We start from the raw sequence: 144,179 nt of genomic DNA, 5'->3' as shown, positions 1-144,179 counted from the left end.
TTGCCAATATTTTTCCAACATGAAATTGTGTCTTTGAACCCTTATAATTAGCCTTTAATCACATGTTAATTAGGGAAAGAAGTTCTTGATCAATTAGCCAATCGGATCCCACAGATCGTGAAGCGTAAGTGCAATTAAGGATAACTAGTTTATTATTTCGACATAGTTGTTGGGTAAAGGTTATGAATTGATTAAATGAAGGAATTTAACCATTAACTAGCTACTGATTTTCCAGTATATTATTGAATTAGGTGTTGACCCAAATGCCCCAAATCATTTGTAAAAGTGAAGAACGATTGTACATACGGTTCACATCAATACAGTGTAAGGAATCTAACTAGTTTGGATTCATAAAATAGTTATAATTTAAACAATTGGTCTGAACTCATAAGTGGGTGTTTGGGGTCCTTTTTAATGGTAAATTAATTGAATTTATACTAAATTTTGGTTTAGGTTTGTTTAAGGAATTATTAAGAAAATTGGAAAATTCGCTATTGTGGTGCGAGGAAGCGAAAGATAAGGTGTGGTCTTAAACTCATAAAATTGTCTGAAAATGTTAAATTTCATGTTATATTTGATAAATTAGCTTGTTGATTGGATTGTCTTAATAGCCAAATTATTGATTTTTTGAGTAGCCGAACTAGGTATGTTTCGAGACTTAAAAGATTAACATGTTGGCAAAATTGCTAGTTTGATAGTATGAATGTTTGATTGAGTTTGTAATTGCATATTTGAGTTATGAGATGTGAGAATATTTTACTGAATGATATAATGTGTTGAGATATTAAGCTTATGTATGATTTAAACACATGAAATGTTTGTTATATTGTGTATTAAAAAGGGTGCTATTTATGCACAATGAAAATCTATAAAGTATGTGAAATTGAAATATATTGATTGATACCAACACAATGGTAATTTGAAAGATTGGAAAAGTGTTTCAATTTACTGAAAGTATGTGATTGTTGAGGACATTCTGAGCATGTCAAATGAATGTGAAAAGTATTGAGATATGATTATGTATGAGATTGTGTGACATATTGCATATGCATTGGGTTGAGATTTTGTAGTTGATGGAGGAGTTCCATGGAGTATTGGCAACACATTAAGTTTGCATTATTCGGAGTCAGTGCACTGCACCTGGAGTACCGAGGGGAATGGTGATTTATCGTATTTTTATTGGCAGCTTGTCTTCATTTTTACTGGCAAAATTTTCTGCATATTGTTATTGATGGTTTTAACCACAACAAGCTTAAGCTCATAATGTTTTGGAGTTTGGATAACGGGTTTTGGGGAACTCGTGGTGTGTAGCAGATGATATGGGTAGGAACATTTTTACATTGCATCATGATCATGACATATTCGAATGTTATTGATTTATGGTATGTGTTTTATTGTATTGCATTGAATGGTAATGGAATTAATGATTATTACTCAAATGAATGATGTCCCATGCTCATACACTGTTTGACATCAATTTGATAATGACTATGTAGTGATATGAAGTTCCTATATGGTTCTGTTTTCTTCTGTTAATGCTAATATGTTTCACTGTATTTGATGTTTTTGTTTGTTTAAATAATTGTTTGACTCACGCTGAGCTTTTCATAAGCTCACCCCCAATAGCGTTTAACCTTTTAGGTAAACCTCAAAATTAGGACTAGACTCTACATTCGAAGAATCACCTTGGACCTCGGACAATTTTTAATAAGTATTAATCAATCTCTATTGGTTTTGGTTTGTAATTTTTAATGACTTGTAGTTTGTGGCTTTGTAACTTTTCTTCTGGGATTTTTGCATGCATGGATTACTTAAGCATAATAACTGAATAATGCGGGCTTAAGTAAAATTTGATATTGTTTTCTAGTTTCCGCCACATTGCAAATGAACCATTTTTGAAAAATAAATGAATAAGGCAACTAAGTTTCTAAAATGACTTAAAAAAATGGTTTTTCTGTTGCATTAGTTTAACATCGAGTTTTTTTAAAAGAAGAGCGACAAGCAAACGGTTTTTATAAAACAACACTATCAATAATAAAATGAATCATAAGTATACACGACGTAATGAATGAATGCTTTTAAGCTAACTCAAAGTACAACTATGTTTTTCTCGAAAATTAGTTTATTTAAGGTCTTCAAAAATAATGTAAGTTAACTTAGCCATTTTGGTGGCTAATGTAGTCTTCTCAATCTAGCCATAACGTCTAGTTTAGGTTTAGAAGGTTACATTGAACATGCATCCATTATTGATGAGAGCCAACATGAGACTGTTGATGATATTGCGCCACAAGCCATGCTGAAGGTGCTACAACAAGCAGCTGAAGGTGTTACAACGAGTAGTTGGAGCTAATACTAGAACGGGTAGTTGAGGAACCATACCTGAGAGGCTTCGTTCTAATAGAGTTGAGTTATTTAGAGGCATTTTTGGGATTACCCCACTATAGTTGAATACTGGTTGGAAGCTACAGAGAGAATCACATTGTACTTGGCTGTGATATTGAGTGGCTTGGCCACAACGTGGAGTGTTATTGGATGGACAAGTTGTGAGGAAATTTTTATTGTTGTGTAGTGGAGATGGGTAGGAAAATTTTGTAAAACTTGGACCGATTTTCGAAAAAGTTGTATCGACATTCTCATGCACTTTGCTATATGAGAAATTATGTGAAATATACATGTTGCTATGATTATGATATGTATGATTTGATTATTGTTTTTTTTATGTTGATTTCAAATTAAGCTTTAAAAGCTCACACCCTTCAATTTCTTGACTTTACAGATAACCCACGATGTTAGGACATGGGTTGGGCTTACGGAGGAGAACTCAAATATTTTGCGAATAAATTGCTAAACTTTATTATTGGTATTTTTGGGACTATTTTATTATTATTATATGCGAACTGTGGTATGGATGTTGATTTTGGACTTTTGGGGATATTTTGCATGATTTGGTTTAAAAACATAAATCAAATGGTTTATCAAACCAGACTGAAAAACTAAAATATTCAATATAGTGATGATTTGACTTAGAAACTTTATTACAAAATCAAGCATATGTTTTTACAAAAATTAAATCTAATTGTCTATATTTTCAACATTTTATCTAGTAATGATTTATAATCGATGTAGAAGATTTTTGTTAAATTTTACATTGTGACAATTTGAAATTAAGATGTTTACATTAAATACTCAAACTTATACTTTTCAAAGTTATTCGATTTTTCTAAATATATCTTTCCCAGAATTTCAAAGGATTTACCTTAGTTTATCTCAAGCAAATCAACACACTGATTTTAAAATAAAAGAGATAACAATTTTTGAAGAGAAAATAGCTAAACGTTTTATGTGCCATTATCATGGCTAATATGATCTTCGAGATTTGGCCATAACATTTAGACCGGGTTTAGGGGGGTTATGTTTATTGATTCCTCAAATCTGAAGTTCGTTAGGACAATAAACATGGCATCATATGGTGTAAGACCATAGTTGGGCTATGACAACATATGAAGTCCGCCTGGACAGTAAACATGGCATCGTATGGTGTAAAACCATAGTTGGGCTATGGTAACATATGCAGTCCGCCAAGACAGTAACATGGCATTGTATGGTGTAAGACCATAGCTGGGCTATGGCAACATATGAAGTTCTCTAGGATAATAAACATGGCATCATATGGTGTAAGACCATAATTGGGTTATGAAAACATATGAAATCTGCTAGGATAATAAACATGGCATCGTATGGTTTAGGACTATAGCTGGGCTATGGTAACATATAAAGCCCGCCAGGATAGTAAACATGGCATAGTATGGTGTAAGACCATAGCTAGGCTATGACAACATATGAAGTTCACTAGAATAGTGAATCAGGAAGCCGTCAGGGCATGAAAAGGGTAATCATTGTATGACTTACAGATGAGCAGCCTAATAGAATTAGCATGGCATGCCTAAGAACGTGAGTAAACGTTGTAATAAGAGGAACCACCAAATACGACGATAAGCAGAATTAGTGGAAGCATCTTAACGCAGGAACATGGGGGAGGAAAGGAGCAATTCCTTCAATATCTTGGTAAATAGATATCGCTCATATAAGTATGCCAGCTTTTGATGAGTAATTAGATTTGGCTATAACAAAGCAAGACGATTATGTAGGCATTAGTCCTATGTATTCATGGGTAAAGAGGTCATCAGAATGAGAGAGAAGTCTGCCGAAGACTCTCGTAGAAAGTAAGTCCATTAAAGACTGTCTTGGATAGAAACTTAGTAGGAATTAAATGGTTTTATTTTTTCTTTGTAATTTATTTATGTTTGCTTAGTTAGAATTCTTCCTGTTCTAATGTTAAGATGATTACGAGTAGGGGATTGCTCCGGGACTGCACTTCAATTAATTATCAATGAGCAATTTCTTTATAAACATTTTATTCTTTTTTTATATTATCTTTCTCTGGCCAATTAACGTTAGTATGAATATTAGAATAAATCTGGTGTTTATTTTATATATGGCATGTTTCGGTTATGGAACTATTTAATTGATTAAGTAGTTTAACAAGTGGATGTGTGAGTATTTAGCAAATTAATGAGGGATTTTCTTAAAAATTAAATGGTATGAATTAATGTGTAATTAACCCTAGGAAGTAATATAGGTAAACAGATCGAGAGACGAGGTTATCGAGTAAATCGTGGATTTATCCTGGTCAGGAAAGCGAGGCCGAGAGATAAGCATGTACTGGTCGATTAGTTAGGCAGTAGAGGCCAAGAGGTCATACTGTCTAATTTATAATTAATTTATCATTAAAACTCGAGTTCTTCTATTAATTACAACCATTGAAGCAAATTAATCTTCTATCGATTAACCGAACTTAGGCTAATTTGTTTAATTAATATTTTAATTTTGGAGTCACACTACTAACTTGTAATCGATTAGATTATTAATTATTTTTTGTAATTAATTTAATAATAAATTTCTCCAATCTGCAATCCCTTGGGTACGATCCTCGGAATACTTTCCAAGTATTTCATTGTAAATAAACTATATTACAATTTGACTCGTATACTTGCGGACGACGCTGCTTTATTTTATGTCTATTTTGCTGCAATACTTCCAGTCTAAATGTTCGCATGTCTAGCGACAGTTAGGTTGAATGGTAACAACAATAAAAATAAAACTTATTATAGTCTAAGTTCTGTAAGTAAATTAGGTTAGAAAAGTGGTTAAGTTACTCATGATAATTGTGACACTTGGCACCCAAACCTGGTGATTTGGTCGAGTATTAGGTGTTACAGACCTATTAAACGAGATACCGAAGAGAGAGAATTTGTGTCTTCTCTTCCAATTTCCTCTTCCAAAAATGGTTGCATGTTAACAATGGTTTTGTATTGTCACATCCCAAAATTCTATCAAGTGTTTTTAATTATTAAACAAGCTTGAGAATTGGTGTAGTGGTTAAGAAGCTTAAGTAACTCTTAAAAAACCTAAGTTTTGGCCTTCCCATGCAAAAATTGTCCACCTTATAGCATGTAACTTCTATTATTTATTTTGTTTTGTAAGTCCATATTTTAAAATTTGAAAATGGTGAAACTCCTAAAATTATTGTGCTTTACTCTCCCTAACTCTCTTGTCCCCCTCTTAACTGTTTTGTTGGGGAGTTTCACTAGGTGATCGTCCACTCCACTCCACTCCCTCTCTCTCATTTTATTTTATTTTCATAAAAAATTTCTCTCTTTTCTCCTCCTTCCCCTCCTCCTTGTGCCACCCCCTTAAGGTTGCTCCTCATTGTTCTTTCTTTTATTTTTGCTTAATATTTCTATTACAAACCAAATCACCACCCTATCACCACCGAATCACCACCATACAACCACTACACCACCACCATTCAACCACCAATACACCACCATACCAGCACCATATCAAAAGCATACAATTATTCAAGTACCAACACCCAAAAAAACATTTCTTGGTTTTCTTCTCTTATATTTCTTTTTTTTTATCATCATTTAGAAACTTTATTTCCTTTGTTCTTCTGAAATTTCAAGTGATCCTTGGAAACTTCTTCAACCTTTGAAATATTTGTCAATATTTGGGTAACAAGTATTTTTATTTCCTCTTTTAATTTTTATTCTTTTATCTTTTTATTATCTTTTCATGAACACTAATCCATTCCATTCAAAATTTTCATTAAACTAGATCCTCACAACATCTCAAGTCATGAACTTTGGAAGTGTTTATCTTAGATCATTTTGGAATAAAGAAATAAGTATTTTAAGTTGTGAAGTTGTGGATGATTTTTATTTTGGACAATTATTTTATTGGAGATAAAAGAATACTAATTACATGAACAACTCAAGTCATGAACTTTAGAAGTGTTTATCGTGGATTATTTTGGAATAAAGAAATAAGTATTTAAGTTGTAAAGTTGTGGATGATTTTATTTTAGACAATTCTTTTATTGGAGATACAAGAATACTAATTACATGAACAGTTTCTTTAAATGCAAATCAAAGTTCTAATTCTTTTGGATTGAGGTGATCAAGCTTTAGTTGGATTTATGATTCAAATTGAAAAGGTGTGCATATTATACAAGTTAAATATGCAAGGATTTAATTAAAATTTATCGATCTATTATACAAAGGAAAACATAATGTTTTTATTGTTACAAGAGAGTGACTTTGTGGTTTTAAGGTAAGTTATTCTTACTTGATTTTTATTATATGATGTGACAAATATTGTTATGATTGATAAATATTTTATAATCTCATGTTGTGAAAAAATCATGGCTATTTGTTTAGTGTGATAACATGGAATACCATGGATAAAGAAACCTATAGGTACATGAAAGCATGATTATCATGTTAATTGATTTGCTATGTGATTTATATGCCATGATGCATTACATGGGGTTGGGACAAGTGTAAGGAGGAAGATGTTGCAATATTAATCTGCAAATTTGGTGGTTTATCCACAACCTACATGTTCTGGCAGCTTATCTGCGAATTTGGTGGCTTCATCCACTTATATGTTGGTGTGTTTATTAACCTGTTCAGATGATTCACGAGCTTAGAACTTGGATTCAGCATATGGAGGAGTCTCTCGGATGGAATTTTTAATAAATGGTTTATAAACTATTTGGGTTGTTATTTTGGACATTGAACTTTTTATGGGTTATTTTTACTTTTAAATTTTAAATTGTCACGCATGGATGTTTGATGAACTTATAAATTTTTTGAATTATTGTTATTTAAATTATTATGATTTTTATTTAATTTTAAATAAACCTATAAATTTATGGTTTTCTAAGTATTTTCAAAAGTTTGCCGTGAAAGTTTTTTTACCAAAATAATTTTTAAGAAAAAATTAAAATATTGCAAATTCTTTATTTTAATGATTTAAGATGATATCTCGATAAAATAATATACCTCTCAAATATTTGAGTTTTAATAAGAAATTTTCAAAAACTAATTTACTTAGTATTTAAAATTTAAAGTTTTCGTAAAAAAAACTGAAACCTGTTTGTTTTTAACAAGTGTTTTCAACGGTTTTAATGTGGCTTTCTAAATTTTGCCATAATATTTAGGTCGGGATTAGGGGGTTAAATGTGTGAAGTTCCTAAATAACGAGTTTATATGTGGGAAATGATGTTTGACTGTGTCTTCTATTATTTGGCTTTTATGGATATTTTAAACATTTTTTTAATGGGAACAATAGTATCATAACAACATTCCTAAAAATTGTAAATAGATTTGAGAAATCCATTTCGATTATAGTCAAACAAGAATTGTTTCATATTGTGTGAAAGAAGTTGGAGACACTGATCTTAGAAAAGGGACATGGACAGACGGAGACAAATGGCTACCACTGAATGAATGAAGAAGTATTATGGTTATTTATGAAGATGAAAAAGATGACAAAGCAACAGTTATTACGACTGATGGGTTTTGGCTTTAATCCTAAAATCGAGTCTTGGTTAAAAATTGTTTTGGGTAGGATTTGGTAATTTATTAAATATTTGGGTTATTTGGCTGATATGATACTTGTAGTGATAGATACAATCTCCAAAACGTGTAAATTGTTTAATGTTGGTTCGATCGCTACAGTTCGTACTAATGCTTACTAAAAGAGATATTGGATCTGGAGTCCTAAGTGTAGTATTTTTGTTTATGTACACTTGTATTTTTCGAACAAATTGATTTAATAATATCTGTTAATTAAATTAATACCATTTGTACATTGTCCTCAATGGTTTTTGCACACAAAGAAAAATAGAAGCAAATATTGGCTCAATGGTTATCTAACGTTTAACTAATACTAAGCGGTATTGCATGGTCAGATTCTAATACGAAAAGACAACTTGTATTATTAGATGAACCTAAACATGTCCTTAGTCTAATTGGAAATGAGAAAATCGGTTCAAATACTAATATGTCGTGTATCAAGTCCAAATTGGGAGATGTTTTATCTTAGCATTGGATTGAATGACACGCAAAATATAGAGACAAAATATGTGACTGCTTGGACTAACAATACATCAGATAAGACCCAAGTAGAATAGATCCTAGATCTATTTATAGATTTATTCACTTATAACATTCATAGTGTGACATACCTTAATCCTGAGTGGATAATGGACTATGTATGCGCGACTCATATACTTTGATGTAAGTAAAATTCTAAGTTCAAATAAATAAGGAACCAAAAGTTGGTGCATTGGGTGTATGACTTCTGCAATATGTAGAATCATTCACAATAGTGGAATTCATAGCCCAAGAAATGGGTAAATGATATCCTCTAATTGGCATTACATGATAGATGAAATGTAAACGTGGCCACAGGTCGTTTGTCTTTGTGATAAATGACTTGATTGCTATTTGATAGTAATTGACTTTTTATGAAGGAAGATATAATATGGTTACAATGAGATGAAATAGGATCATATTGGGAGAAGGGATTTATCCCAAAGAGTTTAATGATATCCTGTGAGAGTAACACACTTATGACAAGTCCATTGGATAAGCACTGATTAAAAGTAGCTTTTGCAATGGTATGTAATAAGGAAGAGCTCAGCCACAATACTATAGTGGAATGAATTTGTGACTAAATAAGTATATAATTAATAGGTGAAAAGTTGAAACTTAATTATAAATTATTTGAGCACTAATTACATATGTTCGATCGGTCCCTCCGCTAGCTCGTTCAAACCATAAATGAATTGCATGTAGAATAAAATGAACATAAATGGATGGAAATGATAAAGTTAGAGAAATGAGTCACATTTGCAAATGAATGTGTTTTCTCACTGAGTATAGAAATGACTTGAGAATTAAGGTTTTTGAATTATCATTTAATTAAATAATTGAAGTTGAAAAATGAAATTAAATTAATTAGTCATTTTGAATCCGTTGAATATGGAAATTAAATACATTTCCTCATAGATTCTTTTACGATAAAGTTGCCATGACTTTAAAAAATTACAATTGGGTTAAGAAAATTATTTAATTGAAAAACTAATTTATATAATTAAGTTAATTAATTAAATAATATTTATTTTAGAAAATAGTAAAATATGTATTGGGTTGAATTAAATTATAAAGTGACTGGTTAAAAGTCTAGGAAGCACATATAAATTGGACCTAATACAAGAGAGGCTCAAATCCCCTTATATTATATATAAGGGGCGACAACCCCAATATATTTTACTAGGGTGTGCTGCCCCTTCTTCTAGTTCAACTAGAGGACCGGTTTTTCTATTAAATAAATATTATTTATGTTTTACTAAATCAACCAAGATTCTTCTATATCTCCTTATAAATAGATGACACTAATAGAGCTATTAATATAACTTTTACACAACAAAAGTTACACTTAACTCTGAAATATTGTTATTCTTTCAAAAAGTAGAGAAAATTTATTTACTAAGTATAAATTCTATTTTATGGGAATCACAAATCTACTAGTTTCTATTGAGAGAATTACTTTCCTACTGAAAGTAATAAAGCGCTTCTAGTTTTGTGTTTGGTTCGTGATTGCTCGAGTCCACACTTAAAGAAATTTATGGTACGAGCATAGTGAAGAAGGTCATTTGGTTGAAAGCTGGTAGCATCTAGTATCTGTTTTGCTCAAAGCATAAGTGTTTTTCTGGAAAAAAGTTTATTGCTATAAATATCACAAACCATTTGATTTTCAAATTTTAATTTTTCATTATGACAAATAACCGTTTTTTAACGTAATTTTTCCAACAATTGGTATTAGATCAAGGTGGTGCTATGTTTATAGTATAAACCGATACCAAATTTTCTCTTTTCTTCATGTTTGGTTAATTTTTTTTATAAGATGTGACATTCTTGTAAATATATGCACGTTTTGGGTTATGCATGTGAATGAATGTATTTTATTATTTTATTACATATATGATAAAGTAGTTTTGCCAATTTTTGATTCAGTAGAAATTAGATTGGATGTAATTTTAGGTTTTAATAAATTTTAGGACATGTAATTAGAATATGGACTATCATCTCCATGTAGGTTTTATTTTATTTATTTTAGAAAAAATCATGTGAGCTAGAAACAAACTTAAATTTTATGTAACTGAGTTTTTCGAAAAATCTTGGAGAACTGAGACACATCCAAAACTAATTAAGACAACACAAACCTAACTTAGCCAACCAAAAAAATATCGAAAAAGTGTCGACCGGTGGTCGTCCAGTGCTGGTGGCCGCAGGTGGTCCAGTGGTGGTGGTTGGTCCAAGATGGTGACACTTATGGTAGCAACAGAGATCTGTGGTGGTGACAGTAGTTCGAAAATAGATCCTTTCGATTTTTTTCAAGTCATTTGGGTTTTTTTGGGAAAACCCAAAAACCAGAATATTTGTCTTTCACCAGAAGACCCAAAGTATGCTTTGGGGTAATAATTGTAATTTTATTATCTATTTTTCTAGGGTGTTGATAATTTTATGTTTTTCTATGATAACATGGTGATATTTAAATTGACTAAAAATTATGTTCATGCATATGCATGTTAAGCATGTCATATAGTTTAGGAAAAGAATGTCACATTTTAATCATTCACGATTAAAATTTGAATTTAAAACTTTTCATTTTTAAAAAAAAATTATTGAGTGGGAGAATGTCCCTAAACAAGATCTATAGCCTTCATCAATGGTCTCTTGTGATAACATAATAATTTGCCTACCTCGCGGTTGGTATTGCCATGTGGACCTCACTAAGGAGATTCCTTTAAAAGGAGATAATTATCTTGTGATAGCATATGATAATTTGTTGGCCCTAAGGTAGGTATTATCATGTGGACGTCACTGAAGAAGTTTTCCCTTTTATAGAGGAAAACTGGTCACACATGTTACTCGTTGAGATTATCCCACGATGACTCATTTGTGGTACATGGAGTGATAGGTGTTGAGTTAATGGTTATACATTCAAGACCGTTCTAGTTATGTAACTTCCTACGAAGCTCTACTTAAGTTAGAACGATGATCAAACGTTAAATGATTATTAATACATGTGAATACTTAAAGGATTAGGTTCATGTATTAATTGGATGGAAATCCATGGTCTTACTAGTTGAATTAGATTACCCCATGGTGACTTAATTCAATAGGTGTAGGAATTATTGTTGTAATGACTTACAAATGTTTTCAAGGTTTAATGTAAGATGCATACATCATATTAGTGCATATCATTTGCTGCAAAAGGATTTTAATATTTGTTTAATATAAAGATATTAAGATGTGGATGTTTTATTTTCAGATTGAAAAATGACACCTACTCACATACTAAACATACTTACTAAGAACAAACATAATAGAAATAATTCTAAGGAATGTAAAAGGAACCTTATGATCATCCTAAGCTATGAGGAACTCAAAATAGTTCTTGATGGTAAATGCCCTTCGGCCACTCAAGATGAGGTTAGAAAACACTGGGAAGAGTTTGATGAGATAGCTCGTTACTACATCTTGGCAAGCGTGTGCAACACCTTTTATAAGCAGTTAGAGAGTTGTAAGACTAACAAAGCGGTTCTAGACAAACTAAAAGACATGTTCCGGGGACATGCTACGTTGGCTTGACAATCAACTATAACTAGTTTGATGAATGCCCACTAGAAACCTAGTACTCTTGTCAAATACCATATGATCACTTTTATGGGTCACTTTGCCATGGTTGTGGATAATGAGGACAATTTGGATCAAAACATGCAAATAAAGAAGGTTTTTAAAAGCTTGTCCAAGGACTATTTAGGCTTTAGGGTTGCATATTATTAGAGTATGCCCAAAGACCAATCATAAGATGATTGTAATCACATACTCGTTTTGCCTAGTTTGTCAATATAAGGCATTGTCATTGTTACTCCAGTTTCTTTTTCTGTGTGTGTAAATAAATTGATTAATAATAAAGTGTTGAGAATAATATGATTATTCGTAAAATTTCCTTAGTCAAGTATTATTGTGGGCTTGGACAATAATAATGCATTAAAACTAATGTGTAGTTGATTGATGACAGAGTGTTTTCATCGACATAGGGATATTAAAATCAATACATAGGTATGTGTTAGAGAACTACATACTAGACTAACCCACTATGAGTATATTTCTTGGATTATTAAGTAATAGTCACAACATTACTAGTAGTGATAACTATGTATATGATCCTTAGACTTGAGATCATTATTGTCCCAACATCGTGAGTCATATATTTTGATACAGTCAAACGTCTACTGTAACATGTTGTAATATAAAGATTGATGTTGGGTATGCCACAATTTATGTAGTGAGATATGATTGATCAATATAGGATTTTCCCCTCCTACATAATGGGAGAAATATCTTAGACCACTTGATGAAGTGAGACTAAAAATGCATGACCATGCTCAAAGAAATTGATATGAGATATCACACTTATTTGTTTATTGTAGTGTACTTAGAATATCAAGAAATATATGATTGGAATATACAAGTGTGACTATGCCATAACTTGTGTCCAATCTACATATAAAGGATAAAATGATATAATACATAAAAAATTTATCACAGAAAGGTTATGTCAAATCACAACTTCTTGTAACTTGGGTAAAATTGATGCATTGCTAGATGTCACTCATTGCTTGTGGCATTAGAAATGTTCTGGTATTATTACCAATGTTACAAGAGCCTACAGGGTCACACCCTATGGTTGAAGCGAACAGAATCCAAATACAGTTGGTATTGTGTTTAGCTGTCACATGAATTAAATTAATTATTGAATTAATTTAATTTGATAGTTAAAATTGAACACATTATATGTACAAACTTGTTGTACACAAAGAGAGAACATAGTTAAAATTAATTTATGAATTTGATTCATATAAAATAGTAATTGAATATAGTGTACCAAAATTATTAATATAAATAGTTATAATAATAATCTCGAGCAAAGACAAAAGACATAGAAGTTTATTTTTTGGAAAGAATATATATTTTTTTAATATGCTTTCCTTATATTTCTTTAAAATTAAAGGGAATAATTTTATTTTTCTGATTATGTGATATTAAAGAAAAATAAAAGGATGAAAATCTTTGATTGTGTGAGGGTTACCAAGAAAATAATAGAGAGGGTCTAGTAGTCATTTTTCTAAATTATCTCTAAAAGGTTCAAGAGAATTTTTTTGTTTGTTCTTTGATTGGGTGGTCTATGTAAAGGTCAAGATGACTTTGTTGCGGCCTGAAATCGACATCACAAAAGGGGATCAGATCAAAAAAGGTATATCTTCGACCCTATTTCAACTTGATTCATTCCTCGTACATGGACCCATGGTTGATGATAGTCGAAATAATTTTTCCACTACGCCACAGGGCGTACCAACGATCCAACACATATAACATTGGAAACAAGAATCTGATGCTTACAAAACTCATGAAGGAATTACAATCCTATGAGTTGGTGTTAAATGACAGTCAACTGGTCTGAAAAGTAGAAGCAAACTTAGCAGTTGCTTCTTCCTCCAATAGGAAGGGAAAGCATGCTGAGTGAAACAAGGCTAAGTCCTGTAGACCACCTAAAGTGGAAAGGAAGAGAATAAAGAAGCCTAAAAACTTATCTAACTGTTTCTTCTGAAATAAGAGATGACACTTCAAGACCAACTGAAAAGAGTGGAAGGATTACCTAGCCACTAAGGGCAAAGGCATGAAACTCTTTATGGTAAATATTTTCTTAGAGGAAGATTCAATAGACCACTGATTCATTGAATCTAGAGCCACTAACCATGTATGTGTTTCTCATTTAAAGGTCACACGCATAGAAATGAGTTTGATAATGTATGTGAATTCGATAAATTGAATTTAATTATTATATAGATCAAGAATTGAATCATACAGAGGATAACCAGGTAAAAGGAAAAATAGCAAATTACTCCCTACGAGTCAATCGATAGCATATCTTAGGTAAGTTCATAGTATAAATAAATATATGTATTTTTATAACTTGTGCTAATATGTTTTGGTTCAATTGTATTTGATGTTGAATTTCGATAATAAGTTGTAATTTTAAAAGGCTTACAATTAAGTGCAATGTGAGAAAATAAATAGTTGGTAATTGATGAATATTTGGGATATTACGATTATATGATATTGAAATGAACTTAGCTTATTGATAGCATGTGTACGAGTTTGATTCTGGCAGTGCCTTTGAATTATAATTTTAATAAAATTTATTAAAATGCCCATTTGAACATAGTAAACGATTAGGATATGATTGGTAAGCCAATGGGGTTAGAATGTGTGCTTGTATGGGATTGCACTTTAATTCCTCTATTTTCACTTTGTTCCCTCTGTTTGCACTTTGGTGCCTTTGATTGCACTTCGATGCCTCTGTTTGCACTTCGGTGCCTTTGTTAGCATTTTGATGCTCTCTGATGTGTTTAGGGAAACCCAAGTTGTAACAGCCCGATTTTGGGCCTAGTCGGAACAGTGGTTTTGGGACCACAAATTCAACGAGGAAAAAATTATTTTTATTATATTTTTATGGTCTATAATTTCATGAAATGATTTTGTGAAAATTTCATTCGAAAATTTCGACGTTTGGGCACTCAATTTAGTAGAAAGGACTAAATTGTAGAAAGTGCAAAAGTTGATTTCTACATGTTAGAAGTGTCCAATTGTTATGAAAGTTTAAATTAGAGGTCCTTATATGGTAATTAGACCATTGGTTAAGTTGGTGGCCAAAAATGGACATGGTTAGGCATGTTTCCAAAGTTTTTCATTAAGGGCATATTGGTCATTTAGTTATTAAAATGAATTAAAAACAAAATTAAAAGCCAATTTTTGTCCATCTTAAAGATATGGCCGAATTTTTCATGAAGAAACTATGACTAGGGTTTTTCAAGCTTCCAAGCTCGATTGTAAGTCCGTTCTAGCCCCATTTTTAATGATTTTTACGTTTTTTAAATCCTCGTAACAAGATCTAGCTATTTCTACCATTATTTTGAACTAGGGTTTCTGTTTAAAAATTTACCCATGAATGATATGCATGTATTTTGATGTTTTATGGAAGAATATGAATGTTTGGGGTGTGATGAACGCCTTTTAGTAAGTGATTTTCGATGAAAATACCTAAAAGGATTAATTTGTAAAAGTTATAAAATATGCCACAAGTGTGTGAATAAGTGAGTATTGTGGACTACTATAGTTATGAAAATGGTTCGGCTAGGCCTAAAATGCAAGAAAATTGAATAAAAATTATTTTACGATTCTAAGGGCAAAATCATAATTTTGTGAAACTCTAGGGGAAAAATGTAATTTTTCCAAAGTGTGATTTTTGGACTAGATTGACTAATGTGAGTGTTTATAAGTTAAATGTGTGATTATAAATCAAGAAAGACGAGAAATTGACTTTGATCAGTGAAAAAGAAAAGTGAGAAAAAGTGAAAAATTTCCCGGTAGAATCTCCGGAATAGAAAAGATACGAATGAAGTGACAGTAATGATCACATGTGTGGCACGGACTGTGTGCAGGCCACTATGTGAAAGTGATAGTAATGGTCACGTGTGTAGTACTATGTGCAGGCTACTACGTGTACTGAGTATCATTGATTATAAAGGTGGTTGCTATGTGCTGATTCCACCGGGTACCATTGATTATAAACGTGGTTGCTATGTGCTGATTCTACCGGGTACCATTGATTATAAAGGTGGTTGCTATGTGCTGACTCCACCGAAAATCATTGAAAATAAAGGTGGTTGCTATATGCTAATTCCACCGAATATAATTGATTATAAGGGTGGTGCTATGTGCTGATCCACTGTGTAACGATTATTATTCTGAAGTGATCATCAGGAAATTGGCTAAGTGAAAATACATGTGATCACGTAATGATTAACTGTAGTCGAATAAGACCATGTGATGAACAATGTGCTCAATATTTAATCGACCCTTTGGTACAATGAAATGAAGCAATGAAATTATGAAAGAGTAAATTTAACAACAAAATAGTTTAGGACAACAACAGTTGTGTGACTTTGAAAAATCACTAAAAATAGTGGAAATTGAATTAGAAGCTGGATGAGTCTATTTTCACATATAGGAAAAAATAGTGGAAATTGAATTAGAAGTTGGATGAGTCTATTTTCACATATAGGAAACAGAGTAAGCAAAAGAGTTATATATTTTGAGATATTTGAATTTTAGTGAGACAGGGTCAGAATGATTTCGAAATCCTCTGTTCTAACTTTGGAAAATTGTTAAAAATTGTACAAAAATAATTATGGTCTGAAATTTATATTTTTAGAATCCTGAATGAATCTATTTTCAAAAGAAACAAACTAGAACATTATCTGAATTATGTACAATGAGATATTTAATTTTTAGTGAAGATGGGTCAGAACTGTCGAACAGTGAAACATGGGAAACTTTAAAGAATAAAATGTACTTATTGGCTAAGCCAAAAATTCTAAAAATTTTATAGTAAGAAGATATGTGAGTTTAGTTTCGGGGAAAATTAATGAATCTTAATTTGGAGCTCTATAGCTCGAGATATAATAAATCATTGACTCTGACTCTGACAGTCTTGAATTTACATATGGGAAAATAGTGAAAGTATATATAATGTTGTTTAACTGTGTTATACACATTAAGGATGAGGAATGGAGAGGAGGTGGAGGAAAAATTGGAAAATATATGAATGATTTGTGTATAATTGGTAATACGCTCGATTATAATTGATAAACGATGAAATAGAAATGACGTATATATTTGAGCATTATTGGTCAAGGTTTAACCTCATGTGGGAAAATAAAGTTTCATAGTATGTGTGTATGGTATATTTGGTATATGATTTGGAATGAAGTAATGTCATGAATTGGTATTGAGTTAACACATGTTAGTAAGTTTGATACATGAATAAATATTGTGCTCATCCATGCTTATAATGCTTATGTTATATGTTTATTTGACTGACATATTTGGTATACATGCTTAGGCTTTGGCCAAGTTGTGGCGGGATTATGCCATGTTAAATTTATAAGTTATGCATCGAAATAGTAAGTGCCTAAATGGAAATATGCTTGTGATCATAAAAGGGGAGGTAAGGTTTAAATTATGTAATCTCTAGTGAAATGGTTTATCATGTGGTTAGTTCCAAAAAGAATTATGTTTCAATGCACTAGCTTGCAACTATGGTTGAATGATATGTTTATGTCTTGTGTGATAAGCATAGGAAACGAGTGAGGAAAGGTAATGAAATAATAAGTTCATACTTGAAGTGTAAAATGACGAAAAAAGAGGATGATGAGTTGAATTGATGTTGTTATTTAAGCTAAAATGATATTTTCATTGCAAAATTGAGAATTTCATAAATGTGTTAATGAATGGTATAATCGATAAACATTGAGTTAAATGGTAAATACGTATTAGTATTGATCTTAATGATATTGAATTGTAAGTGAACTAAAAGGAAATTGCTAGTGATATGATTTGAATTGTAAGCATGAGAAATTGTGAAATGAATGAAAAGGAAATGAAGCATTGAATTACATGAGTATGTATAGGGTCTAATAGGCCCTATTTATTATGAATACAATCTTTTGAGGATATATAGTGAAGAATTATAAAAGTATGTTAATAATTTGAAATTTTTAATTTTGATGAAATTTTATAACTCGGTTCAATACGTTTACAAGTGTATGTGTTCTAGTAATGCCTCGTACCCTATTCCGGTGTCGAATACGGGTAAGGGGTGTTACACGAGTATCAGAGTCATGTTGCTATAGTTCATCGGGCTATGAAAATTGTGATTCATCTTAAGATGATTTGTTATTTCTGGTGTTTTCCGTTAAAAGGTGTGTTTCAAATTAAAATCAAGCTAGAATGTTTTATTTGGCATCTATGCAATGAAATGTATATGTATACATGAAGGTTTTTGGAAAATCGGTGATGAGCATGAATTATTTGATGAACTAATTCTGTACTGATTTAATTAATCTAAGTTAAATTAGTTTGCACATTGTTTAATTAAGGTAAGTTAATTTGAATTTCATCTATGAACTTACTAAGCTACTTAATCTTACTCTGTATGTTCTTAGTTTCTGTAGTTAACATTTTGTGGAACTAGTTGGACAGATCAACTTCGAGGCTCGCACTATCCAGCTTCTATTTCAGTAGTTTGTTGATTCGTTATTTTGGTTTTGTGGCATGTATATAGGATATTTGGAGTTGATGAGTTTTAAATTATTGTTTGAATTGTAATGTGTTTAAAGTTGTTATATAATGTGAAGTTTCATGTTTTCATGGTAGGTTTATATAATGAATGTGGTGAAGTTATTTGGAAATGTTATGTTAATTTTGTTTTGTGAAATGGTTGACATTGAGGTATAATATTTGGTTATATGCTTAGTTAAGTTTTAATAAATGGTTGTATTGTGGATCTTATTTGTGCCAATGGTTGGAAATGTTGTTGTATAATTAGTATAATGGTTGAAGGTTATTATGGTATTAGTTGAACATGATTTGAGTTGTAATATAAGTTGGTATAAATGGATGATTTTGGCATATATAATTTGAGTCATAGTTGATGATTGAATAAGATTAACATGTTAATTATGTTTTGAGTTGAATGTTTAATGTTAATGCTTGAATTGAGGTGTCAATGAGGACATATTGGTTAGACACTTAGGTTGATTATGAATTGGTATATTTTGGTATGTTTTGGCACATTTTGATTAGGTTTGGATGTTGGTTAATGCATAGCTTGGAACCTAAGAAAGGGTGTGTGAAATGGCTTGTGTTTGAAGGTGTTTTTGGGTACACACAGCCTGTGACACGGTCTGTCACACGATCGTGTGTCCTCTACGGTAGTATGACATGACCATGTGGTCTGTTTAATTTTGGTGATTAAGGTTCACATGGTCTTAGAGAGTAACACGGCTTGGCGACATAGCCGTGTGACCTAGAGTTACATGGACATAGGTTATAACACGGTTTGGCCACACGACCATGTCTTTGCTCCACATAGGCTGAGCTTTGTCACATGGCCTGGCGAAACGGTCGTGTGACCCCTGTTTTTAGTTTTTATACTATTTTCATATTTTGATTCAATTTAATCCTTGGTTATTTCACAATCACTTTTAATACTATGTAGGCTCGATTTAAGTCCTGTTTTATTTTGAATGACATGTTGATTGAATAGAATTATTAATGTTTGTTTTAAAAATAAATTCTTTAATTGGAAATTATCTATGTTCGTTTTGTTAATGCTTGTAACTTCCTGTAACCCTAGTCCGGCAACGAAGACGGATGAGGGGTGTTATAACATGTATCCCATTAGAAAAAAAAACTATCAAACTTAAATACCAAATTATGCATTAAGCCTAAAAATTGACATGTGTCTCTATTTTTTAATATTTTACTATACTCCTATAAGATATTTATCAACCCCTAACTTTGCTTGTGGAGTCTAAAAACTTCGCTCACTGTGTACCAAATATTTTCTCTATATTAAATATGGGTGAGTATTTGGTACACCGACAGTATACTTTTTTTATTCCACAAACATTCTTATAAAATTGACATGTGTCTTTTTAAAAAAATATTTTTTAATATTTTACTATACATTTATAAGACACTTATCAATTTTCTAATTCTACTTATCAAATTTAAAAGATTACATATATGTTTTGATTATCTAACAAATGTGCTTGAATATATATATATATATATATATATACACATTTGCTTCATTTATAGTCTAATTTGTTTTGTTGATATCTATATTCCGATTTATGCATACGTAACCGATTATTCTGTATTTCCTTATATTGCAAAGTTTTCTCTTGTACTATCAGTACTATCATTTCCAAGAAATAAAGTCAACTATGTACTAGCATTAGAAGCACAGTCCCTATACATTAAAATTAGTTTATACCACTAATATACTATTACTCTTTTAAGTTTGACTCTAATAAATCAAATATAAAGATATTACCAAGTTGGAAAAAATTAAAGTGGTTTTATTTTCAAACATTTGAAATTTTGATTGTTGAGAGAATTTTACATACATTCCACTTCAATGTACTAACTATGAAACAAATTAGAACATGTATGGTTATATCAAATATATATATTGGTCAGTCAAAATAAAATTGTTACTAAAAACCGAAAAAAAATAAAACTATCCAAGGATAGTAAACCAAATAACCAAAACATTGGAAGTAAAAACAAAATGCACCAAAAACTTGACATTGAAACTCCCATTTAAAGATAAAAATATACTAGGATTAAAAACCTCTTAAAATATCAGCATAATCTATGTAGCAACACCAACGCAAGATAAGCTCCTTATCTCCAGCAAAGAATCCATCACAACCAAAACCACACACTTGAATCAATAACATGCCAAATGAATTTATCACCACGTTGCCCAATTAAATGACAGATCTCTTGAGACTCAATCCCCCATGATCTGTCAACCTCACAAGATTAAATTGAAAATTTTCAATCCCAAAATAAAAACCAAATGAAATCATCCTCAAGAATCCAAACTAAGTGCATGTATGCATGCTTCATGCTGTTTTCTTTTTAAGCCCCTTTAATATTCGATACTCGTAGTTGGTTCATATATATATAAGCCTCAGGCAGCGAGTGTGGCTTTATATACATACATACATATATATATATATATATATTTAGTAAAAGCTTTTAAGGAGAGAGAAGATGAGCAGCAAAGGAATGGTGCGGGCGATTTTCCTTGTGGTTTTCGCTGTGTGGTTGATGATTTGGGTTATGCTGCCGACTAAACTTTACAAAAACACATGGACACCCAACCTGGAAACGACTCTCAATTCTACTTATTTTTCAGGACAGGGTGAGTTGTCGTCTTTGATGCTTTTGCTGCCAACTAACTGTGCGATGTTGTTTCACTCTTCAAATCTTTTGATTGATTCTTTTATATGGCGTTGCATTGCATGCACCCACTTTTTAACTTAACAGGGACAAACCTTTTGCTATTTTCTTTCCCCCTGATGTTCATAGCTTCTTTTGGTTGCGCTTACCTCCATTTTCAAAACAAATCGACCGACTCTTCTAATCACTCCAAAAGGTTGGGTTTGGACAGTGCTACTGCCTTGTTGAAACGACCGGTGGTGGTAATGGCTCCCCTTGGAATTGTTTCTGCATTGGAGCTAACGTTTGCAGCCATGTTTGTCGCTCTCTTAATCTGGTCCCTCGCAAACTACTTGTATGTCAGCTTCGGAAACCTTCACATGCACAAAGAAGGCGAGAAAATGTACGTATACGACAAAACCCTACTTGTTTTTAGTTTAAGTTTGAACTTCGAATATTAATATATGTGGGATTTTTTTTTGTTTATGCTTGATGGGGCAGATGGGAAGCTAAACTCCGAAGTGTATCATTAAGACTTGGATACATAGGGAACATATGCTGGGCATTTCTCTTCTTCCCTGTAACAAGAGGGTCATCAGTTTTGCCTCTAATTGGGCTAACCTCAGAATCAAGCATCAAATATCATATTTGGCTTGGACACCTCTCTAACATCCTTTTTGCTGCTCATACAATTGGTTTCATTATCTACTGGGCCATCACTAATCAAATGGCTGAGGTATAGTTTTCATCAATTCATTCTTTCCTAATTACTTTTTACTCTTCATATTACCAGAATTATGGAAGTCCTTATATTAGAAGTCAGATTACATTTTGTCTCATTTACTCAAGAAATAGACAAATTAGTCTAGTGTGTTAGATCAAAAAGCAATTTAGTCCTTTTTGTTAAAGATTTCATCATTTTGTACTGTTAAAAATTGACATAGTAGACAAAATAACTAGACAGTGACATATGGTGTGCTATATGTATCGCATGCTAACGTATAAAGACCAATTTTTAACAACAAAAATAGATGAAACTTTTAACAGAAAGACCAAACTGCTCTTTAATCTAACATACAAAAATTAATTTATCTATTTTTTAGTAGAATAATAAAATATAATCTCACTTCTAATACTAGTAGTAAATAGGTGGATATGGGTAAAGGAAGGGTGTGGGATCACTTTTATTATGCATCTTTTATGGGGTTGTCTTCTGGAAAAAATACATAAAGGTGGGTTGTCTTCTTTGTTGATATTGGATAGAACATTTTCTTTTGTTGTTTATCATGGTTAGTAACATGTGGCATTGTGTCATGTATTCCCTTTGCATTTAAAGAAGTTTTGTAATGTCATCTAACAGGATTCTTTTGTATCTCAATCAAGAACGCCCCATCGACATTGAAATGTTTTTCAGCATTCAATCGATTCTTTATCTAACTGATTTCATTAATATCATCTAACGAGTTTAGTTGATGTGATAAAGACATTAAGCTTAGATATGGGTGTGCATCCCAAAATGAACGTTGGCGTAGAGAATATAGATCATAGGCCCAAGAGGAAGTACAATAGGAGGAGAGGAGGCACCAAATACGGGTGTATAGACGTGGGTTGAAACCAATAATCTATCAAATCAAATTAATTTAATGTGGTTAAAAGTTAAATAGTTTTTTTTTTCCATTATTGATTAATTCAATTTAAAATTATTATTATCTCTGTTTTTCAAGACTTCAATAGATTCTTTTCTTTTCTTTTCATTTTGAAATATTATCACGAATAAGTCCCTGTTTTTTTTTTACTGACAACGTTGTGGTTGATGTTGCAAATTATTGTTAACTTTTCTGCTATCTTGTGTTTTTGCCATCATTAATATTGCAATTTGTTATGTATGTGGAGTTACGTTTCTAATTTAGTGTTGTCATTGAATTATTTTTGTTTTAAATTTGTTTGATCCAAAAGAAGAAAATACATTTTACAAGTTTTCGCTAATTTAACCTGCTAATGATTTTTGAAATTTTTATTTTATTAGAGAATAAAATTTTAAATTTTAAATTAATTCAATTAATAATATTTTTATTTGATAATAACCGATGCAACCGTTTAACAACCTTAGCACAAAATTAACAATATGCATGTTTTGGGGAACATTTTCTTTATATAGTATCATTTGAATCTAGGAAAAATACCGTAGTTTTACTGTTGGTTAAGTTCTATTTTTTATTCTTGGACTTTCTGTTATTACAATCTTTCATATGATATTTATCCTATAAACATGTGAGAGATGTCAAATTTTAATAAATTGAAATATTAAATGTTGAATAAATTAAATATTAAATTTTATAAATATCAAATTTATATTTTAAAATTGTTTGGTATGTTAATTAAGTATTAAATATAATTATATTGCTTGATAATTGTAAATTTTGCTTTTGGAGGTTATCTATTTCATAATTTAATTTTATTACTATATTATTTTATATCATTTTAGATAAATTTGAATAAAATTTAAATATAATAATTTGAATATCAACTATTGTTGAGTATAGTAGTGAGTCACATTGCATTGCCGAATTAGAATTTATGTTTAAACTTTGAATACGATATTATTGAGAGGGCTACCAAAACTTGAAAAGATTAATATTCATAAACTGTAAAATATATAGTTTTTAAAAATAAAATAAAATCAGCTTAATGTGATAGGTTCTTATTTACCATATTCAACATTTTCTTTTTGAAAATTTTGTATTAATAAAATTTTAATATGGTTATAGTTGATATTTGTTATTGGAAGATCGGAGTGAGAACTATAATATGATAAATGTAAGTATATTATTGGGTGTGCAGATGGTGGAATGGAGCAAAACTTGGGTATCAAATGTAGCAGGAGTGATTGCAATTGTAATTGCAATGCCAATGTGGGTGGCAAGCTTGCCTCAGTTTAGACGAATGAAGTTTGAGCTTTTCTTCTACACCCACCATCTCTACCTTCTCTACATCTTCTTCTACGTACTGCATGTGGGCGATGCTTATTTCTGCATGATCCTTCCTGGGATCTTCCTTTTCCTCATTGATAGATACTTACGATTCTTACAATCCCGACAACGGACCGCATTATTGTCTGCACGAATCTTACCATGTGGCCTTCTTGAACTCAACTTCTCCAAGACTCCTGGTCATTATAACTATCCTGCAATTAATATGCTTAAATCTTCTTATATATTTATGATTTCAGCTGTTATTAATCTTTTCTTTGGACCTTCCAGGATTGTATTATAATCCGACCAGCATCTTGTTTGTGAATGTCCCTAGAATTTCGAAGTTACAATGGCATCCTTTTACAGTTTCTTCCAATTGCAATATGGAGACTGATGAGCTTAGCGTGGTGATCAAATGTCAAGGAAGTTGGTCTGACAAGCTTTACAAAGAACTCGGTTCATCTTTGGATCGTCTTCAAGTTTCAACTGAAGGGCCCTATGGGCCTACTTCTTCTCATTTTCTGAGGTGGGTGGAATGTTTTTAATTGATAACCAGCACATCACCATTAAATTATTAATAAATTTACGTTTTAATTATTTGAATTTAAAAAATTAAAAAATATTATTAAAATATGTAAAATTATATAATTATCAAAATAATTTTTTAACTAATTTATCAATTATTTAAATACGTTGAATCATATGATTTGGACTAATTCTTTCAAAATCCAAAATTTTCTGAAATAAAAGTTGAAATTATGTCTGTCAAAATACTTATTTTCACTAATTTATTAATTTAAAAGGTCCAATTTGGATATTTTAAAATTCCACTCATCAAACAATTGCTTGATGATATTAGTGATTTGAACTAAACCATAATATTAATGAAAGAAAAAAAAAACAAATTATACCAAATTGATCCCAACTTGAGCACAATATAGGGGCGAAAATACTGAATTTACCTGTTAAATTATAAACAGGCACGAGTGTCTGGTATTGGTGTCCGGAGGCAGTGGCATTACTCCCTTTATCTCCATAATCCGAGAGATAATTTTCCAAATCCAGAAGCCAAATTTCAAGGTTCCACGAGTTATTATGATTTGTGCCTTCAAGAACTCAGCTGACCTTGCAATGCTAGATTTGTTGCTTCCCATCTCGGGTGCTCCTCCACAAATATCCCAAATACAATTGCAGATTGAAGCATATATCACCAGAGAGGAAGAGCAGCCAATGACTGAAACCCACAAACCTCTACAAACAATATGGTTCAAGCCAAGCCCCTTAGACTCACCCATTTCTGCAACACTAGGCCCCAACAATTGGTTATGGCTTGGGGCAATAATTTCATCCTCATTCCTTCTGTTCCTTCTTCTTTTGGGCATTGTCACTCGTTATTATATATACCCTATAGATCACAACACTGAACAAATCTACCATTTCTCTTATAGAGCACTCTGGGATATGTTTCTTGTTTGTGTTTGCATTTTCATTGTTTCTAGTGTAGTTTTCTTGTGGTGCAAGAAACAAAATGCAAGGGAAGGGAACCGAATCCAGATTAGAGAAATAGCAACACCAGTAACATCACAAGGGGTGTCGCCATGGTTTTCTGGTGCAGAACTCGAAAGCCTTCCTCATCAGTCCCTCGTCCAAGCTACCAAGGTTCATTTTGGTTCAAGACCTGATTTCAAGAGTAAGCTTGTTAATTGAGTGAGAACCTTAAACAGTAATGGCGTCCATGTTTATAGTAAAATTGACGGTTCATCTCGATATTGCAGAAACACTACTAGACTTAAAAGAATCAGATGTTGGAGTTCTTGCGTGTGGGCCGAGGAAGATGCGGCACGATGTTGCGAAAATTTGTGCGTCTGGATTGGCACAGAACCTGCACTTTGAGTCCGTTAGCTTCACTTTATGATGAACATGTATATGTTATTTGCCGAATGCAAGACATGATTATTTACTATAGTATTGTGTAATTCCATCATTGTATAAACACAAGCACTGCGATCTCCATGAAAGTTAGTAATTAAGACTTGTTTTCTCTAAGCTATGGTCAAAAGGTACAAGTTTGTTTATTTATTTATTTCTTTTTGGATATGGTAATAGAACCTGTCACCGTTCTGGTATCGTAATATTTGTTTATAAAAATATTTAATAAAAGAATAGTTATTTGGTACGTTTTAAATATTCTTATTTAAGTTTGGTAAAAAAATATTCTTAGTTAAGCGAACATAAATATAGAGTTCTAATTGAGTTAAAAATCTAGTAGAGGTAAAATATTATCATATATCCTTACGTAATATTTTAAAAATTACTACTAATTAGTTAAAATTGTTAATGCGGAACTTCATTGAGAAAATCTTGAACACATGAACAACCCCAAACAAAAAAACAAAACAATAGGACAAGGTTCCAAGGCGTGTATCAAGCCACTATCTTTAAGGTTCTATTCACCCCACCTATACTTGGTGTGCAAATGAGTTTTAAGCAAACGAACCTCGATGATACGATGAAGCCCGGTGACTATTTGCGTTTTGCATTAACGAAAATAGTCCACTAAGCATTAAGTAGAGTATGACAAGAAAATCAATTTCTATAAAGAATTTCCGCAGTAATTCTTTATAGAACAATCTAATAATAGTAGAAGATGGATGAATGATAGAAAGAACTTTTGAGAATTTTTGGTATATATTCCAAATTAAATCTCACTATTATTTATAAGAACTCTCATGTCTCTTCATAGACACATAACTTTCAATAAGTGTCTTTTCTAAATAATCACATATTTAAAAGAGACATAATTATTCAAATAATATTTCATAACTATTCAAGTAATGTTGATTGTATAGTTGTAACTTTTGTCAAAAATCAAGTGATATAACTCTTGATCAATAACTAAAAGATATTACACCTTTTCATTTATAGTTATTGGGACACTATAAATATTTGAAAATGTTCCAATAATCTCTCCCCGTTTTCAAAATGTTTTAGGTTTTGATAATATTGGAAATCAATTTGCATAAATCAAGATGTCTTACAATTGAACATTCACTTAGTGAAAACATGTTAAACTTAATCGAAATTGCACAGTAGACTAAGCATTAAACCAACTATTCCATTTGATTAACCGAACGCATCTCACATAATGATTTCAACATCGGTCAATGCATAGTATCTAGGGAGACTATTATGACCATGTGTTTGTGTCCTCTTTTCATGAGTGTTGTTCCCATATTTATAACACTCTAACATATTAATTTTATGACTCCATTAAGAGTACATTACTCATCCTTACATTATCATTACGGGTACCTAACACTTTAATCTTAAGATGAATTTATTTACAGTGCTAGCAGTTACATACTAATGATGTACTTTGTCTAATTGAACTCAAGACTTGACGTTATACCAACGGTCAAGTTAAGTTTCCATCATCGGTGACTTTAATTAATGGGCTTGAGTCTCATCCCTTTTGAGGCCTTGTTGACTACATCTCTAGTAAGATTTTTTGTCAAAGGATCCGTTAAGTTTTCACTTGATCTCACATAATTAATAGTGATCACTCCATTAGAAATTAATTGTCAGACATAACTAAATCTTAATCCAATGTGTTTAGACTTTCCATTATATCCTTATTATCACAATAGATAGAAATAGGTGAAATTGGTTTAGGCCATTGAGGTACATCATAAAGCAAATTTCTTAACCATTTTGCTTCTTTAGATGCAGTAGCTAATGCAATAAACTCAACTACCATGGTGGAATCAGTAATACATGTTTATTTCTTGGAACTCAAAAAATGACACCTCCTCCAAGATAAAGATCCATCCACTAGTAGAAGTATGATCTTCCAATCTTGTAATTCAACTAACATCTGAATACCCTTTTAAAACTGAAGGATATCCATTATAGCACAACCCGTAGTTAATAGTTTTATGTAAGTACCTAAGTACTCTATTCAAAGCTTGCCAATACAAACTACTTGTATTACTTGTGTACCTACTCAATTTCCCAACAACATATGCAGTATCTAGTCTTGTACAAGTCATTATGTACATGAGACAACCAATTAGAGCTGCATATTTCAATTGATCAATTTTTCCACTAGCATTAGATACTAATTTTATTTGAGGATCCATGGGTGTACATTCTGGTAAACAATTGAAAAGATCAAACTTTTGAAACGCTTTTTCAATGTAATGTGATTGTGATAAAGCTATAATGCTTTTCTCTCGAGTTATTTTAATCCCAAGAATAACATCTGCTACTTCCATATCTTTCATAACAAAGTAGCTTGACAACAATTTCTTTGTGTTTTCTACTTGTTCCAGACCCATGCAAAATATGAGCATGTCATCTACATATAAGCAAATTATGACACCTTTTCCATTTTCAAATTTGTTATATATGCACTTATCAGATTCATTTATTTTATAGCCATTAGTTAGAACAACCTTGTAAAACTTTTGGTGTCAATGCTTTGGTAAGCCCATATAAAGATTTAACAAGCTTACATATAAGAAAATTATGACACATTTTCCATTTTCAAATTTTTATATATGCACTTATCAGATTCATTTATTTTATAGCCATTAGCTAGAACAACCTTGTCAAACTTTTGGAGTCAATGCTTTGGTGTTTATATAAGCCCATATAGAGATTTAACAAGCCTACATATCTTATGCTCCTATCTTGGAACAACAAATCCTTCTGGTTGTTCCATGTACACTTCCTCTTCTAATTCACCATTTAAAAATGCAATTTTAAAATCCATTTGGTGAATAGCCAAATTATACATTGAGGTAAGTGATATTAAGAGTCTAATCATAGCAATTCTTTCTACTGAAGTATAGATTTCAAAGTAATCAATACATTATTTTTGTGTAAAACCTTTGGCTACCAACCTTGCTTTAAATTTATCAATAGTTCCATCGACCTTAATTTTCTTTTTGAATATTCATTTGCAACCTATTGGTTTGGAACCCGATGGAAGATCAACTAAGGTCCAAGTTTGATTTCTCGTTATTGAATCCATCTCATCATTTATACCTTCTTTCCAAAAAGAATAGTCTTGAGATTCCATTGCCTTTTCAAATGTAATAGGATCATATTCCGTATTATAACAATAATGTATCTTATTGCATATACTTTCACCTTTACAAAGAAGAGTCTTGAGATTCCATTGCCTCTTCAAATGTAATAGGATCATATTCCGTATTATAACAATAATATATCTTATTGCATATACTTTCACCTTTACTTTCTACAAGGAACATAATGAAATCTAGTCCAAAATCTTTAACCTTTTACTTCTTCTTAATTCTTGACAATATTCATAATTATTATCAACTTGTTCCAATGGAATCTTATTTTCATTTGAAAATGAATTAATTATTGTGGCAATAATTGTCTCGAAATAGAACTAAATCTATTTTCATTAAAAATAACATCTCTTGATTTAATAACAGTATTAATTGAAATTGAATCATTTGGTGCAATTACCATGAACCTATATGCCTTGTTATTATGTGCACATCCTATAAATATGCACTCAATCCCTCTTTCACCTAATGTTTTCACGTTTAGGTGTTGCAACTTTGGCAATAGCTCTATAGCCTCAAACCTTCAAATAATTAAGGTTTAATTTCCTTTTCTTCCATTATTCATAGAGGGTTATTTTAGTTTCCTTACTAGGAACTCTATTCAATATGCGACAAGCTGTTAGAATAGCTTCTCCTCAAGAACCTTGTTAAGACCTAAATATGAGATCATTGAATTTATCATTTTAGCCAAGACTCTAATTTTCCTTTCAGCTACTATAACAGCCCGATTTTGTAAGGGTGTAAAAAACGGTGGTTTCGGAACCTCATTTTTGTAGTTCGAGTCTATAAATTTATATTTAATATTTACGAGGTGATTAAAGAAATATATTAAAGTTCGGTCTAGTAATTTTTTTGAATTGATAGTTAATTAAGGTACAATGATTAAATTGTAAAAGTTCAATCGCTATAGATTTTTAATTACCTAAAGGACCGAAATAGAAAATGAACCACTTATTATTATAAGATAGTGGAAATTGTTGGTGGAATCCACTAGGTTGGATTGATATATTAATTAGAATAAATAAAACATGTTTTAGTTAATTAAGTTAATTAACTTTAATTAAAGTATAAAAGGAAAATAAAAAAATGTATTATTTATGTTTACGTTCTTCACCGAAACTAGAGGAAAGAAAAACTAGAAATCATTGTTGAAGTTTCAAGACATTCAGCCCTCTAATGCTAAGATCAAGAATTGAATCAAATAGGGGATAATCGGAGAAAAGCCAAAATTGCTGAGAAGTCCTTGAAGATCTAACATGTTTGTTGTTTTTGTTAGGTAAGTTCATAATGGTATAACTATGGCTAAATTGTTATGTATTTCATTTGTGTATGTATGTTTGATTGCGTATTCATTTGTGGTATTTTGGTAAAAAGATGAGAATTGGACTAAATTGTAAAGAAATATATGTGTTAAAAATGCCTAGGTGAACTTAGTAAAGGTTTTGTACACACTTGTACGGATTGATTACTAATGATTACTGAGATCCAACGTTTATTGTGGACTAGAAGATACATGTGACACAAGGTTAGCTTGGATTGGTAACCTCATGTCATTTTAAAGGTTTAGCCCAAACGGATAACCTAGTATTTATATTTTCAGCTTAGCCAAGAATCAAACGTGTCATTAAAGTTTTAGTATGGATTGGTAACCTAACATAAATATATATATTCAGCTCGGACGAGCAATTGGTGTACCGAAGATACTTGTGACACAAGTTTAGCTCGGACTAGTAACCTTGTAACACCCTTTACCCGATCCAGTTACAGGATCATTCACACACATTTAATGTAAAAAACAATCAATAAATTAACAAATACAAGTCATAATGAATGTTTAATATGAATTAAAACCAAATCCAAGTCTTAGTCGAGCTTACAAAAGCTTTTAACATGGCCTGAGTACAATAAGGATTAAATTACAAATTTTCAAACAACTAGGGAAAATCACAAAATAAGGTTTGGAACGATGGAAATGTGCAAGTGGCCATTACATTAATTAAAACAAATAAGGAGATCTTGAATAAAAAGGTAGGCTTAGATAAAAATTTTCTTTGGTCCATTACATTAATTAAAACTCTGTCTAGGAGATTAGGACTTAAGTGGGATCATCTGTGACCCCTTTAGTATTTCCTGGGGGTTTAATTTAATGTAATTTTTCAAAAAATATTAATGTAATGTTATTTTAGATTTTTAGATTTTGTGATTTTCACAAAATAGGGTTTGGAACGATGGAAATATTTTTTGAAAAATTACATTAAATTAAACCCCCAGGAAAGATTAGAGGGGTCACAGATGATCCCACTTAAGACCTAATCTCCTAGGCAGAGTTTTAATTAATGTAATGGACCAAAGAAAATTTTATCTAAGCCTCTTTATCTAAAAATCTAAAATAATAATAAAGAAAGTGAAGAGAACTCCCTCCATTTTATTCAGGATCATCATTGACCATGGTGGTGTCAAATGGCCATTTGTCATACCAACCATAACCATCTAGGAAGAAATCATATTCTTTCCCATCAAATTTGTCCAACATCTTATTAGGGAAGGAAAACCTGGAATGATCTTTCCTGGTGGCCTTGTTTAACTTCCTGTAATTCCTACAAATCCTCCAACCCGTGACTCGAATATGTGAAATAATCCATCCAGTACCCTTCTTGTGCCTTTCCAAAATCACAAGCTCCTCTTCTTCTTGATCTTTAGTGAACTCAACTGAAATAATGATAGGTAAAGTCGAAGACAGACCCAAATAGTCATATTTCAAATGAAGAGAAAACTTTCAGTTCCAATTCTGCTGGTTCTTCAATCAATAACTTTGGTTGCATATACTCCTGAGATGAAAACTGTAATGATTTGAGTGGAACTTCTTGAGTGAATTCCTTCGAATTAGCTTCTAACCAAGCCAAGAATTCTTTGTCTTCATTATCACTTGGCGAATCCTCCAGTAGAATATGTTCTAATGGGTCGTCTAAAGAATTGAGCTCTAATTCTATAGAAGCCAGTGATTCCATCTTGGAAATAGCAGAGCAGTCTTCAACTATATCTAGGGAATTAGCAGCATCAAAGTCATTAAAAGTCACCTCATCATCAAAGATTTCTTTCAATTGAGTATCCTTTTGCTGCTTCTGGAATCTTAGCTTTAACTGAACAACTCTTCTATGGAAAATTTTCTGCATCTGACAAGGGTGTTAGATAATCAGAAGTAACTAGTTTAGAGTTTACCTCATCAAGGATCATCGAATCTGAGTCATGTGGAATAGGAGTTTCAACACTTGGTTGAAATCCCTCTTTGTCTTGAGCTACAACAAGCTCATCTGGAACCTCGACCACCTTGGGCTCCAATGTTTTTCCATTTAGCAAAGTGACCGCTTTAAAATGTTCTTTGCCATAAATTCTTAGATTTTTAGTATTGCTGGGTAACACTCTTTGGGGTTTATTTTGAAGTTCATTCGTTAGCTAACCCATTTGATTCTCCATATATCTTAAGTTAGTATTATTCTTCGCTATGTATGCTTTCAGCAGATTCTCAAGATCACTTGAAAATTATGTTGGTGGGGGTTGTTGCACTTATTGATAATATTTTGACAAATAATTTGGTTAAAATGGCATAACAGAGTTACTATGGTCCACCCATTGATTACTCCATGGAGAAATTGGATGATTTTTCCATAAAGAGTTGTAAAAATTTGATTGCAGACCATTCCAATTCTAATTTCCCACGTAATAATTTGACTCTTGTTTCGATGGGTAATTTTCAAAAAAATGGCCATCTCCACAGTATTCACAAGAAATATTCTGAAACTAGTTTGGTTGCTGACCTGATAGATTACCATTGAAACCACTAACAATTATGTTCTTAAGCATAGAAGACATAGAGGATACCTGGGCTGCCAAAGAAACAAGTGTGTCCGCTTTAGATACTTCTGCTACTCATCTTTCTAAGGTTGCTCCGTTGGTTGGCCACTGATAGCTATTATTGGCGATTCTTTCAATAATCTCGTAAGCATCATTATAATACTTAGAAAGAAGGGCTCTATTTGTCGAAGCATCTGCCATCATTCTAGTATGAATATTGAGACCAATATAAAAAGTATCCATTTGAATGTAGTACGGAATGCCATGATGAGGGCACTTTCGTAATAACTCCTTGAATCGCTCCCATGCCTCATATAAAGATTCTTTATCAAGTTACTGAAATAAAATGATTTCATTCCGAATCTTGGCGGTCAAATATGGAGGAAAGTATTTCATTAAGAAATGTTCAACCAACTCTTGCCATGTAGTTATGGAACCGGACTGTAAGGAGTTCAACCACGCTCGTGCTCCATCTCTTAAGGGGTATGGAAATAATCTCAGTCTCAAGGCATCCTCGGTCACCCTAACTAGTTTGAATGAGTCACTCACTTCCATGAATAGTTGAAAATGAAGATATGGATCTTCAGTAGGAATCCCACTAAATTGGCCCATATTTTGCAACATTTGGAACATGATCGGCTTCAACTCAAATTATTGTGCCTCAGTTTCGGGTCTTCTAATACTCAGATTGAGATCGTTGAATAAAGGAATGGCATATTGTCGAATGACACAATTTTTGTCATCGACAACAATGACCGTATTGTGAGTATTATAAGCGAATGTTCCTCTTGGATTTTGGTTGTGATTTTGGAAATACATCTATTCGATCCTTCTTTGGTTCACTTATCTTCTCCTTTTGTTTGAAAGTCCTTTCAATTTTAGGGTCTACGGAGATTAAATCAATAATTTGATCAATACTCATAAACACCTGAAATGAACACAAAAAAAATTAGAACTAAAATTTAACAAAAAATCCAAAATGAAAACTTAACAATTTCACAAATAATGTCTTTTAAAACAGCCCCCAGCAACGGCGCCAAAAACTTGGGATGATGGAAATGTGCAAGTGTACACAATAGCAACAAGTAATAAAGTGATAAGTAAATGTCGAGTTATCGTACCCACAGGGAATGTGAAAAGAATTTATTTATGAATGCAATTAAAACAGTTTTGTGAAGAAAAATATTTTGATTTTGAGGAAGTGATTAAAAACTAAAATTTAACTAAGAAAAATAAAATAATAAAATAAAAATTCCAATGCACGATTTCAAAAGATGAATTTAATCAAGATGACATAATTGTGTTAGATTATTTACATTTCTTAACTTAGAATTACTAAACTCATGTTCATGTTGTTACGAATAAATTCACGGCAACTTGGTAATTTGCTAACTACTGCTCATACATACCTATTAAATTAACTAATCTCTTGAACATTTTCAAATGCCAATTCAAACAATTAATCAATCTTCATAAGCACATAAAATTTTAAGTGAGGTAACAATGTATTCCTACCTTGAAACAATTTAATCACAATAATCTTGCAAGTTATGCAAGGCTAATGTACCGTCTAATACCATCGCTGATTTCATCTTCATCTACCTTAGAAGATCAAACATGCAGTAATTAAGGATTGTGTCAGTTAATTACAATTTCAATACGATTAAATAATTAATTCATTAGTTACCTTACAATTATAATGTAAGAATAACTTAATCAAACAACTTACCAAGGCCTATAACAACACAAACATAATTTTAATAACTTAAGTGGACGAAATGCAATCAACCTAAAACAAATTAAATTTAAGCCATATTAATTAAATTAAACATATCAATATAACAAGTATTCATAAATATGTTGTTAACAACAACAATAAAAATAAAAGGATAGGGAACTAGAATCACATCCGGTGTTTCTCTGAAGCTTAACTAGTTTGCTCCGCTCCTCCTTCTCCGCTTGTTCTTGTTGAACTGAGGCTTCCATGAACACTTGAATGCTGCTTCAGATGGTGGTTGAAGGGATTTTTTCCAAGAGGGGAAATTGGTAAGGGAATGGAAGGGAAAAAGGAGAACAAAGGAAGGGTTTTGAGGAGAGAAAGTGAGAGAGAAGTGAAGAATTAAAGGATGAGATGTGTGTTTCAAATGAGCAGCCAAGGGAGCCAAGGGGGTATTTATAGGTTAGATAGGCTGCTAAAAATAGCAAAAATCAGCATCCATTAACCCTCCTCATGGTTGGCCACAGATATGACAAGTTTGAAGCTTTCAAACTTGCTAAATTTAGCTAGGGACAAATATTTAAAAGCACGGAAGTGGAGGGGTTTGATTGCAATTTTGAGAAAACTTTAAGGGCTGATTTTCAAGCCAAATAATTAGCTAATTTGAGCTGATTGGTTCAGCATGTTAGATAGTTTTGGGCAGCCCATTTGCCCTGTTGGATCAGTTTTTTTAGTTCAGCACTAGGACCCCTTTCATAATTTAATGAATAATAATTATTTAACCCAAAATAAATTGGATTAAAATTAAAATAAATTATATTATGAATTAATATTTATAATTTGAATCGTCTTAGGCTGAAAATTAATTAGCCTCGATGGTTCAAAAATCGCTCCCCAGTTTTGTGCTTCTAGTAGTGTCTGCCGAGCCAAATTTCACCTTTTGTGCGAATCTATCGAAAATAAATCAAAAATTATTATAAAATTAATTAAAATTCAATATGTTAATAATTTAAGTACAATTTAATTATTTTATAATTATATTATATTTTTTGACATAATTATTACGAAATTTGCATGAACTTGAGTTAAAAGGGCCTAGAAAGGTCTATATATATTCGTGTTTCTAGGGTCACACAGCTGTGTGCCTAGCCCATGTAAAAACTAAGACTGTGTAATCTAGATTCACACAGTCATGTATCAAGGCCGTGTAACTAACAAAGGCCATGAAGACTAAAATGTAAAGATCTTGCAATCATTCACATGGCCGTGTAGCTAGGCCGTGTGAAAGACTGTGATCGTGTTTTACCAAAACCACCAAGATCATATAAAGCACACGACTGTGTCACTTGCCCGTGTGTGACACATGGCCGTGTGTTAGCCTGTGTGTGCCAGAATGTGCCTTTTAAATCAAGTCACACAATCAATTACTTCTACCATAAACAAGTCTTTAACCATTCATTAGACCTATACAAAATGCACTAAAAGCATACTTAAACATGTCAATCTCCTAATTCTAACCAATATTCCTCAAGGCACCATAAAAAAATTAATCAAAACTTTTCAATCAATTCATCTAGACTTGGTACCAACACATAGTATTTAAACTAATAATAACACAATCAATTCAATTATCAAATATTAATATTAAAGAAACATACCATTTCAAGTCATAATAAATTTAACAACTTGCCAAAACACACTTATACATATGCTTATATACATAACATCATATTTCATTTAAACTCACCACTAATTAACCTATCATATAACAAAAAAGTTAAACATAAACTATTCTCTAAAACATTCAAAACTACTTTCAACATTCATTAACCATCAAAATATTCAATGTGACAACCCTAGGTACATGCCAATTACATAACAAAAATAGAATACAAACTTTAGGGAGTCTGGGGCCTTAGCTGGATGCTGAAGTGAGACTCAAAACATAGGTGCTGACCTAACCTGCGCACAAAGAGTGAAACATCATAATAAGTAAGCAATGTCATGTATCTCTATATAATAAAATGCTCTAGAATAGTCCATTCAATAATAAGCCTTTATAATAGAAAGGTATCCTAACAATAGGTTTCAATATTCACGAACATCATCTTGCATTACAATCTCGCTGAAGCTTTCAGACTTGTAAATCCATTTTTGATCACTTCTTGATATCATTCTGGATTGTCCGACAATGATGATTGCCACTCGAGTTGCTCGACAATAATGACTTCTCAATTCGTTTATGTCATCCCGAGTTCCCCGAGGTTGGTCGACAATGATGGCTTCTCATTTCATTTATGTCATCTTAGGTTGCCCGACAATGATGGGTTACCACCCCGGGTTGCCCGGCAACGATGGCTTTTCAATTCATTTGGCATCTCGGATTGCCTGGCAATGATGGCTTACCACCCCGGATTTCTCGACGTTGTTAGTTTCTCAATTCATTGATGTCATTCTGGATTGCCTAGCAATGATGACTACAATCCCTAGTTATCCGACAATGATGCCTTTGTCGAGTCTAGTCCACTGATACGTCGATCACCTTCATCACTTATCATATGGCCGAAGTTGATACATCTTCATTTCTCTATTCTTATATTCATAATGCTTCAGTTCAAATTATTCCCAATAGCAATATAATTCACTCCATAATCATGCATTTGTTCATTTCATCTTAATATTCACTTGTAAGTCTTCCAAATCATTTCGCTCGTCACTAACCAGTAAATCATAGGAGTATATAATATCATAAAACCAAGAAAACATGAAAATTAAAAAAAAGTGTTAGACGTGGAAACACTTATCGAAACTCAAGCTATTTGTCACCAAAATTTCGCCTTCTTCGTTCTTTTTTATGTTTCTGTGTCGTCTTTAGCTAAAAATTCACATAAACATGCCAAATCATCAATATACCAATAAGTTCACACGCAATTCGCAAATATAGGCTAAATAAGGCCGTTAGGCTGATTTTAATATCTAATTAAGAAGATTTAAACTTTAATTAGGGAAATAGGCTGGTTTTAGGAGAGAGAAATGGAAAGCGCATCCAAATGGGTGCACTTTCTACAGAGATGGTAGTAAAGCGCACCCAGCTAGACACGTTTTCCCTCAATGGTAACTACAATGGTTGTTTGACTGTTGTCATGCGAAACGGTAAAAATAATATTTAAGACCAATCTCTACACCAGAACAGGATTTTAGCGGCATTTTTAGTGGCGTTTTTGAAGAAGAACCGATAATGCCCGGGGCTTTAGTGGCGTTTATGAAAAAGCGCCGCTAATGCTCAGGGTTTTAGCAGGATTTTTTAAAAAGCGCCGCTAATACTCAGATTTATTATATTAAATAATTTTTTGGGTTTTTTTAAAGTTTTTTGGGTATATTACTGAGTGTTTTTTAATTTACAAATTAAATAATTTCTTATATAATCGTAAAAGAGATTTAGCACTATAGTTTAAGGTTTTTGGTTTAGGGTATATGGTTTAGAGTTTAAGGTTTAGGGGTTACTATTTTAAGGTTTTTGCAAATTTTTGTTGGTGGTTTGGATCCTAGTGTTTCTGGATATTTTGTTGTTGGTGGTTAGAGATTTTTGTTGCTTGATAGAAATGTGTTTAACTCTGGATATTTTCATCAGTTTAGGCAAGAATGATTGATTTTTATTATGGTCTGATTATGGTTTTAGTCCCTCTGTTATCATTTGATTTTAATTTCGTATAATTTGGTTTCTTTAATTTTATAATATTGATGTGAGTTTAAAAAAATGGTAGATATGTGAATTTATTATTCGTTAGGATTGATTGGAATTTTAGGTGTTCATTTGTAAAAGTTTCATAACCTGTTTGTTCTGTTGTTTTAGAAACTGAATATGACCCATGGTTTTGCTTGGCACTTTTACATTTCAAATTATCTGTAACACCTTACTATTTTCTTCTTCCAATGGATACCATTATAGCTTGCAGTTGCATGTTTCTTTTAGGTATTTCTGCCTCCAATTTGCCTTCTGTTTGTTGATTGAATTTTTTTAAGTTATTAGATTTGGAAATTGGTGCTAGGGAGAAGCAAGGAAATCCTAAAGTTGATGATGGTTTCAAGGTTCCAAAAGAAAAAATCACCTGCATTGCGGCATCTGTTGATGTGGATGAGGAGTTTGAATCTTCTGGAGTTGAAGAAACTGGGAGTACTGTTACAACTAGAAGTTTGAATCTTTTGAAATATCTTTAAGATTAAGGAACTATACTAAATGCAGTCACAAAACTTATGGAGGACAGTTATAAGGTCTGGGGTTTAAGGGTTAGGGGTTAGGGGTTAAAGGTTTACGGTTTATGTTTTACGATTTAGGATTTAGGGGATAGGGGTTTAGGGTTTACATTAATCAGTGTTTTTTAATTTATATATTAAATAAATTCTTATATAATTGTAAAAGAGATAATATTAATTTTAATATATTAAAATTAGTGATTACTGATTTAAATTATTTAAGAGCTTAATAGATAAACTTTATATATATTAACGATTTAGGATTTAAGGTTAACTTGAGATTTGTTAAATGATAAAAATTATACAATCAATTAATACTTTTATATTTAAAATATTTAACCTAAATCATTTGATATATCTAAATATTAGATTTAACAAAAACATTGATAAAAAAATAATGATTGATATGGATAGGTAGCTATCTATTTTGGATAGAACCAAATTATAACAAATAAAAATAAAATACAAAAACTAAAACCGTTCCACATTGAACATCTAGCATAATAGTTATATTTTAGTTAGGTAGAAATATCTCTAATAAAATGGAGATTAAATCGAAAAGAATAATATAAAATCGTGATTAACATTTCAATCTTTAATAGAAATCGTGATTAACATTGGATAATTCTAACTTAATAATTAATTGCAGCCATTTAATCATTTGTTTCCTTATTGAAATATACGATATTTATTTTGAGAGTACTTGATTTTTTTTATAAAAAATAGTAATAATAAATGTTTTATAAAGTCACTTAACTAAAAATTTTTAATAGACAAAAAATTTTTTTTTAGCAGAGCAAAACAGCGTCATTTTGTTTAAAATGAAATAATTTTTTGTGGCGTTTTTGTTAAAAACGCTGCAAAACATAAACAATAGCGACGTTTTTGTGAAAAATGCCACGAAAAGTAATCAAAATCTCATTCACTCCCAAAAAATGATTTTTGGTTACTCGCTCATTACTCCCTCTTCTTCTCATCTCCGTCGTGCGCCCTACATCCCCAAATAAAAGTTTGTTTTTCTTCAGCTGAAATCCCCCAAATTTCCCATTTCCAACAACACCCGTCAATACACCTACACCAATCATAGTTCTTTTTCCTTTTCATTTCACTGCACTGAATTCACTCACCATAGCTACTCCTTTTCTCTCGATCTGTTAGGGTTTCTTTTAATTTTAGGCTTTCAAGGGAACGTACAGTTTCCTTTTAATTTTATTGGTGATTCTATAGTGACGGAAACCCTAGATGAGAAGAAATCGGAGGAAGAGGAGTTGAAGTTATTTTATTCCTTAATATTCATAAAATCTTGTAGCATTCTTTTTACCGTAGGGGGATTGGAGTTATAGGCGAACAACCAATTATTCTTCCCAAAACAGGCTTCAAATACTCATCCGCTTGCCCATTAAGCACTCTCAGCGGCAGAATGGTATGAGAGGCCTGCTCCTTATTTCCTTTCTTTCTCACTGGAAAAGATGCTTAATTTGGCTCTTACCTTTACAGGAGCACTAATCTTGATGTTTAATCATTACTTAATTCCAAGGTTTCAATCTGAATTGATATAATCCTATTTATTTTAGTTTGCAATGAGTTGATAATCTGGGTAGAAACTAGTTAGACTGATAAACAGCGCAAAACATATCTTGGAATTTATTCATCATTTCCTATTGGTTGTGATTTGTATTTCAATTTTTTGAGCTGTACATAGATATTCTAACATAGCTGTAATGATAATCTTTCTTTAGCAATGGCTAACTGGTATAAGTCAAATTACCTGACCCTAATCTAGTTTTTTGGTATTTTCTCCCCTTCGCTGAGGGGTGTGGAAGCATAAATTCTGATGCAAATTACTAAAGGTCCATGTCCCGGCCCCTTGTATGCAATGCATGTCATTGTGAGGAAAGTTTGTGTCCATTTATATCACTTTTGTTACCCTTCTGTATCATGAAGTTTGTCATTTGACAAAAGAGATGAGAATTTGGGAGTCGAGTTATAATTTAATTTATTAATGAAATCTTCAGTGCTCAATTTAGGGATTTGATTGATGTTTTGCTTGTATGATTTTCTGAATCTTGTGCACACAAGTTTCTTATCTGAACATAAGAGATGAGGATTTGGGAGTCAAATAATAATTTCATTTATCAAAGAAATATCAATTGAGCATGTACCAGTTTATAATTGTTGTAATATTTATCATTCAGCAGATATTTCCTTTATTTTGTTTGATTTTTTTATACTTTCCAATTATTTTCCCTTGGTTTAAGACTCTAATTGGCGGCATGAATCTGTTGGCATTATACTTAAGCTTAAGTTAATAATGGAATTGAGTTGATTGGAATTTTACAGGATACTTAATATTGAAGAAAAATGTCTCATCGCAATTTGAGCATCCAAGGCATGGCTCTTTGGGATTTCTCCCAAGGAAAACAGCCTCCCGCCACAGAGGAAAAGGTTTCTCCTATATTCCTTCAATTGTTTATAGTTGGATCCTACTAAGCCATGTAGATTAACTGCATTCTTGGGATATAAAGTTGGAATGGCCCATATAGTGAGGGAGGTTGAAAAGCCTAGTTCAAGTAATTTTTTCTCTTCTGACCCATCATTTGTAAATTTTGGAATACTAGATAGTCTGTTGCTTATTTGCTGCTATATGAAATAAAGTTTCAATATCTTAATTATCTCTTTCTTTTATCATTTGGCATCTACGTTTTGAATTAAAAAAAAAGCAGTTAAATTTATTTCATATCTGTCATTCTAATTGCATATCTCTTATTTTTTAATTTATCAATGTCATTCTAATTTGTTTATCTTCGATATTGTGTAAAAAAGCTTATCTTTCATATTCCTTTCATCTCGCCAAAGGATTTTGTTTGTTTGTTTAAATTTCTAGCTTAGTTTATACTTTATTCTTTAATTATTAAATACAATTACAGTAAGTAAATTAGGGCCGATGATATTTTTTATATATTGTTCTAAAGTTTTATATTTCTTTAAATTTGCATTGTCTATTTTGTTTTCACCCTTTTTTTCTTGATTTTTCACATACAAAATAAAAGCTGAAAGGGTAGTGTTAGTCGATCCTCTAAAAGAGTTCCATGTTTAACATGCAAAGGAATGGGTCATATAGTGAATATTGCTCATCATCGGGCATCCGGTGCTAATCGATCGCTCAAAACTTCTAGAGAATAGATAAATAAAGGCAATAAGTTGAAAGCTACAATTGAGGCACTATGCGTCAAGCCCGGAATATGTGAAAGAAGATTGAGGGTTAATAATGGGATTTTTTTAATGGCGTAATGATGGTTAGGTTTAGCTTAGTTTTTTTAGTATGTACGAAGGTTAGGTTTAGCTTCTAGATGCTTAGTTTATTTTAGTATCGTAACTTTGGGTTATGAAATATTTATGTTTTGTATTTTTATTATTTATTATGATTTGAGCTTCGGCATTTTATATTATTGATTACGAATAGGTGCGGTGCTCTCTCCTCAGTAGTGGTGTTAGTATTTTGAAAAATCTATACTCTATAAATAGGATGCTATTATCTGCCGTTGTGCATAATTGCAGAGCATGTTCAGATTCCATGGACATTTTACAATGATACTATGAATGAGTTTTACAATTTTTCTATTATTTTAGTGCAAGGTAGTGATGCCTTGTCAATGGCTGAATGTCAAAATGAAATGCAAAAGCTTTTCAAGGAGTAAGCCACTTTTTCATTAGAACAAGCTTGTATGTCTGTTGACAGTACTTGTCATAATAAATTGTTTGCATGCCTTTTGGTTCCATGATTGAATCATAAAAATGAGTTAATTGGCTTTTTATGCTATTATCTCTTTAACTTTCTGAAGGGCCCTTCCACTTTGATATTTCGTTGATGTAAAAGATGCTGGGAGCTCCACATCGATTTAAATGTGTTTTTAATTTATTCATAGTGCTAGATGTGAGCTTGCCTACGAACCAAGTAGAGATCGAACAAGAAGCTATCAAGCTGCCCATTGGTCCGATAACGCGAGCTAGAGCTAAACGATTCAAAGATGCTATTTCAGCAATGGTGGAACGAATTAAGGAAAATGATAGCAAAGAGCCTAGAAACGAGCTGAACATTTTTAACTTCTTTGAAGCTGAATTTCGTTCCAGCTAATTAATTTGTTGCTGGAATTTTGGACCTTTTTAAATAAGCACTTAATTAAATTTTACTACACCTTTTAAATATGTCTTTAATTATTACAAGTGTTTAATATGTTATTTTAGTTGAATTGGATGTGTCTAGATGTCTTTAAATTTGTCTGAACATAAGACATGTTTTAATTGTGTCTAGCCGAATTAATATGTCCTACTTAGTTATAATTTAATTTGTTCTAATGTCAATTAGTATGTTCATATTATGTTTTAAATTAATTCAGCTGAATTGAGTTAAATTAATGAGGTTTATTTGTTTCGTTTAGGTTCAGCCGAATGTGAAGATGCATGGGAAAGGTTGGCCAAATTTGGAGTGCATTAAACAAGATGCATGCATGTTTGATTCAATGCACCTAGCGATACATGCATGAACTACATTTAAAAAGGTGTGCTGATTTTTGAAGTTCTCTAAGTGACCATTCGGCAAAAGAGATAATTTTTCAAAGCTGCCATTTATTTCCTTCACACTGCTGGATACATTTTGGCCATTCGGTTCACGATGTTCACACTTTAAGGCTCTTCAAAACCGTCCATTCACACCCAATATGGCTGCTCAATTACTCTCTTTATTATTGGTAATTTTTCAGCATGAGTTGCCTATTGAATGCTCATTTAAGCCCATTAGCCGAATGTAGCTGCTACATGCATCTCCAAGAACCATTTCCTTAATGTGGAAGCTTCATAGTTGGTCACCATTCAGGCGAACCTACATTGGCCAATATTCATGGATTCAAGTTGAATTTTTGTTCAATGTTTGCTTAGAAATTAAGCCTAGAATATGTCCATTCGGCTACTAGACATTAGACTATATATAGTTGCTGAATTTCTTGTAAAAGGACTTTTTTTTTGACAAATTTTTGGAATGAATTATATTTTTGGTGAGTTAATTCACTCTCCTTATTCTCTAGAGCTCAATTGACTTATCTTCACAAGTGGCGTCAATCTGACTTTGTTTCAAACTTATCACCATTAGGTGTGGCGTTCTTCATACGGTAGGTTCCTATTTTGCTAAATAGAGGGTCTCGGTTTTTATTCTTATTCCTTTTCCTTTCTTTGAAACCTTAAGCCAGGGTCCTTATTTGCCAATAAGGGTTCGTTCTTGTTTCATTGGAAACTCTTCAAACTTAAACCAACAAACACCTTTGCTTCCTAACCATTTATCTTTTAAAATTCAAAGGCCGAATTTGTATTAAATCGACACTACCTAATTTCGATCGGGAATCATTTACGACTCGTTACATCTTTTGAAATGAGCTCGTATCAGTTGGTATCAGAGCTAGTTAAATTAGGTACGTAAATTGTAAATTCGAAAAAAAATTTGAAAAAAAAATTTGAAAAAAAAGAAGAGAAAGAATATATATATATTACGAAAATCATAAAAAAAAGAATTTCGAATTGAAAAAAAAGTTGCAAGTGTTGATTGTTGTTCCGAACAACTGATTCTCCTTTTTCAAGTAGTGATTCATTCTATACGCCACATCTTCAAACCGTTCTTTCTTTCTAGCCTACCCTAAACCATATCATTTTCCTTTGTTTAACCCCTTGAAGCCGACCCACAAGTTGTGGATAAGTCTAAGGTAGCTTTTTAGAATAGCGAGAGTTGGATTTGAGAGGTAAAAGGCAAGAGAGTTACATCAAGATAAAAGCCGAAAGTAGAGTGAAACACGAAAGGAGTGAATTTTTTTTCTTGTGAGAGAATTCGTGAGGTTTTTGTGGTGAGGAAATTTTCTTATTTTAATCATCATGTCTAGGAGTCTGGATCGTCGAGCAACAAGTGGAGGAACTTTGAATGTCGCGGTGGAAGAGTAAATCTTCAACCGAGAAGAAACGTTCCAGGAGGCAGAGTGCCCGATCTTCAAGTACAAGCAATTGTACGAGAAATCACCCGTTTGTTCCAACCCTAATTCAACTCTCTCAATGAACGAATGGAACAAATGGAGGAACAAAGTCAAAATGTGAACACCCCTCTGATTCCAAAGGGAGAGCAAGAACGTCAATAGAAACATGCAAACGATCTATACGAACCAAGTGATGTTGAAAGTGAACGAGGTTCACGACAAAGTGTAAGGAGACGAGGTCATCGAGTACTAGAACAAAGAGATCGAGAGCGATTTGATAATGATTTAAAGAACATCAAAATGGCGATTCCTGCTTTTCAAGAAAGGTCGGATCCCGAGGCCTATCTTGAATGGGAGAAGAAGGTTGAATTAGTATTCGAGTGCCATAACTACTCGGAGAGCAAAAAGGTCAAATTGGCTGCTATAGATTTTTTCGACTATGCCATAATATGGTGGGATCAACTCACTTTGAGTCGAAGACGTAATGGTGAACGTCCCGTGTCTACATGGGCAGAAATGAAGGCAATAATGAGAAAATGATTCATACCGACTTACTACCACCGGGAGTTGTATCAAAAACTCCAAAGTCTAACGCAAGGCCAACGAAGCATGGAAGACTACTACAAGGAAATGGAAGTGGCCATGATCCGCGCCAATGTGGAGGAAGATCGAGAAGCCACCATGGCTCGATTTCTCGCCGGCCTTAACCGTGAAATCGCAAATATTGTGGAATTGCACCACTATGTTGAGGTCATTGATATGGTCCATATGGCCATAAAGGTTGAAAAACAACTAAAAAGAAAAGGTACGTCTCAAATTTTCCCTAACACTTCTTCAACGTCTAGGTAGGGGCAAGGGACCAATAAACGAGACATACCAAGCCGAAGCAAAGAAGTGAATGGTGTAGCAAAATTCAATAAACCGAATGTTGAAACTAGCAAGAGGAAGATGGAAGCCCAACCAAGTCGATCTCGAGACATAAAATGCTTTAAATGCCTTGGAAGGGGCCACATCGCGAGCCAATGTCCTAATCGGAATGCGATGTTTGTTCGAGACGATGGAGAGATTGAATATGAAAGTGAACAAGAGAAGGAGGCCATTGAACAAACCGAAGATGAGGAAGAAGTGGAACAAGCCGAAAATGGAGAAATATTGGTGGTGAAAAGGAGCCTTACTTTGCAAGGTGCCGAAAATGATCAACAACGCAAAAATATCTTCCATACGTGATGTCAAGTGGAAGGTAAGATTTGTTGTGTTATAATTGATGGGGGAAACTGTACGAACGTGGCTAGTTCGATGATGGTGGAGAAACTCGGATTGGCCACCACCAAACATCCCCATCCGTATAAACTCCAATGGCTTAACGATGGTGGAGAATTGAAGGTAACAAAGCAAGTGCTTATCTCGTTTACAATTGGAAAATATCAAGATGAAGTGATGTGTGACGTTGTACCAATGCATGCGGAGCATCTTCTTTTGGGGCGGCCTTGGCAATTCGACAAACGAGCAATTCATGACGGATACACAAACCGATTTACCTTCAAACATTTGGGACGAATGGTGACGTTAGCTCCGCTAACACCTAAACAAATGTATGAAGATCAACTTAAAATGAGGAGTTCTATTGAAAAATCAAAAGAGAATGACCAAGAGCAAAAAAATGAAAAAAATAAAGAAAAGAGTGTAGAAAAGAAGAAAAACAAAAAGATGAGTGACAAAAAAAGAGAGAATGATTCAAAAGAAAAAGAAAAAGAAACGAGTGATGAAAATGAAAAAAAGAATTTGTATATGAAAGAGAGAGAAGTTAGGAAATCGATGCTGTTGAAGCAACCATTGTTGGTTCTTTTGTACAAGGAGAGTTTGCTTGGCACTAACGAATTTGATGACAAGTTACCCTCTTCTGTTTTGTCTGTGTTGCAGGAATTTCGAGATGTATTCCTGGAAGAAATCCCGAGTGGGTTACTACCTATTCATGGAATTGAACATCAAATAGATTTTGTACCAGGAGCTGCGATTCCAAACCATCCTACTTACCGGAGCAATCCTGAAGAGACGAAAGAACTACAAAACCAAGTGAATGAACTTCTTGAGAAGGGCTATGTGCGTGAAAGCCTTAGTCCATGCCCCGTGCCTGTTTTGCTTGTTCCGAAGAAGGATGGAACGTAGAGGATGTGTGTGGACTGCCGTGCTATAAATAAAATAACTATCAAGTATCGTCATCCTATACCGCGATTGGATGATATGCTTGACGAGCTAAGTGGTGCAAGTTTGTTTTCAAAAATTGATCTTAAGAGCGGTTATCACCAAATACGGATGCGCGAGGGTGATGAGTGGAAGACTGCTTTCAAAACGAAGCATGGGCTTTACGAATGGCTCGTTATGCCATTTGGCTTAACAAACGCCCCAAGCACATTCATGAGGCTTATGAATCACGTTTTAAGACCTTTTATTGGTAGATTTTGCGTAGTATATTTTGATGATATATTAGTTTATAGTAAAAATTTGGATGATCATGTTTTACATTTAAAAGCTATTTTGGAAGTATTGAGGAAAGAAACCTTGTATGCTAATTTGAAGATATGTGATTTTTGCACTAACAAGGTTGTGTTTTTAGGTTTCATTGTTAGTTCGGAGGGCCTTCAAGTCAATCAAGAGAAGGTCAATGCGATCCAAGAATGGCCCCGTTCGACAAGCATCTCCCAAGTTCGAAGTTTCCATGGATTAGCAAGTTTTTACCGTTGATTCGTGCCAAACTTCAGCACCTTAGCCGCACCCTTGACTGGGGTTATTCATAAGAACTCTAATTTTGTATGGGGAGAGGAATAAGAAAAATCATTTCTGAAAATTAAAGATTGTTTAACTCATGCACCATTATTAGCTTTGCCTAATTTTGATAAAACTTTCAAGTTAGAATGTGATGCATCAGGTTTAGATATTGGAGCCGTGTTAATGCAAGATGGACGCCCTATCGCGTATTTTGGTGAGAAACTCAATGGTGCTGTCCTAAACTATCCAACATATGACAAGGAGCTCTACTCGTTGATTCGAGCCTTAGAAACGTGGCAACACTATCTTTGGCCCAAAAAATTCATAATACACATCGATCATGAGTCCTTGAAGTATTTGAAAGGGCAACACAAAATGAACAAGCGGCATGCTAAGTGGGTAGAATTTCTCGAGTCTTTTCCCTACGTTATTAAATATAAGAAAGGTAAGGAAAACGTAGTGGCTGATGCATTATCACGAAGGTATGCTTTATTAAATGTGTTGGATTCCAAGTTGATAGGGTTTGTATTCGTTAAAGATTTATATGTCAATGATTCTGAATTTAGTGAATTCTTTAGATTATGCGCAAAGGGAGCTCACGAGAAGTACTATCGACATGATGGGTACTTATTCTGAGAAGGGAAGCTTTGTATACCCCAAGGGTCCGTTCGAGAGGTGTTAATTGAGGAACCGCATAGTGGGGGATTAATAGGGCACTTCGGAGTTGCCAAGACTTTAGCCACGCTCAACGAACACTTCTTTTGGCCCAAGATGCGATGAGATGTTAAACGATTTTGTAATCGATGCATTGCATGCAAACGGGCTAAGTCACGAATTAAGCCCCACGGTTTGTATAAGCCATTGCCCATTCCTGAAACCCCTTGGTCTGATATTTCAATGGATTTCGTGCTAGGTTTACCAAGGAGTAAAAATGGCTGAGATTCAATATTTGTGGTTGTAGATAGGTTTTCTAAAAGGACCCATTTTATAGCATGTCATAAAACTGATGATGCCGTGAATATTGCTAACTTATTTTTCAAAGAAGTGGTCAGGTTGCATGGCATGCCTAGAACGATAGTATCCGATCGTGAAGCGAAGTTTCTTAGCCATTTCTGGAGGACACTATGGGGGCGCCTTGGAACGAAGTTGCTGTTTTCAACCACTTGCCATCCGCAAACGGACAGCCAAACTGAAGTGGTCAATCGGATTTTGTCTACATTGCTTCGCGCTATCATTCGAAAAAATTTGAAGGCTTGGGAAGAATGTCTACCACATGTGGAGTTTGCGTATAATCGAGCTGTTCACTCATCTACAAAATTTTCTCCTTTTGAAATCATTTATGGTTTCAATCCATTAACACCACTTGATTTAATGCCATTGCCTTCTAACCAACTTCTGCATGTAGATGGAAAGCGCAAAGCTGATTTTGTCAAGCAATTGCACCAACGAGTTTGAGACAATATTGAGGCAAAGACCAAGAACTATGAACAACATGCTAACAAAGGTCGTAAACGAGTTGTGTTCGAGCCGGGAGATTGGGTTTGGTTGGATATGCGCAACGAGAGATTTCCTATGCAACGACGATCTAAACTTCTTCCAAGAGGGGATGGACCGTTTCAAGTCCTTGAGCGAATTAACGATAATTCTTATAAATTGGATTTGCCTGGTGAATATAATGTTAGTGCGACTTTTAATGTTTTTGATTTGTCTCCGTTTGATGCAGATTGCGATTTGAGGACAAATCGTTCTGAAGAGGAGGGGAATAATGTGAGCTTAGCTACGAACCAAGTAGAGATCGAACAAGAAGCTATCAAGCTGCCCATTGGTCCGATAACGCGAGCTAGAGCTAAACGATTCAAAGATGCTATTTCAGCAATGGTGGAACGAATTAAGGAAAATGATAGCAAAGAGCCTAGAAACGAGTTGAACATTTTCAACTTCTTTGAAGCTGAATTTCATTCCCGCTAATTAATTTGTTGCTGGAATTTTGGACCTTTTTAAATAAGCACTTAATTAAATTTTACTACAGCTTTTAAATATGTATTTAATTATTACAAGTGTTTAATATGTTATTTTAGCTGAATTGGATGTGTCTAGATGTCTTTAAATTTGTCTGAACATAAGACATGTTTTAATTGTGTCTAGCCGAATTAATATGTCCTACTTAGTTATAATTTAATTTGTTCTAATGTCAATTAGTATATTCATATTATGTTTTAAATTAATTCAGCTGAATTGAGTTAAATTAATGAGGTTTATTTGTTTTGTTTAGGTTCTGCCGAATGTGAAGATGCATGGGAAAGGTTGGCCGAATTTGGAGTGCATTAAACAAGATGCATGAATGTTTGATTCAATGCACCTAGCGATACATGCATGAACTACATTAAAAATGGTGTGCTGATTTTTGAAGTTCTCTAAGTGACCATTCAGCAAAAGAGATAATTTTTCAAAGCTGCCATTTATTTCCTTCACATTGCTGGATACATTTTGGCCATTCGGTTCATGGTGTTCACACTTTAAGGCTCTTCAAAACCATCCATTCACACCTAATATGGCTGCTCAATTACTCTCTTTATTATTGGTAATTTTTTAGTAAGAGTTGCCTATTGGATGCTCATTTAAGCCCATTAGCCGAATGTAGCTGCTACATGCATCTCCAAGATCCATTTGCTTAATGTGGAAGCTTCATAGTTGGTCACCATTCAGCCGAACCTACATTGGCCAATATTCATGGATTCAAGTTGAAATTTTGTTCAATGTTTGCTTAGAAATTAAGCCTAGAATATGTCCATTCGGCTACTAGACATTAGACTATATATAGTTGCTGAATTTCTTGTAAAATGACTTTTTTTTGACAAATTTTTGGAATGAATTATATTTTTCGTGAGTTAATTCACTCTCCTTAGTCTCCAAAGCTCAATTGATTTATCTTCACAAGTGGCGTCAATCTGACTTTGTTTCGAACTTATCACCATTAGGTGTGGCGTTCTTCATACGGTAGGTTCCTATTTTGCTAAATAGAGGGTCTCAGTTTTTATTCTTATTCCTTTTCCTTTCTTTGAAACCTTAAGCCCGGGTCCTTATTTGACAATAGGGGTTCGTTCTTGTTTCATTGGAAACTCTTCAAACTTAAACCAACAAACACCTTTGCTTCCTAACCATTTATCTTTTAAAATTCAAAGGCCGAATTTGTATTAAATCGACACTACCTAATTTCGATCGGGAATCATTTACGACTCGTTACATCTTCCGAAACGAGCTCGTATCAGTGCTCTTATCCCTTTCAGTAACTACCAAACTCCAGTTTTCTATCTTAGTCTGAAGTTATGGTAAGTTCTTAATGTTAGCATCTCCCTTAAAATTTGTCTTGGATGATACTAAATGGATTTATTCTATATATTGAGGTTAGAAGCACATGTATATTAGACTTGAATTGTTTTAGATGATAATTCATTTGGTAGCATTCTCTAGTTTTTTGGATGATCAGAAATGTGCTTGATATAGTCGTTCACTTAAATGTCTTTCTAACTGCTTTTTAACTCGACAATTTCATTGTTTGTCTTAAACAATTACGAGATATGGCGTGACTCCATTTACTCATTGAAAGGGATTTTTATTTAGGGTCCTATCTTTGTCGACTTTTTCTTGGTCGTAAGATAGCAACAAGTGATTCCTTAAATATTCTTGGTTTGGTCTTAGAATTGCATATAGTGCATTTAGAATTATATCTGATGACCTGATTTTTCCCTAGATTTCAACAATGGTTGAGAAAATGGAATCATTTAAATTCGGTGGAGCATATTGGTTTACAGATCTCTCTACTCCAGATAGTTTATATATCTTTCCGGTTATGACAGCGCTAACTTTTTTGTTAACTGTGGAGGTAAGCATCCTATTTTGTTGATACCTTAAGGCATCGGGGAACATCTTGAAACACCCTTTGATCGTTGGATTGGTTTTTATTAAATGCTTGATATTAAATGCTTTATATCAAAAGCTTCTGGCATTTTATATTATTGATTCTGAATACGGTGAAGTTGTTTTGGAGTTGTCAATCATTCTAAAATGGGGGCTCTTTGCATTTGTGGCTTTTGCATCTATACTTGCTACTGCAGTTTTCTGGTGGTTGCTGATCTTATGATTGGTGTTTACTTTGGAACCTTGTCCAATTAAAATTTATGGACTTCTAGGGCTCATCCACAAATGCAATTAGTAATTAAATGTGTTTCTACCCTTTATTTATTGTTTTTAATAAAATCCCATTAGATGATCTGTTAAAATATACTATACTATTGGATTTGGGATATCTATTTTAAGGCTGATGTTTCTTTTTGATCTTGGTGTGTTCATGTATATGTATTCAAACATACTGGCTTTTGAAACTAGATTGTGTTTGAGTCACAAAAAAGACTACCTACAGAAGATAAAAGTGGTACCGGTATCAGAATTCATGATAACAATGAAGGAGAGGAATCCCCGGCCGTGCGATTTGAAGGGGAAGTGTCACTGGGAGAATTAATATGGCTCAAACTCCTTGGGGAAACATGGTGGCTGCAGTGGTATGCCTATTCTGTGGTTGTTTGATCTTGCAACTAGTTCTCTTTTCCGGCCTTTTAAAGATTAATTAGCATTTGGAGCAGAATTATTTAGTTCTGTGGACTTTATTTGTCGATATTGTTTCAGGTTGTATTATTAATTGTGTTATTATTTTTTATTTTAAATTCTAAAAACTAAATTCATTAATTTTTATATTTAGTTTTAAAGTTTAAATTTTCATAGAAAATTTAATTTAAATAATATTTTTTTATTTATCCTTAAAAAGTATATTTAAAGTTCAAATTTAAAAAATAAAATAAAATATAATATTTATCATAAAAATAATTTGATTAAAATAATTTTTTAAAGATTATGTTTTTAGCGGCGTTTTTTCGAAAAGCGCCGCTAAAGATTTGTTCTTTAACGGCGTTTGTGACAAAAGCGCCGCGAAAGGTCATGGACTATAGCGGCGTTTGTCTGAAAAGCACCGCTAAAGGTCATGGTCTATAGCGGCGTTTGTGGGAAAAGCGCCGCTAAAGGTCATGACCTTTAGTGGCATTTATTTCTGAAAACGCCGCAAACGTTAGCGATGCTGTCAATAGCGGCGTTTTTTTGCGGCGCTTGTCCAAGCGCCACAAATACTTTTAGCGGCGCTTTGCTAAAGGCCTAAAAAAGTGCTGCTAAAAACCTGTTTTGGTGTAGTCAATGTTAACTTTTTTTAACCTATAATACCCCTTAAATATCATTTCTTTTATTCACATCTTTCTTTCAAACTCTCTCAACTCTCTCAAGCTTTTTATTTTTTATTTTTATATTTTCATTTAGAAATATTATTTATTTAATTATATCATATTTTATTTGCTCGGATCTATTTCATGAGAATGGACGCCTCTTTAATTCGCTTCGACGATAACCATATTTTTGTCACCAATTAGCAATGGTAATTCGTTATTTTTAAATTTTCATTATTTTTATTTATGTTAATTTTTTTTGATAAATCTAAACAAAATTTTTATGTTATAAATAGGTAGAAGATCGTGTGCTGAAGGTATTCATACAAAATACAAGGGAGTCTCTGATCCTTGAAATTCGTGGGTACTTGCAAGAGGCTAGATTCTTGCATGTGTCTCGCATGCAAGGGGCTGCAAACTCGATCCCACATTAATCAATGCATTGGTGGAAATATGGAGGCCTGAAACACACACTTCCACCTTCCATGCAGCGAGTGTACAATCACACTCGAAAATGTAGCGTTAGAACTCAATATGCCGGTGGATGGGCTAGTTATCACGGGATCAAATGTGGTTCGAGGGAAAGTCGACCTCTGCACGAAAATGTTGGGTAAGGCCCTGAATAGGTTCAGAGGTGGTCGAATGTTGATTAACTGGTTGGAGAAATTTTTCAATAAGCTTCCCAACGATGCAACGGATGAGGTCATACAAAGTACTCCCAAGCATTCATCATGAGGTTAATCAGAGGCATTTTAATGTCCGATAAATCAAGAAATTTTGTGCGTGTAAGGTGGCTTCTACATCTAATGAACTTCAGTGAATGCACAAAACTAAGTTGGGGATCTACTGTGTTGTCAACTTTATACCAGGAGCTTTGTCGAGAAATGTAATAGGATAATATGTCGATCGGTGGTTGTTTGTTGCTGTTGTAGTCGTGGGCCTAGTAGCAAATATCGTTTATATGTCCTAGAGTCATCGAACCATACACATTCCCGTTGGTGAGGTAAACATCATTTATCAATAAATACATAGGTTTTGTAGCAAATTTTTATTTATTACATGTTTCTCTTTATATAAGGAACCATGAGCCGAGTTACGTCGGACTTCCCGAGGAGTTGGAAGATATTAGGTTTGCTGTTAGATCAACGCTTGGAAATCAAGGTTAATTTCCTATCCTTTTCGAACCTATATTAATTATGCATAGACATGAAGGAATTGCATAATGTGGACATGTACAGGAAGAACGACAAGGATTAGGTAGAAATGCACAAGGAGCACATCCAAGCTTGGGATCGTAGGATGAAATCTATACCCACTCACGAACCATTTTTCATAATAGACACGGTGAGAGTTGTCAGCAAGTTGTATCTGCTACCACCGAAGGTGAGGACTAGGCAATTTTGACTGAAGAGGCAACGCCAACTGCCACAATAATGTAGGAGGGGACACAATCGCACACGGGTTCGTCATTAGCTCTGGCAGAAGATATGCCACCTATGGCTATGCAATTTCTAGGTCAATTCCCTCAACTTATTCCTGTTCAATTCACTAACCTCGTATATTTTTCACAAGCACCACCGCACTATAGACCATCGTCGCACGTGGTTGGTTCTTCTGTTCCAGCAGATTCATATTTTAGGGCACTGCCGTCCTCCACATACTATCCCTTATGCCAATGTCAATATCGGACCCCATATAGGGACAGATACTGACGTGTGCACCGCTACCGATGACAATAACTGATGTAAACAACCATGCATTTGTCGATGCTGGTGTCGATGCCCATGTCTAGCTGATGTACTCAGGATTTGGGGCACCTTATGGTTACATGCTTATCATGACCCAAACACCACCCCCATCCCTATTTTACTAGGGCGGCACATCGTCCCAACCACCAAACGCATGAATGGCAAAGACACAATGGCAGGCGAGAACGACGCAGTAATCAACCACGGAGGAAGATGATGACACTACCGATCCCGAAGAAACTATTTCCCAAGGGGCCATGCTAGGTACATATTCAAGCGATGATGACAACAAGGAGTAAGTCTACAAGCTCGTACTTCTGGATACACCTCAAGTATCACCTCCGGATGTACACCTAGTTCCACGGAGGAATCCTACACGTGATCGTCGTCCACCGCCTTGTGGCACACTTTTTTCCCGACAATGAGGGCAATGTATTTTTGGTTTTAAATATTGTGATGTCAATAAAAATGTCATAAATAAAAACAATTAATTTTTACAAAACAATCCTCTTAGGTGTTGTACATTATTAATTATTACAATTAATATAAAGTCTCTATTTGAACAATACAATTGTCTTTCCATGAGTTATGCGTAAGTTAACAATAAATAAGAAATTGAACCAAAGGGAATACACAAAGCATGCTAATGAAAAAGAAATTTGGTAAAAAGTAAAGTTATTAATGCTGAGGACCCAACATATCCCTGTACAGAGAACATGTTGCCTTCGTATGCCCTAGGTTTCTACAATACTGATATTGTTCCTTATTGGGGTGGAATTCAGGTGACCTTTCGAGACATGACGCGACACAGGACCTTGTTTGGAACAAACTCGAACAACGCGCTGGATACAGGCAGCCACATACTCTCATCTGATACAGGTGGAAATTTAGGACTCCAAATAATATGAATGCGTTGTAGTCGTTTGACGTCGTTGATGTAAGGCACGTGCTTAATCTGTATGTTCCAACACTCAGAAATTGCATGTGTGCATGGGAATCAAACTGCTTAGAATCTCCTACAATCTCAGGTCCATTCTGTTAGGTTCACACGATAGGATGCACCTGACATTTCCTAGTCTAGCCTAGCATGCTCTGTGACTCAAAAATTGAGGTTCCGACGCGAGTGGCACACTACATACATCATGTTTGATCTTGTTGTACTTTGCCAAATCTCTTGCATCACGTCATCACAGAATGTATCACCCCCCGCTATTTACAGCATACACTAACTCCCTTTTAGGAAACAAGACGGCTAGTCGAAAGTACGTCTTTTTGGCAACCGATATTACAGAAATATGACACGTCTCCTTCAATACCAAATTGATGAAATCGACCAATTTTAGGGTCCTGTGCTCGTACCATAGACCCCCGTCTTACAATTACGTCCACTATTCAAACGGTATATTCGAAACATACATCGTACCTTAGGCATTAATGGTGCTCAAGTTTTTCAAATTTTGATGGAAAACATGTTGGACAAGCTCGTAACCTATCGATAAATAGCTACTAGTTAGTGTAATAAAATAACCCCATAATTGAAAATTCTATCATTAATAGAATACATAGTTGGAACTATAAACCTATGTCGATGACTAGATCTCGATTAGTCGCCAAAGGATATTTTTGGTAATAGTTGAATCCCACATGTCGTATGTAGTACTGATGATGAGTGCAATGCCAAAGGAATCTGTGACGATCAATCACCGAGAGTACTCTGGGTCCTTTATTTGATATGACACATATGTCGGGCGGTGAGCAAATGAATCGGTGCAACCAGCTCAAGAAGAAATCCCAATCAGCTGTCGTTTCTCTAGGAGTTATTACGAACGCTATAAGTAGAATCTTTCGATTACCGTCCTGGGCAACAACAAGTAACAAACACAACTGATACCTTCTGTACAGCCAGGTGCCATCAATTTGGACTATAGGCTTGCAATGCTGTAATGCCTTTCTGCATTGCTTAAAGGTTCAAAACAACTGGTACAATACTCTTTTCCTAGGGACCAACTGATCGTCGCAGTACCCTAGGCGTGTTTCGAGATTGGTTACGGAACCTGGTACGTACTGATCTAATACCCGACACCATTTCCATAGATAGTTATATGAATCCTCCCACCCATGAAGCAACTTCTCCATAGCCTTCTGTTTACAACCCATACTTTGTAGTACATTGGACTGTACTGGTACTGGCTACGCATGTCCACAATCAGCACCGAAATTTCAATCTTGGGATTGGCCTTCACCATCGGTAGAATAATGTCAACAATTATGTTTGAGTCTAGCCTTGGATGGTCCTGACTTGTACCCGTCGCAACACACGTATGGTGACCAGGATCTTTCTTTAACATGCACAGCCTGGTTTTCTTCTAGACAGACGCCATGATTTTTTACTTACACCTCTCGTCCTTCATTGCGCACTTTCCTTTGAATTTCCCAGAGCGGGACTACAAGACGTAGTAGCTCAAGCCATTCTTGATGCTGTACCGTTTCAGCGCAGCAAGAAAAGCATCTTTGTTAGGGTATTTCATTCCAACTTCCAATATTCTCATTCATTATGATATGTGCTTGCATGACCAGGTGTTTTGTGCGGAAGTCGTGAAAACTCTAAACCACCTTCAGCCGATAAATCAATGTTCGTCATGTGGGGCAGAGGTTCAAATGCCCTAAATCGAACATCTAGGAATGGAGCATTGTTCGATGCGTCATCGTCAGACTTGCAAGGTTCCAACTCCATTGTAACTGGATATAGTTCAGAAAATGGTTCCACTTCTGAACCATTCAGACTGTGCTACTAGATTGGCTCTGGTTCTGACTCCTCCCCCTCATTTGCGTTTGTAGCCCCTTCCTTCTCACCTGTATCCCCTTCTCCATCCATGCCATCATTGTCACATTAGAGCACGGTGTTGGACGTATCCTCGTCGGCCTCTTTTGAAAGGAGTATGTCATTGGTTCTCCTATAACCCATGTACCCGCTAGAATATTCAACGACTTGATGATTGATGTACATCGATGATCCCCCGATATAACTACTTCTACCCATAACGTTGACCCAATGCTGAAGTTGAAATCGAATGCACTGATTGAATGCCAGGCCCCAATGTCTAGATTTGGGTTATCCTAATACCCCGACTAGTACTAACTCCCAATGTTTAGATCAATGCCAGAGATCGATGAGTGCCTACCCATAGATGTTTCGGGAACATCATAGTAGCCGCTTTGAATGAGGCTAGAAAACCCACCGCACAACCCTATAGTAAGACTTTCTGCTTCAGCTTCATACCCATATTCGCTATGACGATGGTCGAAGATGGGCTAATCCATCATCACCGAAAAACTCGACATATAACTCAATAATAGCATTTTTTCTTTCAATATGAGATGATATGACCATCACGAGATGTGTCTCGCAAATAACATCGAATAGCTCATACTTATAGGGGTTAACTGATGTAAAATATCTGTATTGCAACCTCATAATTTTTCCCTAGGTCAATCCCCCGTCTTTCCTCCTAATTTTAGTCCATAGCTCATGCATTTGAATGGTATTATTGATCGTAAATTCCATGGAATTCGCTCCCACAAACATCACCCAAAACTTTGTATTACATGTTTGATCATCTTAGTATATAATAGATTTCACTCATCGACTAATTTCAATATTGATCATGACTTGGATGAATAAACAAAAAAAAGTAAAGAGTAGTTCGAAGGAGTACACACAAGTCTGTTATGTTTGATATTAACTTGATGCATGTCTATGTTATGAAAATTACGGCCCCTTTTATAAGAGAATTATGTAGGGAGAAAGAGAATACATCCTATGAATTTCTTTTACAGCAGACATTCGTCGCATATTGTATATTGTGCAAATAGTTTTCATCACACTTTTAGAATTCATATAATTTCATCAAGATTCAACATTGTATAACATGCTCAACAGTCATACGAAAAGGTTCTCTCTCCCCTGAGAATAGGAAATGTGTTAGAGAAAGCGCGCCCTGTTGGGAGGCTTTCTCTAAAATATTTCGTATTCCCGGGGCAGAAAGGACTTGTCATTTCAAATAATCTGGACGCTTTAAACACTTCAACACATTTAGAATATGTTCTGGTGCGCTTTCGAGGTTTTCTTTTGTGAGCAGACCCTTCCCTGTAGCTATAAAATGGCTCTCAGATAGCAAGCTTTATCATCCCTCAATCATATAATTTCTCTCCAATCCTCTCTATTTCTCTACTATAAACCATTTCTCGATCTTTAAAATTATGGCTGCTAAAAATATTTGGTTTACTTTCGAGGTATTCTTGAGTCTTCGGTGATTTGATATCGGTTTGAGCTGCACACATTTCATATATCATGCCAAGATGGGATCAATACCTCCAAAGCCTATCCTAAGGAAGTCAATTGTGGGGTGGTTTTGCTTTCTACGGTTAAGGGTGGAAGTCGAGGTGGAGGTCTCAATTGACGGTCATTTTGCAGTAATAGGTTGGGGTATAACGAGGGAGCCAGTTGACAATCATTACGTAGTCATGAGCTTAATCTTTTCGAATACCTTAAAATGATGCCCTAGAAATACCATACAAAATTTTGAGGGCATACTCATACGGAAAAACTCTGAGGCTTCCAGCTATAATTGATGTAATTTTTTTCTCCGTTCCAGGGAATCGGTACCTTTAACCTTCCTTCTTATTCGAAGGTCGATACCACTATGAACAGAAGAGGACTCTTAAGCGGGGAGTAGTTGTTGCGGTACTGTAAAGGTGATGCTCCTTTCAGAGCGACAATGATTGTCGTTATTATACAACCCATTAATAACTACAATCACTACCACGTCAACTTGGGTTTAACCTCTATTGTGCTGGAACATCCGCTCTTCACCTGAGAGCCCTTTTATGTCCACCTCGGTGTCAGCCTTCGAACAAGAATGAAAGGTTAAAGTTACCGGCAGCTTGGAAATAGAGAAAAATTTACGTTGATTACACTGGAAGTCCCCAAAGTTTTTCCGTATGATTATGGCTCAATTTTATGTATGGTATATATAGCGCATTGTTTTCGGGTATCCAAAAAGCTTGAACTCCTAACCGTGTAACAACCGTCACCTAGCCCACCGATTATACTCAGACCCGTAACCTCACCACAACCTCCGATTGGAACCTTCAGGTAGACTTCGACCCCTGATCGTATCAAGCATTATTACCCCAAAATCAGATTTCCCCACGATGGGTTTCTAAGGTGATAGTCCTATTTCGTTATGACATATCAAATGTATGTGTGCTGAGGCACGTTATTACATCCCCAACCTCTCAAAACTACCTAAAAACTTTCGTTGTTTCAGTCAAAAACCCTAAACAGTTTCAAAAAAACCTAAACCCTACCCCTAAAAAATAAAAAGCCCTAACCCTGGAGAGAAACGGGAAACGCGTCCAGTTGGGCGAGATTTTCGTTTCTCTCCTAAAATCGGCCTATTTCCCTAATTAAAGTTAAAATTGGCCTAAAGGCCTAATTAAAAATTAAAATCGGCCTATAGGCCTTATTTAGCCGTAAATTTAATCACCTATATTACATTTTATTTTATTTAGTCCCTAAAATAAAAAAAATTGTATCTTTACATTTAAGCTTCATTTTTCAAACCATTCTCAATTACACCCTTATACAACCCTCCAAACTCAGAAATTGTAGAAATTTCAGGTTAATTTCAATTACTTTTCATTTTAGTCCCTAAACTCAAAACTAACAAATATCACTTTACTAGTTAGTCCCTATTTCTTATTTAACTTATAAACTAGCATATCAACACTAAAAGCTTCAAGATTCATCAAAGATAGCTATTATAAACTTTAAAAATTTTGTGAATTAGTCCCTATGCTAGCTAAATCAAGCTCTTGGGATTCCAAAAACATAAAAATTACAAGAAAATGACTAAATTGAACTAACCAATTGAAGCTTTGAAATTTACATGCCATAGCCTTGCATTCTTCATTTATTTTTCTCTAATTTTCGGTTGAGAAAGATGAAAACATTGTGTTTTCTCTTTCTTCGCATTTTCGTTCTTTTATTTTATGTTTACATTTTAATTTTAATTTTCTTAATTTAATATTTTCATACAAAATGCATAAAACCCATTCCACCACCATCCAATATTATTTACTTAATGGTTTATTAGCCATTTAGGTCCTTACTACAAGTTTTACTTGCCATTTCTTTAACAATCAAATTTTTACCACTTTTACGCTTTAGTCCTTATACCTTAATTAACTAAAATTCACCAAACTTACTATACCAAAACTCAATATATTTCTAATTTAGACTTGTAATTATTAAATAAATTAGTTAGAAATCTAATTTAAGGAAATGTTGTCACATCCCAAAAATTGAGTTAGTAGAAATTGGGTTTGTGAACTAAAAATGGTCGAGCATGATTTTTTTTTTTAAGATAACCTTTGCACATTTGATAGTATATAAGTATCAGGTCTAGTGATTTAGTAATGGTGGAGCTGTCCTTGAAGACATGAGTTCAAATGCTTTCCTCCAAATATATCCTTTTCTATCAAGTATTTCTTTGATTTATCCTTGCTCTCCTCTTGATCGGTGGATTCAACAAAGTTTTGGTATAGATAATCACTTCTTTCCTTTATTTTTTTTAAGATCCGAATATAATAGTTTTTTTTAGATATCACTATTTTTCGAAACTAACATCTCATATACTATTTTGATGATGAAGGACCAAATACTATTGTATTGGAATGTCAATAATTTTAGAAGTGATCATATCCTCGATTTAGGTATCATAGGATTAAGTATTGTCATAGAAGCCAAAGTCTAATCACTTATTAAATATTTATTAATGGTGTTTTAGTGATGGATTATTCATTTTGTGTTTAGATCCTAGATAGATCAAATTAAATCTAGAAGTGCGCGTTAGAAAAATTTTTCGCATTGGAATTGCTTAGATCAAGGTGTGGGTTTAACTTAATACAAAATATGTTTGATTATTTGTTAAGTAAAATATACATATATTGATTATTGATACTCTATTAAGTTATCTCAAATGTGATTATACACAAATACACTATGTATTCAAAAAGAAGATGATAAATCTGTTAAAAAGGATGGTTTCCAAGTAAGTGATTCTAAACTGATTAATCTGTGATGATGTGCTTGTGTTTGTGTAATTATTGATAAATGAGATATTATGTTTACATTCTGACGCTCATGATATGTGATTTAATGGAATTATCTAATACGCATGAAATATAAATATGTGATTTGTTGCAACTTTTTTTGTTAACAAAAACTGTGATTCACACCCACTGTACAATTTTATGATATAAATCTGATTCGCATGTTAAGCATGCCCACTGAAAAATAATGTTTCTGTATGTCATATCACATGCATGGGGTTGGGATGATATTGAAAGGTGGATGATTGAAACATGCCTAACCTGTATATATCATCGGAATAGGATTACGGAGCATTACTGTACCAACAGAACAATAAATCATTCATTTCATACATCAATGCAAACATAATCTAATTACATTCAATCACATACATAATGTCCCTTAATCGAGCCCTCGAGGCCCTAAAAGTACTTTAGAAACAATCTGGGACTAAACTGAAGTCATGTGGAGAATTTAAGAAGAAGTTAGAAAATTTGGACTGAAGGGGTCACGCGGCTGTGTGACTCATATGGCTGAGATACACGCCCGTGTCTCAAACCGTGTAACAATTGTGCTCATGTAACTCTCTGAGTTAGGTCACACAACTAAGCCACACGCCCTTGTACCAGGCTATCTCTCCTAGCCAAGTGTCACACATGGTTGAGTCACACGTTGTGTCTCAAGCCGTGGACATGAATATCCGAAAAGCAAGCCATTTCCACCTCCAAATCAAACATGTATCTAAAAATACCTCAAAACATGACCAAAACCTAAATGACATGACCATTTCAATAGTCCAAGATCATTCAACCAATATGCCATGCAAGGCACCTCAAATACATTATCTTCAACTTGCCTAAACATGCCAAAAACCTATCACAATTCAAGCATCATATCCCAATACTTACTAAGCTAAAACACACAACACAATTGAAGCATTCTTACTTCAACACTTTGCACCAAAAAACTTTATACATCTACTATATATAAGTGCTCCAAAAGGCTTACTTAGCTAAGCAACATAATTCCAAATACTATTCAATAATAGGCATAAACATACCAACTTTTAGTATTTACATATTCACCAAAATATCATATTACTAAAGACCCTTCCTAATACATGCCACTTTAACCAACTACAACAAAAACAAAAATGACTACCGAGATGATGACGATAGTGTGTGAGCTTCCAAGTCGATCCAATCAAAGAAACAATTCCAAGAGTCCTACAAAAACAAATCAAACTAATAAGCACAAAAGAGCTTAGTAAGTTTGATAATAGACTCATTTGATTTCAACTACAAATTTCTAAAGGATTTTAACTTTTAATACACTGGAACTAAGACTGCTAGGCACAAAACTTGAATAACACCAGCACAAAGCCTGCTTGGCACAAGCCTAAATAACACCGACACAAAGCTTGCTAGGCACAAAGCTTGAATAACACCGGCATAAAGCCTGCTAGGCACAAAGCACGAATAACAATATAATTCAAATTTTAAACATAATTCGTAACAGAATTCAAAGACTAATCACTAACAAGGTATTCAATTCAACAAAAAATAAACATATAAAGAACTTACCGAACTAGACTGTAGAAATTGCAAAGCACAGAAACTACTTCGAAATCTTTCCTTTTCCATGATTGTGATCTAAAACAATAGTTCCATTCAATTGAGTACTTCTAAGCATAAAATTAATCCATAATTCATTTTTATGCAAAATTTACCATTTTACCCCTAGCATTTCAACTTCTCACAATTTAGTCCTTAATCTCATAAATTGAAATTTAAGCCTTTTAATCCTTTTCTCAAGCTAGCTAAATTCTTTAGGGGCCTAAATCAATCCATACAAACCATCATTTCACAAATTTACCATGAAATTTTATTATTTTTACAAATAAGTCCCTAAATACAATTTTTATCAAAAATCATTCAACAAAACTTGTTTAATTATAAAAAATGACTCATAATCTATCATAAAAAATCAAAAATCACACAAAAGAATTCATGGCACAGCCCTAAATCTTTAACAGTTTTGCAAATTGATCTTTGGGATAGCTAGGTTAAGCTACAACGATCTCGAAAACATAAAAATATTAAAAACGAGCTTAAAAATCATACCGTGCAAGTGAAATTCAAAATCAAGCTTCCCTCCCTGTAATCAAAGAATGAAAGATGATAACTTTGATTCATGTTTTCTTTTTTTAATTTTATTTTAATTCTCAAATTACCATTTTAGCCTTATTACTTATTAAAATTTACAAAAAGAACCTTGCCATGAATGTCCACTAACTACAAAAATGGTCTAATTACCATCCAAGTCTTTTAACTTTAAAGTTCTATAACCATTTGACCCTTTTAATTAATAGAACTCTACTTTTATTCTTTTATGATTTAGTCTTTTTACTTAATTACTCATGCAAACATCTAACGAAATTTTACTACGACCTTAATAATATCATATAGACATTAAAATAATAATAAACTAATAATTTACTTATCAAATTTGTGATCCCGAAACCATTATTTTGATTTCACTAAAAAGGTCTGTTACAATGATTTTGGCAGTTTAATGATAAGCACATTCTAGTGGTTTAACCACATATTCTGAGGGTTTATCTGCAATTTTGGTGGCTTGTCCACAAATATCTGTACTTGGCAGATTTTCTGAATTATCTGGTGGCTTGTCCACATTATGGTGTGTTATTGGATGAATGAGTTTTGGGAACTCTTTTATTGGTGTGTTGCAGAGATAGGGTAGGAATGTTTTCTAAAAGCTTTCACTGATTTTTGAAAAGCTCTGCATTGACATTCTCATGCATACTGTTTTCTATGAAATTGTGTTGATATATAAATTCTGCTATTTTTATGAAATGTATGTTTTAAGTACTGGTTGTTAGTTAAGACTCTGTGGAATTAAATTGTATAAATTCTATATAATATTTTGATTTGTATGCTAAATTCCTATTTAATACTTAAGTTCAGTCTCATATTGGGCTTTATAGCTCAACCCCTTCAGTTTTCTATCCTTTTAGATTTCTCGTAAGGTTAGGATTTGATGACGACATTTGGAGGAGATTCTCACAGCACGTTTGGTTCGCTGTATTGGAATAGAGGCGTAATGGAATAAAGGCGTAATGGAATAGAGGTGTAATGGAATAGAGGCGTAATAGCAAATCAATTGTTTGGTTGAATGTAATGGAATAGAGGCGTAATAGTAATCTGTATTTGGTTGAATGTAATAGAGGTGTAATAGCATAATGGAAAAAATTAAAATGACTAGAATACCCTTAGCATAAATTTGTTTGGGTAAATGATTATTGTTATTGTTATTTAAATTTTAATAAGATTATTAATATCAATAATAAATAATTTAATCATATTTAAACATAATTATTATTAAATATATTATAATTAAAATATATAATTTAAAAAATTCTTAATAATTAATATTCTTATATGAATTTACTCAAATCATAATATATGATACTATAAAAGATAATTTAACATAATTATTATTAAATATATTATAATTAAAATATATAATTTAATAAAATTCTTAATAATCAATATTCTTATATGAATTTACTCAAATCATAATATATGATACTATAAAATATAATTTAACATAATTATTATTAAATATATTATAATTAAAAATATAATTTAATAAAATTATTAATAATTAATATTCTTATATAATTTAATAAAACAATTAAGCAAAGATCCATTAAAACATGTTTTGAAGTTTGATACTACAATAGAGAATACAAACAAAAGAACCCATTTTTGAAGCACGATACTTTTTGAAGCATATGAAATTACCGCAAGTTAGAGCATACGAAATTAAGCAAAGATCCATTAAAACATGTTTTGAAGTTTGATACAATAGAGAAGACAAACAAAATAACCCATTTTATTAGTCGACCAATAAGTCCATTGGCGATTTTACTCTATATTCTAGCCTAGTACTCATCCCTTCATCTTCATCTCCTTCACCGATTCCAAGCCCACTTCATCATAATCTTTCTCAAGAGCACCAAGTCTTCTAGCTTGAAAACTCACCTTCCTCCATACCCTCACCGACATACCAATGCACAAATGCACGCTTTGCATACATCGATCAAACTTATGATCAATCCTTGAGAACACTTCAAAGAACACCAAGAGAATTTGAAATCATGAAAACTACCCTTTGAACCTTGGCCAAATCCCCACCAGTACCACAGCTGGAGGTGGTAGTTGATGCCACACTTGAACCTGTGGGACACCAATCAACAAACTGGATGGTCCTTTTGGTCTTGATTGTTGCCACTGCAAAGATTCACATCTTTAGGCACCACATCTCCTCTCAGACATCAAGCAACAAGCCATGTATTTCCCATGGCTTGGATCACATTTGGCCATCATTGAAGCTGGTTCAAATGCACTGCTTGTGATTTCGCTCATCGATAGTTGCTCATGGTAAGCCTTTTCCAATGAAATCACTGGTGCATATAAAGACAACATGAAATGGATTCTAGGGTATGGGACTAAATTGATCTGAAACTCATTCACATCTACATTCAAAGCACCATCAAATCTCAAAGATGCGATCAAGGAAGAAATAACTCAGAAACGATCCAAACATCATAAGTATACGCATACAATTCAAACAATCAAATTAAAGCCATCATTTATTGTACTTGAGAGACCAAATTGTTGAGATTAGTGTAATTCATTGGTTACATGTTGTCGTCAGATTTGCGGTTCGAACGACCAACAAATCGAACAAATCCTAAACCAAAACCTTTCTCCTTCTTTGGTCGTCTTGCCTTGGTATCCCTCTTGGCAATGAGATCACCATGAACTCAACAATGGCCTAATGTAGAAAGAAGTTGAATGAGTTAGTAGCTCATAAGAAATCAAACAGGAAAGGTCCTAGCAAGTTAAATTTGTAGCCAGATTAGCATTACCTGAGCACCCAATTTGATTACTTCTCTTGGTGGAACTTCCAGGGGAGTCTCATCAGCTCGGAAAACTCTCAATTTCGACAATAATCTGAAAGACTCAGGTAAAACTCTGATCTGGTTGTCACTTATGTCCAACTCATCAAGCATCTCAAAATAATTGGTCTTGGTAAGGCTCTTAAATCTGCAAAGTTTTTCCCCACATTCAATTGATCTCAAAAACCAAAATAGTTATTGAAGTAGGACAATACAATGAGACAAAATAATTTGTTTGTTTTTCCTCTTAATGTCATCATAGTACTCTCTTGCAAGCACATTAACCTTCCTTTGATCCATGCCTAACTGGCAAATGTCCGCCTGTCCACATAAAGCAATTAAAGCAGCTTTAGATAAATAAAAGTTTGAATTAACTTTATAACCTACAAGAAAACATAGAATGTACACAAGCAAGGGTACAGCTTGTAAAAAATAGTCCAGAATAAACTGCAGAAAAATGGAAGGAGATCAATAGTAACAATGCCGGAGATCCTTAATGCTTGTTCTCTATTTAAACTGTCAAACTTAAAATAGCTATGTAGAGGAATATAATGGTAAATTTGGATCTTCAATCGAAATTGGAACTTTCTTTATTTGGACACATTGAGAAAAAATTCCAATTACTCCAAAGAAAAGGATACCAAATGATGTCATAATGAAAATTCTCAATTAGAAAAAGAAAATGAAACAATGGATATCACTTAGAAAATATGCCTAATAAGCATTTATATGGTTAACAAATTGAGTAATTCTTAGAAGTAACTTGAAGCAGAGAGACTCAGACTTTTATTGAGATTTACTTATAAATCTACCTAAAGTTCTCTAAAAGCCTTGGAATCGTGAAAGGATAAAATCCAGAGCGAAGCACCTTAAGGAAAAATATGTCAAGACACCGCATGCATGGGTAAAGAATTTGGGCAATGACAACTCATCTTGCTCACTACGACCCATAATTTGACAACACCTAGAAAAACACATTTTGTATTCGAGTCAACAAAAGAATTACTAAAAATATTAATAAAACAAATCAAAAGATCTTATTAGCCCCACACCTCATTATCTTGGGCGACTTGTTTCATGAGCTATATCCATCACAAGTGGCCAATACTCGATGCCCTGAGTTAATTTCATTTGAAGACCACAAGAATTCAACATTTAAAAGAAACACAATAAATCTAAATGTAGAGCCACAGATATGAATAAGCAAAGTGAATGAAAGAAGTATGTTAGAACTTAGATCCGAAAACAAATGCAAAGAAATAGCATAAATTTATTGAAAGGAAATATGCATATAACAATTGTTTAAAAAATAATAAAATCAATAAAATAACTACGAAGAAGCTAAAACTTTGAAGTCAAATAATCAGAAAAAAGTTAAATTGTCAAATTTCAATCTGTTATGATGTGTTAGGAATAAATAAACAAACCCATAATTAGTTTTTCTGTATAAATCAAATCCATCAAAGAGTTGATTCAATTATGAGATTCAATCCCTACATCTACAGAGAAATCAATATAAGAGGACTATAAAATTTTGAGGGAAAAAAACTTAAAGATTCTAAAAAAGAAAAAAAGAAAAAAGAAAAAGTAGAATACCTAAGCAATGTGCATTCTGCCAGAAGGCTCGAAGCAATCATAGCAAATGGGTTCAGGTTTAAGATTTAGAAGATTTAGCAGTTCATCCTCTTGAATACATTCTTCCCCTACACTTCTTATAATCTAGAACTTTTCTTCTAAACTCATCCTGAAACAATGATTTCAAAATATATAAATATATTTACTTGATTTCCATCTATAAAGAAATAGCAAAACAAAAAATTACAACAAAAATGACTCACTGTGGAGTTGAAGAGGAGGAGGGAGGTTGAGAACCGACGGAGAGAGACTGCATGCCGGAAGACGGTGGGGTCAATCCACAGGAGATTGGTCCGCCATCGGTTCAGAGAGTAATGCGACGGCGTTGGCAAAGGGTTTACAATACAAAGTTGTGACGCCAAAGAGGGGTAAAAAAGAGAAGGAGAAGACAGCGAGGAGAGTGGAGAAGAAAGCTAGAAGGAAGAAATAGAAGACGGTGGATTTTGGGTAAAACAGAAGCTTGAATGGGGAGGGTAAAACAGGGAGGGTAAACTGAAGCGGCAGCTAATCTGGGCAAAAGAGAGGGATTAGAAATCGGTGGTTTTCACCGATTAGGAAAGTAATGTATTACACGCGTATTAGCAATACATTGAACCAAACGACGGAATAAAGAGGGATTAGGTGGGCAAACATGCTGTCAGAGTTATTTTTAAATTAAAGTACTTAAAGTCTGATTTGGTATTTTGTTACTTTGGGACTGTTTTAAGTTTGACTTGGATTGTGGCTTGAGACATTACTTTAGGGATATTTTTATTCTGATTTGCTTGACTTGATTGCATGACATTAAGTTTTAAAAACTGCATAAATTAGTATTTGATAAGATTATGCATGAAAAAAAAATCACTTTTTTTTCCGCTATGACAACGAAAACAAGTTTTAGAAGAAGAAAAATATGACTCAGCTTTTGAGGTTCTAAATTGTCTATTAAAGTTTTATCAAATTTACATGAAATATTTATTTTAATCAAATATGATTTTAGAAAATATTTTCATTGTGATTTTTATAAAATCTATCAATATTACATTTTTCTCATTGTAATCATGAGAAACAAGTTCTTAATAAAACTAGACTTAGTTTTCAAAATTACTAATGTCTACAAATGAGATTTCTAAATACATTTGATTTCGAAATTAACATATTTTTCCAAATAATGATGAATAACCAAGTTATTTAGTTTTGAATTAATCAACAAATGATTTTGAAATATGACTGAAATTATGAAGGTTTTGAATAGCAATCAAACTTTAACAAATAAATAAAATATTGAAATATGATTGAAATTGCGTTTTTTGACACCACTGACTTTCAGGACATTACAAATTGCGTTGAGCCCATACAGTTAACCTGACATGTATTTATATTTAGCTCAGACGAGCAACTGGGGTATTGGGATACTTGTGTATGTTATGAGTTTGATGTTTAAATGGATAAATGTTAAATTGAGCTTGAACGGTATTGAAACGTTGATTTTAATATAAATTAGCATGATATATGATTGAAATATCATATGGTAATATTATATGTTAAACTCCCATTGTTTATGTTGTGCTTTACTATGTTTAGTCAATTATGTCAAATTTAGAAGCTTAGTGTATCTAATTGAAAGAAAAATGTAATTTTTTGTTTAAATACCTATGAACTTACTAAGCATTATATATGCTTACCCTATCTGTTTTTCCATTCCTTTATAAGTTATCACCTTACGAAACACGTCAAGCTAGATCAATTCGAAGCTCACACTATCCAACCGTTGAATCAATAGATGTTTGATCATTTTGAACCTTAGGGTTATGGAATGTATATAGGTGATTTGTTGTATATGTCAACATGTAAATGTGTTTAATTGTGGCTAGTTGTATTAACCTTATTGAATTGGTGTTTTAGATAATGCTTATGATGTTAGATATATGTGTGCCTATATGCTAAAAGTGAAAAGCTCAATAAGTAGATGAATGGAATGTGGTATGGTATGAAATAAAATAGAGAGGTGTATGAACATGGGTAAGTTGAAGTGTACTTGTGAAATTTAGCTTAAATGTTGATAGTTAATAGTTATGCTAAATGTTTATTGTAACACCCCTTACTCATACCTGTCGCTAGAATAGGGTTACAGAGCATCACCATAAAAACATAACTCAAATCATTCGTTTTCAAACATTTCATAAATCATAGCATAATTCATCCAAACACATGCATATCATCCCTTATTTGATCCCTCGAGGCCTTAGAAACACTTTAGAAATGATTCAGGACTAAATCAGAAACATTTGAAACATTAATGAAACAGATAGAAAATTTCACACTGCAGTGTGGCCAAGCCGTGCGACTCACACGGCTAAGGTACACGTCCGTGTCTCAAGCTGTGTAGGCATTCGAAGTAAGGACACACGATAGTATCCCAGCCCGTGTGACTCTGTGCCTTAGGTCACACAGCCAAGCCACACGGCCGTGTGCCAGGCCGTGTAACTGCCTGACTTGCAAACCTTTGAAGCCTAAAGGGGACACACGGTCGAGTCGCATGGCCGTGTGTCACACACGGCTAAGGCACATGCCTGTGTCTTAGGTCCTGTGGACAAGAAATAGGCCATTTTCAAGCCATTTCTTTCACCCAAATCAAGCTCATAGCTACAAGCCATTTGCACATAAAATTAAACTTCAAAACATACCTAAAACATGCATAATAAGACCAAATCCAATACCAAATTCCTTTTAACCAATATGCCATATGGGCACCTCAAATGCAAACATACAATTTACCTAAACATATACATGTACTTGACACATTTCATTCATCAACACTTAATTCATTTTCCATCTTAAAACTCATCATAAATTGACCACATTTATACTATTACAAATAGTTCATATCTACCTCAAAACATAACTCCACTTTGACTCAAATAAACATACCAAATATGGTCAATCCAAACATACTTAAACATGTGCATATTTAAGCATACCATATTAGATTCATGCCATATCAAAATAACTTTACCATTTGGACTATTTCTCACATACATCAAAACCATCAAAATGACACAAATATAGCCATTTCCAAATAGTACCAACAACCAACATATATTTATACCATATTTCAATCATGCACATCAATTCAAAACCTTTCTAAAGCATACCATAACTTGACCATGTTGAGGTCAATTCATCACCTATCAGTTAGGCCATTTAAATATGCATTAATACATTATCAAAATAACACATATCAACAAGGCATCAAAAGTACCAAGTTTAAATTAACCAAAATGACATATATATGCGAAACTGTGATAGATCTCTGACAAGTTTCCAACCCGATCGAGCTTCCGATAATCTGTAAAGTAAAGGAAAATAAATACATAAGAAATGAATGCTTAGTAAGCTCGTATATACTTTAAACATAACATTTCATTTCAATAATGAACTTTATAGGTTAAATATAAGCATATACCAATGTCTCAAGATTTAACAACTATATAACATCAACTCACAAATGAGTAAGCCTATTAACATCATATGTATTTTTTTTGTTCCTAACATAATACATTTTACGCCATCATTAACCTTTTCGTAATACTATGAACTTCTTCCTTTACTTACTTACCATTCCATCTTCTTACTTTCCATTTCATTTACTTAGCATTAACTTAGATAACATCATCAATTCACTAATTATTATATTCGTTCATAAACTAGGTAAGTTTATTCATAGCATACGTAAGTTTCTAATATAAGTACATCACTCAAATCATCAATCCCTTTTTCATCATATTACAATTCAACTATGAACTTACGATTTCATTACCCTTCCTCACCAGTTTCATATGTATAACACACAAGACATAAGCATAACATCAACCATGACTACAAGCTAGTGCATTTAAACATAGCTCTTTTGGAATCAACTACATGATAAACCATTTCATAACAAATTACATACTTTAATCCTTACCACCCTTTCATGAACATAAGCATATTTCCATTTGAACCCTTTGTAACACCCCTTACCTGAGACCGTTGCCGAAGTCGAGCACGAGGCGTTACCTGGCTTCACTTACTAATTTAGAGCATAAAAATTTGCTTTTAAAATTAATTCACTCAAGTTCAATCAATATGTCCCTAAAAAGGACCCTCGAGACCCTAAAACATACAACAGAAACGGTCCAGGTCCAAACCGGGAACATTAAAAATTTTTCGAATACTTAAACAAATCAAAATAATTTATTTCACTACTCACAATAAAACTGTCTACTTGCATAACAGTCACTAATTTAATTATAACTTGAGTTGCGAAACTCGAAATTTAGATCCGTAAATTTTCCCTAAAACTAGACTCGTATATCTTTTTATCATAAAATTTCTAGAATTTTTGGATTAGCCAAATAGTACAATTTATTCGTTAAATTCTCCCATGTTTCACTGTCCGATGGTTCTGACCTCTATTCACTAAAAATCAATTATCTCATTGTGCGGGCTTTATATGGTGCTTCTGCTTGTTTCTATTGAAAATAGACTCAAAATATAGACATATAAATTATGAATCATAATTCTTTCTATACAATTTTTAATGATTTTCTAAAGTTAGAACAGGGGACTTCAAAAACTATTCTGACCCTGTCTCACTAAAATTCAAATATTACAAAATATAAAATTTCTTTGCCTACACCGTTTCTTTCATGTGAAAATAGACTCGAAAATCTTTAATTCTATATCTCATTCACTCTCTAATTTCATTTATACTATTCTTGGTGATTTTTCAAAATCATGTCAATGCTACTATCCAAAAACTGTTCCATTGCAAATTTTTACTCTTTTATAATTTCTTTGTATTAACTATCATTTAGGCATACATAACACCAAAATATGTTCTTAAATAGTCATTTCAATAGATAATAATTATCAAATATTTACATGCTATTCATTAACCATATCATAAGGACACACACACAAAATGACTAAGTCCCTATACATGCCAAAACTTAAAACGTTTCGAACCATAAAATACCAAGATGGTCTGTTGATAGTGTGAAACGATCTCCGATACCCTTACAATCCCTGAATTGGCTTGGCGATACTATAAAAAGAAGTAAAATAAAAGGAATAAGCATAAAGCTTAGTAAGTTTACAAGCAAATAAATAACAACATTTATCATAAATAATTGTACTCATAAATTATCATCAAGTATCATGATCTTTACTTTCTTCTCTATTTACTTACTTGCTTACTTAAATAAATCATGATTATAACTTACTCCTTCCTTGCTGAAATTTTCTTCTCAACTGGTAACTGAGATATTCTTAACCCTTATAACTCACCTGAATCTATTTATTATGCTTTTACATGAACTTTCATGTAACATACTCTATTTACTAGCCAGTTGAACCACTTGGAATACTAAGGATACTCGGGTCTCCTGTCTGATAATAACATGCCAAAGCCATGTCCCATACATGGTCTTACATGGGATGTTTCCTGTACTACAAATGCCATATCTCAGATATGGTCTTACATGGGAGTTCTAATATCGGTCCCATGCCATGTCCCAGACATGGTCTTACGAGGGACCTCTCATCTCAGTGCCAATGCCATGTCCCAGACATGGTCTTAAATGGGACCTCTCATAACCTCAATAATGCCAATGCCATGTCCCAGACATGGTCTTACATGGGATCTCATCCCCTAATGTCATGACATTTGTATCTGATACATTCCTAATGTTTCAACGGGACTTTTTAACACTGATTCTCTATCATCTCATACTTGAGTCAACATTATATAATTTCATGAAATAAGTATATAATTTTTGGAAAATAACAACATTAATAATAATTATTGAAATATTGTATTTATTTACCGTAAACTTACATCGGTAGAAAATACAATCAAATCTAGCAACTTAGTCCTCAACCTTTTTCTTTCCTCGGTTTAACTCCGGATTTCGTTCCTCTTGATCTATAATAGCAAATTTAGCTTATTTGATACTCACATTCATCAAAACATTCCTTGACTCGAACTTTGGAAAAATTATGATTTTTCCCCTAAACTTTTGCATATTTACACTTTTTCCCCACAGCTCGGAAATTAAACTTCATCCCTTATTATTATGTTTTATGGCATGCTGAACATCTTTCCCTTCTATGGCAACATCAAATTCTCTCTCTAACAGTTACTTATGAACATTAGGTATTTTTACCGATTATGTCGTTTTACTCGTTTTCATTTAAAATCACCTATCAAAAGTTGTTTAACATAATTTCAAGCTTCATAATCTACCATAAAGCATCAAAATAAACACATTTCACCTATGGATATTTTTCCAAATATGAACCCTAACATGAATTAAAGGTAGAATAAGCTAAACCGAGCTACGAGGACTCCAAGAACGTAAAAAAATTAAAAACGGGGCTTGGATGCACTTACTATGAGCTTGAGAAAGTGAAGAAACCCTATCTATGGTGTCCCTTGATGTTTCGGCCCTTATGGAAGAAGATGAGCACATTTTGTCATCTTTTTCCCTTTTAATTTTTTTTATTCCCAAATTACTAAAATGCCCTTCATTAAAACTTTAGTTATTTTTATTTATGCATGCCCATTTTCGTCCATGAAAATCTAATGGTATAATTACCATTTAAGGACCTCTACTTCAATTATGCACTTCAATTAAATACTTTATCATCTAAGCTCATATTTACCCACTTTTGCAATTAAACCCTAATATGCAATTCAGACATGCAATCGCTGAAATTTCTTATTGGTATTCTAACACATGCATCCAATCAATCAGTAAATCATAAAAATTAATCACAATAAAATTTTCTATCTCAAATTCGTGGTTTTGTAACCACTATTCCGTTTAGGCCCTATTTTGGGATGTTACACACTTACCATTTCAATGCATAATAACGTTATAAGTAAACATAATACAATCCAACCAATAGCTTGGCACAAGCCTAAGTATCATCAACAACACATGTTAGTGCATCAATTCATAATTCACTTGAATTAACATAAGATAAGTCATTAAACATGAATAACGTCACTTGAATCATTAATTTCATGAACATAGACATACTTTCATTTAACATTTCCGTTTCATTCCTTTCCATAGTTTTCATGATATAAGTCATTTGAATACTTATCGTTCCTTCCCTTTTCATGCCCATTAAACCCCTTAGAATAATATCAAATACGCGGGAAAGCTTACACAAAGTGTGCTAAACAATGGTTGAAACCATTCTATTTCCTTTTCCTTTACGTAGATGCTCATACGAGCCATAAGTGGGTCTGTTCACACAAGCTGTCGAGTATCCGCAACAAATGTCGAAACTTAGCCACCGGTAGGACATTCAGGACCAGCACCCAAAACATGGTAACCCTAATGACATGTAATTTGTATCCTATATATTCCTAAGGTTCAAACAGGTCCCGATAGTCGTCGTACGTCGTTGAATTTCGATCGTTTCTTTACATTATAAATTTCATAATAACATATATATATATTCATTTGTTTCAATGGAACCATACGTTAAACATTCAATTTAATCAACCATTAAATGATAATTGTTCATACGAACTTACCTGGCTATATCGCAGAAATGTCAAAGTACATGGGCTTTTTGGTGATTTTTCGTTCTCGATTTTCCACTCAATCTTGATCTAAATTAATAATTTCATTTAATTTATTAATTTAGATAGTAGAACAATTTATTTTATGCAATTTAGTTATTTTTTACATTTTTACAAAATTACCCTTAACATTTTACTTTTATTCAAATTAATCCCTGTGCCTAAAACATACAATTTAACCATTTTTATTGCAAATTTATAACAGCTGGATATTCATGGCACCCAATAAAGCACACATTTGTAATAATTTCACATCAAATCTTTTTATTTTTACTATTTTAATAATTTAGTCCCTAATCAATAAATTCATCAAAATTACTTAACAAAATACTTTTAAACATCAACCAACACTTCAAATTCATCATTTAACATCTAAAATCACATCGATTCATCAATGGCAACATTTAATATCTTTAACAGTTTCAAATCAAAGGTACGGGCTAGTTGGACCTAGTTGCAACGATTTCAAAAACATAAAAGTTACGAGAAATGGGTTCAAAATGGACTTACATGCATCATCCGAAGCAAGGCCGAAGTTTGAAGCTTCTCCCTTTCTATTTCCATGGCACATTCGGTGATGAAAAGCAAATGGGGAAGAAAACATTATGTTTTCTTTATTTTATTAACCTTTTATTTTATTTTATTTTATTAATTAAATCACATATAAAACCTTAAAATTAAAAGGAATTAAAGCATCCACTGTCCCACTATTTTAAGTATGGTTTATTTATCCATTAAGACCATCCAATTATAATTCTTTAATCAATTAAGACCTTTAAACATTTAGTGATTGACTTTTTAACTTTTACAATGTAGTCCTTTTGCTTAATTAACTATCGAAACGTTAAAATTTCTTAACGAAACTTTAATACAACCTAAATAACACTTCTCAAATATTTATAAAAATATTTACGACTTAGTTTATAGAAACTAGGTCCCGATACCTTATTTTCTAAAACCTCTTGACTGTAGGTTCTTACCACTTGAACTTAATTAATCATTCATATAACATAAATTACCAAATCAAAAACCTTTTTAAAACCATATTAGACTAGTAAATATTAAATAATAATATTTACGAACTTACTCGTCAGATTTGTGCCCTGAAACCACTATTTTCGACACCATTGAACAACAGGCTATTACATTATATGTCATATACATGTATATAGGTTATCACAAGTGGCCATGATGTTTGAAAATGGTATGTTATAAGATGTTGTGGCATGAATGAGAATTGACAAATGAATGCTAAATTGATTAGTTTGGATTGATATATGATTAGGTGTTTTGTATTGAATGTTTTGACTCAAGTTAAGCCTATATTGAACTTGTTTGATTATAAGTGATTGAATGGCTTGTTCTAGTATGTTTTAGTATGTATTGACGCCATTGAGTTTCGTGTTTGGTGTCCAAATTGGTTGGTTTGTTTGAAAACTTGAAATAGGTACCAAGTGACTCAAAATTTACCAAAAATAGAGTTCATGTCTCAACGAGCAACTCATCTCGTTACACCATCGACCAAAATAGTGAGCCATGTTGCGACGTTGAGTGGCCTGAGGTCACAATGTGACATACTATTTTGACAACATGATGATGTGGAGGAAGTGACATCACAAAGTCAGCCCTTTTGATCCTATTTCATGCACGGGTCATCAAAAGAGCTTCCATAAGCTTGATTGAGGCTTAGATTTGATTATTTAGCATAATTTGAATGTAATTAACTCATATTAGAATATATAAATGAATTTTTTTACTATGAATTTGATGGAGTTTCTTCGACAATGAATGTGGCATCCTATAGCTCGAATCCAGTGACTAGGTCAGGCGAGGGGTGTTACAACCACACCATTTCGTTATGGTGTGTAAGGGACTGAAACTTGATGGATAACCTTAATGGATTCAAATTAACTTGGGTTATAGTATTCTCCACATCTATCTAATCTTAAGCACTTGATAAGTGATTCACACTGAAGTTCAACTTAAAATTTGCAAACTTTAAATTTATTAAGCACTTCATCTTTTGAATGCAATTAATATTCATAGCAATATCTAAAAAAAATCATCATTAAAAATAACAAAATATCTCTTTCCTTTTAACATAAATCTATATGTATAAACCAATCATTCTTGTTTTCCTGTTAACCTTAAGGAAAAGGTTTCTAGTAATTTTAGTCAACATACATGTATTGCATTTTCAATATTATTATTAAAACAAAAAGTAAATCTAACTTATGGATGTCATTCAATTTTCTATAATTCAAATGACTTAATCTATAATGCCATAAACAATAAGATTCAACCATATAAGCAAAAACAATATCTTTATTCTTATTAATAATATTGAGTTTGAACATACCCTCATACATATAAACTTTCCTACAAAAATTCCTCCCTTTGACAATATAAAGTTATTTACCTCAAAAACAAGTTTGAAACCAAACTTATTCAACTGACTTTCAGACACTAAATTTTTCCTAAATTTTGCTACATAATATACATCTTTCAAGGTTAAAACCTTTCCAAAAGTGTATTGTATTTCAACAAACCCTTTGCCTTTGATAGGTGTGGTGGAATAATTACCCAACAAGTCAGTGTCATATTTACATTGTGTGAACTTTGTGAACATGCATTTGTCTTTGCATACATGTTTGGTTTCTCTAGTATCAATCCATTATTCATGACCATCTTGTGCGATATTATTTTAGAAATCATGGAAACAAAATTTTTGTTATTATCAAGCTCAAAAGAAAATTTCTTTTTTAAAAATTGAAATTCATTCTTGAAATGTCCCAACTTACCAGAATGGTAGCATAAGCCCTTTTGTTTCTTTTTGAACTTAGGCTCTCTAACTATTTGTTTGAACTTTCTCTTTGATGGTTTAGTAGTCTGTACTTCCTTTGTAACATGTACTTTGACATTTTTAGAATCTAGGTTCTGATCTTGCTTTCGAAATTCTTCAATATGAAGATGATTTGCCAAAGTCTCAAGAGATATTTCATCTTTCTTATGTTTTATACTTCTTGTAAAGTCTTTCCAAGATTAAGAAGTTTGTCTATAATGGAGAATACAACAATCATTCATCGATTTTCACATCATATTGCTTAAATTGACTTAACATTTTTTCAATATCACGAAATTACTCCATAATAGAATGGCCATCAATCATTTGATAATTATAGAAACAACTAACAAGAAATTCCTCACTTGTAGCATCTTCAGTCATGTATCTTGTCTCCAATTTGTCCTATAGTTCCTCAGCGGTGACCTCATTTTTGTAGGTGTCGAACAAACCATCAGATAAACCATTCAATATGTAATCTATACACTTGTAATAAACATTGTCCCATTTTTTCCTTACTTAGGTTGTGGAAATTGATTTGTTTTCGTTCTCGTCAGATTTTGAAGTATCCAAAACATAAGCAATCTTTAAAGTTTATAGTAAAAAGTACATTTTTTTCTACAATCACCGAAAATTGTCACCATCAAACCCATCAAGCTTGATAAAGTTGGAAGCCAACTCCCTTAGTATTCCAATTTTAATGTTGTAGTAGCCATCATGAAAATGAATAGAACCTTAAAATTGTTAACGTAGCACTTCGGTGAGGAAAATCTCGAACCCACAAATAGAACATGAACAAGAACTAAAACTGAAAAATGGAGCAATAGGACAAGGCTCCAAGGCGTGTGTGTCAAACTACTATCTTTAAGGTTCTATTCACCCCACCTATACTTGATATGCAGATGTGTTTCAAGCAAATGAACCTCAAGGATACAATGAAGCCTAGTGACTATTTTGTGTTTTGCATTGACAAAAATAGTCCACTAAGCATTAAGTAGAGTATAACAATAAAATCAATTTCTATAAAGAAATTTCGTAGTAATTCTTTACAGAACAATCTCATAATAGTAGAATATGGAGGAAGGACAAAAAGAACTTTTGAGAATTTTTTGGTATATATTCAAAATGAAATCTCACTCCTATTCATACGAACTCTCATGTCTCTTCATAGAGACATAACTTTCAGTAGGTGTCTTTTCGAATAATCACATCTTTAAAAAGACATGTTATTCAACTAATATCTCATAACTATTCAAGTAATATTGTTTGTATAGTTATAATTCATTGTCAAAAATCAAGTGATATAACTCTTGATCAATAACCAAAAGATATTACACTCTTTCATTTATAGTTATTGGAACACTATAAATATTTGAAAATGTTCCAAAAGAAATTGATGCATGTAATTTATTTAAGCTTTACTTGTGTTATTAAAATCTACATGTTAGAATAACCCTTAAAAAGTAAAAAAAATGATAATTTCTTTACTTGTGTTGTTTTAGCGCATGAGCTGGTTAAAGAGTATAGGAGGGGATCTTCTTCTCCAATATGTGCATTAAAGGTTGATTTGAAGAAAGCATTTGACTCATTAAGCTGGGCATTTATTTTTGAATGTTCTCCAAGCGCCCATGAGGGTAATGAAATTATTCGCGAGGCTAGCAAATAAAGTCTTGAACTAGCTGTTGCTTGTGAAGTATGGAAGGCGATCAAATTTGAATTCAACGTAGTGGATAAATTAGATAAACTAGCTTGATAAATCAAATTTGTATTCGAAGCAAGGGAAACTTTGTAATCCAATATTTATTGTCTGTTTATTGAATTACAATTAAACTCGGCCCAATCTTTTACTAAAAGGATTGAGCCTATTCTATTATCTATATATTTTTATAGATATGTTTTTATTTAGATATACAAGATGGTAAAGTTCTTCACTTTGCATCGAATTAAACCACATGCTCCGCCGCTTGTGCGAGCCCCTATCAATTCCTTTGAGTTTCATTCTTACGAACGTACTCCCCAGGTGAGATACTTAACACGTTAGCTACAACACTGCACGGGTCAATATGCACAGCACCTAGTATACATCATTTATAGCTAGGACTACTAGGGTATCTAATCCCATTCACGCCCCTAGCTTTCGTCTCTAAGTATTAGTGTCGACTCAGCAGAGTGCTTTCGCCATTGGTGTTCTTTCTAATCTCTACGTATTTCACCGCTCCACGGGAAATTCCCTCTACCTCTACCATACTCCAGGTTGGTAGTTTTCACCACCTGTCCAGGGCTGAGCCCTGAGATTTGACAGTGGACTTAAAAAGCCACCTACAGACTCTTTACGGCCAATCATTCTGGACAACGCTTGCATCCTCTGTATTACCATAGCTGTTGGCACAAATTTAGTCGATGCTTATTCCCTAGATACCGTCATTACTTCTTCTTCAAGAAAAAAAGTTCACGACCCGTAAGCCTTCTACCTCCACGCGGCATTACTCCGTCAAGCTTTCGGCCATTGTAGAAAATTCCCCACTGCTGCCTCCCGTAGGAGTTTGGCCTGTGTCTCAGTCCTAGTGTAGCTTATCATCCTCTTGGACCAATTATTCATCATTGCCTTGGTAAACTATTGCCTCACCAACTAGCTAATCAAACGCGAGCCCCACATCAGGCAGATTCCTCCTTTTGCTCCTCAGCCTATGGGGCATTAGTAGTTGGAAATCATCAATTGGATTAGGATCTGTGTTACTACCCCATGGTTCCCTATTACATTGAATGAGGGCTTAGTTGAATACTTCAAAGGAGCTAAGAGAGTAAGGTAGGGTGATCATTTTTGCTATCTCAATGTACATCCTCTCAAAAATTGTAAATGTGGCTTCTAGGATTGGTGTCTTTGGTTTCCAACCCAAGTTTCATAGAATTCATTCAAGTAATATATGATATGTAGATGATGCTTTTGATTTTTTGTAAGGGTAATGATGATTTAGTTGTTGAAAATTGGAAAATTTTGTTTCACATTTACTTTCATTTGATTCTTCAACTTAATTCTTCTAAAAATGAAGTCTATGTTAGTGGTGTAGGCAATTTTTCTACCTAAATGAATAAAGGAGATTAACCAGATTTGTGCTAGGTTTTTTTGGGATTAAATTAGCACTCCAAAGTCTGAAGGTGGTCTAAGCATGAAAGACTTGGAAATTTGAAACAAAGCTTGTATCATTTAACTAACTAGAATCATATTGGTATATTAGGACTTTTTATGGATAGCCATGTGTTGAAAAATGCATCTTTTGGAAAGTTTAATTGAGAAAAAAATTCTAGTTGAGGCTGAAGGAATATATTAAAACTCAAGGAAGAAAATGCATTTGCAATGGTGAACTTGGATTTCAATAACAATAAACTAAATTGTTTCAACAATTTGACATGAAATTAAACAAAATGAGAGGAAATAATGTGATTTTGAGGACGTTACATTGGCCAAGAAGCAAGAACGTGACCAAGGATACATTTGGGTCAAGATTGCTAGGGATTTATCTAATTGGGTCATGTCCAAATGGTAAAATTAAGAAATTGAAAGTGATCGGGCCAACTTTACAAGGTGTGTCCACAAATGCCTTGACCCATCTACAAGAATTTGATTGGGCTGAGATCAAGGAAAAGGGTCGAGTGAAGCATACTTGGTCTGTTCAAATCTTTGGGAAAAAATCTAAGATGCCCAAGTTCAAGGATGATTCATGTTATTCAAGTGATCGAATGAATGTTCAATTGGGATTGGATTGTCTATTTGGCCATTATGGATTACTTAGTTTACTTCTTTATCTATTTCATTATTAAGACTTTCTTAAGTATTGAATTTTATGTTCACATCTTATCTTAGTTTATATTATATGATTGATTATGTTTGTGTTACTTATATTGATTTTGTGTGCTACTTATATGTCTATGTTACTTAAGTTTTATTAATGGTTTCATGCTTCATTTTTAGTTTATTTATATCTTGTTTATTAGGTACATGGCCAGCCATACAATCTTGTAAGGTACAAGGGACTATTCGGCTACAAATAGAAACATCAACTAGGTAAAATGCAAGCTTGGTGACCCTTCGTATTCCCAGCCAAATCAATATATTAGAGGGATACATACATGTCTAAACGCATGGAATAGAGCTAGTAAATGAAGGTGTATGCATTGGGAAGATTTAAGGACGATTCAATGACCTAGGAAGAAAATCACTATTCAACTAGGTTCATGCATCGACCAAGGGAGGTGTAAATGGCTATTTGTTTCATCCATTGAACCTTCAAATACATGTATGGATGAGTGATAACTCTTGAAAATAATTATATTTCATGTCTTTAGACCTGGCTAATTTCTTATACTTGGGTACATTTAGTGGTATTTTAAGACATTTCATTAGTATTTTTATCATTGCATTAGGAGCTTGGACTATTTTTAAATTCTAGGTACTTTTAATTGTGTGTGGAAGGGTTGTGTTTGGTGATTTGGCAGCTGCATGATATGAAGAAAGAAATAAAGGAATGAAGGTTTGTCGAGGTAAAAGGTTGAACAGTTTGCCACCTTCTATGCCGTGGCAGTTCTAGGAAGATGACCAAGTCAACACTCAACACATACTAGTCTCAGCCTAACTCTACTTGTACCAGAAAAATCTATCTAAAAAAGAAGAAAATATATCGTGGGCTATTGGATTTACCCTAGGAAGAAAAGCTTACAAAAAAGCCAAAGAAGGAAAACCTAAAGAAGGGAGATCGATAAGCAAAAATAGAGGGTAGCGGCTGAGTAGAGACATAAAGAGTAAACCAAAGGCAATACCTCTCAGCCACCACAACAAACTATGATGTTGGATTATGGATTGGTTTGGCAGAAGCCATTTTCCCAAAGTTCTTCCATTCTTTCTTAATTTTTTCTCCCATGAATTAATTTGATTAAAATGATGTTGGATGATATTTTGGTTTTGAATTTTCCTTGCTAGCCCATGAACTAAAACTCACAGGGTTGGGATTACATGATGAAACCTTTACTTTCTTTAATGGTTGAAGCATAGATCTAAATTAATTTACTGTTTCATTTAATTTTTTTAAGTTTTGAATTGTATGCGTGCAGCCCCTAGACATAGACGACTGTGCAACATGCCCATAAACTAATCAAATTCAAAAAAGGTTGGATTAGTTTGACTAAAATTGAATGATATGAACAAGTACTCGACCGATACTTGTAGTAGACTCTAGACATAGAGAAACGTTCATATGGAAAAAAAACAAAACAGTGCAGGATACCACGTTTAAGGCGTATAGACATATATCGCTTGAGGCAAGGTAACTTGAGGTTTTGCTCTCGAAAGAAGCAGACCACTTTAGAATTCTTCCAAGCAGTAGATTGAGTATGATTTCATAGAGGCATTATTGATAGGAAAGGTAGATTCTTAGTAATCCTGACCTTTCAAATAAACATCGTATATCCTCTATCCTTTGCCATAGCTTCTTGCCATAACATATTTAGTTTTTTACTTGTTCGTTACACATTATTCACGTAGTTATTCTCGTAATTGCCATTGCATTTTTACTCCTACTTTGCTTGAGCATTTTCCAGTATTAGGCAGTACACATTTAACACACCTTATTATTCCTCTAAAGTCCACTGCATACTTATCTTTGTTTGTCATATCAATAATCATAATTCATTATAATAACTTGATCACTTTTATACCATCTGATCCCTTGTGGAGACGATCTTACTTATCACTTTATTACTTGATCCAATGTTTATACTTCCCAATTCGCATATCATATTCACACGTGACAAGTTTTCGGCATTGTTGCCGAGGATCGACAAATTGGTGTAATTTGGTATGGTTATTTTAATTAATTCCATTAGTTTTATTTAACCTAGTTTAATTTAATTTCTACAGGTTTGCCATCAGTGCATGTGAAGAGGCATTCCTGCTAACAAAAAACATCATTTTTACACAAAGATTTAAAGAACTTTATGAAAAAGGTGGAACGAACTGCAAAAAATGGCTAGGAATGGGAATGATTCTGGTATGAATGATAATCCGAATGGTCAGGATGTTAATCCTCCTGTCCATAGGGTGATACCTAGTCCGAATGATAATCTGAATAGTTAATACGCTAATCCTTCTGTTCGTAGGGTGATAAATGACCGAGACAAACCAATCTGAGAGCATGTGCCAATTTTGGATGATCTGAATCTAGGGATAGTCACACCACAAATTCAAGCTTAGCAATTCGAGCTGAAACTGATAATGTTTTAGATGTTACAAACAGTATGACAAGTTAGTGGATTACTACTGAAGATCCAAGACTGCATTTAACACTCTTTCTAGAAGTCTTTGACTAGTTTAGACAACAGGGTGTCCTTGAAGATGCTCTGCGACTTAAACTATTTCCATATTCTTTAAGAGGTCGTACGAGAGCATGGCTGAATGCTTTACTGTCTGGAATAGTTGTATCATGGAATGATCTTTGCCAAAGGTTTTTGATATTGTATAATCCACCAAATATGAATGCCAAGCTTAGAAATGACATCACATCTTTTCGACAATCAGAGGATGAAACACTATATGAAGCTTGGAAACAATTTAAAGACTTAATTAGGAAATGTTTGATACATGGATTTCAACTCTGGACTCAGATGGAGATATTCTATAATGGGTTGAATGCGCATATGAGGATGGTAGTTTATGTAACACCCCTAACCCGTCTCCATCGCCGAATTAGGGTTACAGAGAATTACCGAACAATCAGAATAACATTTAACATCAAACCATCTCAATCGAATCATTTAACTTTAATTAAATAAATCTCATTAAAAATCTATCGAACATATGCATTTAGGCCTTAACTCGAGCTTTCAAGGCCCTAAAAATAGTTTAGAAGCAATTTGGGACTAATTTGAAACAATTCAGAAGATATGAGAAAAGTTACAAAATTTGAAAATAGGGGTCACTTGGCTGTGTGGCCAGGCCGTGTAACAATCAATAAAGGGACACACGGCCGTGTTCCAGCCCGTGTCTCAACCCGTGTAACTCACTGAGTTAGGTCACACAGCGTTGTCACAGGCCGTGTGCCAGACCGTGTAACTCTCCTAGTTGTGACATACAGTTGTGTCGCAGGTTGTGTGCTATCCTGTGGAACACACTGACTTGATACACTAACAATTTACAAGTGACACACAACCGTGTGACAGCCCATGTCCCAAGTCATGTGCTCCATAATTTGACCCTAATTCAATCCATTTCAAGGCCAAAGCATACCTATCCAACCATTCCATTTGTGCACACATTCAATAGACCTAAGCATCATTCAAACACTTAGACACATACCATTTTGACATCATATTTCATCTAACCAATATGCCATTAAAAGGCACCACATTCATATCAAAATATCAATGATCAAATCAAAGCAATATAGCTACATTTCAAGCATAGAACCTAGTTTCTTTAACTACCAAGTAACATCACATATAACCATTTACATATCATCACAAGCATACCAACAAGGATCATGTATTTCAAGTACATAAAAGTGCCAAAAATGACTTAACTTGCCATGGCATTAAAAGTCCATCAAACCAAACTTAAACTTGAAAAACATATACATACCAAATCAACCATTAACACATTCATGAACTACCATTACAAAAGGTCCTATACATGCCATTTATAACCTTGGCCAAAATACTCAAAACCTACCGAAATGGTTGTTTGATGGTGTGATAGATCTCCGGTAAGCTTCTAACCAGTCGAAGTTCTGACAATCTACGAAACAAAAGAAAGTAACTACGTAAGCAACTAGTGTTTAGTAAGCTCATATAAACTCAAACATAACTTAACATTTCTTTAGCACAAACTATAGAATAAGCATAATATCACTACCAAGATCATAAGCTTAATAAAAGTCTCTACAAGCACAATCAAACTCACAAGTTAGTAGGTTCATCCATGACACATATGAGTACAATCATATAGTAAGTAGATTTCATATACACATCATTTAACTCATCAACCTTTTCATAAGCTCATGAACCATTTCAATTTTATACTTACCATGCCATTTCCTATACTTACCCGTTGAACCATCAAGAATTACATCAGATACTCGGGAATGCTCACACGTAGTGTGCCTTTCTATATAACCGTAACCTTTCCTTTTTAATAGTGCTCACATGAGCTGTAAAATGGGCCTGCTCACATGAATTGTGGGTCAAAATGTTAGCTACACGATGCTGCTCACACAAACTATGGAGAATCCGCAACAACTACAGGACCTCAGCCATCGGTAGGACATTCAAGACCAGTACCCAAAACATGAAATCCCTAATGACATGACATTCATATCCTAAAAATTATTAAGGTTCAAACAGGATTCGTTATCTGTCAATTACACAAAACATCGATACATAAGCATTTTCAAGTCTGTTTATATTAACATCGATACATAACCATTTTCAAGTCCGTTTATATTAACACAATATAGTAAATAATCAATTTAGCTACCATTAATATGATTATGATTCATACGAACTTACCGCAATAACTATGGTTACAGAAGTAGAATTTGAAACTAATCAAAAGCTTTCGCCTTTCCTCGATTTAAATCTGGTTGTTGTTTATCTTGATCTAAATAAATAATTTCATTCAATTAAGTACTTCAAGTATTCAGCTCAATCAATAATTCATATTTATGAAAAATTATGAAATTACCCTAATATTTTAACATTATATAATTTAGTCCTTAAGCTCATAACTTGAATATTAATCATTTTAACCTAAATTCATATTAACCAATGCTACAAGGGACCTAGGAACAACCCATAATTACCAACAATTCACAACAAAACCCATGGATTTACACTTTAAACAACTTAATCCATATTTCAAAATTCATCAAAAATCACTTAACAAAATAAGTTTATTTAACAACCAAGATTAATAATCTATCAAATAACTTCAAAACATATTAAAGCTCAACCATGACTAGTCCCTGAACCTTTAACATTTTTTTGCAAATTAATCCACAGGCTAGCTAGATTAAACTAAAATGAGTTCAAAAACACAAAAATCATGAAAAACGAGATCAAAATCACTGATCATGCATCAAAAGGAGCTTGGCCGAATATTTTTTCCTCTCAAAAATGGAGGTTTTAGTTTTGAAACAACAAAAATGAAGAAGATGATGATTTTCACTTAATTAAGTTTATGTTTATTTACTATTTTACAATTTTACCCATACCATTAATTAAAAACTTCAATTAAACCTTGTCCATAACTATCTACTAACTTAATTATGGTATATTTACCATCTAAGTACATTAAAGTTCCTTTCCATAGCCATTTAGCCCTTTTAACTAATAGAAACCCACTTTTGCAACATTTACGATTTACTCCTTTTTACCTAATTAACCATTTAAATTTCAAATTTTCTTTACGAAACTTTAATATGACCCTAATATAATCTCATAGAATTTAAATAAATATTAAAATAATAACTCAGTCGTCAGAATTGTGGTCCCAAGACCAATGTTTCTAACACCACTAAAAATGGGTTGTTACAACTCTCCCCCTAAAGGAATTTTCATCCCCGAAAAACTTACCAGAAAATAAGTTTGGGTATTGCACTTTCATAGCTTCTTCTGGCTCCCAAGTAGCTTTCATGAATCCATGACATTTCCAAAGAACTTTAACTAAAGCAATAAGCGTATTCCCTAACTATTTAACTTTCTGAGCTAAAATTCTAATCGATTCTTCATTGTATGATATATCTGGCAGAATCTCAACATCAATAGGTGAAATCACATGTGAATGGTCTGATCGATACTTCCGTAACATCAACACGTGCAATACATTGTGTATTTTATCCAACTTAGATGGTAAATCTAAACGGTAAGTTACTAACCCAATTCTTTCAGTAATCTCATACGACCCAATGAATTCTGGAATAAGTTTTCCTTTTTGACCAAAATGGAAAACTGTTCTCCAAAGCGATACTTTTAAGAACACTCTGTCGCTGACTTGAAATTCAATGTCTTTTCTGTTCAAATCTGAATATAATTTATGACAATCAAAAGCAGCTGTCAAACAATCACGAATTACTTTGACTTTTTCTTCAGTTTCCTGAATCAAATCAACACCAAATATGTTTTTCTCACCCAGTCCAGTATAATGGAGTTCTACATTTTCGACCATACAAAGCTTCATACAGCGCCATTTTAATACTCACATGATAACTATTATTTTATGCAAACTCAACCAACGGAAGAAATTTCTCCTAGCTACTCTCAAACTCTAAAATACAATAACGGAGCATATCTTTAAGTACCTGTATCACTCACTCAAACTGACCATCGGTCTATACATGGAATGTTATATTGAAATGTAGTCGAGTACCCAAAGCTTCATGCAATTTACTCCAAAATCGATAAGTAAACTGTGAATCTCTATCGGAGATAATAGACATTGGCACACCACGCAGTCTAACAATCTCAGAAACGTATAGTTCTGTCAACGTATCAAGTGAATAATCCGTACATACTAGAATGAAATGTGCAGATTTAGTTAAACGATCAACTATAACCCAAATAGCATCTTTATTTCGCGGAGACAAGGGTAACCCTGATACAAAATCCATCGCAACTCGTTCCCATTTCCATTATGGAATCATAATAGGTTGTAACAGTCCAAAGGTACCTGATGCTCGGCTTTAACTTGCTGACAGATTAAACATTTTGATACAAACTCTGAAATTTCTCACTTCATACCTAGCCACCAATACATTTGTTCCAAATCACCGTACATTTTGTTACTACATGGGTGTATAAAAAATTACTACTATGAGCTTCCTGTAAAATCTTCTGAATAACGTTAGAATTCCTCAAAATACATATTCTATTTTGGAAACACAAACTACAATCTAGACTAACACGAAATTTTAAATCATGTGTCATTTCAATCTGTTCTCATTTAGCAATCAACTTAGAGTCACTTTTCTGAGCTTCACAAATCTACTGTAGAAATGTCAGTCTAGCTTTTAATTCTGCTACAATGGAACCATCATCAATCAACGTCAAACGAGTATTCAAAGCTCGCAAAACAAATAAAGCTTTTCTATTTAAAGCTCGCAAAATAAATATTACTAGAAAGAACATACGTTTTCTCCTTACTTATTGGTTAATTTGTCCCCATTTAGTTATCTTTAGCACATATTTTAGCATTTTCAGTTCAGTAAATTGTATTTTATAACTCAGTGGATCTTAGCTTATTTATCCTTAATTTTGTCATGTTTTGGTACCAATGTCACTACATGAGTATTTTCAGATTTAATTTTGTCATGTTTTGGTACCAATGTCGCTACATGAGTATTTTCAGATTGCACCGAGAATTATCGATGCACCTAACAGCTGTCCGAATAAGAACAAAAATGTGTGCGCTGTCCAGTCTGGTATAACCAACTTGTACGTACAGAGGCAGCATGATTCTGATGAAAGGACACCTGGGCTATTTGGGAAGAATATAAATATTCACGTGAAAATAAAAAAAATGAGGCTTTTTGGGGGGTATTATCTTCTTGAACCTATCTTTTGAAGTTTTTTGGCTATGGCGGCTTAAGTCTCCTACAGGTGAACCATGTGAAAGGGACGCAAATCAGCTCTTCATTAGGAGCCCTCAGTGCGACACAAGAGGGAATGAAATGATTCAAGTTGAGATTCTCTAAGAATAGTATTCTCCATTTGTTTCTTTTATATTTCTTTTCTGAACGATGGTGATTACTTTCTATTTCATGTTTGTACAGAAGTACACATGATTTCTAGGTTAAATGTTATTTTATTTAATCTTGCTTCTACTTTTTAATCTTTAGGTTTGAATATTTTTAGCACGAAAATGTTATTGCGGTCACTGACACTGGAAAGTGCAGCGACTGTTCAAGCTAACAAGCATGACAACAGAAGTTGCTTAAGGATTAGAGGAATTTAATCCACTTGTTCTTAATAGTGTTCCATTTCCATCATCAAAAGGTATGGTTAATGTGCATGTTTAAGTCTTAGATTAAATATAGAAGTTAAGCTTGGTAAGATATTCATTGCCATTTAATGCATCGGCAAACACCTATCCTTTTATACCTTGTGAGCAGTTAGTATTCTATTGAATATTCACATTGGGGATCCCAAATTATCATTATCATATTTTATCTTATTGTTTTCAAGTTATTGCTTTGACAACTACTCTAACAATTTATCTAGTTTCTATCTATTTATTGCATTGACATTGATAGACAAAAGACAACTATCCTCGTTGGATCGATATTTAATAGACTCATATCTGCCTACTATACTTGCATCGACAGTGTATGCTTACACATTATTGTTCTGACATTAAACAGTCGATCAATCATGTTGTCAATAAAAATGCCACAGTAAAACAATATTAGCAACCTGGAAGACTACAACCTCTACCTTTTCCTCAGCGATTTCATAATTCTAAGCAGGATATTCAGTTCAAAAAAATTTTTAATGTATTGAAGCAACTCCATATCAACATACCACTAGTAGAAGCTTTGGAGCAAATTCCCAATTAAGTGAAATTTAAGAAAGATATATTGTCAAAGAAGTGCATATTGGGATAATTTGAGATTGTTGCTCTCGCTAAAGGGCACACATCAATGTTGACGAACAAATTACCTCTAAAGTTGAAGGAACCAAGGAGTTTCACTATCCCATATTCAATTGGAAATCATTATGTTGGTAAGGCATTATGTGACCTAGGAGCGAGTATAAATATAATGCCTATGTCTATTTTCAAGAAGCTGGGAATTGGAAAAGCAAGATCTACTACGGTTATGTTACAACTAGCTAATCGATTCTACGCGCATCCGGAAGATAAAATTGAAGATGTGCTGGTAAGAGTAGAAAAATTTATCTTTCTTATGGATTTCATTATTTTAGAATGTGAAGCTGACCAAAATGTGCCAATTATTCTAGGAAGACCTTTTCTTGCTACAGCAGGACGTTAATTGATGTGTAGAAAGGCGAGCTAACTATGAGGGTAAATGATCAACAAGTTAACTTCAATGTATTTAAAGCTTTGAAATGTGCTAATATTAATGATGAATGACATGCCATTAGGTTGATAGAAATAGCAGTGGAGAAGTTCACCAGATTTTGCCACAACAATTTCAACAATGACAAAGACTCACTTTAGCCGATTTATACAGTAAGTTTTGAGGAATTCAATGAATTTATGGAAGCTAAGCAGGTTTTGGATAGACTAAGGAAGAATTTTGAATCTTTTGATTTATCAAATCGATCTTTCAATCCTCTAAAACCTTTTATAGAGGAACCTCCTACACTAGAGTTAAAACCTTTGCCGCAGTATTTGTAATATGCTTATTTGGGCGACAACTGTACTTTTCTTATGGTAATTTTTATGAAGCTAACACCCAAGCAAGAGGCAAGGTTGTTAAAAGTTCTTCGGCAATTTAAGAAGGCATTGAGATAGACCTTGGCTAATATAAAGGGAATTAGCCCTGCATTTTCCATGCATAAAATTTGTACAATTTGTACAATGGCCCTAGTAATTCCATTGAATAGAAATGAAGACTGAATCCGATCATGAAAGAAGTTGTCAAGAAAGAGATTATTCTGTGGCTTGATTTCAGACAGCTCATGGGTGAGTCTTGTACAATGTGTACCCAAGAAAGGAGGTGTCACAGTGGTAAGTAATGATAACAATGAGCTCATACCAACTTGCACTATCACGGGATGGAGAGTATGTATGGATTACCGCAAGCTTAACAAGGCAACTAGGAAGGACAATTTTCCCCTACCATTCATTGTTTAGATGTTGGATAGATTAGCTGGGAAAGCTTTCTACTACTTTTTGGATGATTATTCAGGATATAATCAGATTGCCATAGCTCCCAATGACCAAGATTAGAAAACTGTCACATGTCCATATAGTACTTTTGTGTTCAAACGGATGTCATTCGAGTTATGTAATACCCCAGCAACATTTCAATGTTGTATGATAGTCATATTCTCTGACATGGTGGAAAATTTTCTTAAAGTCTTCATGGACGATTTTTCTGTGTTCAGCAATGATTTTCAGGATTGCTTGAAATATCTAGAATTGGTTTTGTGCCGTTGTGAAGAAATGAATCTTATTTTAAATTGGGAAAAATGTCAATCCATGGTTCATAAAGAATTTGATCTGGGGCATAGGATATCGCAAAGAGAAATTGATGTGGATAGAGCAAAAATTGCAGTGATAAACAAATTGCCACCTCCCACTAGTGTCAAGGGTATTAGAAGTTTTTTAGGTCATATAAGTTTTTATAAAAGATTCATTAAAGATTTTTTTAGGATATCTAAACCTTTGTGCACTTTGTTGGAGCAAAATAGACCTTTCAATTTTGATAAACATTGTTTGGTAGCCTTCGAAGAGTTAAAGAAAAAAATTATAGCAACATCGATTGTAGTAGCTTCGGAATGGACACTACCTTTTGAACTCATGTGTGACGCCAACGATTATGATGTGGGAGCCATTTTGGGGCAAAGGAAAAACAAAATAATACATGCAATATATTATGCTTAATTACATCACCACAAAAAAGGAATTATTGGTTCTGGTGTTCGCGTTCAATAAATTTCGTTCTTATCTAGTTGGTATAAAGGTCATAGTCTACACAGATCATTCTACTATTAAGTATCTAATGAGTAAGAAAGATAATAAGCCGAGGTTGATTAGGTGGATACTTTTACTACAGAGTTTGACTTGGAACTTAGAGATCGGAAAGGGACTATGAATCAAGTGGCTGACCACCTAATCTCAACAGTAAAAGAAGATGAAAATTTCTTCATGACGTCAAGCACTATTATTAGATGAACCTTTCTTGTTTAAACATTATGCTTATCAAATAATTAGGAAGTGTGTTCCTAATGATGAAATACATAGCATCCTGCAGCATTGTCATTGTAACCTCCCGAACCTGACCTTGACGTTATGGCCGAATCGTGAAGGCCACATTGGACACCTTAGTTCGAACCTACTCTAACGAAAGTTTAAAACCTTCAAGTAATCTCTTTTATAAAATCGTGGTTTCTATTGTTAACTTTGGAAAACATCCATTTACTTAGTCCAACTATGCTTTAGTCAAATTAGTGAATAAGGTGAATTTTTAAAAAACCTAATGGTCATCCTTGCTTTAGAAAAAGAATTAACTTAGCCATGTATCATGCATAGTCTAATTTCAATACTCAAGATCCGTAAAACTAATCCAAGTATGAGTGTCATGCATGCATGGTAATCCCCAAAAAACAAACAGTCACAAACCACAATTTTAAATAGCTTACAATCCCAAAAATCGAATAATAAAAATAATTAGAAAAATAGACCAAAAATAAAATTAAAGTAAATTCATATAAAGAAATTCAGTCTGAAGTCTACGGTACATCTGCATGCAAATCTCGATCCTAAGTTCGTTCATTACCTAAGAAGTTAAGGTAACGGGGTGAGCTTAACAAGCTAAGTTTGAGACTAAACAACCATGCATTACGCATTCATTCAAGAAATTTTATAGAGATACCCATAGCACATTCAAACATTACCAATAAAAATTTAAATGCACATGATTGTGACAAATGCCCATGTGAGATCCTACCCAAACCATACGCTACACACCACGAGTTCACCAGAACCCGTCGCCGAACTCCAACAAATGCAAGCATAGCTCGATGTGGTAAAACCACCAATAATCAATAATCCAGAAAATATGTCGAATATCAAATAGTGCGATACAATCGGCAATAACATATAATATGCGATAAAATCACCAATCCCCTAGATACTCCAAATACAGTGCACTGACTACGAATATATGCGAACATAATATGCCGCCGGTACCCCATAGAACTTCTCCGTCAACCACAAAATATCCCAACCTAATGCATATGAAATATGTCACACAAACTCATATATATTCATATTCCAACTTTCAAATTACCATTAAGAAGGAATCTATCAATATCATTCAATTGGACATACTTTATGAATTTTATTGTGTATAAATAGCAACCTCATCAATATAAATCATAGAAAATATCTCATCAATTTAAATCATGCATAAACCTAATATCTCAATAATTCATACCATTCAATCAAACATTCTCACAGCACATGATACAATTATGCATAACAATCACAATCACAATCACACATTCATGCTGTCAAACTAGCAATTTTACCAACACATCAATCTTTTAAGGTTCGAAACGTACCTAGTTTGGCCACTCACAAAACTAATATTTTGGCCATTAATTCAATTCAATCAGCAAGCTACTTTATCCAATATGACATGACATTTACCATTACCAAACAAATTTATGAGTTTAGGACTCACACTTTATTTCTCGCTTCCTCGTACCATACTAGCGAATCTTCCAACGATCATTAATAAATTCTTATACGAGCCTAAACTAAAATTTAGTATAAATTCAATAAATTTACCTTTAAACCAACCCCCAAATACCCACTTATGGGTTCAAACCCATCGTCAAAATTATAACTATTTTATGAATCCAAACTAGTTAGATTTCTTAGATTATTTTGATACAAATTGTACGTGCGATCGTTCTTCAGCTTTACAGTTGATTTGGGACGTTTGGATCAGCAACTAACTCAATAACATATTGGAAAATTAGTAGCTAATAATGATTAAATTCATTCATCTAACCAATCCATAACCTTTACCCAACAACTATGTCAGAACAACAAACTAGTTTACGCTTAATTACACTTAAGCTTCTCGATTTGTGAGTTCTGAAAGGTCAATCAATCAAGAACGTTCTTCCCCAATTGACATTGTTTTAGTGGTCAATTACAAGGGTTCAAGCACTCAAAATAAGGCTAAAATTAAATGGGCAAGATGCAAGAAACAAAATAGCCCCCTTTTCTACACATATGCCCACGCATCACCACCCATGGTGGTTAGAATTGGGGCTAAATTTTAAAACGGTTTAAGACCTAATTACAAGTCAAAAAAAATCAAAATCCCCCAAATTCAAGATCTGGATATTTAGTTTTTTAACTTGCAAGATTACCCAAGAAATTAAAATAAAAAGAGGTTTTCAACAAGCCAATCGAGATGGGCGGCAATGGCACTTCTTGGCAAGGTTGGTGTTGATCTTGGAGATTTAAGATTTCAGTTTTGGGGTAGGGATTAAGATTATGCTCAATCTTCAAGATAAAAGAAAGAAAAATCAAGAGTGAATGGTGGTTATAGGTGCGATGACAACAATGGTAGGAGAAGGAGAAAAGAAAAAATAAATAAAGATCAAGAGAGGGAGAGGAGATTAGGGACGGCTAAGGTAGGAGAAAAGAGAGTTAGAGGTTGATTATTTTGAATAAAAATTCTGTTTATACCTAGGTTTACTAGGCTTGGACGGCAACACATTAAATAAACACGAGAACATTGCAAAAATTAGTTTATTTTGCAAGAGATGGGACTTAAACTTGGGACCTCCAACTAACTTTCATGCTTCCACATTTAATAAGTAACCATTTGGCCAATTTCTTATTTTTTATATATTTCTACTTTTTTATTGAGCTAAATTTTGGGAGGTTACAGCTCTATCCCCTTAAAGAAATTTTGACCTTGGAATTACCTGATTCGAAAAGATGAGGATATTGAAGTCGAATTGAGTTCTTCGGCTCCCAAGTAGCCTTTCGATGCCATGATTTCTCTACAACACCTTAATGGGTGGAATTTGCTTTTGTCTTAACACTTTGATCTTACGTTCTAATATTCAAACCAGTTCCTCCACAAATGACAAATCGAGTCTAACATCAATCTTCTCGACTGGAATAATATGCTTGGAATCGAATCAATACTGTCTCAACATCGAAACATGAAATACATCGTGAATACAATATAACTTAAGAGGCAGTTCGAGTTGGTAAGCCATAGGACCAACCCTCTTAAGCACTCAATAAGGACCAATAAAACTAGGGATTAACTTACCCTTTCAACCAAACTTCAACCTTTCTTCCATTTAAAGACTTTTCAGAAAACTTAATCCCCCACGTTGAACTCAATATCCTTGTACCTCAAATTGGTATACGACTTCTTTTTATCAGAAGCTACCTTCAATCTTTCTAGAATTAACCGAATCTTATCTTCGGTTCCAATGACCAACTCTGGGCCAATCAACTTCCTTTCACCCACTATAGTTCAAAATAAAGGAGAGCGACACTTACGACTATAAAGAGCATCATAAGGTGCCATTTGGGTACTTGACTGATAACTGTTATTATAGGCAAACTCTGCCCTAGGTAAATGTTCTTCCCAACCACTTTGGAAGTCAATTACTCAACTTCTCAACATATCCTCCAATATCTGAATGATCATTTTCTACTGACCATCGGATTGTGGATAGAAACCCGTACAGAAATCCAATCGAGTACCCAAAGACTCGTGTAATTTCTTCCTGAATCAAGATGTGAATCTAGGATCCCAATCTGAAATAATCGACACTGGTACACCATGTAATCTCACTATCTCATAAACATAAAGCTTAGCTAACTTCTGGAGAGAATAATCAGTGGGAACAGGAACAAAATGGGTGGACTTAGTCAATCTGTCCACTACAACCCAAATCGAATCTTTCTTAGTAGGTGTCAAGGCAACCCACTAAAAAATCCATTGTTACTCTCTCCCACTTCCACTGTGGTATTCGAATCAATTGGAGCAACCCTGATGGATATTGATGCTCTGTTTTAACTTGCTGGCAAGTCAAACATTTAGATACGAATTCGGTCACTTCATGTTTAAAACTCGACCAACAATACACTTCCCTCAAGTCTCGATACATCTTACTACTACCAAGATGCATAGCATAAGGGCTACTATGTGCTTCCTGAAGTATAGATTGTCTCAAATTCTGATCATTAGGCACATAATATCTCCCTCTAAAGCACAAAATTCCCTTAAGAGTTAATCCCGAAGTCCTCAGTCAATCCATCCTCAACCTGTTTAAACTAAGGTGTTAGAGTTCCATCCAAACTCTACTTATCCTTAATTTCTTGAACCTAAGTAGGCTTTACTTGCAATTCTCCCAAAATACCACCATCATCAAAGAGACTCAAGTGAGCAAACATAGCCCTCAAGTCAGACATTGTCTTTCTACTTAAGGTATCAGCCACAACATTGGTCTTCCCAGGATGATACTCGACCGTATAGTCATAATCCTTTAACAACTCAATCCATCTTTATTGCCTCAAATTAAGTTCCTTTTATGTGAGGAGATATTTGAGACTCTTTTGATCGGTGTAAATAATACACTTCTCACCATACAAGTAGTGTCTCCAAATTTTGAGAGCAAACACAACAGTCGCCAACTCCAAATTATGAGTAAGGTCATTACCTTCATGTGGCCTAAGCTGTCTCGAAACATAGGCTACCAATTTACCATCCTGCATCAAGATGCAACCAAGTCCAACATACGAAGCATCGTTACACACAACATATTCTTTACTGAATTTTGGTTGAATTAAAACGAGAGCTTCTATCAACATGAATTTTGACTTTTTGAAACTAGCCTACTATTTGTCTCCCTACTTAAAAGGAGCAATCTTCTTCAACAGCTTAGTTAACGAGTAGTTATGAAGGAAAAACCCTCAACAAACCTTCGATAATACCCAGAAAGACCCAGAAAACTTTGAATTCCCGAAACAGTCTTTGGTTCCCTCTAATCTAGGATAGCTTCAACTTTTATGGGATCTACGCGAATACCCTCAAGCAATACCATGTACCCAAAAACATCACTTCCTTTAACCAAAATTCACACTTATTGAGTTTAGCAAAAAGTTACTTTTCACAGAGTATCTATAAAACAAATCTCAAATGCCCATCATGCTCGGTCTCTATCTTAAAGTACACAAGGATGTCATTAATGAAAACCGCGATGATCTAATCAAGGAAACGCTAAAAGACATGATTCATTAGGTCCATGAAAACCGTTGGAGCATTAGTCAAACAAACAGGCGTGACAAGGAACTCGTAATGTCCATAACAATTCCTAAAAGCGGTTTTCGGGATATCAGATTCTTTCACTTTGAGTTGGTAATACCCAGATCTTAAGTTAATTTTGGAAAAGACAGTTTCACCTCTGAATTGATCGAATGGGTCGCCAATCCTTAGTAAAGGGTACTTATTCTTGATAGTTAATTTATTCAGTTACCGGTAATCAATGCACAACTGTAAGGCTCCATCTTTATTTTTGACAAATAAAATGGGTGTGTCCCATGGCGAAACACTAGGTCTAATAAAACCTCTATCCAATAATTCTTGCAAAACTCCTTAAGCTCTTTTGCTGACATACGGTAGGGAGCAATGGACACCGGTTTCATTCCCGACAATAACCCAATTCTAAAGTCCACTTCCCTCTCCGGAGGTAACCTTAGTAATTCCTCAAAAAATACATTAGGAAATTCCCAAACTATACAAATACTTTCAACTAAATGATCAACGGCGCTTGCATCTCGAACATAAGACAAAAATGCTTCACACCCTTTTCGTACCATCTTTTCTGCTACTAAAGCAGAGATTACATTGGAAAAATAATTTCGACGCTCCCTTACCATAATGACTTCATTCCCAAACTTAGTCACTAAAGTCACCCTCTTTAATGCACAATCTACTCGAACTTGATGCTCAATTAACCAGTCCATCCCCAAAATCAAATCAAATTCATTGAAAGGAAGTTTTATCAAATCAACAAGAAATCCCTCTCCCTGAACCTCTAAAGGACATATTTTATAAGCTTATTCACAAGTGTGGAGGATCCTAAGGGACTAACTATAGTTACAATGTTTTTGGTTTCCTCTGCCCCAATTCCCAAATTTACAGCCACATTACAAGCAACATATGAATGGGTAGATCCTTTATTAATTAAAGCAAAATAGGGTATCGAATAAATAGTGAAGGTACCTACTATGATGTCAGTCGCATCTCTATCCTCTCGACACCTAGTCGCATAACCCAAGGTAGTTGTCTCGGCTCAACTCGATTCGCACCTTGAACTGGTGCTCTTTAACCCCAATTACCATTCCCATTTTGATTCTGATTACGGCCCCTCTGAGCACCCTTATTACCTCTCTAATTTTTACCCCCAACTAGGCCTTGATTCTAAGCTGGAGCTTGCACTTGATCCTAAAGGTGAGGACAATCCCTAATCTTATGCTCCATCAAATCACATACCAAACAACCACCCATCCTCCTTTAACACTCGCCCGAATGGCACCTCTGACAATACTGGTAAACCTGAATCTGCCCTGCTATATGGTCCACTGCTTCCCTATTCTGAGGTGGTCTAGCCTCTCTGGCCTACTTAACAAGTCATGGATTTAGGCCAGTAGCACCCGTTTCTCTTTTGAGTTGATCTCTTTATTTCCCTTTCTTCTCATGCTCCACACGCTTAATCTCCTAAATAATCTCGGTCTTCTCGACCAAAGCCTCAAACACATGCTCTTGGTCGAAGCTACTTGAACTTTGAGGCCATACCTCAGACCCTCCTAAAAACGGAAACTCTTTTTCTACTCAAACGCCACCATACTAGGTGCATAGCGGCTCAACCTTAGAAATTCTACCTCATACACAGAAATTGTCTTGTCTCCTTATTTAAGCTCAATAAATTCCAAATGACTGGCCTCCACATAATGAGGGCCCACAAGCCTACTCTGAAAGGTATCCTAAAAATAAGCCCAATTAATTCGCTCTAGGAACGTACCTCCAATCACTGATTGGCACCATCGATAAGCCTCATCCCTTAATACTGACACGACCCCCTTAAGCTTCTGCTTAGGAGTGCAATCCAAATCCTCTGAAATCCATTTAGTGGTTTCTATCCAATAATCAGCCACTCTAGGAGTAGTTTCAACAATACCTCTAAACAATTCTACCCCATTAGAGCAGAGCCTCCCAGCAATCGTCCCATGACTAACTCCTCCTATTAAATCCCCAACAACCCTGTTTAAAGCCCTAAATAGAGCCTAAGGTACTAGATTATTCTCAACATGGTCATCATTAGTATACCCATTTTCCATATTCCCACCATCAGTAGTGAGTTCACTATTAACCTCATTCTATTCATTATCCTATTCTCGCCCCAATGATGCAGTCGACTCAACTGAAGCCCTCAAAGGTTGCCCTACAGCCCCTCCTACCACGAGTTATCATTCCACGTGCGCTTATTTCTGTCTTTTATGAATCTACAATTTTCAAGTAAGAGCATTTAGTGTTGGAATGTCGGCACCCCTACGGCGCAGCGGAAAAATAAAACACCCGGCGATCCTAACCATGGATCCATGTGTGAAGAACGAATCGGGGTGAAAAAGGGTTTTGAAATTACAGAATGGTGATTCTGAGTAGACAGCGACACCTCGATAATGAGTAATCTGATCTACTATCGAATCAAGCCGCAATCTTTGATGGCTCCAACCTCTACGTAATCCACCCAGTTGACTATGAACGGAAGGAATTCCCAAATAGTTTTGGAGAAGAGTTTGCTTTGACGGCTGCTAGACTCACCAAGGAAAGAAAAACGGGATTTTATATCTTATTTTTTTAGGGTTTTTCAAAATTAAATAAATATAATAATGTTTAAAAAACTGAAAATTATAATTACATTAATTATAATAAAGATTTTGGTAAACTATATTTATTTATATACGAACCAAAATCATATTCTCATTATGTGTACAACAACCTTGTACATATAATGTGTTTGATATTTGATTACCTAATTAAATTAATTCTATAATTAATTTAATTCATGCGACAACCAAACACAATACTAATTATGTTTTATTTCGTTCATTTCAACTATAGGGTGTGACCCTGTAAGTTCTTGTAACGTTAGTAGTAATGTTAGAACGATTCCAATGTTACAAACTATGAGTGGCACCTAGCAATGCATCATTGCTACATAAGTCACAAGAAATCATGATTCGACATAAGCTTTTTATGATTAATCTTTTCATGCACTAATCCTTAAGTCCTTTATCTCTGGATTGAACATAAGTCATGGAATAGTCACACTTGTATAGTCCATTCCATGTTCCTTGATATCTTAAGTAGACTATGATATACAAATAAGTATGACATCTCATATTAGCTTATTTGAGCATGGCCATGCATTTCTAGTCTCACTCAATCAAGTGACCTAAGATATTACTCCCATTATATAGGAGGGACTTATCCTATATCGATCAACCATATCCCTCTACATAGATTATGGTATATCCAACATCAGCCTTTATAGAACAACCGATTCGGTTATACGTTTGACTGTATCAAAATATACAACTCACGATGTTGGGATTATGATGATCTCAAGTCTGAGGATCATATACATATTAATCACTATGAGTAATGTCGTGATAATTACATAATAATCCAAGAAACATACTCATAACGGGTCAGTCCAATATGTTGTTCTCTAACAAACATATTCATGCATCGATTCTGACACTCCATATCAATGACAACTCTTTATCATCAATCAATTACATGTTAGTCTTAATGCATTATCGTTGTCCTATCCAACAATAATACTTGACTAAGGACCTTTTAAGAATAATCATATTATTCTCAGGACATTATTATAAAACAGTTTATTTATACACACAGAAAAGAAACTGAAATAATAATGGTAACACCTTATATTAATAAACATGATAAATCAAGTATGTTATTACAACCATCTCATGATTGATCTTTGGGAATACTCTAACATTTAGTACATTGTTTAGTCTTGTACGTACTTGCAATAGTCTCTATACTCTTACTAAAGTTCTGCTATCGTTTCTATGGACTTGGCATCGGACCTTAGGACTCTTTCATTCCCTGTAAATAGTACTTTCAAAATTTTGTAGTTTGTTTTTCTCAAATATACCATTTGTTCATGTATGCATGCATACAGACCCATTTTGAAAAGGTTTGCAAATCTGAGGTTTTGAAACTAAGCTCTAATACCACTAAATGTAACCTCTCAAACTCAGCCTAGATGTTACAGACAAATCGTGAAGGCCACATTGGATACCTTAGTGTTGAACCTACTCTAACGACAGTTTAACACCTTCAAGTACTCTATTTTATAAAATCGTGGTTTCTATTGTTAACTTTGGAAAATGTTCCTTTACTTAGCCCAACTATGCTTTTGTCAAATTAGTGAAAAAGGTGAATTTTTACAAAACCAAATTTTCGGATTGCTTTAGAAAAATCATTTTGAATACCTTTTTAGCAGCGGCAAAATATCATTACTAGTCAAATTATTAACTTAGCCATGTATCATGCATAGCCTAATTTCAATATGCAAGATCCGTAAAACTAATCCAAGTATAAGTGTCATGCACGCATGGTAATCCCCAAAACACAAACAGTCTCAAACAACAGTTTTAAATAACTTACAATCCTAAAACCCGAATAATAAAAATAATGAGAAAAATGAACCAAAAATAAATTTAAAGTAAAATCATATGATGAAATTGAGTCTGAATTCCAGTGTACGTCCGCATGCCAATCTCGATCCAAAGTTCGTTCATTGCTTGAGAAGTTAAGGTAATGGGTTGAGCTTAACAAGCATGGTACGAGACTAAACAACCATGCATTAAAAATTAATTCAAGCAATTTTATAGAGATACCCATAGCACATTCAAACATTATCAATAACAATTTAAATACACATGATCATGACAAAAGCCTATGTGAGATCCTACCCATACCATCCGCTACATACCACAAGTTCCCCAAAACTCGTCTGTCGAACTCTAACAAATGTGAGCATAGCTCGATGTGGTAAAACCACCAATAATTAATAATGCAAAAAATCTACCGAATCTCAAATAGTGTGATACAATCGCCAATAACATATAATATGCGATAAAATTGCCAATCTCCTCGGTACTCTAAATGCAGTGCACTGACAAAAAATAGAATGCCAACTTAATATGCCATTGGTACTCCACGAAACTCCTTCCTCAACCATAAAATATCTCAACCCAATGCATATGCAATATGTCACACAAACTCATACATATTCATATTTCAATACTTGTCATGTTTATTTGCTATGTTCAACACGTCCTCAATAATCACATACTTTCGTACTAGGAAATAGAGTTCCAACTTTTAAATTACCATTAAGATGCTATCTATCAATATCATTCAATTTCACATACTTTACGAATTTCATTGTGCATAAATAGCAACCTAATATCATTCAATCATGGATCAACCTAATATCTCAATAATTCATAAATCTAATATAATTTCATGCACTTAAATCATGGATAAACCTAATACCTCAATAATTCATACCATTCAATCAAACATTCTCAATCACACATTCATGCTGTCAAACTAGTAATTTTACCAACACATTAATTTTTTAAGGTTCAAAACGTACCTGGTTTTGCCACTCACAAAACTAATATTGGCCATTAAGCCAATCCAACCAGCAAGATAATTTATCAAATATGACATGACATTTACCATTACTGAAGCAATTTACGAGTTTAGGACCCACACCTTCTTTCTCGCTTCCTCACAGCATACTAGCGAATCTTCCAATTTTCCTTAATAAACTCTTATACGAACCTAAACCAAACTTTAGTATAAATTCAACCAATTCACCTTTAAACCAAACCTCAAATACCCACTTATGGGTTCAAACCAATCGTCAAAATTATAACTATTTTACGAATCCAAACTAGTTAGATTTCTTACACTGTTTTCATGCAAATCATACGTGCAATCGTTCTTCAATTTTACGGTCGATTTGGGACATTCTAATCAACACCTAATTCAATAATATACTGGAAAATCAGTAGCTAATAATGATTAAATTCCTTCATCTAATCAATCCATAACCTTTACACAACAACTATGTCGAAACGACAAACTAGTTTACGCTTAATTAAACTTACGCTTCCCAATTTGTGAGTTCCGAATGGCCAATCAGTCAAGAACTTTTTCCCTAATTGACATATGTTTAAAGGCTGATTAGAAATGTCCAAAAACTCAAATTTAGGTTTTTAACTTGCAAGATTACCTAAGAAATTTTAGAAGAAAAAAAAAGGTCTTACACAAGCTAATAGAGATGGGCGGCAGGTTGGAGTTGATCTTGGAGATTCAAGATTTCAATTTTGGGGCTGTTCTAATTGAAGAAAAATGGTAGCAAGGTAGGGATGAAGATGATGCTCAATCTTAAAGACAAAAGAAAGAAAAAATCAAGAGTCAATGGTAGTGATAGGTGCGACGGCAACAATAGTGGGAGAATGAGAAAAGAAAAGAAAAAAATAAAGATAAAGAGAGGAAGAGGAGATTAGAGACAACTAAGGTAGGAGAAAAGTGAGTTAGAGGGTGATTATTTTGAGTAAAAATTGTATTTAAACCTAGGTTTACTAGGCTTGGATGGCAAGACTTTATAAAAACAACAGAATTTTGCAAAAATTAATTTATTTTTCAAGAGATGGGACCTAAACTTGGAACCCTCCTGATGTGAGCACGGCCACATCATGTTATGATGCAATTTGACAACATTGGAATTGGCCCAAGCACGAGTGGCTCAAGTGCAACATGAAGTTTTAATTTTAGTTTGTTATTTTGGCTGCTGGAAAATAAGGATTTTATCCATTTTAGTTATTTTAGTTATTTTTAGTTTGAGTCTTTAATTATGTCTCAGTTTGAACATCATTAATATGTGTCTTTAATTATGTCTTAGTTTAAACATCATTAATATGTGTTTTAATTATGTTTCTTAATTTTGACATTATTAATGTTTGTCAAAGTTCATACACATTAAAGCATGTTTAATTTTTTGCCACAATATTGCATTTAAACGTTGTCTTAATGTTGTCCAGGTTGTTCACATTGGCTGCTGCTAGGAAACTTCTTCCCAAGCTAAATACGTGCAGTTGGAGTTGTTGAATTTATTGCACCAATTTATGTGCATAGACAGTGGGAGCAAAAGGAGCTTTATGTGACATTTGGTTCATATTCATGTATGAGCTATATGCATGAACGTCCAAGGGGAAAGAATTCAACAATTAATATGGCACAATGAACAGTAACATGCATGCACATCATGGAGGATGAATCTGCAAGATGTATGTAACTAGTCCACGAACCTACATGCCATTAAAGTGACTATTTATGAGAATGCATGTTCCATGCAAGTGCATGAACGAGCCAAGGAGATGAATGAGACTTTTGGTGATCATACAATGCACTTGAAGCTTTCCTCTATGCTAAGAATTCATACGCAAAAAAGCGAGGAAGAATATGACTCTTCAAGTTAAAGTTCATGCATAAATATCATTCAATGATGTGCATGAACGTTCAAATACATGCCAATACAAGGGATAAACGTCCATGAACCATCAAAGGGGAGTGAACAACCTTTTATATGCATTTAAGGGAGTTCAAGAATCATTCAGTTCACTGTATGATTTGTGTACATGAACTACATTAATGGTTTAATGTTATCCATTCATCTTCTTTTATATTTTCCTATAAATAGTTATTTTGTAAACATTTGGAAGAACTTTTGATGAATTTTATAACTATTGTGAGTGTTCAACTCTCTTTGTTCTTTCTTGACTCAAATTGACTTATCAAGTTCATCTTGTGGCGTCAATCTAATTCCTTTGAACTTATCACTTCTAGCAAGTGTGAAGTTCACCCTTATACCGATTGGTTCCTATCTTACTAGATAGAGGGTCACAGTTCTAGTTATCATGAACTTAACCAACTTCATTGCTAATATATGAATTGGATCAATATTGTCCTATAATATTGGTTTAATTTTCAACATTAAACTGAACTTATCCTATCCATTTTCCTACCTACAAAACATCCATTTGCTTCAGCCAACTATCTTCGTTTTTTTTCAACCTTACCTAGAACTTGATTCAATACTTAATTTTTGATCGGGAACATTTGCAACTCATAATCAACCACGAATATGAGCTCACATCACCTCCTACTAACTTTCATGCTTCCATACTTAATAACAAACCATTGGGCCAATTCCTTATTTTTTATATATTTCTACATTTTTATTGAGCTAAATTTTGATATGTTACAGTCATTCAACTCCGCACAGAGGACATTTTGGAGGGATGAGAACTACTGCCAAAGTACTTCAATCAGGATTTTATTGGCCAAGTTTGTTCAAGGATGTTCATGAATTCTATCAATCATGCAACCATTGTCACAGAATAGGAAACCTATCTAGGAGACACGAAGTGTCATTGCAAAGTATACTAGATATTGAGTTGTTTGATGTATGGGGAATAGACTTTCTGTGTCCATTTCCCTAGGAAGATGATGGAGTTAACACTCAACACATACCAGTCTCAGTCTAACTCTACTTGTACCAGAGAAATCTACCCAGAAAAAAGTATAAGATATCGTGGGCTGTTGGATTTACCCTAGGAAGAAAAAATTATAAAAAGCCAAAAGAGGAGGAAACCCTCAGGAAGGGAGATTGGTAGGAAAAAATAGAGCGTAGCAACTGAGTAGAGACAAAAAGAGTAAACCAAAGGTAGTCCCTCTGAGCCACCACAAGACACTGTGCTTCTGGATTGTGGATTGGTTTGGCGAAAGCCATTTTCCCAAAGTTCTTCCATTATTTCTTAATATTTTCTCCCATTAATTAATTTAATTGAAACGATGGTTGATGATATTTTGGTTTTGAATTTTACTTTCCAGCCCATGATCTAAATTTCATAGGGTTGGGATTACATGATGAAACTTTTACTTACTTTAATGGTTGAAGCATAGATCTGAATTAATTTATTATTTCATTCAATTTTTTTTTTATTTTTAAATTGTATGTGTGCAATCCCTAAACATAGACGACTGTGCAGCATGCCCATAAACTAAGCTAATTCTGAAAAGGTTGGATTAGTTGGACTAAAATTGAATGATATGAGCAAGTACTCGACCTATACTTGTAGTAGACTTTAAACATAAAGCACCGTTCATATGGAAAGAAAACAAAACAGTGTAGGATAGCATGCTAAAGGCATATAGACATATATTTCTTGAGGCAAGGTAACTTGAGGTTTTGCTCTCAAAAAAAGTAGACCAAGTTAGAATTCTTCTGAGCAGTATATTGAGTATGATTTCGCCAAGGCATATTGATAGGAAGGGTAGATTCTTAGTACTCCACCTTCCAAATCAACATCGTATATCCTCTATCATTTGCCGTAGAATATTGCCATAACATATTTAGTTGTTTACTTGTTAGTTACATATTATTTACATAATTATTCTCGTAATTGTTATTGCATTTTTACTCTTGCTTTGCCTAAGCATTTTTCAGTATTAGGCAATACACATTTAGCACACCTTATTATCCTTCTAAATTACCAATGCATACTTATCTTTGTTTATCATAGTAATAATCATAATTCATTATAATAACTTGATCACTTTTATACCTATTTTGATCCCTATGGAAAGGATCTTAGTTATCACTTTATTACTTGATCTGACGAGTATACTTGCACAATTTGGATATCATATTCACACCGACACTGAGATACATATTCATGGACGGTAAGGGGAGCTTAAAGTGTCCTTTCATTCATGTACAAGGGGGATGAACTCACGCATACATGCAAATCTAATGGGGACAAATTGACTCTTCATGCATTCCATGGTTCATGAATGACTAAAGAAGATGAATGTGACCTTTCGGTCATGCATTACACCTAAAAGATTCATGTACTTCACTATTCAATGTACGATACTCATACATGCTGTAACACCCTTAAGCCGTTTCCATCATTAGATTAGGGTTATGGAGTATTACCATACAAAACAGAACGTTCAACTTCAAAATAAAAAAATTTATGCAATTTAAATATTATCATTTAATAAATCAATCTAATTATGGTAAAAATACACTTACAGGCTTAAATAGAGTCTACGAGGCCCTAAAAATAGTTTGGGAATATTCAGGGACCAATTCAAAACAACATAGTAAAGTTTGGAAGAACTTGAAAATTTTGGAAAAATGAGTCACACAGTCATGTGGCCAGGCTGTGTGACATAGCCCATACCGTGTGGACATTTTAAATACGAACACACAGTTGTGTCCCAGCCCGTGTGTTCGTCCGTGTGGGTATTCGAAATAAGGTCACACTGACTTGTTGCAAGACATGTGTGCATTAATGTTGGGTCACATGACCATGTCTTAGACTATGTTACATACTGACTTGAAACACACAGTCGTGTGGGGTGGCTGTGTGTGGCACACGATCGTGTGACAACTCGTGTCCCAGGCCGTGTGCTGTATAAGTTGCCCCTAAAACAAGCCAAATCAAGCCTAAATTCTCGCACACCAAGACACACCATACCTAGCCTACTTCACATTGTTAAAAGCACATTCAAGGGCACTAGAAACATGCCAAAATCATCCATCCTAAGTCTAACCAATATGCCATCAAAAGGCACCACAATTATACACCAAAATCTATCAAACCAACAACTCAAGTTCTTTCATTAAATGTAAAAAAACTTACCAAAACCATTTCACACATATGTATATATCATTCATCCCTGATTTACCTATAGTCATATTGCATGCATAAGTATTCAATATCACATCTATTTACACCATTATTTACAAACTTTCAACTTAGATCATTAAAGCATACTTAAGCTTAACATAACTCAAAACATACCAAATGGTCATATTATCATCAAGCCCTATTACAATTAAGTTCTATACATGTCATTTATAACCATTAGCCAAAATAACCAAAAACTACCAAAATGGTCGATGAATACTGTGATAGAGCTCCGACAAGATTCTAACCAATCAAGTTTTCCAATGATCTACAAGATAGAGAAAAACAACTACGTCAGCAACTAATGCTTAGTAAGCTCATATAAAGGAAACTTAAACTTAAAAATCATAAAACGATAAACCAGTCAACATTGCTCATTATATCATATGGATATTTTACTTGTAACAACCCGTTTTTAATGAAATCGAAACAGTGGTTTCAGGACCACAAATCTAACGTCAAAATATTTATTTTACTATTATTTTATTATCTACAGCATGATATTAGTACCGTATAAACATTTCATTAAGAAATGTTACCGTTTGCATGCTTAATTTGATAAAAATGACTAAATCGCGTAAAGTGTAAAAATTGTGTTCTAGTAGCTAAAGGTATTAAATAGCTATAGAACCTTAAAGTATGAGTCCTTATGTGGTAATTAGACCATAAATGGTATTATTTGATGTACATAGCTTGGCATTGTTGAAATTTTGAATAATTATTAAGGTTATTTTGGTAATTAGGTAAATAAAGGTTAAAAATTAAAGAAAACAAATTTTCTTCTCCATGCATCCATCTTCTCCACTGATTTTATAAGGCAAGAAAAACCATTTTAGGGCTTTGACATTCGGTTATTGCAAGTGCTTGCATTGTTAGTGATTTTTTTCTCGTTTTTAATTATTTATATGTTTTCGTGATCGTTGTAACTTAATCTAGCTATCCTAAGGACTAAATTGTGAAAGTTTTAAACTATTAAAGTTTTTTTCATGAATGAATGTGTATGATTTTTGATGATTTATGGAAGAAAATGTTTGGTTGTTGATAGATAAACAACTTTTGTTAAGTGATTTTTGGTGAAATTGTCAAATAAGGATTAAATTGAAAAACTAGAAAATTATACATGGTGAGATTGTGAAATAAATGAAATGTAGGGCTTGCTAGGAACCTATACGAAATTTGGCTATAATGGGTTTTGGGAAAATTTCATGAATTTCCATTTTTATGAGCTAAGGACTAATTGAAAATAAATCAAAAGTATATGGGCAAAGTTGTAATTTTGCTAATATATGAATTTGGGTTAAATTGAATAGAATAATTATTGAATTGAGCTGAATTTATCCGTTTAGATCAAGACAAACCTCGTATGGCTTTAGATCGGGGTAAAGATAAAGTTTCAGATTAGTCACCTTCGTATCTACGTTTAATTGTCGAGGTAAGTTCATGTAATTATATTGTATTTATATGTTTTCAATTGAATTATACATGTGTAGTGAATTGCCATATATATATCGATTGCATATCCAATGACGTACGACGATTATCGAGCCCCGTTTGAACCTTAAGAATTCGTAAGATACAAATGACATGACATTAGGGTTTACATGATTCAGGTGCTGGTCCTGAATGTCCTACCGATGGCTGAGGTCTGGCATGTGTTACGAATACTCCACAGCTCGTGTGAGCAGTATCGTGTAGCTACATTCTGACCCACAGCTCGTGTGAGCAGGCCCATTTTCATAGCTCGTGTGAGCATTCTGATTCATAACTCGTGTGAGCATACATGTACAGGAATTGACAGATTACAGTTATATGAGTTAGCACACTATCTATGAGCTATCCCAGGTATCCAATGGTATTCTAAATGGTTCAACGGGCATTATTCGGAAAGGAAATGGTAAGAGTTTGATACAAACTAAGACTTGGACACGTGAATTTCATTGAAATTGTGATACATGGTATAGCAAGAGCTGAAACGGATGATATATGCATATAATACATGATTAAATGTTGTGCTCATCCATAATTATTGCCTATGTTATATGATTAAATGGCTAACTTGTTTGGTGTAAATGCTTAGGCTTTGGCCAAGTTGTGGTTGGATTATGCCATGTTTAAACTTACTTATATTGTATTGAAATGGTAAGTTGTGTTTTACATTATACGAACTTATTAAGCATTTAGGCTTACTCTGTATAATTTCCCATGTTTTATAGTGAATCAGAAGCTCATTTGGGTTGGAAGTTTGTCGGACTTATATCACACTATCCATCGGCTATATCGGTATTTTTGGTGTTTCAAAATTTTGGTTATAATGGCATGTATAAGTGTTTTGGTTAATGTTTGGCCTATGAGTCTTGGCTTGTATTTATGGAATTTTGGATGATGATAAGGATTTGGTTTTTGACATGTATATATTTGACTTTAAAATGGTTGAAATCTTGGTTCATGATACTTGAATGATTGAAGATGAAATGGTAGCTTAAAGTGCATATTGTAAATGGTCTTGTGATATGTTTAAATGTGGTGGTTTGATACATTTGTTATGGATGACATATATAGCTAAAGGTGTTAGTTGATGAATGGCACATTTGGTACCATTTGGTGTGTTATGGATAGGTAAATCAAATGATATGTTTTTCATGTAACCTTAGTTTGAAGTTAGTGAACATTTTGGCAAAATTGAGCATATGATTATATATGTGTAGTTGTTGAGATTGATGTGCCCTTTAGGCATATTGGTTGTATGCAAATGTACCATATTTTTATACCTTGTTTACACATGGTCTTGATACATTTGGAAGGCTAGTTTTTATATGTAAAAGTGATTGTAGGTATATGCTTGAATAGGTGAGAAAAGGCCTATTTTTGGTCCACACGGACGTGTGTCTCAGCCGTGTGCGACACACGGCCGTGTGTCCTCTGTAGCATCAAAAGGGTTGCAAGTCAGGCTGTTATACGGCCTAGCATACGGCCTGGCACACGAGCGTGTGGCTTGGTCGTGTGACCCAAGTCAGTGAGTTACACGAACACGGGCACAGGTTAGGACATGGCTGTGTGTCCCTACTTCGAATGTCAACATGACCTGAGACACGAGCGTGTCTCTCAGCCGTGTGACCCTTATAGTTTTAAAAATTCATTATTTTCTGAAAAATTCTATATGTTTCTGATTTAGTCTCGACTTGTCTCTAATGTGTTTTTAAAGCCTCGAGGGCTTGTATAAAGGACAATATGCATGTATGGATTGGTTTTTATATGATTAATGATATGAATTGAAATGTTTATAACTTTTGTTCGTTTTGAAAACCCTATTCCGACGATGGATACGGGCTAGGGGTGTTACATTACTTTCCTATCCACAACACCACACATAGTTAGTAGATATACTTAAAAATATCTTAACCTATGAAACAAGGAACATATCATGAAATGGATTTCAATATACAAACAATTCATCACATATTCAATTAGTTCCCTTTTCAATCCAATTACACATACCATATTTTTCCATTTCATAAGCTCATTAACATAAACCAATGCATACATATACCTTTCCATTTTATACCTTAATTACCCGTTGAACCAAATAGAATAACATCAAATACTCGAGAAATGCTCACACAAAGTGTGCCTTTTACATGTAACTGTAACCGTATCCATAATGCTCACACGAGCTGTGGGTCGGGATGTTTGCTACACAATGCTGCTCACACAAGATGTGGAGAATCTACAACAAAGACAAGACCTCGGTCATCCATAGAACATCCAGGACCAGCACTTGAAACCGTATAATCCGTAATGATATGTCATTTGCATCCTAAGTATTCACATAGTTCAAACGGGACTATTAAACCATCAAATATCCAAAACATCGTATTATTATCAATTTAAATTATACCTAACATAACATTAATTAACATACAATCAAAACAACAATTAATAATTTTAATACTCATAAGAACTTACCTCGATAAAATGGTTGTAAAAACGAAGCCAGCAATTAATTTGACACTTTAGTTTTTCCTCGGTTTAAGTCCGATTGATTCGTTTCTTGATCTAAACTATAATTTAATTCAATTAAACAATTCAAATAGTTTAAAACAACTAATTCCAACCTATAACTCATTTTAATGTGAATTTACAAAATTGTCCCTAATATTTTAACTTTTTTACAATTTAGTCCCTAAATTTAAACTTGCAAAATCATTGTTTTTAAAGAAAAACCCTATTAGACGAATTTCTTAAGGGTTTATAACATCCTATAATTCCCACCATTTCACATTTTTATCATTGAATTTTACCATTTTCTCATATAGGCCCTTAAACCTTAAAATCATCAAAAATCACATAACAAAATATGTCTATGTAGCAACCAAGCTTAATAATCTATCAATTAAATTCACAAACACTACAAACTCATTCATCGAAAGTCCCTAGACTTTTAACAACTTTACAAATTGACTCTCGGGCTAGATAGATTAAGCTAATACAACATCAAAAATATAAAAATCATTAAAAATAGGCATCAAACACATAACATGCACAAGAATTTATCTTGGCCGAAAGTTTCCCCCTTCACCAATGGTGATTCAATTAAAAGAAAAATGGGGAAGATGATATTGGTTTTACCTTTTGTTTTGTTTAACCTTTTATTTAATTATTAAATTACAAAATTAACCTTTAAAAACTATTAAAATTACACCAAAACCAACCACTATCATGCACTAACTATATGTATGGTATAATTACCATCCAAGTCAATTAATTTACCTTTTCAAATCTATTTGACCCTTTTAACTAATAGAAATCAACTTTTGTAACTTTCACGATTTAATCCTTTTTACTAAATTAACTAATTAAACATTAAAATTTATTAAACAAATTTTAATATGACCCTAATAATTAGTCATAAAAATTAAATAAATATTAAAATACTAATTTGCTTGTCGGAATCGTAGTCTCGAAACCACTATTTCCAACACCACTGAAAATGGGTTGTTACACAGGTATACATTTAGTGTCGAATTGTGTCCATTTATATGCCTAGGTTTATATATGGTTCACCCATGTCATTTTGTAAAGACTAATTAACAATTTTAGAAAACTTATTTCAGAGTTTCTCTCTTGATTCTTCATTGAACTTTTCAAACTTATCAAAACTTCAATTTTGTAGCATTCAATTGTCTTATCGGTCCCCTTCTCATCCCTTTCCAAAGTGTGGCAACACCAACTTTCTTACACCAAGGTTTGGGTATTTGTTTTAAGTTTAATCGAGTCAAGTTCAATCGAGTCAAGTTCATTTATAACTTTTGTTCTTTAAACTTATCAAGCACCTCGGGTCAAGGTATTTTTTATCTATTGTTCATGTTCAAGACTGTCCAACACAAAAGTAAATCGTAACTTTGATTATGGGTCTCGTTAACATATTATCGAGGTTCTATTCAGATTCTATGAATCACATCAAGAAAGTTATGTGGTGTAAGGTGATTTGGTTTCCACTTCATATACCAAACCATTCCTTTTTAACTTGGATGGATATTCTTAATGAGCTTTCCACAAAGGATAGACATATTGGAAGGTCTTTGTTTGCTATGTCAAGAAAACAAGAAACAAGGGATCATCTTTTTGCTAAAATTGTATGAGGGAATGTTTTATGACTTTGTAATATATTCAATGAAAAGTTGGGGGATGGAATCAGGAGATCCAATGGCTTTGCACGAGACTTAAAAGGCAAAGCTCTTATTATTTATATTCTCAAGTTAGCATGGAATTATTTCATTTACTTAATCTTGTAAGAAAGAAATTGAAGACCATTTAAAGGTTTGAGCAAAGATATGTTCAGAAGTCTTAAAAGATTTTGTAGGTGTAGGGCTTACAAGTAAAGAGATTAATAAATATTCAACTTTGTACAACATGGAATATATTAGGGAGTTAATAGTATAATGCTGAGTACAAGTTTCATTTTCTCTGTAAAGTTGTATTGAGTTTTTTAACAGTTTTACTGCTTTTTGGGATAAATAAAACTTGTAAAAAGCTTATTACAGAGGGTATATGAAATAACAATCCTGAATAAAATGGTAATTTACTAAAAGCTTCAAATTTAATATATTTAAATGTCTAAATCTCACTTGCAATAAAAATTCATTAAATATTCTTTTCTCTTTTTTGCAATTTTATCAGTTTTTATAAATGTTTTCTAGTTCAAATTATTTTTAATTGGTTAAAAAATTTCGGGTTAGATGTATATTTCAGACCAATTGGAGCACCCTTTCTCTTTTCAACCATTTATCAAATATTAAAATTTTATTTTACAATGATCTTTAAGTTATGGGAGTTGATCATAACTCAATTCAATTGACCTTAATATTATTATCAGTGTAAAAATATAAATATAAATACATTCAAATACATTTTATCTTTTTATTTAAAAATTAGAAAAAGAAACTCTGACGTAGACTCCAATATAAGCTCAGCTCTATACACAATGCCAAGAGGAGAAGTCAAAGAAAATTAAAAGCGAAAGAGACGCAGGTGCAGTCCATCAAGGCTCAACTAATTGGAGCGAAGTTCGGACTAAGGAATTGGAATCAACAACAATAATATACAACAAATCCAGCTTCCTACATTCAAATTTTAATCATGAATATATAATTTAAGAAAAAGAATAAAATGTTAAAATGTTATGGCCAAATTTGTATAAAAATAATTAAGAAAAAGAAAAAAAATGTTAAAGTGCTTAGGCTCAAATGATTGTTGACCACTAAAATTATTTTAAAACGTTAATCTATTTTGCATTGAGACAAACAGCACTAACATGAACGCTGAATTCGTGGCATTTCTAATGTCCAAAATTAGAAGTCAGCGATTTGAAAATAGATTTATTCTTTTTTGTACGATAATGGACATATAATTTGGCTTGCATATTCTTGATTAAACGTGGCCTAAACGCCTAGCTCAATTTATTATAATTTTCTTTTTACATTCAAACAGAAACATTCTTGTATAAATAAGTAGGGATTGCTTCAATTGGATTATAGACCAAAAATTAAAGCGAATTGAAGATGGTTAGATCAGCCATAAAACTGTTCCTACTGCTGCTCTTTCTTGGGTACATGATGCTTTGGTTCATGATGCCCACGAAGTTATATTTTGAACATTGGTTGCCTAAAATCCGTGCCAATTCCAAATCCACATACTTTGGACAACAAGGTTTAAAAGCACTCCATATCGCAGTTTCACTTGAAGCTCTTTTTCTCTGTTTGGAAGTTTTTTTCTGTCTTAAATGATTATATATATATATATATATATATATATATATATATATGCAGGTTCAACTATGCTGATATACACGTTTCCCATCCTCTTCATTGCTACACTGGGATGTATTTACCTTCACTTAGGAAAGAAACATGGAGATCACAACGTTGAAGGGTACATCTTTAGATATGATCAGTACTTTTTTTCCACTTATTTCATGTTTCATGACATAGTGGTAAAAGTTTTATGGAGACCCTAATATTAAAAGTCAAATTGCATTTTATTTTTTATTCAAAAATTGAGTAAATTAATCTTTATACGTTAGATCAAAGAGTGAATTGGTCCTTTTGTTAAAAAATTTACTCATTTCTATTGTTAAAAACCGATTTCTGTACGTTAGCATGAGACGCATCACTTGTCACTGTTTGTTTATTCTGTCTACCATGCCAGTTTTTAATAATAGAATTGGATAAAATTTTTAATAAAAATGACTGGTTTGCTCTTTAATTTAATGTACATATATTAATTCGTCTATTCTTTTAATAGAGGGGACAAAATATAATATTACACCTAGGGCTTCCATGCTTATCACGGTATAGTTTAACAAACTGCTGCTGATTTCTTGGGAACAGAAGGGTACCGACATCTAAGTTGAAGCAACCAGTGATGGTGAAAGGTCCTTTGGGTATTGTTTCATGGATGGAGCTCTCATTTTTAACCATGTTTGTTGTGCTGTTAGCTTGGTCAACCACTTCTTACTTGAATGGTATGTTTACACATATCGACCAAATGGCTTCGAGGAGTGGATTGCTAGTGTAAGTATCTCATGAATTCCTTGGTTAAGACTATAAAAAAAAAGTTCCAAATGGAGGGCCAAATGCAATAGTTTGATGACATCTCCTTGCAGGTGGGAGGCTAAGTTGGAAATGTCAGGTCTAACACTAGGTCTCGTAGGCAACATTTGCCTAGCTTTCCTCTTCTTCCCTGTGACAAGAGGATCTTCAGTTTTACGGTTGATTGGGCTTAGCTCAGAAGCAAGTATTAAGTATCATATTTGGGTTGGGCATATTGCTATGACCATTTTCACTGCTCATGGTTTATGTTACCTTGTTTTCTGGGCCAAGACTGAGCAGTTATCACAGGTAAGTAAATAACCACATATTCTTGCATACTGGTATTTCATCAGATGATTCATTGTGTTGAACTGCAGGTACTTAAATGGGGTAAGATTGAAGTTTCAAACATGGCAGGAGAAATAGGTTTGTTTTGTGGGTTAGGGATGTGGGCAACAAGCCTTCCTCAAATAAGGCGGAAAATGTTTGAGCTCTTCTATTACACTCATCATCTCTACATTCTCTTTATTGTCTTCTTCGTCTTTCACGTGGGTTTCTCCTATGCTTGTATCATGCTTCCTGGCTTCTACCTCTTCTTAATAGATCGATATCTAAGATTCTTACAATCCCAGCAAAGGGTTAGCTTGGTTGCTGCACGTATTTTACCTTGTCAAACTGTTGAGTTGAACTTCTGCAAGAGCCCAGGTAATTGCCAAAATGTAGAAGTACCATAGAGGCCCTTATACTAGGAGTCGGATTGTATTTTGCCCCCTCTACTAAAAAATGAGCAAATTAATCTATGTACATTAGATCAAAGAGCAAACTGGTCATCCTGTTAAATTACATCCATTTCTACTGTTAAAAATTGGTTCTCCTATGTCAACATGAAATACACATGGCATGCCATGTATCATTCTTTAGTTATTCGATTAGCCATGTTAGTTTTTAACAGTATAAATGGATAAAATTTTTAACAAAAAAATATCAATTTATTTTTTGAACTAATATAGACTGACTAATTTACCTATTTTAAGTGGAGAACAATCTAGCTCTTAGTACATGGAACTCTATTATACTTTTACCTGCCAAAACTTATTACTTCAATATTGATGTATGCTTGTTGATTGAGCCAATCATACATTTGAGGGTTAAAATATGTTGCTAATCATCAGTAGAATTAAGCAAAATTTGATGAAGTTTATATTTGGATGATATGGATACTGTTGAGAAGATAAGCAATAATTTTGGAGATAATCTTGTTTGTTTAATGTGGCAGAAGTGAATCACAGTCCAAGAAGCATTATATTTGTGAATGTACCTGCCATTTCTAAGCTTCAATGGCATCCCTTTACAATTACCTCTAATAGCAATATGGATCCTGACAACCTGAGCATGGTGGTCAAAAGTGAAGGAAGATGGTCTTCTGACTTGTATCAGAAGCTTTCATCCCCTTTACCCATGGATGGCTTCCAGGTCTCCGTAGAAGGGCCTTACGGACCACCTGCCTCAACACATTTACTAAGGTACTTGACCACCAAAACAACATCCCTTCTCCAGTTTTTGTAATGATAAGTAATAGAACTTCTTCCCGCAGGCACGACATATTGGTGTTGCTGAGCGGAGGAAGCGGCATTACGCCTTTCATCTCAATCATCCGAGAGCTCCTCTTTAAGGCCAGTTCTGGAAGTAGCACCAGGATTCCACACATTCTTCTCATATGCGCGTTCAAGAAATCTATTGACCTCGCAATGTTGGAATTAATATTACCAGTTTCAGGCACCACAGTAGATATTTCTTGCCTGCAGTTACAGATTGAAGCCTATGTAACAAGAGAAAAGGGGGCAGATGAAGATAACCACAAGCCGCTACAAACTGTATGGTTCAAGCCTAATGCGATAGATGCACCAGTTTCTGCAATTTTAGGCCCTAATAGCTGGCTCTGCCTTGGACTTATCATTTCATCTTCTTTTGTCATGTTTCTTCTTCTCATTGCCATTCTATCACGATACCATAATTCTAATATGGTATACGCTAGCTCTGCAATTGCTGGTTTTTACATGCTATTCATGTGTCTCGCCATAGCCATGACAGCTAATGCTACTTTTCTTTGGAATAAGAAACAAAATAGAAAGAGGTTGAGACAGATTCGAAACATGGATACACCACCAGTGTGGTTTAACAATGGTGACAGAGAACTAGAAAGCCTGCCGTACCAGTCTTTACTTCAAGCCACCAATGTCCATTATGGTGAAAGACCTGACTTGAAAAGTAAGTTACTGTTTGCAGAGCTCTACATTACATGTATGTAACCAATATATATATGACTTTTGACATCTGAATGTCTTGTTTGGCTTGATTTATGGTAGAGATATTGTTTGAACGCAAGGAAATCAGCGTAGGAGTTATTGCCAGTGGACCGAGGGAAATGCGGCAAGAAGTGGCAGCCATCTGTAGTTCTGGTTTGGCAGATAATCTGCAATTCGAGTCCATTAGCTTCACCTGGTGATCACAGCAGAGCTAAAACAGAGGAAGAATAGTCCTCCCCCCTTCTTTCACCTGCTTATTTGTTAAACCCCATGGGGATGAATCAATCATTCTTCTTTATCTGTTACGATTAGGATGGTTCTGCTCTATTTTGTAATATATATATATATATATAGAGAGAGAGAGAGAGAGAGAGAGAGAAAGAACTCTGCAAATCAAAATATATAACCAAGATTAAGTTCAGATTTGCTTTACGATGTCTAAATTTTGCTTTTCCTTTGTTTACCATCCACTCTAGCACCACACGACGACCTTGACTTGTGATTGCCATTTTCCAGGGGTTTACCGGCTAAGCTGTTCATAAAATGAAGGTATAATAGTTTTTTTTTTTTTTACCTTCCAATGTTAGGGAAAAAAAAAATCATTTTAATTTTCATTTAATTTTTCCTTTTTAGTCCTTTTCAACTTACATTATTTGTAAAAGATTATCTTAAAATGGATAAAAACTTTACCGTTGTGGTAGAATATTGTGTCACATCAGTAATTAAATTTTAAAAATTAAAATTATTAAAAATTAATTAATTGTTAACGTCACAATTGTCAACAAAGTCCATCTATTTTGAAGTAGTTTGACAATCACACAAATTTAAAGGTGAAAAGAATGAAATTAAATGAAAATTAAAATGAACAACTCTCACACATATATACCCGATGTCTTTGTTTCTTGTTGTTTTTCAATAATGTTTTTGGGACTATAATTTTTAAAGTCGAAATTACTTTTGAATTCAAAAGTAATTTTTAGCCTTTGCATTAAAAAAAAGAACTTTTAGGTCAAATAATATTTTTAACTCTTATTTATAATCCAATATTTTATGTTATATTTATATTGAGTATATAATTATTTTCTTATTAAATTTATTTCAAATATATAACATTATATATTTAAATTTATAATGAATATTTTAATAATATCTAAAATATATATTATATATTCAAATTAAATTTTAGAAATAATTAATATTAATTATCTGCTAATATTTAAAATTTATATTTTATATTTTAAAATATTAATGATAAATTACAATAAATTATTTTTATATTATTACTAAAATATCATAATATTAAATTGAACATTATTTCAATACATATTTTATTTCACAATATAATGTCTAAAATAAAATTTTATTTCTTAAAATCACTTTTTGAAGACAATGTTAAATACTTAAATTTTAAACCAAATATTTTTATTTTCACATTGAAAACATTGTTGATAAACTGGATGAGAGTATTTGAGGAATGAAGCGTGAAGTGAGCATGTACTGCATTCTAGTTAAAAGATTAAACCTAACGCATTTACTATTTCAAAATTACTTGTCTTTTATAGAAGATGAAGTGAGGAAAAGGACAAATCAAATTGAAACTAAAAGGAATCCCTAAATTTCTACTTCACCATTGTACCTTAAACCTCATAGATGCAGCTATGACAATTACAGTGCCAACCCGAATGGTGTCATCATCTATTGAGGATGCCATTGCCATATAAGCATGATTATTTTACATGATTACTTCCCTACCTCGTTATCACAGGACATATGCATGAGACCATCTTAATACAATTTTCAACACTTCCCAACATTTATTTATTTTCTTCCTTTGTTAGAAATCAAATCCAATATCACTTCTCTTTATTTCTTTTACTTCCAACTCAATTCTTATTATTCTTATATTAAATAAATAAATTTTGGCTCAAACATTTACAGAAGATAAAAATAACTTATGTTCTTGAAGGATCAAATGATAGAAAATATTATCTATTTAAAATAAATAAATTTGTTGTTGAGTTACTTTGTTTTCATGAAATTTAAAGGAATTTGTACCTCCGTTTTGAACCAAAGTAGCAAATGAAGTTGTATCAAAGTGAGTTCTAGAAAACTTAAGCCAGAAACACAAGTTATTAAAGAAATAGTCACGTTAGAAAAGTTATAAAATGTTTAATTAAATATTAGTATTTTTTCTCTATCATTCGACTATGAAAAGTTGCAAAATGTTCACTCAACAATTCAATTTTGTCTTTTTTTATCATCATGAACTAATGCAAAAATGGAAACATCCAAAAATCCAAAATAGTTGAGTGACCAAAAAGACAAAATTGAATAATTAGGTGGACAAAAAAAATTTACTAATAGTTAGGTGACTACTAGTGTGGCACCCCAAACCAGACCAGATGGTGGGTCACATTTGTTGCCGAAGCAATTCAAAGTATCATCACTCGTTTCATCAAAGCTAAACAAGCTAGCATAGCAAAAATCACAATTATCCATGTTGTGTGTAACATTCCTTGTCCAGTCTGGTTGCCGGACCTGAGCTACAAGAGGTTACCACGCGAAACTCAAAACATACATATACTTAAGCATACGTGGTGGATCATGCCGTGAACTAATAAGTGGCGGATTGCTCTGACAGATCATTCAATTAAGTATAGAAATTTAAATGACGAAACTGCAAATACACAAAAATGACGAACTATTTCTGCAAAATTTAAGACACGAAACATAATAGAATTGAACTTCACTTTATTACCATACATCACAGACTTAACATAATCCATTTCAAGGTTTAACAAGATTATTTACAATTAACCTAACTTTTATATACATGTCACTTAAACCGACTCAATTAAATTAGGAGCCTACCACAACGCCTGGCGGATAGTGTGAACTTCTTACTGATCCAATCCACAAGCTCTAAGCATTCCAAAATCTACAAGACAAAAGCAATCTAAACATAATTATTTAGAATACTTAGTAAGCTCATACAAATTCGATAGTTATTTACCTGGCATAACAATATTATGATAATTTAATAAGTAAATATAGTTTACCTATCTGCCAACGCTATTTGCCAACAAGGTGAGTACATATATTTCATTTCGCATGATATCTTAAGTAAGCATCTCAATACAATACTAATATTCACATCAAATCCAATCTCATACCTATTGTTGATATGGACTTCCATTATATTAATTAGTTCTTTCATATTCTCTCATTTCTTAACTTGTCAATTTCACATTTCACATGCTTTATATTACTCGATGAACACTGTAAAAGAACTCAAACAACAGGTACGCTTCACATCAGAGGCTCATTCGAGCTAATCACATACAAAGATGTCAAGTTACTCGTCTGGGCTAAACCTTATCGACACAATGAAAGTCTGGCCAAGGCTATATATATATGTAAAGTTATCAGTCCAAGCTAAACCTTTAAAACAACATCAGGTTACCAGTCCAGGCTAAACCTGTGCGACATGTATCTTCGAGCCCAAAAAAAAAATGTTGGATCTCAAAATCATCAAGAAATAACATGGAACATTGCGTATGAGTCTTTTATTAAATTCATTGAGATGCTATCATTCTGTAATTTCATTCACATTCTTTCATATGTAATTCGATATTTCTTCTATATATATTTTGCAACCAGACTACTTACCAAATTATTTTATTATACAATATTCAAGAACAACTTTTCCTCTAGTCTAAACATTTAACACCAAAAATTTCAAGCATTCAACAATGGTAATATCACGAAATTTTTAGTGGTCTTGGAAACAAACAACATTATTAGCTAGATTGAAGCACGGCAAGTTTAAAAACATCAAATTCAAGCAAAACAGACTTGAATTAACTTACCATGCAAGAACACAAAGCTTGGCCATGTTTTTCCTAGCTTAACAAGGAAGACAAACGGTGATGAAGACGATGAAGACAAACGGTGATAAAGACGATGAAGAAGAGAGTAATGAACTGCCTCTTTCCATTCACTATGCTACGGTATATATGTGTGTGTCTAATCTAATTATTAATTAAGATTAGCATCATTACAGGTAAGGTAATACCAACACCTGTTCGGCTATTAACTATGAAAATGGTTGAATTATCAATTTGGTCCCTAATTAATTATATTTTACCACAAGCAAAAGAAATCCATAGTGGTTAACTTTTATCACCTTTACAATTTCATCCTTATGCTAAAATAAATTATCTAATTACTCAAATCAACAAACCAGGATTTCATATGACACTATAATAAACTAATAGATATTAAATATTAAAACTTACTGACTCCATCAACGGTAAACGAGGTTTCAAAACCACCATTTTTGGTATCGCTGAAAATTACCTATTACAACTCTACCCCGTTTAGAAATTTTTGTCCTCAAAAATTTTACCTGAAAAGAGATTTGGGTATTGTGATTTCATGGTTTCTTCTAGTTCCCAAGTAGCCTCCTCACTACCATGGTGATGCCACAAAACTTTTACTAGAGCTATTTGCTTGTTCCTTAGCTCTTTCACTTCTCATGCTAAAATCTTCACTGTCTCTTTTGAATATGATAAATCAGGTTGCAATTCAACCTTATTAGGAGTAATCACATGAGAAGAATCTGACCTATACCGTCGTACCATTGAAACATGAAACACGTTATGAATCTTTTCAAGCTCTAAAGGTAAAGCTAATTTATATTCCACTAGATCAATTCGTTCAAGGATCACATATGGTCTTATAAATCTCAGAATAAACGTTCCTTTTTTTACCAAACCGTAGAAGGATTTTCCAAGGTGAAACCTTCAAAAATACCTTATTACCAGTTTGAAACTCAATTTTTTCCTTTTTTTTAAATCCGCATATGACTTTTTTCGATTGGAAGTAACTTTCAAACAATTCCTAATAATTCTAACTTTTTCTTCTATTTCAAGAACTAAATTAGCTCTTGTCAACTTCTTTTCACTTAATTTGAACCAATACATTGGGGTTCTGCATTTTCTTCCATACAAAGCTTCATATAGTGCCATTCTGATACTTGACTGATAGTTGTTGTTGTATGCGAACTATACTAGTGGCAAGGATTCTCCTAGCTACCCTCAAATTGCAAGACACAACAACGAAACATGTCTTCAAGTATCTATATTACTCGCTTAGACTGTCCATCTATTTACAGTTGAAATGTTGTACTGAAATTTAATTTGGTACCCAAAGCTTCATGTAACTTACCCCAAAATCTAGAAGTAAACCACGGATCCCTATCTAAAATAATAGATAGCGGTACGCTGTGTAATCTAACCACTTCTACCATATACAATTCCGCTAACTTATCAAGTGAGAAATCAGTCTGGACTAGAATGAAATGAGCGGACTTGGTTAATCGATCCACAATTACCCAAATCACATCTTTATTCAGTGAAACGGGTAAACCTAATACAAAGTCTATGGTAGCATGTTCCCATTTCCATTCAGGAATCATTATCGATTGAAGCAAGTCGGATGGAACTTGGTATTTAGTTTTTACTTACTAACACACTAAACATTTAGACATGAACTCTAAGATTTTATGCTTCATTCCTTACCACCAATACATTTATTTCATATCACAATACATCTTTGTACTACTCGGATGAACCAAATGAGTACTTCTATGAGCTACAAGTAGAATATTTCTTTTAACTTCAAAGTCGTTCGGCACACATAATCGATCTCTTTAATACATACTGTTATCTCTACCAATGCTCAAATTCATGGTCTAACCATTCTGAATTTGTTCCCATTTAGTCATAAAATTGGGATCATCCATTTATAACTCTTGAATTCTCTGAAGGAATGACGGTTTAACATTTAATTCAGCGATAATGGAACCATCCCATTCCAAACTCATCCGAGCATTCATCGCCCTTAAAGCAAATAAAGAATTCTGACTCAAGGCATCGGCTGCAACATTTTCTTTTCCCAACTGATAATCAATCACCAAATCATATTAAAACATTAGCCACTAAGATGGCCTAGTGAGCTATCGAAGTTCTTAAAACGGTCATATTAAAACATTCATTTAATTTAGAGGAAAACTTACTCCAATTATAGAAAAACTTACGAGGAAAATTTATTTAAACTTAATAATCCCATGAACAATATTTAATTTGGAAAAATCTCATTTATTACCAATTTATTTAATGATCATGTTCTAATTATAATTTAGCAATGAAAAAGTGACGTCTATTTACATTTTAATAAAACCAAGGTTCATACATAACTAAATACTATTCATAATTCCATGTCCTAAAATCAAATTAAATGTCATGCAAGCTATATAAAATAAAACCCAAACTCTATGTCTTATGCCATAGTTCAAATAAAATAATACAATTTTTGAATAATTAAAAGACCGAATAATGAATCTAAAATATATTATTAACTAAAACCAAGTCGAAACCCTCCAGATGTCGCGTCCATGTCCTAACCTGGTGGGCTATCTATAAAGATGGAAATAAGAGGAGAGTGAGCTATGAAGATTAGTGTGAGTTCCATCACAAGAAAATCAGTGCAAAAGTAAACCAAGCATATAATAACGGTTTCTAGTACAATAATCAATCATATAATATAACATAAATTTACAGTTCATTCGAGCATACTTATGAGTGCCAAAGTAATGCAATTTTAGTTTTAACAGTAAAGGAAGGTCGTACCCCACCGCTACACTCTACAATACCGTTCCCTAGAACTCTTATATCTCAGACACTCTAGTTTATGGATGAACCACAAGTGTTGTAGGTTAATACAGTTCCAGTAGTTGTAAATACACAACGGGGTTGCAAATAAAAGCATGCCAGTAAAAGTTGTGGATAAAACACCAAAGCTTGCAGGTTAATACGTTGCTAGTAGGTTGTGAATGCAGAACGGATTGCAGATAAAAGTTGTCAATAATGTTGTGGATAAAGCACCAGTGTTTGTAGATGAACTGCCAGTACTTCCTCCTTTCAAAGTGTCCTCCCCATGCAATGCAGTATGACATGTTATTCACAGTACAGTACAGAAACAGTAGACATGTTGATCATATATTTAGATTAACTATAGTAGTAGACATGTATGTCATGTTTTCGATTTATTAGTAAGAGTGGGCATGTTATTCATGCAATTAGTAATACAATGGTTCGAGTATCAGTAATAATTTATCAGTAATCACTCATAGAAAGCATATACTAATTACACATCATGCATATATAGTAATAATTTAGTCAATCAAATCATCGATTCCAATATTATTCATAATATCAGGGCCTCAATTGAAAGAGATAAAATTCTAAAAACACATTGAGGATCATATAGGGACTAAATTGAATAATTTACAAAAAAATATAGGCAAAATTCTAAAATAAGGGCACATAGCCATGTGTCGATGAAAAGTCCTAAAAGTAACATGTTTTAACCTCATTCTTAATGTGTTTTTGGGTGATTATCCAATGTTAATTGTGATTTTTATGCTCCTAATCCTTTAAATTCATGTTTTAATGCTTAATAGAGCACTTGGGAGCAAAAGGAGTGAAAATCGAGCAAAAATTAGAGCGTCAAGGCAAGCTGCAGGAGTCACATAGGCTAGAGCATTCCACACAGCCAGACCATATGGCCGTATAACCCACACGAGCGTGTGGTAGGCCGTGTCAATTTCACAAATTTCACACTAAAGTTCGAAAAATCACAATTTTTGGGCTTCTCAAGAATTTTAAGACGTATATATGAAAACAAATAAGAAGATAGGAGATAATCGTCATAGAATATTCAAGAAAACAACTTGAAAAACACCATTCAAGCATATTTCTGTCAAGATTGAATATTCTCATTTGATTTCTTAGAAAGTTATCATAAGTTTCTTTATTTCTGTAACATCCCAAACCCGGCCTAGACGTTATGGCTGAAACTGGCGATGTCACATGGAAAGGGATTTAAAGACAAGATTGTCGAGTTAAAACCGTTACAGTTAGTTAGCTTTTATTTAATTCGGAAAAAAATAAGTACTAGTTGATTTGCTTTAAAACTTGTCTCTTAGAGGAAGCTTTTATAACCAATTAATTTAGGAAAAATCGTTTCTATTTACGAAAAACCTTAGTGTTTAGAAAAAAAATTGTATTTTATGGAGTTGCAGTTTTTTTTAAAAATCCATAAAAAATAGTATAAATTCCCAAATTTAAACTCAACTAGTCCATAGTCCAAAAGACACATCAAAAACCACAAATAAGGAATAAATTCTAGGCATTAACGAAAAATAGTCTAAAATTTACATGTGACCACCATCGAGTCCTCCGTTGCACCGACCTGTCAAGTCTGGGGATTACCTGTACAGATTAAACAGAGAAAGGGTGAGTTTTCGCAAACTCAGTGTGTAATCCCCACAGAAAACATGGATACAAATAATCAACAAAATTTAGTTAGATACAGTCTGGGGCCCGTCCCCATCACAGAATTAGTTTGGGCCTTAGCCCATTCAGATACAGTCTCAAAAATATATTAGGGCCTTGGCCCATATCAGATGTAGAATGCAGATACAGTAAATCAGAATCCTACCCACCAAACTCTACACACCATCTTCGCCCAACCCTACACACCATGTGTGGATTAAATCAACCCACCCATCCCTACACACCATGCTATACCGAAATGCAGCACATAATCAGAAGGTTACAGCTGAGCTGCCAGATAACAGGCTTAATAGCCTTTCAGACACTTACTCCAAATATCATCAACCCACCCCGATGCAATGCAACATACAAAATATGTCATGCCATTATGCAATTAATAGTACATGCATTCAGATATCATAAGTCATGCTCGGTATAGAAATCAAATAGACAGATCACACATATAGAGGTCTAAGTAAAGCTTATCGACCCTGCAGTAGGTCCACTGTCGACTTGGATGACCCGTGCAACTTTACAGAACTTTTTAGAAAATGGGCTCACACACCCATATGGCCCACTCGAACCAAATTGGGCATGGCCACGTGATCCATTTTTAATGTAACATGTGCTAGTTAATTATTCCTATATGTTTTCACTATTTACTTATAAGTTCCTTCAAAGCTATCTACTTGACTTACTGTTACTAAATTATTTATATCTTCAGCTACATAATTCAAAATTAAAATCCGCTTGATGCCTTTGAAACTAGACTCAAATACCTTTCTACCATAAAATTTTCAAAATTTTTGGTTCAACCAATAAGTACAGTAAAATCTTCAAACTTACCCCTGTTCTGCTGTCTGATAGCTTCTTCCCTTCTTTGCTAAAAATTAATTATCTCTTAGTAAAAAATTTGGATGATGTTTCTATTTGTTTCTATTGAAAATAGAGTCATTAAAAATTTAAACATGTAAATTTTAACCCCTAATTATTTTTCTCTAATTTTTGATGATTTTCCAAAGTCAAAACAGGGGAACCCAAATTCATTTTGTCCTTGTCTCACAAAGTTTATTCTACTTCACGATTTACAATTTCATTTCTTACACCGTTTATTCTATAAGAAACTAGACTCAATAAGATTTAATTACATATTTTATTCATCCTCTAATTCGATTTCCACAATTTATGACGATTTTTCAAATTTAGCCTACTGCTGCTGTCCAAACAGCAAGCAATTTTAGCTTTCCGCTGAATCCCTTTTTTTTTTAAGTTTCGGGTACACATCCGGTTTGTTTGATGCTAAATAGTATCCAAGCACTCCAAAGCCTATAATCATGACACTCAACATCAATTTAATGGATTTACAAGCGAATTGACAACCAAGGACGAACCGAAACCCAACTTACCACCAACGATAACCCTCCGTTTAACTATTGTTAAGATGAGAACACTGAATTCACCAGTCCGAGCCTCCCCCTATGCCCAAATCGTAGAGAAAAAACATTACCACTACAGTTGTTAAGAGATTCATGACAGAAATGAAGAGAAACACTTACCGAAACCAAGCGAGCACTAACCGCGTGCGAAAACGAAGGAAAATAAATGGATTAGGGAAAAATCAAGAAGAATAAAAAGAAGAGAAAGATGGAAAAACTCAGAGAATTTTGGCAAGAGGAGAGGGAGAAGAATAAACGGCAGAAATTTTTTTTTGGAAAAGAGAGTCAAAATTCGGTTATGGGAATAAAATAAAATAAAATTCTGATAACCCCCAAAATCCCTTAATCTTCTCCCCTAATTCTCACTACACATCCACTACTCAGTAGGGACCTATGGATCTCCATCTCTTCCTCTCCCGATCTCCCTATGTTTGGTGGAGAGGAAAGTCGGACAAAGATGATCCTGTTGTAGCCTCCTTTTCTGATATAGGGGAGTGATAAAAAGTTCCATCCTTCATGAATGCATCAATTATCGTCCAGTCTAGTCGTCGGGGTTCATCTGGCAGTTCATTCGCCTCTTTTTCGGTATGATAAACTACAAGCTCTTTCATTGTGGGATATTTCTTATCCTAAGGAATAAGAATAATAGGTCGATCAAAGCACTCATCTCCATCTTCCAGCCTTTCCTCTCCTACCAAAGGTGCTTACTCCGGGCATATGAGTTCTAGGTAAATCAATCGGAGGAGAGAAAGCAGCAGAGAATCTTGCACCTCATCAGCACCAGACTCTTTCCAAACCTAAATACCAATCCTCCACTTCTCCCCCCTTTGAGAAAGAAAGAGAACTTCTCCTTGTAACATACCTTCCCTTATGATATGATCTTACTTCTTGAAGCGAGCTACTTTAACTGCCAAAGGGGCGGAGCAACTCGAGGTAGACGAGAGGCGGGGATGTTTATTTCAAGCTGGATGAAAGTGGACCACTGATAGAAAGGTCTTATAAAACGTCTGAACCGCCTTATTAAATTAATTATTAATTAGTAGGGTTTTAGTATCCGCCCTTACTCTATCTCGAAATCTGAGCAAAAAAAATACCCTTGTCTGTATAGAGATTCAAACACAAGACCTCCATCATAATAACACACCATTTAACCACCAAACTAGTAGGCCTATTCTGATATAATTTACCCAACAATCAAATAAAATCCTACTAAACAAGAGTAAGGTCTAATTCATTCAAAATACCAAAATTTGCCCAATTGAAGGCTTGAACTTGAGACCTCCCAAACACTCCCAGAACACATAACCACTAAATCTGACTGATATTTGTGTCATATTTTTACAATAACGAAATTAGAAATTTTGGGGCGTTACAATTCCTTCTGCTTAAACGGTCTTTTGGATGTTTTTATTTTCAAGCACAAACTAATTTTCTAAATATCTAAGGGAGATAAACCCTCTGATGAATTTTTGTCATTTGATTTTTATTTTACACAATAAATACTTAGTTTCTTGTTCTTAATTATGTGTGCTTAATCCTTGGTTTAATTTTTCTAGAGTATTGTTCCATGTTTGATGTGCTTAATTCGATGGTTGAATAGACTCTGTTTAGGAGTAGATCTTGCATAGTTGAGTAGAGTTGCATGCAATCCTAGAAATAGGATAACATAATCTACCATGTAACACCCCGACCCGAGTCCGTCGCCGGATTAGAGTTACGAGGCATTACCAATCAAAATCCGACCCAAAATTATTATTACCAAAATTAGTCAACAATTTATTTACAAAATTGGACCAGATATTAAAACATTAATAGACACAACAATGCCACTTTTGGACAGCAATAATCCTCCTCCTAACGGCAACATTTAACAACTAAAATACAATAAGTGTCTTAAATCGGACAACCAATGATTCACATCACAACCTTAGCATATTAATTATCTAAATACCATAATTATGCCCTAATTTGGACAGTCAATGCTTCATAATATAACAACAGCATATTAATTAGCTAATAACTTGTCTTAAGTTCAACTTTAACTCCCTCATGCAGTACAAATCGAACAGCATGTAAGTTAACTTCAATATTTTTTTTATATACATCAAAAGCAATAATGAATGAACATCAAACTAAATAAAATTTTAAAGTAGGGAGTTCAGCAGATTAAATAACACTTACTTATCTATCATAGCTTATACTATAATCAAATATGTATAATTAAAATCTCCATTTTAATAACCTTTAAAACTATATGCATAGACACCAAAATAGGTCAAAACAAAGTAAGCCATTTCGCATGTCTCATATTCACATATCCCAAAATTAAACATATAACTAGACTATACATGCCATAGGTTCAATTCAAAATATATAAAATACCAAAGGCGGTCGATAGTGTGATAGACTATCTTGTGATCCCGAGCTCAAATAGCGTGACTTCAAAATCTATAAAACAGAGGTAAACAAATACAACACACATTAAACTATTTAAGCTTAGTAAATCATGAGCAAAAATTCATATATATATACTTATACTTATTCCATCATTAAGTTAAAATAAACCAAAATCATTTATATATTTATATATATATCAAATGCATATAATCACTTAATTTAACATATTGATTACTGGCACTTAGCACCTAGGTTTATAACTTTGATTCATATCATAGGCATTTAGCCTACTAGGCTTATAGCTGATTCAGATCACCCAGGCACTTAGCACGCTAGGCTTATAGCTGATTCAGATCACCGGCACTTAGCCTGCTAGGCTTATAGCCTGATTCAGATCACCAATTCCAAACTTGATAATTCAATGATTCAACCGAATACATTTATATATATATCTTTATATTATAGATTCAACTACTACCATCATAATATTTAACTTCCATTATACTTAAATAATATATATTTCACATTCGAACATATTAAAATAATCTAAGCTAATAACTTCGTTCCTTTGATTCAGATCATCGACACTTAGCCTGCTAGGCTTATAGCCTGATTCAGATCACCGGCACTTAGCCTGCTAGGCTTATAGCCTGATTCAGATCACAAATTTCAATTTCACATATACAAAATATTTCCTCAAATAATTCTTTATAACAAACACATGTTCATTGTAGTTCATGTCCAATCAATTAAAAGTTTATAAATCATGCCTTCAATTCAATTCAAACACTTATAAATTTATAAACACACATATATTTATATATTACTACTTAACTAAATTCAATACAAGAACTTAACATATATATATATATATATATCCACCTATTCGAAAATAACTTTTACATGTATATCCGTACATATGCGATTACTACCCATATATATATTTAACATTCACACCTTGAAATATGTTCAAAACCCATTCAAACATATATATACGTATATGTTTCAACTCATACATATATATATACTTATTGAAATTATCTATGCAATTGCAATATACATACTTTTAATCAAACTCAAAGATTATACATGAATGTACATATATATTTGAATTTTGTGTTTACATTTATAATCATCATATCATCAAATATTTTCAATAACATAAACATATTGATACATGTTTAATATTCAAACAATGTATATATATTTTTCTATATACCATTCGTACTTACAATTAATTCAAAGACTTATATAGGCATATATTCATATATTCGAATATGGTATATACATATATACCATTTATATTTCAAACTTATTCAATCAAATTATTTTTAATTATAGATCAACAAAAATAAAATAGATATACATACATATATACTGATTTAAATACGTTAAATAACTAGTAGACTTACCTCGGACGATGGAAAATCGAAGTCAGACGATTATTCGACTAATTTGGCTTTTCCCCAATCTAACTCCGATTTCTTTGGTTCTCGATCTAAATATATTCAAAATAAGATAATTTATTTATTAACACATTCAATTTAATCCAAAAACACATAATTTGGAAAATTACTATTTTTCCCCTAATATTTACACTTTTTGCAATTTACTCCCTATTGCATAAAACACAATTTACACAAAATTTGCCCATACCACACAAGGGCCGAATATTCATGGTTCTCATACAAGTCCACACATTGCATTTGTTTCACATTTTAGTCCCCAAAAATTTAATTTCACAATTTAGCCCTATTTACTCAATTTCACTAAAAATTCCAATACAAAACATATTAATCTATCACATATCTTTCATTTTTCATCATCAACTATCACAAAGTCCAAGCATTCATCAATGGCACATTTCAAAATCATCAAAAATTCACAAAATTAAAACATGGGTTTTGAATAACACAAAGCAATGATCTCAAAAACGTAAAAATTATTAAAAACCGAACAAAGAACTAACCTCAATCAAGCTTTTATATGACCGAATGTAGCTAGGTTTTCTTTCTTTTTCTTTTGTTTACTTTCGGCTAGTGAAGAAGATGATAACCTTGAATTTTTCTTTTTTTTAATTAACATATATTAGTTTGTTTTATTTATTTACCTTATTAACCTTTAATAAATAATTTATATTTCATATAACATAAGGATATAATTGTCCATAGCCACCCACTATCATTTCAAATGGTCTAATTGACATTTAATACCCCTATTTTTAAAAGACAACATCAATTAGGTATTTTTAGATTTAACCCCTAAATTTTCATTTTACGCAATTAAACCCTTTTTATCAAATTGAACATTCAAACGATTAAATTTCCACACGAATTTTTCACACCTATAACTTAACATATAATAGACACTAAAAATAATATTAAAATATTTTTCTGATTCAGATTTGTGGTCCCGAAACCACTATTTCGATTAGGGTCAAAACCGGGTTGTTACATACCATATTAGAGTCAAACCTACTAGGGAAATCCATAGAACGAGTTAATGCGATAATAGGGGTTTTCATTAAAAAGAAATTTCAATTAATCAACCTAGAGTCAGTTGCTCTTGTTGTAAGAGCCCATTTTTGCTCGGGCCCGTACCAGCAAAATAGACCCAAATAATAAAAACCCAAATATAAACCAAGCAAAAATTATAACAGTCCATAATAAATTAAACCCAAATACATTACCCAAGCCCAAACCCAGTTACAATAGGGCCCAATGACCAAACAGTTCCTACAAACCCTAAAGCCCAAACCAACTAAAACCTGAATCAGCCCAATGCTGAGAAAATAAGAAACCCTAGGGTATCGGGAGATCCCAGCGCCACAGCCAGGGCTTTCCCTCGGTCCCACGAGCCACGCCTCCGAGCCATTCCACGCCAACCTCTACCTTCGTACGCGCCGAGCTGCGTCACGCGTCTCCGTATCCGTACCTGCACATAACAAAAAACACCAATAGAGCAACAACCAGCAACGAAAAAGAAAGAGAAAACAGAAAGCGAAAACGTAGCAATGACAGATCATTTTTTTATATTTTATTTTATTTTATTTTATTTTGTAATTTTGGCTATAAAGAGCCAAGGCAAACAATGTAAGAGCTTCTTCTTCCTTTTTTTAGGCAGAAATACTGAATACAAAAAAAAGAGGTGATTTCCCGGTCTTCTTTCTCTCTTCGTTTATTTTTGTTTTTTTCTTTCTTCTTTGCAAAACAACAAAAAAGGAAGTATAAAAAGGGGCTTAGGGATCTTACCAGAGGTCGATACGTCGCCGAATCCCTCCTCCGTTCAGGTCGAGGTTGAATAAGAGCGGAGAGACCTTCGATTTTGAAGCGGCGCTGAGAGGGGAGCGTTTGGATTCTTTTTTTTAGTTTTTTTATTTCCGTTTTGAAAAATGAAGAGATGGCTGCTAATTTTAGGGTTTTAAAATTTATATTTATGGTGCAGAAAACGACGCCGTTTAAGGCCTGCGTCAGTGGCCTTAAAACGGTGCCGTATAGCCACCGACCCGATGACCCGACCCAAGCACAGTCAAATCCGCGTGTTTTAGGTCTTGGAGGGAATTTTACATCATTAGTCCTTCTAATTTGTTTAGACGATTTAATTAGGTTCCTTTTGTTTTTCTAAATTTGCCCCACATCTCCGGTATCGTTTCATTTTAGCCCATTTTTACTGTGACGCGTTTTGAGGGATAAGGAATATTTTCCATACGGTCCTCCATATAATATGCGTATTTTATTTTGGTCTTTCAATGTTATTTTTTCTTTTTTTCTTTATGATTTTGTTTTGGATTCGATTTGATCCTTATTTCAATCGGTTCATTTTTTATTTAATTATCTTATTTTGTTGCTTTTAATATATTTGATTCTAAATCTAATATTATTAAAATAATTAAACTTACTATAAAGCTATTATTGATTTGTTTAGATCTATTGTATTATTATTAATTATCATACATTTTGCACTTTATAATTTTAATATATATATACACATTTTATAATACACATGTATCTTATATTATTATTTCAAATGTGTTATTGTATGTTTTCTAATTCTATTTTGAATCTATTTGAAACTCATATATTGTTTATTTTGGAATTCTTGTATGTATAATTTCTGATTATAAATTTTTTCCTTGTTGTTTTATATATTTGGTGTATGTTTTTAAAATAAATGGACAATTCATTTAATTATTTTGGAATGTTGATGTTGTTAGCATTTGCATAATATTTGATTGAGATTATTGTTGCTATGTGTATTACTTGTTTGTATTCATCTATTGTTTATATGATTAATGTACGATTTATTTACAAATTATCATTTGCATCGTATGTTGTCATTCAATCACATTGCATTTTCATTCCAAAGTTTATGAAACAAGACTCGATATCCGAGATTTTCGAGAAGATTGTGCCCTAACTTACTGGGCTTCAATTTTTATCTCGTTAAATTCGAATAATTGAGTATCTCTTTTTTAATAAAAATCGTAAAATTTCTAAATAAAGTTTTTTTGAGATTTTAAAAATGTTGGATCCTAACTCACTGAATATGACATTTCACTACCTCGAATTAAGGATTAATTAAAATAAATGCAATATTCGATATTTGGGAATTTGGTGAAATTGAACCCTAACTTACTGGGTTTTGATCTTCTCATTTGACCTAAAGAATCGAATATCCTTCTCAAAATGTACAGGTTCTAAAAGTCAAACTTAATTTTGAGGATTTGAAACGTTGCACTCTAACTTACTGAGTATGACAAGTTATTTCTTTAAAATAAATGAGCCTTATCATCCAATTCATTTTATTCAAGATAAAATGATCAAATTTTAAAATATTTTCAAAATTTGACATTAAGACATTAAACAATCAATTCGATACCAATTTTTGGCGTCACGAGGGTGCTAACCCTTCCTCGTACGTAACCAACTCCCGAACCTGTTTTCTCAAAATTCGCAGACCTAAAATTATTTTCAAGGTGATCCGATCACACCTCAATAAAAGATCGGTGGCGACTCCCATTTTCATTTTTAAGTCGATAACTAAACTTTTTTTTTGTTTTTCAAAAAAATGGTTTCGACAGCTTGGCGACTCCGCTGGGGACGCATTTAGAGAGTCAAGCCGTAAAATTGATTGTTTCTGGTCTTATTATCGAAAATTGAAAATTTGATTTGAAAAATTACGATCCTCTCTTTGCATTTGTTTGTATAATTACTGTTTTATACCTTGGCATCATATTGCATAAAGACTGTTAGTCTTTCCCTTTTAAGTGGGAGTGAGAAACTACTCCTTCGTGAGGTTTTCACCTCCGTGCAGGATAGTGGATCACTTTCGGAATACATTCATACCTATGTTGTCGTGAGATTTTCATCTCCGTGCAGCCATAGGGAAATGTATTCCCCTGAACCGAACTCGGTCTGTATGAGCCTATAATTGGTGAAGATCGAGGAATCTGCTAGTTCGGGTACCTTGACTGTAGAACCAAACCTCATATAGTGGACTTATGAACTTAACCTAGGTAGAGCCACTCCAAACCCCTAGTAGTCACCCGACTAGGTACTTTTGTTTTCCTTGTTTGCTTCTGTTTTGTACTAACCTATCTTGTTTCGTTTTGATTATGATTGCATTGCATTTGTATCTTAGGAAAGAGATACTGATTCAAATTCGATTGTTAAATTAGAAAGCTTGTCATGGAATACGGATTCCTTGATAAAGTGGAAAATAATACAATTGCCTAAATATATTCTGAGAAACACAAGAAGAGCGATGGAAGAGTTCGTGACCTTGCTTCGTGGCCTGAGGATTCAAGGCGATTGTCTAAGAGCCTTCGACACTCCAACTCTCTTAAAGAAGCTGACGAGCCTTTTGAAGATGGGCAGATGATGGATCACGACCAAGATCAAGAAAATGAGCTAGTAATGGCATATATTAGAAATTGGCGAGATTATCTCAAACCTGCGGATGAAGAAAAAGACTGATGTTGTCTCTTGGAATATAAGGGCGAGGCCGTACATGCATCTGCTTGATGTAAAGGAATTTGCTTTCTAGTAAAGTTTCCTAAACATAATCGAATCTAAATCAACGTCTCTTTAGGCATTCATTTCATGCATTTGCATTACATGCATTAAAATCCATTGAATGAGTCTAAATGAGTAAATTTGTTTCAGCTAATCTAGAAAATCAACCAACCAAACATCCTTACGGTACCCGTCGCAAAACTAAGGAAATGGATAAAAGATTAGAGAAATTGGAGAAATGCAAAAGGATATGCAAGATCAGCTACAGAAACAAATGAAGGAGCAATTGGAAAAAATTCAACGGGACATGACAGAAAGGATGCGGGAGTCTCAAAAGGACATGATGACTGAGCTGACGCAATTACTAAAAGGAATAAATAAGGGGAAGGGCCCTATGGTAAATGATGAAGGAGATGACAAGGATAGACCTATCTATCCTCTAGGCCTTACGCCTCTGCATGCGCAGATTCAGACCAAGGCTGGATCAGGTTCGAATCCTAGAGATAACCCAGTGAATCTTGTTATTCCTGATTTCGATGAAATGGCTGAAAAAGAGAAGGCAAACGTCGAACTGTCGAAACAATGGGAGGATAGGTGTAAATGGTTGGAGGAAAAATTCAAAGCCCTAGAAAGCGCCGATAGTCACCATGGAATCGATGCAAAAGATCTGAGCTTGGTTCCAGACTTAGTACTCCCTCACAAGTTTAAGATGCCTGAATTTGAGATATATAGTGGAACCAGTTGCCCAGAAGCCCATATCACCATGTTCTGTAGGAGAATGATTGGGTATATTAACAATGATCAGCTATTAATACATTGTTTTTAAGATAGCCTCGATGGAGCAGCGTCGAAGTGGTACAATCAATTGAGCCATACCGAGATTGGTTCATGGAGGGACCTAGCACAAGCTTTCATGAGGCAATACAGTCATGTGATAGATATGGTTCAAATTTTAAAATATTTTCAAAATTTGACATTAAGACATTAAACAATCAATTCGGTACCAATTTTGGGCGTCACGAGGGTGCTAACCCTTCCTCGTGCGTAACTGACTCCCGAACCTGTTTTCTCAAAATTCGCAGACCTAAAATTATTTTCAAGGTGATCCGATCACACCTCAATAAAAGATCGGTGGCGACTCCCATTTTCATTTTTAAGTCGATAACTAAACTTTTTTTTTGTTTTTCAAAAAAATGGTTTCGACACTTGTGCTTGAAAGAGATATTTGAATAATTTAGGGACTTTTATGGATCAAGTTACTAAGTAAAGAAATTGTGTTATTTAGATTGATAACAACAAATGAAATCTAGGTAAAATCTTTCATGGGTATTGTTTTGCTTCTTGGTTGTTACTCGATTATTTTCGTGATTTATTCTTTGTCTTTCTCATTAGTTAATTAAATTAGTTAATTTTAGTTTTTAAATCAATCACTCAAATTATTCGATTAAATAATAGAAAGACGGTAATTACTAGTACTTTTAGTTTTCGTGGGAACGATATCTTTGCTCAACGTAGCTATACTATTAATTGATATGTGCACTTGCCTTAGTCAAATTTTTAGTTAGTTCCGTGGACATTAGGCCAAGCCATATGCAATGCCTTAAGCCGTGTGGAAGGGTTACACAACCGTGTGGTCAGGCTGTGTAACAGACTGTGGCCGTGTGGAAATTACAAAATTAAGCTACAGGGGAGACACGACCGTGTGACAAGTCGTGTAGAGGGTTCTAGGCATGTGAGAATCGAAAGTATCCTAGGGTTTCAAGGGGACATAGCCATGTGAGGGGTCGTGTGGTCCAAACAGGTGGTCCACATGCCGTATAGTTAGCTGTGTAGCCCTAATCCGTGACACAATTTGCCCCAATTCACTTGTAAAAGAACACACACCTTTCATCGAAGGCTATAATGCCGTCCCTCATGTTCCAATCTAATCTGATGCACCTAAAACAGGTCCTTCAAACGACATTTATACACGTGTTAAAATTTGTTTTCAAGATTTAACAAGATTCAACGATTTTAACGAAAGATTTGTCAAGAACTTTTGAAAGATTGACTAATTGATTTGAAAGATTAGTATCAGATAGGAATTTTACAAAACTTGTGGTCTAAACTTTTGAAAGAGATGTACTTAACGAACTTGATAGAATTACAAAGGCTATCAACGATGAATTCAACAATCAGTAGATAATTGATTTATCGAAGATTGTTTTGATTTGGAAAGTAAAATAATTTCAATAATAGGGAAAAATTCAATGCAAAGAAGAGGATGGTAAAGAAATATAAGATGAAATAGGAAGAGAGAAGAGAAATTCCAATTGGGTTTGAAGAGAAATCATAATTTATGTCTAATTGAGAAAAAAATGGACTAAATAGTTAGGGTTTTCAGACCTGAAAAGGTTGTATGGTAAATTCCCCTAATTTGCCAAAAAAAATGGAATGGAATTGGGCAAGAGGTGGCTAAAAAATGGTTTGCTAGGGTGTAGAGGAGTAGATGCTTAACCATTGGCCTGTTGCCCATTCTTGACAGGTTTTTACTTCCAATAATATTTATTGTAAGGTGGTGTTCATCCTAGTTTGCTGAAATTAAAATGAAAAAAAATAGGATAGGAGTGGATATAACTTAAGACCTCTCGGGAGTGCACTCACTACTTAATCATTTAGTCTAGGTCATTTCTTTATTATTTATTTCAATTAACCATCAATATTTTGGGGTGTGACATGTTCAGTCATTGATGCTGAGCTATGGGGCATTTTCGATGGACTAACCCTATTACAAGGATGGTTGTTTGGATAGGGTTTTGATTCAGATTGATAGCCTGAAGGAAGCCCAAGCAATCTAAGGGAATAATTTGGCAAACGGAACTCAACTCTGGTCAGGAGAATTTAACAGATGCTACAAAATAAAGAGCATTGGGTGGTAAGATATGTCCCTAAAGAGGTCAATCATGTTGCTGATCGAATTACCAAGATGTCTTCTGTTGATAAGAAAGGGCTACATGTGTTGGTAGATGCCCCTATGGAATAACTTGAAGTCCTTGATAGTGACAAAGTTAGTGGTGCTTTTGATATTGCTACTCTAGTTTAAATCTCATGGTCTTTGTTTATCACAAAAAAAAAAAAAAAAACCTTGAAAATTGAATTAATTAAAAATAATTTTTATAACCGAAATGCATGAATTTAAACTTTTAATCTAAATAACACAAGAAAGAAAATAAATTATAATTATCTTTGAGGTTGAATTTAAATTTTAATTATTTTTAAATTTAATTATTTAAAATAATTTAATATATAAGAATTAATATTTATACCATTTATGCATGCATTTCATTTTATGAAATAAACTCATGTTTTGTCTTTTAAAATTATTAGAAATAACATGAATTTTATGAAATATTTATACCATTTATGCATGCATTTCATTTTTTTATGTTTTAATGGATATTTACCTTTTAATAAAATAAATAGATTTTTTGACTTTTTTGCAAATTATTTATATTATTCTTTAATGACTTTTCATTAACATTGATGAGCATATAAATAAAATATGTTGTGTTATATAAAAGTTTGCGCATAAAATTATATATTGGATTTTTTTCTACTTTTCATTTAGTCTCTTTTCACTTGCTTAATTATTTTAAATATAATTTTAATTATCTTAGGACTTTGCATTACAATTTTTGCATTTAGTTTTTGTTTATAATTTTTTAATAAAAAACACTTTTTCTTTTCTTTTTTACTTTTAGTAACTATACTTAAAGTGATTGGGATTTGATTTTAAATTTACATTCTCAATGTAATCTATGAAAATAGTCACTCGTGAAGCGGTTAAAAACAACCAAAACTTCTATTCATGAAGCCAAAAAAAAGAAGAAAAAGAAGAGAGATAATTAATATTTTCTTGAACTATAATTTAAAAAGAAGTTGATATATATATAACTAAATATATATATATAAATATGTATTAAACAACATATAAATCATAATTAGAACTACTCAAAGTTCAAATAATTTTGATATATTTGTAATTTAAGACATTATATTTATCAAATAAAATATTGAATTAAAAATATCTAAAAGAAATTATAAATGGTTTAAATTTATTTATGATATCAATCATAAAATTAAATTTATTCAAAATTTTAAAATAATATAACAAGAGTGGTGCATCTATATTTTTGTATTTAGATAATTATTTAATTACATAAATATTAATTAGATAATTTATCAATTTGATTTGATTTAAATATTTATTTAAATATTATCCATATTATTATATATTTTAAATGTTGGTTTTAGCATTAAAAATTAAAATTAATTATCACATTTTTTAAAAGAAGTATTTTTTTAAATTACTTAACCTATTTATTCATTGAATAATTATTATATAGTTATATTATCTTAGATATTTAAATAGATATTTAAAATTTTAAAATTTAGACAAATATTTAATTAAATAAAATTTAATTAAATAATTTATCCATTTAATTTAAGTTAAATATTTATTTATTATCTATATTATTATTATCTATTTTAAATTTTATTTTAACATAAAAATTTTAAAATTAATGATTACATTTCGAAAAGAAGTATTTAAATAAAAATTATCAATATTTATGAATAAATAACATAATTAAATTTAAAACTGTCAAAAAGATTTTTTTATATTACTGAAAATGTATATTTAACATATTATTAATAATTTTAAACAGATAAAATAGTTAAAAGTTAAAAGTTACAAAAATATATATTAATTGTATTAAAAGTGAATCTAAATTTAAGAAAAAAACTAGATAAATAAGTAATTTTTATACCAGATAAATGAGTGAATTTAAAACTAACAAAAAGTATATTTATAGTTTAAAACTAACAAGAGATCATTTTAAGTTTTTTTTTATCTCATTTTAGTATATTTTATCTCATTGTCTAACCCAAAAGTTTTTCATTTTTCTTTCTTTCAAATATATTTTTGCTTTTCTTGCATGTTATGTTAGAGTAATTATATCCTATCTGTAATAAACAAATTTTACCCGGCCCACTCAAAACAGACCTAGCTAAGGCCCAATATCCCATTTTAACTCTGACCCACTAACCTAAAGCACAAAAAACCTAAACAGCAGAAACCCTTTCCCCCGCGCCGCACACGTTCTCCCTCCGCAGTAACCACCCACGTCGCTCACGTCTGGCAACCTCACTGTTCTCACATACCTGCAACGAAGGAATCACAAACGGCACTAATAAAACAGGAGAAATTTGTTGTATAAAAGGCGAATCGACTTATGTTATGGAGGTTAGCAAATTTTTGTATTGAAAAAAATTTAAAAAGGAAAATACAAGAGAGAAAAACATTTTTTGAAGGTGACAGATTTTGGCTTTGTTTCTTCTGTTATTTTTACTGTTTTTATTTTGTTTTGTTTTTTTCTTTTGTTTCTTAAAACAACAAAAATAAATGAAGAAAGGGAGGAAAGGAAGACTTACCGTTGTAAGAGTCGTTGGGTGTCCTCTTTTCGCCGTTATCTGGTCGGAAAAAGGAGGAGACTGGAACGGCAGAGGGAGCGCAACGGCGTGATTGAAAAATGGCAGAGGAGAGTTTTTTTAGGGATTGAAATGGGTT

At 33.3% G+C, this 144,179-nt stretch overlaps 2 protein-coding genes, 2 non-coding genes and 1 pseudogene across 4 annotated transcripts; 3 read left to right on the top strand and 2 right to left on the bottom strand.

Moving 5' to 3' along the window:
* The first annotated feature begins 20,964 nt into the window (after window positions 1–20,964).
* Window positions 20,965–26,365, top strand: LOC105798564 (ferric reduction oxidase 4). The gene is made up of 7 exons (XM_012628678.2): window positions 20,965–21,330; window positions 21,456–21,750; window positions 21,849–22,083; window positions 24,189–24,516; window positions 24,608–24,845; window positions 25,300–26,009; window positions 26,095–26,365. The coding sequence occupies exons 1-7, from the start codon at window positions 21,180–21,182 to the stop codon at window positions 26,232–26,234; spliced, it is 2,097 nt and encodes a 698-aa protein (XP_012484132.1). The 5' UTR covers window positions 20,965–21,179; the 3' UTR covers window positions 26,235–26,365.
* Window positions 26,366–33,532: 7,167 nt separating this feature from the next.
* On the top strand, window positions 33,533–33,639 carry LOC128032858 (small nucleolar RNA R71). Its single transcript, XR_008189198.1, has one exon. It is a non-coding gene; the product is annotated as a small nucleolar RNA R71 (small nucleolar RNA).
* Window positions 33,640–66,113: 32,474 nt separating this feature from the next.
* LOC128032562 (tubulin alpha-1 chain-like) lies at window positions 66,114–66,718 on the bottom strand (annotated as a pseudogene).
* An 18,575-nt stretch (window positions 66,719–85,293) lies between these two features.
* LOC105798560 (ferric reduction oxidase 2) lies at window positions 85,294–120,586 on the top strand. The gene is made up of 10 exons (XM_012628674.2): window positions 85,294–85,368; window positions 85,638–85,771; window positions 116,981–117,138; window positions 117,258–117,360; window positions 117,822–118,001; window positions 118,094–118,328; window positions 118,397–118,724; window positions 119,296–119,542; window positions 119,614–120,287; window positions 120,386–120,586. The coding sequence occupies exons 1-10, from the start codon at window positions 85,294–85,296 to the stop codon at window positions 120,523–120,525; spliced, it is 2,274 nt and encodes a 757-aa protein (XP_012484128.2). The 3' UTR covers window positions 120,526–120,586.
* Window positions 85,809–85,915, bottom strand: LOC128032958 (small nucleolar RNA R71). The gene has a single exon (XR_008189296.1). It is a non-coding gene; the product is annotated as a small nucleolar RNA R71 (small nucleolar RNA).
* Window positions 120,587–144,179: the final 23,593 nt, after the last annotated feature.

Source organism: Gossypium raimondii, chromosome 9, assembly GCF_025698545.1.
Source record: "Gossypium raimondii isolate GPD5lz chromosome 9, ASM2569854v1, whole genome shotgun sequence".
Lineage (NCBI taxonomy): Eukaryota > Viridiplantae > Streptophyta > Magnoliopsida > Malvales > Malvaceae > Gossypium > Gossypium raimondii.
Note: the sequence above shows the minus strand (reverse complement) of the source record. Positions and strands in the feature narration are given on the sequence as shown.

Excerpts from the sequence above, each read along its gene's own strand:
- LOC105798564 (XM_012628678.2), top strand. The coding sequence starts at position 21,180 with ATGAGCAGCAAAGGAATGGTGCGGGCGATTTTCCTTGTGGTTTTCGCT. Across the intron at positions 22,084-24,188 it reads TCACTAATCAAATGGCTGAG|ATGGTGGAATGGAGCAAAAC; the intron begins GTATAGTTTTCA and ends TTGGGTGTGCAG. Across the intron at positions 24,846-25,299 it reads ACTTCTTCTCATTTTCTGAG|GCACGAGTGTCTGGTATTGG; the intron begins GTGGGTGGAATG and ends AATTATAAACAG.
- LOC105798560 (XM_012628674.2), top strand. The coding sequence starts at position 85,294 with ATGGCTAGGAATGGGAATGATTCTGGTATGAATGATAATCCGAATGGT. Across the intron at positions 118,725-119,295 it reads GAACTTCTGCAAGAGCCCAG|AAGTGAATCACAGTCCAAGA; the intron begins GTAATTGCCAAA and ends TTAATGTGGCAG. Across the intron at positions 119,543-119,613 it reads GCCTCAACACATTTACTAAG|GCACGACATATTGGTGTTGC; the intron begins GTACTTGACCAC and ends TTCTTCCCGCAG.